The following is a 144,179-nucleotide window of genomic DNA, read 5'->3' as shown; positions in this document are numbered from 1 at the left end:
GCCAGCAAAGGACAGATCTGCATTTAGAGGGTCCCTCTGAATAATATTTAATAGTTAAACATTATATTTATTTCAATTCAAGGCAATATCTACCCTCCACAGGAAACCCTATAAACAACACCATTAAGCAAGTGGGCTGCCCAACATTCAGGACACCAGCCAAGTGTGTGTTTGGGTGTTCTAAATCCAAGCCGAGCATCTGCAACAAATTCCTAATGTAAAGAGGTGAGGCTGCTCAGAACTGAAAACACACGACAGTATTTAAAAGCTGCCAGTGATTTATGTAACTTCCAAGTGATCCACACTCTGAGGACTGCAAGGCTCACTTTGTAAGAGTTAGACTTTTGTTAAATCTCCCAGCATCAGACGGGAGGAACAGCGGCTGATTGGTCCAAAATCTCGTGTATTATAGTTGGGTACAATATCCCAGCTTTGTGCTCCACTTGTCTCCTTTTTCCTTGAGGACTTGTATAGCTATAATTCTTTGTATATTACTATTTTAATACCCATGCAAACAGTACTATGCTCTAGAATGGCTGTACTCACCACTCCTTCCTGTGAATCATAAAACCTCTGAAGCAGCTGGACCATTGTGCTCTTAACATCCATCCACTGCTTCCAACCAATGGCACCGTTTGTCCACAGTCAATTTTCAGAGTGAGACCTTTCAAAACCTTGTGGTAGTTAAAAATAAAATAAAATGTAGAACAATCTCAAATTAATGAGATTCTGTCATAGGGTGACCAGAGGGCAAGTGTGAAAAATCAGTACAGAGGGTGGGGAAATAGGTGCCTATATAAGAAAAAAACCCAAAATTGGGACTGCCTATAAAATTGGGACATCTGGTCACCCTATTGTCACTAAATCCTGCCAGGTTTATCCCTGATACATTTTCAAAACACTCATTCCCATTGCAAAATCTGGCTCTGATCTTGTCTCATACCTCAACCATTGGAACCTGCCCTTCCTGACACCTCATACTCTAATTTGTCCAGTGTTCTGCAGCAAAAAGTCATCTACTGACATGATTCTGACCACATTCAGTCCCTCTTGAAGTCTTTCCATTGGCTCCTGCATGCCTCCTGCATCACATTCAAGCCCCTGGGCTCACCTTTAGGACCCTGCATAACTTTGCTCCTTCAATCTCTCTTCTCTTCTCCTTTTAGAGGCCACACCTTTCTTGCCTCACTCAGCTCAAACATTCCATTGGCTAACAACCCCTTTTACATTCTTCTCAACACTCTTCTCCATGCCTTCTTTGATGTTTCCTCTCTATGCATGGAACTCAAATCAACCTCCTGACTCCAAACTGCCGTGCTTCATCCTATCCTCTAAAGCACACAACTCTTTTAGCATAATACACAAGTAACATGCCATATTTCAAGTTGAAGTCACTGTGACTACAACACAGCACAGAATAGGTGTTTCTCCTACCTGGACATCTAGTCTTGAAGGATAACTGAATTGTACATTAATAAATTCAAGAGTTCCCTTTATGTGACAGAGTATGTGTCCATCTGAAGAAAAACTATCTATAGACATGCATTCGACGAAGTGGGTATTCATCCACAGCTCATGCTCCAATACGTCTGTTAGTCTATAAGGTGCCACAGGACTCTTTGCTGCTTTTACAGATCCAGACTAACACGGCTACCCCTCCGATCGATCTATAGTGGGTTTCTGGAGTGGAAAAAATTAAAATTTAAGCAAATAATTTACAAATGCATAATTGAAGGAGGAGATATTATAGCCTGAATATTTCATATTTTTAATCTACAGTTTAAAACATCTCCCACACCACACCTGCTTTAGCATTGGGTAGTTGCAATCTAAGACTAACTGCCACAGTTACTTTGCTTTGGTAACTGGATTCTATTGTTTGCAATTTCCTTTTAAGAGCCTGAACATAATGTTTCTTGCTAAGCCAGTTTGGTCTTTTCCATTTGACAAACACTATTTTTTCCTCCTTTATTTTTCAAAGGAAATTACCATGGCTTTTGCTTTTTACTACTTTATTTTCTATTGGCATTGTTAGTGCTCTCATATAAGATAATAGCCCAATTATGAGGACAGGGTAGAAGGGTGCATACCTGATCAATGATCTTGAAAACTTTAAAGGCAGCTCCTCTAGCAATAGAAAGTTTCAAAGTGTGGTACTGCAGTGCCAAGGCAATAACTACTAAAAGTTACACATAAGAAAACCTAGAGGAAGAAGATGAAACCCACACTGAAAACAAATCCAAAATTAAAGGCTGGTCCTATAGTCTTTATTTAGGTAACACTCCCATTTCTGACCATTGGAGCTATGCCTCAGAAAGACCACAGGATCAGCCCCAGCATCGATGTGTCATTCACAAGACATTCCTAAGTATTGAAAGAATTAAGTTTTAACCTTGGAATTCCAGCACAATACCTTATAGTCTGGAACACTAGAAATTGAGAAGGGTTTTTGGCAAAAGTCTATGGAATTTCGACATAAAACAGAAAGAAAAGGACTATTTTGTTTTCTGTTCTATTTGTCTCTATTGTAGTATATTTTAACACCAAATATTGTTAAAAATACAAAAGGTCATTCACAAATATTTATTGGCTCATTAAAGTCAATGGCCTTTACGCTGCTAGATCAAGTTTTACAGAAAACTCAGAAAACCCGCAAACCACACTGCGAAAGTCCAGCATATCTTTAGCTGACTACACCATCAATCCCACTATTACTCTGAGTTTTAAGGCAACCAGTAAATAGAGTTTCAATTTTCCAAACAATTCAAAACTCCACAAAATCAAACTTTCAACTTTATTCAATCGAATATCCTTCAAATGAAGAGAAACACAAGATGTGAGGAGTACATGCAGTCACCCTACCTAACAGCTGATCACATAATTTGTGAGGAAGAATCTATTAGGCAAATTTCACCTTCTCTTCTGTTTGCGGAAAATCCATGAGCAGATTATGATTTTTTCTAATTTGTTAGTTATTTTAAATGATCTGAATACGTTTTCAGTTAACTTCATTTAATGTTATTTAGTTCTGATGGTCATATAGTCGCATGGTATTGTTCTGTTCTCTGACTGCAATTATTATAATCCTTGTATCTGGTGTGAATGCTTCTGGAAAGCAAATTTAACATTCATCTTCTATGTACATTTGTGCTGGTAAAACAAACTGCATGAATGTTCACGGAAAACAAACATAGAAGAGATGCAAATATGGCAGAGACAAATTTTTATACAAATTCAAACTAATATCATGAAAGAAATCACTATTTGCCTCACTCTACTAGATAAGCATGTTGGCTGAAACAGCTATGATTGTGAAGTGCAAAAATCAGGTGGATTTAAGTCATCTTTATTTGACCTCAGAGTGAAAACTTCACTGAGAAGAATGGGGGAAAATTTTACATCTGCTTTATTGTTACATTAAAAAAAGACAACCACAAACCAGTTATGTGGTGAAGATTCTCTTCTGCCTATCTAAATTCTTATATTAGTGCCCATTACCCTGGTATCCAAACACAACTTCACAATCAAAAGGGCAAGGAACTTAATTTTAACTTATATTTTACAGAACACAACCAGCTCTGCAGGAAGTTACAGAAAGAACCCAGCTCCTGAGCAGTTGCGGATTCTCCACACATACGATATCTCTTGTCCTTGCATTTAGCCAACATATCATATACTCAACATAACCTTCACAATGAAGTGAGTTTGTAGAAAGACACTGATGTGAAAATATGACACTTACAGCCAGGACAGTTCCAATTAAATAGCCAGTATTCTCATCAAGAATTAAGGTAGTTCCATACCAAAAGCCAAGGCCGTAGCATCCATTTATAATTAGGTACAAAAAATCAAGAGACAGCTTAGAAGCAATAGCCTTTTTTATACCAAGGTTTTTTGCTTCTGCTAGTTTATTTGTATATCTGTTAAAAAGACAAACATATGTTAGTCATTGTGGCTGCAGACAAAGTTATACATTAAAAAATACATTAACTATTGAGAGAGTCAGACCTATTGATTTCCTTCTCTTGTCCTCCAAAGGCTACAACAGTTCGCACTGATGACAGGACTTCTTCTGCTATTGCGCCTGCTTTGGCATAGGCTGTTAACTCCTTACTGGTTAATGAGATGATCATCTACAGTCAATGGGAGCAGAATGAAGTGAACTTCTCAAACAAATTGAGAGTAGCTCTATACCTCATATTTATTATGTTATTTCTCCAAGCAAAGAACTGCCAGATTCACAATGATCTTTAGAAGTGCTGCCTGGGTCATTATTCTGTGTCTGATCAAGTATCCAATCTTGCAAATACTACCGTGCTGATGTAAGTATTCACTATCCCAGTAAAAAAAACAGGAGTACTTGTGGCACCTTAAAGACTAACAAATTTATTTAAGCATGAGCTTTCGTGAGCTACAGCTCACTTCTTCGGATGCATAGAATGGAACACACAGACAGGGGATATTTATACATACAGAGAACATGAAAAGGTGGAAGTATGCATACCAACAGGCAGAGTCTAATCAATTGAGATGAGCTATCGTTAGCAGGAGGAAAAAAACTTTTTGAAGTGATAATTAAGATGGCCCGTAGAAGGTGTGAGGAGAACTTAACATAGGAAATAGATTCAATTGGTGTAATGACCCAACCATTCCCAGCCTTTGTTTAACCCACAGTTAATAGTATCTAGTTTGCATATTAATTCATGTTCAGCAGTTTCTCTTTGGAGTCTGTTTTTTTGTTGCAAAATTGCCACCTTCAAGTCTGTCACTGAGTGGTTAGAGAGGTTGAAGTGTTCTCCCACTGGTTTTGAATGTTGTGATTCCTGATGTCAGATTTGTGTCCATTTATTCTTTTGCGTAGAGACTGTCCGGTTTGGCCAATGTACATGGCAGAGGGGCATTGCTGGCACATGCAGTCCTCGCTTATAGACAACCTCCCAACCTGAAGCAAATACTCACCAGCAAGCGCATACCATACAACATAAACACTAACCCAGGAACCTATCCTTGCAACAAAGCCCGATGCCAGCTCTGTCCACATATCCATTCAAGTGACACCATCATAGGACCTAATCACATCAGACACGCCATCAGGGCTCATACACCTGCACATCTACCAACGTGATATATGCCATCATGTGCCAGCAATGCCCCTCTGCCATGTACATTGGCCAAACCGGACAGTCTCATAAAAGAATAAATGGAATAAATGTGTGTGGGGAACCCCATATACACACACACACACACCTCTCGGAATGCAATGCATGTATAAAGTGGGACCCTGGCGATGAGGAAATTGGGAATGCAGCATATGTGCAGAGTTGTGCAGCTCTTGATTAGCTAGTTCCATAGGTCAGTGTGCAGCAACATGGCATGTATAGACTTTATCTGTACATGTATTATACAGAGTATTATAGACTTTTAGCCCCTGCATTTTTTGTAGTGACCCTGCCACTTGGCCCCCTCCTTAGGAAGAGGCTGGCTGGGCCCCAGCTGGCAGTGAGAAAGGCATGTCAAGGGTGGGGCTGCAGTCTACAGTGCTGTGGGCCATAGGGCAGCCTGGGGAGATTTTCGTAATTTAGACAGACCCTCAGGGCTGAGTTACTCCTGGGGCCTCTCTACCTCACACAGCAGCCTAGACTTGAAAGGGTACAAAGGTGACTGAATTCTGTGCTGCTTCTCTTAAATTGTTATCTCAGTGACCTTTTAATTTTCAAAGTTTTTATTTTTAACTGCACAGAGGAAAGATGTAAGATACAGTCAAAGAACCACAGTTTATGGCCCAGCTTCAACCCAGTGGCTGGCATAGACAGCAGCCCTGCCAATCTTTGTTAGAAATGATGTAGCATTCATCCAAAACTGCAAACCCCAGGAGGCGACCGGGTACCAGCACAACCCACAAGTTGGTGGTATGAGTTGGGGATGGCGCATAGTCATGGGTTGCCAGGATGCGCTGATTCAACCTCAATGGGGCTTTTATGCCATTTAAAGCTGACTACCCTCAACAAACCCTACAGAAGCATAGGTGGTGGCAACACCTTCCTTCAGGGTGAACACCCCCTTCGGGACTAGGGAGCTACAGGGGGACAGGGAGCTGTAATTTATATCTCTCTGAGCCATCTTGTGACACTTGCCCTTTTAAGATGTGCGCCAGACTGGAGTGCATGCCAAAAGCAGAGCAGCATATTGAATATCTTTTATACATTATTAAGAAATCAATAAAAGCCTGCACAGTTCCTCTGAGATGAGAAATTAGAGAAAATGGCTGTATAGGTGGAACACTTGGAAAACCGTTCCAACAGCAGCCGTCCCCAGGAGCTCAGATTAGCACAAGTTTACTTAAAATAGAAACAAACACTTTTGTAAAGAACAAGAAATTCAATCCATTGCTGGGCACATGACACAAAACATAGAGAATTAAAGATGAAATCCACTCTGAAGCCAGTGGGCCTGAACCCAGTATCACTTAAACTAATGTAAATCAGGAGTAATTCCATTGAAGTCAATGGAGTTAAACCAGTAGAAAACCTTTGTGAGAAGACAATAAGGCTCATAATAATAATCCCATAAGCTCATGAAGAATAATCCCATAGTGTAGACATACCGTTAGTTACTGAAAGTGTGGCATCCCTCTTCCCCAGCAACAGTATTACCAGAGCTTTCAACAGCACTGTTAATCTCCAAATCAAAAGCAGTTGAACTGAAATCATGTCCACTCCACATACTTGTGTTTTAAAGAGCAATGTCATTTCACTTAGCTCTTCACCACTTACTCTAAAAAATAAATGAATGAGGGAGTGACAAACGTAACAGGAACGAGGGCCCCAATCTGTAAAGTTGAGCTATAGATCTCAATTTCCCCAAGTTTGCAATAAGCTCATTTAGGGCTTTGGTTAAGGCTCATGTCTCCTTAATATGAAGAGAAATGTCGTCTTACTTTTGTTTTCAGTGGTCTGAGTCTATGGAGTTCATCCTCTTTTTGGATTTTTTGAGAAATAAACCAGAAATTTCAGACTGCTAGAAAAGCGACATTAAGTACCTTACTGATGACCTTGTACACTTCATAGGCAGCACCTCGAGCACTGGCAACACTCTCCAAGTGTAGGGAGCCCTGTCCGAGAGAGAATGTGCCATAGACAACAGAGAATAATACCTACAGGGAACAAAAACAGGAGCTAGTGTACAGTGGGTCCAGATCTGCAGTTTCCTTAGTGCTAAATGTCATGATAATCCTGGTGGTTCTGTAAGAGCTTTTCCAGAAAAAAAATATAAAAAAATAAAATCAAAACTACGATTTCAGGTTGCATTTTCCAGCTCACCCAGTTTTTATTCTTTCGCTGGATTTGACCCAGGACATGGTGAATGTAGCTATTGTGTGCAGCCACATGCCCTTTAACAGTTGGATTAGCTTTTTTTTGTTGCTGCTGATTTCATCAACTCCCATTAAGAGAATAAATAGTGAAATTAGACATCTCTCCATCTCTTTGCAATATTAAAAACCTCAGCGTCCTCAAAGAGAGTTAATCCACAGTCTCCTGAGGCCCAATCCTTCAAAGCACATGCTTTACATTATGCACTTTGACTAGTTCCACTGAAGTCAAGTTCTCATCAGAGGTCAATGGGGCTACTCACAGTGCATAAAGTGAAGCACATACCTAAGTCTTTGCAGGATCAGGGCCTTATTCCTTTCCAAAGGAAAAATAATCTAAAAGCTTTGGTAAAGTACAATAGTCCCTTGCAGGGATTTAAAAAAACTGAAAGATGGTCACATGGCTGTGACACTGGCAGACCAGGTGCCAGCTCACGCCAAAGCCCCAGACCTCGCTGAATGCTTACAAAGGCATAGCTGGAAGCCAGGCCAATTCACTTGTGTATTAGTATAGATCAAAGTGATTGTTAAATGTATAAGAATGTATTTGGTGTTTAAACTTCATGAAAACTAATGGGATGTTAATGCACTGAAAACAATGCATTAGTTAAACACTTATCTGGATCCCGTTATAATGCTGTAGCAAACATTCACATAGTGTATGCCCCTGTCAGCAAATAACCCATCAAATGAGAAAGAAGTCTTGTGGAATGCAAATGAAAAATTTAACAGAAAAGTGTTAATTTCAAAGCAAGTGGTCATTGTGTGTGATGATCAAAGGTCAAAGACTCCAAATGCATTCCTCACTCTCGGCCATCAAAGAAAAGCCCACATGGGTATTGACCCTGACAGCTTGTTTTCTGTGGGAAGAAAACTATGAGTTTTCAGAGAAAAATCTTTCATCTCTGCACTGGATTCTAACAGGGCAAAATAAATGAACATGGAGATGGAGAGTCCCTGAGTTATTCTGGGTAGCCCTGAGAGACTTTTGGGAAACTGGCAGATCACTACATCTCTGCTACCATTTAGAATTATAGACTGACTCATCTGCACATATACTTTATCTGCTTTAATCTCTCAATAACTCTTATTACCTTTTCTTAGCTAATAAACTTTAGTTTGTTTACTATAGAATTGTCTACCAGCGTTGTCTTTTGTATAAAATCTAGGATTTTATTGATTTCAGGTAAGTGATTAGTCTCTGGGACTGGAAGCAACCTGAATATGGTGTGGTTTTTGGTGTAAATGACCTTTTATCATGAAGTCAAGTTTGTCTGGGTGGCAAGATAGATTGGAGAGTCTGTTTGTGACTCCATTGTAAGATTAGTATAGTGATCCAGGAATTCATGTTTGTTACTGGCTTGGTGAAATCTAATTATAGAACACACCACCAGTTTGGGGTGTCTGCCCTGTTTTCTGACAGCCTGCCCTGAGGTAGGCACTCATGGTCGTGAACCACTCCAGACAGGATGACAGTGACCAAATGAGATATTTGTTATGGAACTTTGAGGTCTTAAATATGTAGATTCAGCATCTCTGTTGATTTATATTAAACATATTTTAACATTTAGTCTGATGGGTACTTTGTGCCCGAGTAGAAATTATGGATCCTTTGATGCAGTACTTAAACAACAAAGCATTTTTTCGAATTTATTTTGCCTCAGCAAATCGACTATATTGTGCTATACTTACAATTAGCACACGTCCAATGTCATAATTCTCTTTCTCCTCCACTGTGAGTTTGGTTCCGTACCAAAATGCAAGAGCATAGGCTCCAAATAAAATAAACTCTGTGAAACCCAAAGATGTGTAGGTGGTAATGGATTTTTTTACTCCAACTTTCCTAGCATTCTCTAGGTTAACATCATATCTGAAAACAGATGATAAATGTTAAATTTGGTATGTATCCAGATGACATTCAGTTCCCTAGTTTCCTTTCATGCTTCCAGGGTTTTCTGCCATAAAAATCAATTATCTGGATTCTTAGATGATATAAAATCAATGAAGCTGTGTTGATTCACACCAACAGAGGATCTGGCCCAATAATTGTCAACAATAGGTCTGCCTTCTGGTGTTATTTCACTGAATGTGGCTGCTCTGAGTGAATTATCAGGCACACAGATATGTTAGGGAACAGTCAACACAGCTTTTGTAACTGGAAATTGTGCCTCACCAATTTATTAAAATTCTTTGAGAGTTTCAGGAAGCCTGTGGACAAGGGTGATCCAGTTGATATAGTGTACTTGGACTTTCAGAAAGCCTTTGACAAGGTCCCACACCAAAGGCTGTTAAGCAAAGACATGGGCTAAGAGTGATAGGAAACAAAGAGTAGGTATAAATAAATGGTCAGTTTTCACAGCGGGGAGAGATAAATAGTAGGGTCCCTCAGGGATCTGTACAGAGACGTGTGCTGTTCACATATTCATAAATTATACGAAAAAGAGGGTGAATAATGAGGTGGCAAAAATTGACAAAATTATTCAACATAGTTAAGTCCAGAGCTGGCTGCAAAGAGCTACAAAGGCATCTCACAAAACTGAGTGACTGGGCAACAAAATGGCAGATGAAATTCAATGTTGATCAATGTAAAGTAATGCACATTAGAAAACAATCCCAACTATATATAAAAAATGAAGGGGTCTAATTTAACTGCTACCATTTAAGAAAATCTTGTAGACATCATGGACAATTCTCCGAAAACATTTGCTCAATATGCAGCAGCTGTCAAAAAAGCTAACTGAATGTTAGGAACCATTAGGAAAGTGATCACTAATAAGTATAACTAGGTTCAAAAAAGAATTAGATAAGGTCATGGAGGCTAGTTCCATCAATGGCTATTAGCCAAGATGGTCAGGGGTGGAACCCTATGCTGTGGATGTCCCTAACTGTCTGAGTGCCAGAATCTGGGACTGGATGATGGGATGTATCACTCAAAAATTGCCCTGTTCTGTTCATTTACTGTGAAATATCTGGCACTGGACACTGTCAGAAGACAGGATTCTGGACTAGATGGACCATTGGTCTGACCCAATATGGCCATTGTTATGTAATATTGGAAAAATTGGCCTGAAATCAACAACATGAACGTCAATAAAGACAAGTGCAAAGTACTACACTTAGGAAGGAAAAATCAAATGCACAAAAACAAAATGGGGAATAACTGGCTAGGCAGCAATACTGCTGAAAAGGATCTGGGAATTCAAGTATATCACAAATTGAATATGAACCAACAACGTGATATAGTTGTGAAAAAAAAAAAGATAATATGCTGGGTGCTGTCAGGGGAGTACCATATTTAAGACATGGGAGGTAATTGTTCTACCCTACTTGTCTCTGGTGAGGCCTCTGCCGGAGTAGTGTATCGGTTTAGGAAATGTATGGACAAAATAGAGAAAGTCTAGAAGAGACCAACAAAAATTATAAAATGTTTAGAAAACCTGAGGAAAGTTAAAAGAACTGGGCAAGCTGGAATTGAAAACTGAAGACTAAGCGGGGACCTGGCTAACAGTCTTCAAATATGCTAAGGAGTGTTACAAAGAGGATGGTGATCAGTTGTTCTCCATATCCACAGAAGACAGGACAAGAAATAATCAGGATAATCTGCAGCAAGGGAGGTTTAGGTTAGATATTAGGAAAATCTGTCTAACTATTAGGATAGTTAAGTACTGGAATGTGTTACCGAGGAAGGTTGTGGAATCCCCATTATTGGAGGTTTCAGAACTGGTTAGACAAACACCTATCAGAGATGGCCTAGCTATACTTGACCCTGACTCAGTGCAGGGGGCTGGAATTGATGATCTCTTAAGGTCCCTTCCAGCCCTACATTTCTAGGATTCTATGAGTATCAGCTCGCAAAGGGAAGAGTTACTGCTCACAATTTTTGAAGAAAAAGTGCTTTAGATAAAACCAAACAAGTAAACAGAAGCCAGAATCCCCTTTGACCCCACAACCTGGCAGTAGTTCTCTCTTGCTGAACACTGTTGGAAGCCAGGAACTATTCTCATAAGCCAAATTACCAAGATATATGCCAATAGCAAGCAAGCAAATACAAATAAGCACCATATTATGCTAGTTAACCCCTGTGAGACAAGGACAAAGATTAAGTTAGTTAATGAAAAAAATCATTCTCTTTTTGCTTATGAATCCTTTACAAGCTTATGGTTTTCCATCAATCAATAACATCTTCTGTTCACTCATTAGCTATCTAATCCCCTTTAGCTTCTCAAGGGCATTACAGAAAGCACCGTTCAGCCCAGCAATGTTCTCAGAACGTTTCAGGAGGACATGCATATCATTTTATTGTTCAATAACAGGCTGAGCAGCTTTGTAGGAACCTCTCGACACATACATCATGTACAAAAATGCCCTGACCAAAAGTGGGAAGGCCCAAAATGAATGGCACAGTTTACGCAGTAGTGAAGGGATCCTAAAATGATGTGCAATTAATTTCTGCCACATACACTGCTGGGATATAATTGGTGCTGTTCAGATTAGAGCAAGAGGATTATTTGCAAAGCACTAAGCACGCATTTAACTTTAAGCATGTGGGTAGCCCCCTTGAAGTCGATGACATAGGAAAGTGATAGGGAATCTTACCTAATGTCATGATCCAGTAAAGCATGAGCTTAACTGTAAACATTTTAATCAATTATTTCAATGGGAGTGTGCATGTGCTTAAAGTATTTGCAGACATCCTGAACCTCTGCCAATCCAGTAAATTGTTAGGGTCTCCACAAATTATGCTGCTCTGGCTATTAAGTTTTCTTCTGTGGTGTCGTTACCCAGCGAGTATGACCCTTCTTTGGGATCTATGTGGAGGAAGCATTCAGAAAATATTTGTAGCTAGCACTGAATACACATATTCTCTTTTAACTTAATCACAGCACTGGCTGGGCATAGCTCTGTGTGGCCTTTCTACCAACTTAAGTGACTCTGGTGTGCCTAGTGAGTCACTCTAGTTTGAAAATAACTAAGGCTCCCATCCTGTGAGCATTTATGCACATGAGTAGTCCCATTGGGTTTCAGTGTGGCCGCTCACATGCCTAAAGTTATTTACATGCATCAGCAATGGGGCCTAAGTGTGCAAATGCTCCACTATGTGAGTCAGGAGCCAGTTAACAATTCAAATGCAGTTCTAGGGTTTGGCTACACTTGCAGGAGTGCAGCACTGGGAGTTAAAGCTGTCTTCGTACAGCTGTGTAGGGAAAGCACTGCAGTGTGGCCACATTTGCAGCATTTGCAGCGGTGTTGGGAGTGGTGCATTATGGGCAGCTATCCCACAGAGCACCTCTTCCCATTCTGGCGCCATGGGTTGTGGGAAGGGGGCGGAGGGTGCAGGTCATTCTGCTTCCTGTCCCAGCAGCGCCGTGATGCATCACTTCACATCCCAGCAATCCCTGTTTTTCCGTCCACATTTGGTGCCATCTTGCCTCTTTCAACGGTTTCTGTGCAGCGTGATTTCTGTGGGAAATGGAGCCCAAACTGCTGAGGAGTATGCTGACGAGTCTCGCCAGCACATCACGTTTGGCAGTTGAGCTATTCCTTAAGATCCAAAGTGACAGTGAGAGTCCGGCGATGATAGCGAGTTGTGTAATCGTACAACACGAAATTGCTTGTGGCATTCACGGACATGCTCAGCACCGTGGAACGCCGCTTTTGGGCTCGAGAAACAAGCACTGAGTGGTGGGATCACATCGTCATGGAGGTCTGGGATGACAAGCAGTGGCTGCAGAACTTTCGGATGAGAAGTCACTTTCATGGGACTGTGTGCTGAGCTCGCCCCCACCCTGCGGTGTAAGGACACAAGATTGAGAGCTGCCCTGCCGGTGGAGAAGCAGGTGGCTATTGCAATCAAGAAGCTGGCAACTCCAGACAGCTACCCATCGGTCGGGAACCAGTTTGGAGTGGGAAAGTCGACCGTTGGAATTGTGTTGATGCAAGTTTGCAGGGCCATTAATCGCTTCCTGCTAAGAAGAACCGTGACTCTGGGGAACGTGCAGGACATTGTGGATGGCTTTGCACAAATGGGTTTCCCTAACTGTGGAGGGGTGATAGATGGGACGCATATTCCTATTCTGGCACCCCACCTAGCATCCGAGTGCGTTAATCGGAAGGGTATTTCTCCATGGTTCTCCAGGCGCTTGTGGATCACCGTAGGCATTTCATTGACATTAACACAGGCTGGCCCGGAAAGGTGCATGATGCATGCATCTTTCGGAACACTGGCCTGTTCAGGAAGATGCAGGCTGGGACTTTTTTCCCAGACTGGAAGATCACAGTAGGGGACGTCGAAATGACCGTTGTGATCCTTGGGGACCCCGCTTACCCGTTAATGCCGTGCCTCATGAAACCATACACATGGAGCCTTGACAGCAGCAAGGAACGGTTCAACCACAGGCTGAGCCGGTGCAGAATGACTGTGGAATGTGCTTTTGGCCGTTTAAAGGGGCGCTGGCGATCTCTGTATGGGAAGCTGGACTTGGGTGAAAGCAGCATCCCCATGGTTATATCCGCGTGCTGTACCCTCCATAATATTTGTGAAGGGAAGGGTGAAAGATTCAGTCAGGCATGGACCTCCGAGGTTCAATGCCTGGATGCTGTTGCACAGACAGAGAGCAGGGCTACTAGAGAGGCCCAGCACAGGGCTGCAAGGATTAGGGATGCCTTGAGGGAGGAATTTGAGGCTGAAAACCAACAGTAATGTTTGGTGCCTTGCACGGGAGTGAAGTGCAGTAGTTACAATGTTAGTAGGAATCTGTGTTTGCTAAGCTGATTTGCAGTGCCTGTTTCTTTCCTGGGCTAAGGTATCTTTGACTTTCTGCAATAATAAAGACTCTTTTCAAAGCCAAGAATTCATTTATTGAAAAGAAAATAACTTTATTAACAGACACACAAGTTTTTGGGAACCTAAAAGGGCAGAGGGGTGGGGTGGTGGACTGTACAGTCACAGGCTTGAATATGTCCTGTCTGGAGTGCTGTGCAATGACTGCTGCACTTCAGGATGGCTATACTGCATGGTGAGGGGTTGAGTGCAGAGGGTAAGGGTCATAGTTCTCAGGACTGCTTGGTGAGCGTACAGGTGTTGGAGGCAGCTGGTGGTGGTGGTAAGAACCTGGATGCTGGGGAAGGGAGTTTTGAGCTGACATGGGAACAAGGGAAAGAGCTTTGGGACAAGGCGGCGGGGCGGGCACGGTAATGCTCCGCCTGCATGGCTCTGACGCCTGGATAGAGTCTGCTTGGCACTCCAGGATGCTTATCAGCTGCTTTGTGCTTTTACTCCTGTCTGCTGCATTTCTCTGGCAGATCCTGCTTTCCCTTTCCCTCCAGTCCTGCACTTTTTGATTCTCTGTGACAGAGTGCTGCATAACTGCTTGCAGCATGTCTTCTTTGCTTTTTTCGCGGCTTCTTCCGGAGGTTTTGTAGTCTGTCAACCGTTGATAACACGGGCAGCTGAGATCTCAAGGTTGCATCTGTATAGGCAAAAATGCAACACTTAACAGAGGCAGCATTGTTTATATCAGACAGTTATTCCCCCACCGTTAAGGAGGGTAACAGTCTTCACAATCGCATAATTTTCCCATCCCAAAGAGAGCGCACATAACCCACGGGAGCCCCGAAATGGTGAGTAAGGGGGACTGATTGTTTCAGGGCTGTACTGTCCTCAGGGTTTCTGTGCATTGGGGAAAGCAAACAGCTGCAGGTACCTACACTGAACACTATCCCAACATTTTCCACAGGAGTTTATTCTGGAAGATATCTCGCTGCTGCGGGTTACCTGGGAAGCATGGGAGGGTCTTCTACTACAATGCGGATTCTGCCCTGGCCCCTGTGCAGCTTGCCTGTGTCTTGCAATGGTCCCCCCACCCCTCGCGGCACAGTGGCGCGGATGCATTAGCCTGACTGGGACAAGGACCACAGTGGCTCTCCCAAGAAACCTGCGCAAGCACATTGCCCACGCTCTGGCTGAAACTTTTGAAGAGATTACCGAGGCCGATTACCACGACATGATAGACCACATCGATGTGCTGTTCCACATCTAGGCATGCATGCATGCAGCCCTAACCCTCCCTCCTCTCCCAAAAAATTTAAATCCTGAAAATAAAAGCTGCTTACCGGGAACCCGCTCCTCTGTTTGTCCTCCACCAAGTACCGGCTGCTGCGACTGGCTACCTTCCTCCTGGCTTGAGAAGAGCTCCTGGCTGCATGCCTCCAGGGACACCGGGGTGTCTCCTCCCACCCCAGTACCCTCACTTTCGCTTTCCTCCTCCCGCTCTGAAGTGTCCATCGTGGTCCTCGGGTGGAGGTGGGTCACCCAAATGTCGCATCCAGCTCTTTGTAAAAACGTCAGGTCGTGGGGGCAGTGCCGGAGCGGCGGTTTCCCTCGCGGGCTTTGCAGTAGGCACTCCGCAGCTCCTTCACTTTAACCCTGCACTGCAGCGTGTCCCGGTCATGGCCCCTTTCCAGCATGGCCCTTGATAACTGCCCATAGGTATCGTAATTCCTATGGCTGGAGCGCAGCTGGGACTGCAGAGCTTCCTCCCCCGAAACACTGATGAGGTCCAGCAACTCGCCATTGCTCCATGCTGGGGCTCGTTTGCCACGTGGAGCCATGGTCACCTGGAAAGATTCACTGATTGCACTCTACACCTGGCTGAGCAAACAGGAAGGGGATTTTTAAAATTCCCAGGGCATTTAAAGGGCAGGTCTGATGCTTGGCCACCTGAGGCCAGGGCAGTAGAGTTCGAAATGATGAGCAGAGTGGCTGAACAGGCATTCTGGGATACCTCCAAATACCTCTGGACGCCAATAACAGCACTTTTGGTGGCCACACTGGCGGAGCAGCACTGCATCAGCAGCGCTATAGTCGTTATTCCCCAGGTCGAGGTAGAGTACAACCAGCGCTGTAGCCAGGGAGATACAGCGCTGTATGTGCCTTGCAAGTGTGGACGGTGAGTGAGTTGCAGCGCTGTAAAGCCACCACCAGCGCTGCAACTCTCCAGTGTAGCCAAGCCCCTATACTCAAAACAAACATAATAGTGTCTTGTAAGTCTCTACAAAGTTGCTCTAAAAACTAGTGATGGAAAACACAGTAATTACAGTTCAGGTTGAGAGAGGATAGACAGCTGGTGTGTTGTGACCATCTTTTATCACCTTACTATTCCATTCTGTCTGTTTCTTTCATTCACTTGTTATTTCTCATCTTATTCCTTGATTATAAACTCTTTTGGGCTGAGATCCTCTTTTTTTGATTCTGTTTGTACACCCATAGCACAGTAGGGTTGAGGCCCGTAGGTACTACTGAAATACTAACAAATAATAAGATGCCTGTTCCACTCTAAGGCTCCAATCCTGCAAAGACAAAGGCCTGGTCTACATCTAAAAGTTAGGACCATGTAAATACATTTCTCAGAGGTGTAAAAAATTCATGCCCTTGCGAGACAAAGGTAAGCTGACCTAAGCCCCACTGTAGGCACCTGAAGAACTCTTCCATCAACCTAGCAGGTAGATTCACTAATCCCTTCCATCATTGTAGTAAGTGTGTATGCTACAGAGAGCATAGCTGCAGCTGTGCCACTGTAGCACTTCTAGTGTAGACATACACTTAGGCATTCCCTTAGTTTTTGCAATATTGAGGCCCAAGTTAGTCTTTAATGACTTCCCTTAAAATTAGTTTTTTGGGGCTGAAAATGATGTTTGTTCTCAGCTGGGACGTGATGTTTGGGGAGGAAAAAGTTGAAAGTTATGACCTGTTTCAAGAGCGTGAGAAAAATGTAGTTTTCCTGCTTTAAAAAAATCAACGGTTTTGGTGCTCCGATAATTCAGAAAGGGATTTACTGTGCTTCAGAAGAAGCTGACTTAAAAGACCTTACTATTTGTGAAAGCAAAACCTACTTTCTCCTCCACAGAATCTGCAAGTAATAGCTATGGCAGTACTGCTTTCCAACATGATGAAAAACCTGAGCAAAATAACGAGTTAAAGAAGAACAAGAAAAAGTAGGGGTTCCTTGATCTTAATACGCTGTTACATTTCTTGCCCTGCCTTTCAAGAAAGGGTCTGGATTAATTTTGCATTAATCTCTTTAGAAAGAAAAATGAGGAGTCAAAGGAAAAGATGGTTGGCATTTTGAAATTGGTTAGTGCATAGTTTATTGGTTTGATTTATATTTCTCATCGTTCCTTTTCTTTGCCTGTTGTACATTATGGTGACAGACTAATATGCAACCACAATACTGCATTTCAGAAGAGAAGAAAGAGGTCTGTGCAAAACTTAGTATTGCTGTACAGCCATTTTTGTGTGTTGATCTCAGGCTTCCCTCATTAAAAATACGGCCTGTTGTGCAAAGTTCCCCCCGCAGCTAACTGCCAGTGCTTGACGATGTTTCAGCACTTAGCACCATGATGGAGTGAAATCCACCCATGTTAAGGACTGAAGTGAAGCATGTGCGGTAAGTAGGGCCTTGCCCTGGGTCTCTCAACTGGAGATAATTTTATCATTCATGCATAATGTCTCATGAATTATCCAGGGAAACAAGGGCTGTGTTTTTCTTAAATGTGATAACTGCTACGTACCCATTTCTATTGGTAGGCAGCGGCCAAATGTTTGTCAACTACCTGTTCTTGTTTACATTTTCAATGCACTGAGTAAATATGGGATGTAGTAGAATGCACCCAGGGAGGCAGTGAGTTGCACAGGTGATGTTAGCTACATTCTTTTTTCTGCGGATTAGGGGATTCATCCTGCCAACATGTCCTAAGTCCCTCAATAAAAACTGGCCTAAAACTGTGTGTAAGCGTTTTCAAAGTGCATCCCAAGTATTGTTTTTGCCTTCACAGTATCTAATTCATTACTTCATAAAGAGCTTTGGGATACCCAATTGCAAATGGTGCTATGTAAAAACAAATCCTATTCTGTGTGTCTTAGTAGGATATTGTCACAATTATGTGAATTTGTCAACCTGCAATTAATTCCTTTTCTTTATATTAATGTAGTTTGCGTATGCCGATTGGCTGGATATCATTTTGATGATAATAGGCTTGATTGCAGCTGTTGCAAATGGAACAGGGCTGCCACTTATTATCGTTGTCACTGGAGAGATGACAAACAGCTTTGTGATGATTGGCCAAGTAGTAAATGTATCTTCAGGTAAATAAAGTTTGTTCAACTTCTGAAAATATTTGTTAGGGTCTCCACAAATCCAGTTAGGGTCTCTTATTTACTTGTCTACCAGGCAAGATTCAAAATGTGGATTAGTTTCGTGGCAATGGAGAACATCCTTCCAACAACTAGCCTAACATTCAAAAGAAGAAACAACTAACCGAAAAACTCACTAGGATTAGGTGGTTCCTCTTCTGTGTAATTTATTAAATCATCCTTCATTGTGTTATTCTGTTGTATGGTTATTAGACTTGCAGAAGTAAATCACTTTGGGTAAAAATCTGCATACACAAGAAACAGCACAACCTTTCAGAGACAATAGCCATTCAAAGAATTCACATTAAGATATGTTTATGTTTCTTTATTAATTGTTTGTTTCCTTTCAACAACTTTTCCTAGGGAAGAAAAAATATTTATCATTACATACTACCTTTACATGAGGGTAAATTATTTTTCTAAAGAATTATGTTCATGTTTAAAAATTAGGACAACAATGTGGCCTGCTTCCTGGGGGTACCCAGGGCTGTGGCCACCTGCCCTTAGCACGAGAAAACCTTGTCTGTGCCTGATGGAGGTCAGCTCTTCCACTCCAGTGGTCACAGGCAACACAAGCACTCCCCTCTAGGCCTAGGCAGGCCCTGCTGTCTCTTTACAGGTTAGCGATAGGCACATTCCAACCCCTGAGCTCTCCGAGCATCTTCCTGCTCCACTGCAAACTCACAGCATTTACAGATTTGCTGTTTGGAAAGGAACAGTACACCCCAGCTTACCAGTTCCAGCTCAGATCACCTCTTTGCTTAACACACAACACTTAAGACACATTTATAGTGAAAACAAGCAAAAGTTTATTTAACAAAGTAAAGATGTAACTCTCCCTGTCAGTGCTAGCTTAGTACCTGAATGCAGTGCAAACAGGAGAGGGGTACCTCACAGTTTTTGAACAGTTCCAAAGTTTCGGTCACCCTGGGCTCATTTCGTGGTGCTGCTGGTAGGTGCCTGCCTCCCCCTCCTGGTATGCTAAAGGATCAAGCTACTTGGCAGTGCTGCCATCGAGACAAGGGATAACCACACTAAGGTTGTGGCTACAGCACTTGAACTCACAAATAATTCAAACTCACACAAGCAAACACATTAAAAACAGTAACTATAAACTTTATGTAAGGACTTGACCAAAGAGAAATAGACAATCAGTGAAAATATTAAATGATTAAAATGATTAGAGATCAATAATGCTTTGTAATTACCAAAGTCTCTGCTAAGAGGCATGCTAGGTCACGTGACCACACACTCTCTCAATGGTCCTAAACAAAAGTCTCTTCTCACCCCCACCCACAGTTCTGTCTGTCCCCTATGTCTCAGGTGGTGCATGGAGACATATTGTAGGCCTGTAAGGAGTTGATGTTAGAAACACACTTTCTTATACTGGGAATTGGCAGCGTAGATCTTGATCATCCAGATACATAAAAATCCTTCTGCAGATGCAATGTGCCTTCATGGTGCAAAATTACAACCTAACTGCCCATATAACTCTAAGGCCTTGGCTACACTTGCGAGTTAGAGCATATTAAAGCAGCCAGAGGCGCCGTAGCTCACTACTTGTCCACATTGGCAAGGCACATAGAACGCTCTGACTCTGCAACTAGAGCGCTCCTGGTACTGCACCTCGGCGAGTGGAATAACGTTTGATGCGCCCTCGCTGGAGCGCTACAGCACTAGTGTGAATGGAGTGTTGCATAACTGCACTCTGATTAGACTTCAGAAACGTCCCATAATCCCCTTTAGTCAAGTGGCCATTCTTGTCATTATTCTGGAAATCACAGCAGGAATGCAGATATGCCCTTTCAAAGCTCCGTTTTTGACAGCTGGCATGCTTATCTGCTCTGAGACAAAGCAACCATTACTGTGGAATGCTGAGGGTGGGGTCTCCTGCTGTCTGAACTTACAAGACAGCATGCTCCAAAGACCCACTCTCTCTCCCCCCACATACATACAACACACTCCCTGTCACACTCCATCCCACCATTTGAAAAGCACATTGCAGTCACTTGCCTGCTGGGATAGCTGCCCATAATGCACCGCTCCCAATGCTGCTGCAAGTGCTGCAAATGTGGCCAGGCCAGTGCGCTTGAAGCTGTCAGCGTGGACAGACTGCAGCGCTTTCCCTACTGCGCTCTCCGAATGCTGGTTTAACTCAAAGCGCTCTACATCTGCAAGTGTAGCCAGGTCCTAATACCGGATACCCCCTCAGGTTCTATTTCTGGCTTAGTGGTCAGGAGACTGATTCAGGCGCTTGGGGTGCTGGGGCCTGGAGCCGCCCCAGCTGGGGTTACAAGTTAGGCCAGTTGCTGGGCCTGGAAGTGCTGTGCTGGCAGACTGCAGGCAGCCCTGCTCTCCCCTCTGCTTCCCAACTGGTCTCTCCCACATGGCGGGAAAGCCGAGCTATTCATAGCCTATTTAAAGGGCCAGGGCTCCTGCCCCTGCTGCGCACTCCGGACCCTTTAAATCACCCGCCTGGGGAAGCCAGATCGGACCCGCTTACTGTCCCCTCCGCCCCCCGCAGTGCCCGCGAGCCCTTTGCTGTCAGTCCGGGCGGCAGGCAGGGCTCCCTTGGCGCGGGTCACGCCGAGCTGCCACTGGCCACGGAGCGAGCAGCCCCCAGAGACGCGGCCCCGCTCCTGCCGGGAAGGGGCCGCTGCCGCGTGCGCCGCTGAGCCCCGCGGGAGGGGAGCGGAGGGGCTGGGCGAGGGGTCGCTCGGACACGCCGCTGGCGCCAGGGGCTGGGCGTCCCCATCGCTCAGCCCTGGGCCGAGCCCGGCGGCCTCCTGCCCGGGGCGGGGTGGCTGTGGGGCAGGTGGGAGCCGGGCTCGGGGCTGGGAGAGATTCCTCAGCAGGAGACTGGCCCCGTCCCAGCGGTTCTGAGCCTCACCTGCCCGCTGCTCCCTGCGCTGCTCCCAGCCCGGCTGTGACTGCGGAGCGCCCGCACCTGCCTCCGCTCCCTGCCCCAGGCAGACTCCCGCTGTGGTGTGTCCCAGGCGCTGCTCTGCCTAAACCTCCGTGCCCGCTTCCCCTGCCCCTTATAAACAGCAGGCTGCTGCCTGCCGCCCACTTTCAGCTACCTTGTTTCCCTTCTGCCACATCCCGGGGGATCAGGTTTCAAGGTAACGCTCTGGGGCCCCCTTTCCACATCTCCTGGCAGTGACTCCTTCCCCACAGTTACCCCCGCCCAAAGCAAGAAAACCATTTCTGGTGAGGACTGCTGCTGTGGGGACCAGAAATGGGTAAAAGAACTAAAGCCTCCCATTGTGGTTCTTTCCTGCTTAAATGTCTCCTAAGATGTTCAGAGGTTGATTCAGAAAAACACCCCAAAGCTCAGATTCGTCACCACACTTGTAGGGAAGTCTCTCAGTTACTCTGGGAAAACTTATGCAGACTTTATAGGACCCTGTGGCTCCCCACCCCTTTCCACTGTGCAAAAACAAAATCCCATAATTATCTTCCCATCCATCTGGGTGCTGATATCATCCTCATCATGCTGGAATCTGAGTGCCCAAGGGTTTTGGAAAGTCAGGGAAACCAGTGGTAGTTTTGCCTGATTAAGGAGTTCAGGCCTGAGCCCTGTGTGATGATTCCTCTTTTCATTCCCCCTCCCTCCCACACACACAAAGTTCAGGGTAAAATGATATAATTCCTTTTGAAAGAAAAGGCAACGTTTCCCATCACTTTCTTCACCCCACCACCACTACTTTTTACTTTACAGCTGGACTTTAATATTGCTCAAAACCCTACACATAAGTCTGTTTATTTCTAGGGCCCCACACTCTCATTACCATTACATTATTTTTGTTGTCAAGTTTATTACAGGACTCAACTTCAGTCCCGTTATGCTAGGCATTGTACAAAACACATTGGGACAGGGACTGACTCTTCCTAAGAGTTTATAAACTCCTTGGCTTCCATAGCTCAGAAGTCTGTGTCTGTAGATTAGGAGGGGAGAAAGGTGAGAAGCACAAATACATGATTGTCCCAAACTGTGTTAATCCTAATGGAGTCAATGGGATTTTTGCCATTTCAGTGGGAACAGGAACAACTCCTGCATCCACACTAGGAGCATTTTGCTGGTGTAGTAGACTGTTTTGGCTTTACTGGCAAAGACTTTTCAAGAGTAGACCTGGCCATAGGTTTAGTTGTGGTCATGGTTGATCTCAGATGCCATAGCAATGAATGCCATCTAAGAATATAAGCAGAATTTAATAGGAAAGGCTTGACCAGAAGTTTGAAGATGTTAAGCACCCACAACTCTTATTTGAAATCTTGAGGAGTTGCTTGGGTGCTTGGCACATCAGAAAATCAGGCCATTTACGATTACAGTAGAACCTTGATTTTATGACCACCAATCTGAAGAACAACCAGTGACAGGAATCATTTCCCCCCCGATTGGGGGGAGGAAGTAGAAAATCAGAGCATGAATGTGATCTGATGAAGAACAAGTTGACATCCCTTCACATTCTGAGGCCTTCAATGTGTTGGAAAATGTTTTGCTGTGTTTTGAAGGAGAAGGAGAAAGTGATGCAGTGCACCATGCTGCAACTCACACTGTACCTACTGCCATTTCAAGATATTCAATTTTATGAACTTTTCAATGTTATGAACTCCTCAGTCCCCAATTAGTTTGTCAAACAGAGGTTCTGCTCTTTTTGTGTGTAGAAGCCCCAGCCAAGACAGGAGCTACATTGTGCTAAGCATTGTAAATACACGTTCTTCAGCATTATTAAAATGCTTTTCCCCCCAAAATAAAATGTTGTCAAGGTTGACACAGTCCCACAGAAAGTTTAGATTTTGATGAAACGGCATTTTATGATGGGAAACTGTTCTATCAGAAAAATTTTGACCAGCTGTAATGTTAATAAGCAACTTTAAAAAGTGAAAACCAGGGAAGCAAAGGGAAAGTGAGAGGAGGAGAAAGGTAAGAGTTGGCAAATAATTCCTGCAGTAACCCAGTGAGATATAAGGGCCCCACTTATCACTTAGTAGAAGACCAGGGGAAGTCAAAGCAAATTGCATTATTTTTTTAAACTTCCTTTATTAGTAAAAGATGACCATAATTATTTAAAAGTTGAACAGAACTGGTAGTAGTGGACTGAAATAAATGCAATGGTAACTAGAATGGACATAAGCTTATAAATAAAGCTTCAGTATTTAACTGTCATGATCCACAACACTATAGTTTACAATAATGTCTCTACAGTATTTTGGGTCATTACTGTAGAATACTGTAGACTGTTTTGTTTATGATTTAAGGAAAGTGTGCGCTTTGGAAGGAAGAATGCCATTTCCCTTTTTAGGTGTTCTATTTTATAAAACCACTCAATTTTAAAAATCATCTTTGGTTAGAAATAGACAATCTTCAGGTCCAAATGTCAGACTTTGAGGCCAGAAGCGACAACCGGATCACCTAGTCTGACCTGCTGTATATCACAGGCAGGGGTGAAAGTAATTTACAGGATTTACCGGTACTGCTGGAGTCCTGAGGGGGGCGTGGCCTCATCCGGAAGAGGCATGGCCTCTCAAGATTTAAAGGCCCTGGGGAACCAGCTGTGGCTGGGAGACCCAGAGCCTTTAAATCAACCAGGGGCTCAGGGGCAAATTAAAGGGCCCGGGGCTCTGGCTGCCAGGGGGAACCCTGAGCTTTGCGGGGCTGGGGCAGGGATTTAAAGGGCCCAGAACTCCTGCTGCTGAGGGAAGCCCGGAGCCCTTTAAATCCCTGCTCCAGCCTGGTCACCAGAGCTGTTGTCGGGATTCAAAGGGCTCTGGGCTGCCCGCAGCGACAGGAGCTCTGAGCCCTTTAAATCTCAGCTTGACCAGGATTTAAAGGGCTCAGGGCTGCCCGCAGCCACGGGCAGCCCAGAGCCCTTTTAATCCCTGCCGTGGAAGTTGATGTGGTCCAGCATGGCATACTGACTCTTGCTGGTACGCCGGACCGGACCAGACCTGCTTACTTTCACCTCTGACTGTATGTATGTGTATGTGTATGAATGTGTCACAAACAATGCAGCTGCAGCCTGTCACCGACCAGCAGCGACCCCAGCAACCGGCCCCTGTGGGCTGCTGCCTGCAGAGAGCCAGCAGGTGCCGCTGGGCTGGGTCTGCCAAGGAGTAAGTAACCAAGGCAAAAACCACAGCCAGCCAGGGAGGGAGCGGGGAGGGGGGGGGGGAGGGGAAGTCAGGGGTGAATGAAGGACAACTGGAATAGCCTTCATGAAATATACAAGATATTTAGAGAAAGTTTTGTCAATTTCAGCCTCTGCACTCTGCAGGCAGGACAAAACAAAAAGAGATCTGAGATTGCACCCAATGTCTTAAGGACATTTCTGGTGTTTAAATCAATATATAAAGAGGGTGGATTGGAATGAAAACTACTATTTCTTTCAAAGGAGGCACAATAATTTCCCTGAATATTTAGTTTTCCCCTCCAATCCCTTTGTGGTTTTGACTATGGGGGCTATTTGCTTTCCCTGTGAATCTTTAGTTGCTTTAGCAAAATTGCTTTGCCCAAAATAAACCCTAATCATCATGACACATCTTTCCACCATGTTCTCCATGTTTTTTGTGGGTTTTTTTTAAACAGTAACATTTCAAAGAGGATCTGCAAATAATTTGGACATCACAACCATGATCCTCTGCTAGGAAGGGAATGGGATAGATTTGAACTTGGAAATGGTTCCTGATTTTGATTGTGTTTAGGAGATCCCCTCATCCCGGTGGCAGAAAAGAACTGCCCCTGCCATGGTCACACACACCCAACAACTGGGAGTGAAATTAACAAGGATGCCAGAAACGGCTCCTAACTCTGGGCACTGAACTGCACAGGGAACAGCTGAGCTTAAACTGTTCTTTTGCAGGCAGCAGCAGCAGGCATCTCAGCCAGTGTCCCTACTGCAAGCTAGAGCCTAGAGGAGAACCCCTGCTGGCGATGGTGGGGGAGGAATGCAGAGACTTGTGTGCAGCCTGGCTGGAGAAGGAGGAGGAGGAGGGAGGAGCCGAGAAACCAATGTGACAGTGGGTTTTCCCCTTCCACCTGCTTTTATTAGCTCTGGATTTAAGCTGTGCAGCCAAATGCTTGTATTTGTTGTGTATATTAGTATTGGAGAGATCCCCTCATCCCTGGGGCTGAAAAGAACTGCCCCTGCCATGGTCAAACACACCCTTCCCGACCCCCAGCTACTGTGAGTGAAATTAACAAGGATGCCAGAAACCTAGGCCTGGGGGCTGAACCATCAGGGAACAGCTGAGTTTAAACTATTCTTATGCAGGGAGCAGGCTTCTCTCTCCCTCCCTCAGTCAGTCTCCTTTTCTTACCGGTCCTCCGTACTGGCCTGTACCAGCTTACTGTCACCTCTGATCACAGGCCACCAACACCCAGGCATTAAACCCAACAACTGAAATTAGACCAAAGTATTAAATCCGTCAGGAGATTAAACTGCCACAGGAGGCATGGAGGTGCATCAGGCATGGCAAGGAATTGAGTTAATAAGATATACCCTGATGATTCTAACACAAGAACTGCACCACACGCTGCAGAGGAAGCAACCCCCTCCCACTCCCTGCTCACTGTCAATCTGACCTGGGGAAGATGCCTTCCCAACTCCACATATGGTGGTCAGTTAGACCCTGAGCATGTGAGCAAGAGCCAGCTGGCTAAGCACATAAGAAAATTCTCAGTAACACCTGAGAGCAGTGGCCCACCTCATCCAGTGTCCCATCTCCAGCCATGGCCATCTCTGATGCTTTAGAGGAAGGAGATAAACACCAGAATACAATGGGGGGGAAAATCCCTGCAGGTGACCAGCTGAATCCCTTAAGCATGATATTTCAGGAACATAAAACATGAACCAGAAGGGACGCTCAGGGCTGTGAAGCCAGCTCCCCTAACCAACCACATCATACAATCCCACTCAGAAATTTGTCCAGCTCGTTCTTAAAATTAAGTTGCTTGTCCCAGCAACTCCTATTGTGAGGCTGTTCCAGCACTTCACTGTATTTGATTGCCCTTCCGAGAGGCAGCTGCTAATGGGAAGGGCCTAATCACTACAGTGCAGCATCAGTCAAGTTGAGTTAACTAGCATCAGTCCTAACTGGCTAGACTGGAGGGTGGTATCTGCTTAAAGGAAATACTGGTTACAGCTGGAATATACCCACTATAGCATTCATAAAAAACAAACTACACTTTGTTTTCCTGAAGTGATTGAGCTGAAAATACCCCAATGTGTGGCAACCCTCAGATTAATATATCTGCATGTGGCAATGGTAAAATAATAGATACCGTTTTTGGCTTAACACCTCCACCCCTGTCATAAGATGGAGACCTGCATGGATCCTTCTAAACTTAAATTCTAGTTTAGATCTGGTAAAAGCTGCCCCCACCCAATAATGTACGTGTATTGGGACACAGTCCTTCCCCAAAATCCTTGGGGATCCCAGAGCCCCAAATCCATGAAGTTCTTACACCTAGGAAAAATAAACCATTCCCCCCTTCTTCTCTCCCCCCTCCCTTTTCCTAGGAGAGATACCGGGATCCAACTACAGAGGGATGCCTCCCTCCTCCACTTTCCCTGAAAATACCCAAGGAAAGATCAACCAAGTCCTTAACAAAAAAGATTTATTAAAAAATAAAAAGAAAGTAACTTGTCTCTGTAATACTAAGATGGAACAATACACAGCGTCTAACCTATAAAACTGGAAAAAATCCCCCCTCCTTTCTTTCTCAGTAAAAGCAAAGTAACAGCAAACAAAAATAAAGAATTTCCTTTAGCAAACACACAATTGCAAATGTAGAAATCAAATTATAAGACTAATCCGCCTTTTTAATTAATACTCACTATTGGATAGTAGGAACTACTCCAGAAGAACTTTGAGACATGACTGGCCTCTCTTACATCCAAAAAAAGAACGCAGAGCCAACAAGGAACACAGACAAAGGCTTCCCTCCACAGATATTTGAAATTATCCTGTACCTTGATTGGTCCTCTGGTCAGGTGTTTCTCAGGTTACTGAGCTTGTTAACCCTTTCCAGGTAAAAGAGACCTTAACCCTGATCTGTTTATTTATAACAACCCCTGATATAGTAGGCAAAGACCAGGAAGATACAATTTCTTTCTTGGGTGCCTCTCACAACAGTACCCAGACCTGGTTGGTGTTGGACAACTGTTACAGAGTTAAGAGTTTGGTGGCTAAATCCTACCTTCAGTTACAACCATGCAGCCCGTGTGGGGTTAGAGTTGTGTCACTGAGGGCAGAATTTAGCCCATTGTACCAATTCTAGTTGATAGTGTAAGCTACTACATTTTAAATAGAGACATAATTAGTACTCCCTCACCACCACAACCAACAAAAAATCTTTCTGCTCCAATATTTGTTAAAAATCAGGAGCTAAAGAGGAAACTGATGGCATGACACTCTGAAGTTTCCTAGGTCACCTCCACAATCCCAGCATTCCCCACTGTCACACGCACCTTCCCTAGCGCTAGGGCATAAAACACAAGATTTATTATGACATTTATAGTCTGCAGGTAGCAACTCAAGGCCCCAACCAGAGAACATGGCCTCATTGCACTAAATACTGTACACAGATATAATTAAAGATGGTCCCTCACAAACAGCTCATCATCACAAGCTTTTCATTTAAAATGTTGATCAATACATAATGATAGATATGTAGATGTGGATACATGACTGATTTTTCACTGATAATTTTTTATATGTACTTCATTAATTTTCTGGCAATTTAGATTAAAGATGGATACTGTAGCTAAGACAATTCTGACTGACATTAACTGTTTCCCAGTTATTGGCCATCTCCTCCGGGTTGTGCTATATAAGCAGCAATGGTGGGTGTCCATGGCGTATTGCAGGGCCTAAATTTCAGCCTGGGAACAGCTCTGGGTTGATGCCCCAGTTATGGTATAAGATTCTTCCCCTTTTAGCCCAACCCCTGCCTCCGTCACCTGTGTTAAACCAGTTCACTCAGGCTCTGCACACATGAGGATGATCTCACCCATTAATTCTTTCTTCCTTGATCACTTACAGGTATTTGGATAATTTAGAGACTTTCAGGAGTTCCTAGTTCACATCTGATTTAGTTCACATTGAAATTCACTTCTGCGTAAGGAAGAAAAAGAAAGAAATGACATTCTAATTGCCTCCTGAAAAGTTTGTACATCTGCTCTAGGCGCCCTAGGAGAAATTTAATTAAGTGCAAAGAATCTGGCAGATCTCTCAGATTACCTCTTACTCAAAAGGGGCAGGGCATAGTCTTGTGGCTTTTTTAGGTCAATGTAGTTTATCTGTTACTATAAAAGGGGAGAAGAGGAAACACCCTGTCAGTGGTGAGAAAATAAGGTCTTTACCTGACTGTACAGCATGCCTGAACGGAGCAATGGGTAGGTGCAGCACCATATACTGGGGAGATCATATGTTTTATATTTCCTCTAAAGATGACCTGCCAAATTCACATAGGGTCTGTGCCTCGGCATGGACTCCAATTTCCCCAGCCTATTCCTACTAATCCCACAAATCCACCAATCCACACCAAATCCTGTGTGTGAAAGTGGGGAGGTTGCAGCAATAGAAAACAGCACTGGTAAAGGTGCCAAAAATGAGAGTTCCTATTAGGCAGAGTGTGTGACCACCGGGGGTGGCTGTGATGAACCGACTCAAAACATCCCTTCAGCAGCCTCCACCAGCATGGCTCCTATGGAACCTCTAGCAAACTTTAAAGTTCCCATTCTGCAGCAAGAGTTATAACCCTGGAGTGGGTGAGAAATGGTCCCCAGGGTAACTCCCTCCTGGGGCAACAGCAAGGTTGAATCTGGACCCACATCAAGAAGGAAGCAGAAAGTTAACTCTTCAGCAGTATTAGACCAGGCTAGCTGATCATATTGGTATGACGAGTGTGCATTGCCAAAAGAAGCACATACCTAGGCCTTGTCTACAATTAAAAGTTTTGTCACTTTAACTGTGTGAGCATAGTTAAAGCAGCAAAAGTGCCCTAGTACTGACATAGATATAGGGTGCATAAACCAGTATAACTCATTCTGATTTGGGGAACCAAAATAAGCTATGCCAGGATTAAATGCTTTACAGTGGTACAAGTGCAATGCTTTTTCCTTACATACTTGAAAAATGTATTACCAGTGATCTTTTTATTTTGGCTCTATACAATAAATATATATGGTCCCCAATAGTGTAATAATTGATCACCTCAACAAAATCTTTAATGTATTTCTCCCAACAATATTTTTGTGAGGTAAAGAAAGACTATTACCCCCATTTTACAAATGGGGAATTGAGACAGACTAAAGATCCAGGAAGCCTTTGACAGAGCAAGGAATTGAACCTGGGTTTTTCATAGGCTAAACTAGCACACTAGCCAGTAGTCTACCCTTCCTCTCTAGCAGCTTCTCCGTGCTCGGGTGTCTAAATGGCCCTGGCCAGTCCTCAGCTCCTTCAGGGTCTGTGGCAGCCTCCCAGTTTGGAAGCTTGCAGGAACCGTCTGGCTCCACCACCAGCTGGGCCTCAACTGAGTTTTCCGGCCCACCTTTTGTACTTCCTGTCACGCCCACTGACTTCCGGCTGGAGGGTTGAGCGTGGAGTGACTCTGCCCACCAGGGTTCAGCGCGAGGCCCCTCCCCATCTGGGTCTGTGGGTGGCTAATCCTCCTCCTCGGTCAGTTGAGAGTGATATGTTTTTGTTTTAGGATATAAATGGTACAAGACTTCCACTTCAGAAAATTTGTTGTAAATCTAATAACAGCTGTTTTTGCACTGCCATGGACCTCCTAGAGAGACTGAATAATTTTTGAAAAATTAAGAACCTCAGCAAAAAGGAATAGATCTGCAATTTTGAACAGTGCTTCAGAAAAGCTGCAAAATTAAATCCGGAATTTATCTAGTTCGTTGGAATTAGTAGCAAGCAATATTCCTGCTTATGAAAAAATGAAATCATCTGAAAGCAAATGGAAGGAGTTATGTGAGGAAGCTGAAAACATAGCCAAGGAACCTGAAATTGCCTTTTCCCCTCAGGCAGTAGCAAAAGTTGACCTCAGCACTGCAAACCAGCAAGGCCACAAAGAACAAACAAAATATACTCCAAGCTGGCACAGCTCTTTGTTTCTGGCACACAGGATCAGTTGTCTGCATATAATGTTCTGAAGAGCGGTCAACAAAATATAAAAACCGGTTTCTACTATCCTGTGCTGGATGAATTCTTGCTGAGCTTGGCAGATGATTCACCTCTAACTCTAGTTAGTTGTCTGATTTTTTTACATTTTATACTTCAAAAAAATCCAAGCATTTATAGTGGCCTAAGTGGCTCCTGGGCCCTTGCTCAAAGTTGGGCTCCCCCACCTCCACTGAAATCTGAAATGTCACCCCTGCAGCAGATTGCCACTTCAGTAAAAATTGCTTAGAATGGAGTTAATAGTGCCAACACTGACACGGTCGGTAAAGCTGTATTCTAGTCTAAAATCTGGAATATTGATAAAATATATGTTCTGAAAAAGAACTAATTTGACAACAGTTAACCACATATGAACAAAAAGACTATACTTCCACTACAGTCAATTCAATTTTTAATCTTTCCAGAATAAAAATCAGTTTTTGTAGGGTGACCAGATGCCCCAATTTTATGGGGACACTCTCGATTTTTGGGTCTTTTTCTTATAGAGGCTCCTATTACCCACCACTGCCTGTCCCAACTTTTCACATTTGCTATCTGGTCACCCTAGTTTTATTTGGGAATACTACTGCACTTCCAGAATGGAGTAACTATTCCAGAATAAGGTGATTTTTATTCTAGAATGCAGTGTTCACGCAGGGAACTGTTCCGGAATAGCTATTGCAGAACAGCTTATTCCCATCAATTACTCCACCCTGACAAACAAGCCCTCAGGCAAACTGAGTAAGGGTTGTACAACCAGGTGCTTAATGATCATCCTTGAAATAATAACACGATGTACTTGCAGTTTCCTCTATGGTGTAGGTTTCATATAATATCAATATTTTTATTGTAAATAATGAGTGAATGAGACCATTGACTGTGGTATTTAACAAAGAAAATAGAAGTGGGTAGAGACCTTAGGAGTCATTCTTGAAAGTTTGGGTTTTTCTTTGAATGAATCAGCCCCAAAATAATATAGTATGTTGAAAGTCCAAAAGAGAAAGAATAAGAGGAGCGTTCACAAAATCTCATTGAAAAATGGCTCAGGACTGTATTATTCTTAGTTATTTTGGATTCTACCTTACACCCAATAAGGGAGGCACAATCAGGGCCGCCCAGAGGATTCCGGGGGCCCGGGGTCTTCGGCGGTGGGGGGCCCTTCCGTTCCGGGACCCGCCGCCAAAGTGCCCCGAAGACCCGCGGCGGGAGCCCCCCGCCGCGGGTCTTGGCGGCGGGTCCCGGAACAGATGGGGCCCCCCGCCGCCGAAGACTGGGCTGTGCTTTGGCGGCGGCGGCGGCGGCGGCGGCCGGTCCCTCCCCCCCGCCCCGGCCCCGCCCGCCCTCCCAGCCGCGGCCCCGGCCCGGCCGCCCGCTCGCCCCCGCGGCCCGGCTTCTCCCGCCCGCCCAGCCCGGCCTCCCGGCCGCGGCCCGGCCGCCCGCCCTCCCCGCCGCGGCCCCGGCCCCTTACCGAGCGCGTCACCGGCGGGGCCTGAGCTCCGTCCCGCTCAGAGCCGCGTGGTGAGGGGGCGGGGCTGTGAACTCCACGCCGAGCGGAGGCAGCTGCCCCGCCCCCTCCCCACGGCGCTCTGAGCGGGGCGGGCTCAGGCCCCGTTGGAGCTCCCAGCCCCGCCCCCTCACCACACGGATCGGGTCGGGGCTCAGGGGCTCGGCCGGTGTCTCGGCGCTTGATGCGCCGAGGCTCCAGGAGAGGGCCGGAGGCGGGAGCCTCCGCTCTTCTCTTGGGGGCCCCTGCGGAGCCCGGGGCCCGGGGCAAATTGCCCCCGTTGGGGCCCCCCCCCCCCCGGGCGGCCCTGGGCACAATTGGGACCAAAATACCTATGTCTTTCATTGTTACATGAAGTTACAGGTCCATTTCTACTGCAGTGCCCCAGAATTCAACATTCAGAGACATCACAGCTACCAGCACTTCTAAGGCTGCAAGAGAATGGATCCACCTTGCAGGTGCTAAGGTAAGATGACGATTTTAAAAAATATTTTTTAAAACCTATTATTTGCATCTGGATATTTTTCTTCATATGTCAAAACATGTTTTAAAAATCTGACACTGGTGTACAGCAGAGAGTAGCAGCTCTAAAAGTGTGGTGACTGTCTATTCGGTGAATGTGATACACTCTACAATTTGCAAGGTGAATTTACATTCGGAGAAGTCACTTGGTTTATTCAGTCAATGCTCCCACAAATTCAAAGAGAGATTATTACAAATTCCGAAACCTGTTAACCATTTGGAAGCATGGTAACCAGACTCCTGGTGTGGATCTCCCTGCCAGAGGTGAGAAGCCCGGGCTCTCAGCCCCCCACAGTGCCCCTCTTCAGTCGGTGGAAGTGCTCCTGGTAAGGACATGCAGCTTTGACAGAAGGAAGGTAGTGTGGACATCAGCCACCACAGTAATTACTTCAGTGGCTGTAAGGCCTGGTCTACACTCCACGTTTATACCGAATTTAGCAGCATTAAACCGAATTTACCCTGCACCCGTCCATACAACGTAGCCCTTTATATTGATATAAAGGATTCTTAATACCGTTATCTGTAATCCTCCCCAACGAGGGGAGTAGCGCTGAAATTGGTATTGCCATGTTGGATTAGGGTAAGCATGGCCAAAATTCGACGGTATTGGCCTCCAGGCACTATCCTACAGTGCACCATTGTGACCGCTCTGGACAGCAATCTGAACTTGGATGCACTGGCCGGGTAGACAGGAAAAGCCCCGCGAACTTTTGAATTTCATTTTTTGTTTGCCCAGCGTGGAGCGCCAATCAGCACGGGTGACCGTGCAGTCCCAAATCCAAAAAGAGCTCCAGCACGGACCGTACGGGAGATACTGGATCTGATTGCTGTATGGGGAGACAAATCTGTTCTATCAAAGCTCCGTTCCAGAAGATGAAATGCCAAAGCATTTGAAAAAATCTCCAGGCTATGATAGACAGAGGCCACAGCAGGGACTCAACACAGTGCGGCGTGACAAGCGTAACGGAAAGCCAAAGAATCAAATGGACGCTCATGGAGGGAGGGAGGGGGAACTGAGGACTCGAGCTATCCCACAGTTCCTACAGTCTCCAAAAAGCAGTTGCATTCTTGGCTGAGCTCCCAATGCCTGAAGGGTCAAAAACATTGTCCCGGGTGGTTCAGAGTATATGTCGTCAATTTACCCCCCTCCCTCCCCGTGAAAGAAAAGGGAAACAATCGTTTCTCGCCTTTTTTCAATGTCACCGCATGTCTACTGGATGCTGCTGGTAGACGGGGTGCTGCAGCGCTAAACAGCAGCATCCCCTCCCCTCCCTGATGTCAGATGGTCCAATAGGACTGATAACCGTCGTCATCATCCCATGAGTGCACCTGGCTGGCCTCGTTGAGGTTGGCCAGGGGCACCTGGGCAAAAATGGGAATGACTCCCAGTCATTCCTTTCTTTAAGCTTTGTCTCCTGGAGATTCTGTCCTGGCTGGAATACCATAGCAGCTGGAGGCTGCGCTCCTCTCCCCCCGCCCCCTTTCATGTCTAATGGGAGATTTTGTCCTACCTGGACTATCATAGCAGTGGGAGGCTGCACTCCTCTCCCCCTCCACCCTTTAATGAGTAATGGAGATTCTGTCCTGCCTGGACTATCATAGCAGACACATGTCCATACATTCAACTAAACTAAACTGAGTCCTCCCTACAGAAACCAGGACTGTTCATGTGAGAGACAAGTCAAATTGAACAATGTTAATGTTTAATGTAATATGTCTTTAGTATTCTATAAATACATTAGGAGTAAGAGGAACACACAGGAAAGTGTAGGTCCACTGCTTAGCAGGGAAGGAGAGTTAATAACAGATGACCTCAAGAAGCCTTGAGAAGTTTAATGCCTGTTTTGCTTCAGTCTTCACTAAAAAGGGTAACTGTGACCAGAGGCTTAACATAATTAATATTAACAACCGGGGGGAAGGAACACAAGCCAGAATAGTGAAAGAACAGGTTAAAGACTATTTAGAGAGGTCAGATGTATTCAAGACAGCAGAGCCTGATGAAATTCACCCTAGGATATACTTAAGGGACTAACTGAAGCATCTAGGAACCCTGAGCAATGTCTTCAAGAACTCATGGACAATGGGTGAGTTCCCAGAGGGCTGGAGAGGGCAAACATAGTACCTAGCTCTAAAAGGGGAACAAAGAGGACCTGGAGAATTACAGATCAGTGACCCTAACTTTGATACCTAGAAAAATACTAGAACAAATTATTTAACAATCACTTTGTAAGCATCTGGAAGATAATAGGGTGATAAGTAATAGTCTGCATGGATTTACTAAGAGAACAATCATATCAGGCCAACCTAATTTTCTTTTTTGACAAGATTACTGGCCTACTGAATAGGGAGGAAGCAGTAAATATAATTAATCTTGATTATAGTAAGGCTTTTGACACTGTCCCATATGACAGTCTGATAAGCAAACTAGGGAAATGTGGGCTCTATGACATTACTATAAGGCAGATGCGGAATTGATTGAAAAAAAACAAACTCAAAAAGTAATTATCAATGGTTCACAGTCAAACTGAGAGGATTTATCTAACACATGAGAGGATTTATCTGTACTGGGGTCAGTACAATTCAACATTTTAGTTAACAACATGGATAATGGAATGGAGAGTATGCTTATAACATTTGTGAATGACACCAAGCTGAGAAGGGTTGCAAGCACTTTGAAGGACAAGATAAGAATTCAAAACGACCTTGACAAATTGGAGAACTGATCTGAAATCAACAAGATGAAATTCAATAAAGACAAGTGGAAAGTCACTTACAAAGGAAAAATCAAATATACAACTCCACAATGTAAAGGCAGCCATACTACAGAAAAGGGTCTGAGAGTTATAGTGGATCACAAATTGAATATGAGCCAACAATTTCTTCCAGTTAGGAAAAAAAACCACACAGTTTCTTGCAGCCCCAGAGCCCCCATGGAGTCAGCGCCTATGATCGGCTGTGACTACTAGAGACTATGGATGGTTTAGTGACTAGGAACTCTACCTGGGATTTAGAAGACCTGGGTTTAAGTCCCTGCTCTGTTACAGACTTCCTGTGTGATCTTGGGCCCGGCACTTGGCCTCTCTGTGTCACAGGTCCCCACTTATAAAATGCAGATAACAACACCTCCCTACCTCACAGAGGTTGTGATGCTAAGCACTGCAGTCTTTACACACTGATATAATAATCTTGGAACAAAGTATGTCTTGTGAGATCATTTGAAAGCTAATTAATCCTGATCATTAACATTCTTGTGTGATGTGTGTCTGCAATGTGTATTAAGAGTTATGAATATATGCTGGAATTATGGTTAAAGTGTGTCAGGGGAGTTTACAGCAAGACAGCAGAGGGAGGAGATGGCAGGAAATAGAACAATTTGCATTTCAGCAAACACAATTGAGGGAAGAACAGGCTCCATGTTGCCTTCCTCACAACCTGAACAAACTTCACTTTGAGGGGTAACCTTCACAAGAATCCATTTTAAAGGTTTGCTGGTGTAGAAACATAGGCGGTGGAACCTCAAGTAATAAGCAATTGAATCAATGGCTTGTATACAATATTACTGTATTATAAGACTGTATAGACTAAGGTCTTTTCTGAAAGCTAGTGACACACTAGTGATAATATCATTATGAAATGTATCTATTACCGCTATCTAAGGACATATGGATACTTAATGATGTTATGTTTTAAATTCTGCAGGCAAACAGGGAGAAACAGTTTCCCTCCCATACAGGAGAGGAGGCAACTATTTACCTGTCTCCTGTGTAAATTAAGCATGCTGGAATCAAAACAATGGAAACTCCAGTTACATATAGGGGGATGGGAAGCCCATAGGAAGCAAAGAACAACATGAGGTCATCCTGCTTCTTGAAACAAAGTCACTGAACTTTGGAAGATATGAGCATAGAAAGAAGCCTTCTTTGGCATCCATCACTAGACACACAAAGGAACCGAGCTCTTGCAAGCTAAGAAAGAGGGGTCCTTCAACCAAGGGTGGGGAGGGGGTGAAGTCTTTGGAACTGAATATAGATGAGAAACCTGCTTTGGCAAAGATCTTTCAGCCTAAGAAGACAAGGAAAGCCAGCACCTTGTACTTTTGTGGAAGGTCCTGATTGAAGGAAAGTCAGCCATGGCTGGGAAGAAGAATGAGAAACCATCTTGAACAAAGCCTGTAACTTGCTAGATTACGGTTTAGACTTTTAGAAGCATGTTTTCACTTTGATTTGCTGCTAACCCTTTCTAACTTTATTCCTTTTAGTTGGCATTGGCATTTAGGCTGCTGGAAGTCTGAGTGGGGCTGTGGGATGGTAGACAGGGTGCTGGGGTCAGAGCTGATGAGTTAGGGTTGCCTAGTGCACAGACACTTCAGGGTGTGACCTGCATGCTTGTAGGCTGGTTGTGAGCATCCCAGGATGGGAACTACAGTAGCAAAACACTATAAGGTACCCAGGGTTGTAGGACACATGGTGACAACCTCTCTCTGGTCAGCATAGCACCCCAGATTCCATCTCAGAGGTGGTGTGAAGATAAATAAATTAAAGTTTGTGAAGCAATCAGGTACTATGGTAATGTGGGTCCTATAAGCATCTTAGACTATTGTGATTAATAATATAAAATAACTTGCCTCTACAGCTACTTTGTACTTCCCTGTTTGTCTATTTAGTCATCTGGCGTATATTGTCAGACTGTGCTCTCTGGGGCAGGGCGTCTCTGTGTTATTTGTTAGTACAATGGGGCCCTCATCCCTCTCGGAGGTCCATAGTCTTTACCATGATAGAAATAGTAAATAATAACAGGAACCAATGAAATTTTTTTTAGTAGCTCATCAGACTACTGGAGTCTATACATGGCTCATTTGATGGGGTTAATTTGGCCTCGGCTCTCCAGTGAGGTAGCAATACTTTTGGATGGGAAACTGAAGCACAGAGGTTAATGGATTTTGTGGGCATTACACAACATAGCAGTAGTCCTTTCCTCACCTTCACTCAGCTTTTTTTTTTAAATGTCTCCTAACATTGACTTCATACGACATGCAGCACAGTTTTCAGTGTCCTTTTGGTGTGTCAGATACACTGTTCTCGGCTTTTCAAAACTACCTTATCTTACCAACCACTTCCAGAAATCAAAAGCATTATCTGAATTACTGCCAGATGTTGCCTTGAATATTTATAGGTTCATGTTAAATATTTTCAGCAGGTAAAAAACCCATCCACTAGGAATGGGTGTGTTGAAGGACCCATCTTTCTTAGCTTGCAAGAGCTCGGTTCCCTTGTGTATTTAGTGATGGATGCCAAAGATGGTTTCTGTCTATGCTCATATCTTCCAAAGTTCAATGGGAATGGCAGGGTATAGTTCAGTGGTTTGAGCATTGGCCTCCTAAACCCAGGGTTTTGGGCTCAATCCTTGAGGGGGCCCTTTAGGGATCTGGGGCAAAAATCTGTCTGGGGATTGGTCCTGCTTTGAGCAGTAGGTTGGACTAGATGACTTCCTGAGGTCCCCTCCAACCCTGATATTCTGTGATTAACCACGAGATCTTGCATGATCTGAAAAATAAAAAGGAGTCATATAAAAAATGGAAACTAGGACAGATTACAAAGGATGAATATAGGCAAACAACATAGGAATGCAGGGGCAAGGTTAGAAAGACAAAAGCACAAAATGAGCTCAAACTAGCTATGGGAATAAAGGGAAACAAGAAATCTTTTTGTCAATACATTAGAAGCAAGAGGAAGACCAAGGACAGGGTAGGGCCACTGCTTAGTGAGGAGAGAGAAACAGTAACATGAAACTTAGAAATGGCAGAGATGCTTAATGACTTCTTTGTTTCGGTCTTCACCGAGAAGTCTGAAGGAATGCCTAACATAGTGAATGCTTATGGGAAGGGGGTAGATTTAGAAGATAAAATAAAAAAAGAACAATTAACCAACACGCCCCAAAGGATTTTACCAATAGGATTAAGTAACACTAAAGCTGTGAGACAACGAAGAAATTAATGTCTCTGCTCTGTTTTTTACTATGTGTTTTAAACCTGCAGACATCTCAGTAAGGATGCACCTCATTCAAGGGTGGCCCTAGCCATTTCGCCGCCCCAAGCACGGCGGCACACCGCGGGCGGCGCTGTGCCGGTCGCTGGTCCCATGAGTCTGGTGGACCTCCCGCAGGCGTGCCTGCGGATGCTCCACCGGAGCCGCTGGACCAGCGGACCCTCCACAGGCACGCCTGCGGGAGGTCCACCGGAGCTGCCTGCCGCCCTCCCGGCGACCGGCAGAGCGTCCCCCACGGCATGCCGCCCCAAGCATGCGCTTGGCGTGCTGGGGCCTGGAGCTGCCCCTGACCTCATTAATATTATTTATCTGTGGGTTGTGTGTGTATTTATATAAATAGATTAGTTTGTAACATTAATGTTAATGAGAAACTTGTGCATTTACAAGTGCATAGTAATGTCCTTCCTTTGCCAGCAGCTGGCTGTGAGTCCCTTGTTCCACTACTTTTCCATTATGAATCACTGCTATGACATCAGCGTTTTGGACGGTCGTCAAGCGGTGAGCAATAATAATGCAGGTTCGACCCTTCCTGGCATCGTCCAAGGCTTTCTGGACAATCTGCAGACAGATGCAGTGAAAAACTTGTTATTACTTGGAGAATCTTCCCTTTCATAGGTAACACCTTTGCCTTTATAGTTCACATTATCACTTGGGTGTTCCTCACTGGGGTTTAGGAGTCAGGACTTCCCATGCATGAAGGAGGCCTCAAACACAGGAGCCTGATATTACAACCTTTATTTGTGTGAGTAATTCCACTGAAGTCATTGAGACTACTCTCATGAACAAAGGCTAGCAGAATGAGGTCCATAAGGATCTAGTTTGGACCAACATAACTAATTTGCAGAGGTGTAATGAATTGTCTGTGATAGCGGCTGCTTACCAAATGTGTGTGTTATATTTGATACTGCATGCTGTCTGTTTCCAACTACACGCCAAATTTAGAAAAACTAATAACCTCTATCCTCCCCACCATTTGCACTTGTCCAAGTGTTTGTCAGTTAGACATGCACAGTACTTAGATCAGTTTGGAGAAAGCAGACCAGCCAAATACATAGACATGACTAAAACTTGCATGTTCATTGATAGTACCAGCAATGCCAGACACTTCTTGTTAGCCATAAAAATCCAAAATTCAGGATCCTGACATCTGGCTCACAACTGGATGGTGGTTTGCATCGCCATCCAAATGAACAGTTTATTCGTCCCTATGGAGTCTGCCCCCTCTCCTGGAGATGGTGGATGCAGTGAGAAAGCTCAGTCAGCTGAGCAGCAGGGGATAGCTTAATTACTCTCTCTTCACTGCAGAACATCTCCTGAGAGGTAGGAGGTGTTGCTGAAGCCTTTTTTCCAAGCCAGCTGCTCCTGCATGTCACCTCTTACCCTCTGAATGCAGATAGATCAAAGGACTGGGAAGCGGACAGAGGCTTCTTCATTGTTCCATTCTGTCCTGACAGCCAGCAGTTCTACTGGCAGAGTGGATCCCTCTCGGTTTCTGTAGCAACACCTGTTCCCCCAGACAGAGCAGGAAATAGTGCAGAAAGAGACCCACTTTGCTGCTAGTGCTGCTGGCTGAAGGAAAGAGGAAGGAGCTGGTGACTTGCCTTACAAGGCCTCCTCTAGTAGATCACAGTCTACTGTTTGAAGACACCTGTCTCAAACTCAACGTTGCTAATTATGAATGGGATTTTCCAAAGTGCTCAGCATTGGTCTAACTGTGAAACCATTAAAAAAGTCCCATTGACTTCATAACTGACTTTGAAGGAACTTAGGCAGGCCAAAAATGAGGAGTTCTGAAAATCCCACTTTGTCTCCAGCCCCAAGTGTTGCTGACTACCATCAGCTCCCAATTTAGACAGCAGGAGTTGAAGGCACTCTACACCTTGCAAAAGCAGGCCGTAGACAGAGAGGGAGCTAAGGGTTGTTCTGTGGAACTTTCAAAATTGTATTGTAGATGGAGCGCCTGTGTTCTTGCAGTGAAGCATTCGAACCCCGTAATTTTGTGTGTATTACAAATGGTAGAATGCATATTACTAACCTTTTCACTTTCCGTGTCAAGAGCAGATGTGGCTTCATCCAGAAGCAGAACTGCTGGCTTACGAACTAGAGCACGAGCAATTGCTATTCTTTGTTTCTGACCTCCAGAAAGTTGTGCTCCTTTGTCACCCACTCGGGTATTATACTTCTGTATAAGTATATATTCATTGTGAAGGAAAGTGAGAAACAGAAAGTTATAGTTTTAAAGCAGATAATGTACTATATTAAGCATTTCCATTGTGAAAGAAAAATAATAATGTAATTGTTTTTAATAAAAAATAAGATGTTATAATTTTTTATTAAGCGTTTGAATCAAAATGCTTTTCTATAGCTACACGTATTGATAACTGCTCTGTAAAGAAAATTCATTTCAGCATTAGAAAAAGATTAACTCCCAAGTGGTGCAGCCACTGATGTGTCTAGTCAAAGACACCTGTACTTAAAACATATAGATTTCAAGAGACTTTTATAATTTCAAGGTCCTTGAGACCAATACTCAGGAGGTGATCATTTATTTCTTATACATCCAAAACTTTCTTCTAAGTACATTTTCAAAAAACTAGGTGGTAATGAAAAAAAAATTGTTTTTTTTAATTTTCAATTGTCATTTTCAATTCCATGCAATTCTACAGGAAGCCCGATTTCCTTGGGTTTTTCCAAGGTCTTTCTCCACTTTAAGAACTAAGTCCATGGCAAAAAACGGTTTCTTACCTTTCTGTAACTGTTGTTCTTCAAGGAGTGTTGCTCATATCAATTCCAGTTAGGTGACTCCCAAGCCTTAACTCAAAGGTGGGGTCGGAGTCGCAGATTGGAGGCTCGCTCTGCCAAAGGCTGCATCGTCCTGAGATGGCATTGTGGGACGTGAAGGTGTGAACGGAGGCCCAGGTGGTGGCTCTGCAGATTTCCTGGAGCATAATGTGAGCCAGAAAAGGAGCTGATGACACCTGAGCCCTCGTGGAGTGAGCCGTGACAGCAGGTGGAGGGACATTTGCCAAGTTGTAGCAAGCACGGATACAGCCGGTGATCCAAGAAGTAATTCGCTGAGAGGAAACCGGAGTGCCTTTCATCCGCTCCATGATGGTGACAAATAACTGAGTTGTTTTACGGAAGGGCTTTGTTTGGTCTATAGAGTGCCCTTCTAACATCCAGGGAATGGAGATGCTGTTCCCGAAGATCAGCATGCGGTTTGGGGTAGAAGATATCCTGGCTTACATGGAAGTGGAACACCACTTTTGGCAGAAAGGCCGGATGAGGCCTTAGTTGAACCTTATCTTTTTGAGAAATGGTATAGGACAGATCACAGGTGAGAGCCCGTAGTTCAGACACCCGACGTGCGGAAGTGATGGCCACTAGGAAGGCGACTTTCCAGGAGAGATAGAGAAGTGAACAGGTGGCCAGTGGCTCGAAAGGAGAGCCCATAAGGTAGGAGAGGACCAAGTTCAGGTACCATGCAGGCACAGGTGGCTTCACTGGAGGATGAATTTTTTCCAGGCGTTTGAGGAAACATCGCACGACGGGGTGTGTAAACACAGAGCGCCCTGCCGCGCCTGGGTGGAATGCAGAGATGGCTGCGAGGTGAACCTTAAGGGATCCAAAAGCTAGGTGCTGGTCCTTTAAGAACATCAGGTAGTCCAAAATGCAAGGGATTGAAGCCTGGAGCGGAAGCACCTGTCTCTGAGCACACCAGCTGGAAAACCTCTTCCACTTAGCCTCGTAGGTAAGTCTAGTCGACAGCTTGTGGCTTTCGAGGAGCACCCGCCTCACTGAGTTCTAACAGGCACGTTTGGCCTGGTTCAGCCATGGATCCTCCAGGCCATGAGGTGGAGCGACGGAAGGTTCGGGTGCAGGAGATGACGGTGGTTCTGGGAGATGAGGTCGGGGTTGAGAGGAAGGCGTAGGGGAGCTCGAACTGACAAGTCCAGCAGGATCAAGTAACCAACACTGGCGCAGCCAGGCAGGGGCTACCAGTATGACATCCGCCCTGTCCCAGCAGACTTTGAGGAGCACCTTGTGAACGAGCGGGAACGGTGGGAAGGCATAAAACAACTGGCTCAACCACGTGATCTGGAAGGCATCCACTACCGAGCCCGGGCTGTGACCTCGAAAGGGGCAGAAGGCTGGGCACTTCCTGTTGGTCCGTGAAGCGAACAAGTCAACTCGGGAAAACCCCCAGGTGCGGAAAACGGAGTGAATGATGTCCGGCCATATCAACCACTCGTGTGTGAGAAAACGCTTACTTAAGCTGTCAGCCAGTATGTTTTGGACACCCGGCAGGTACGAGGCCTGAAGGGTGAAGGAGTGGGCTAAGTCCCACAGAAGGAGGGCTTCTTGGCAGAGCGGCAATTACCGGGATCCACCTTGCTTGTTCAGGTAGAACATGGCCGTGGTGTTGTCCATTAGGACTGCTACGCAGCGCCCTTGTAAGTGAGGAGAGAAGGATTGGCACGCAAGGCAAATCGCCCTGAGCTCTTTGATATTGATGTGCAACGACAGCTCGCTTTCGTGCCATAAGCCCTGCATTGTCAGGCTCCCAAGGTGGGCCCCCCCATCCCAGGGCAGATGCATCTGTTACCAGGGTCAAGGTGGGTTGAGGGGGGTGGAACAAGACCCCAGCACCCACCCTCTGAGGATCCAGGCACCATCGGAGGGAGTCGAGTGTGCACTTCGAGACCATGAGGACCATTTCCAGGCTGTTGCATCCCGGTTGATAAGCGGACGCCAACCACGTTTGTAGAGGCCTGAGCCTCAGCCTGGCATGTTGTACCACGTAGGTACAGGATGCCATGTGACCCAGCAATCTGAGGTACTGTCTTGCTGTGGTGGTGGGAAATTTGCAAAGGCTGGTAATTATGCTTGCCATAGCCAAGCGCTGTGCCTCCTGAAGGAAAGCCCTTGCCTGGTTTGTGTCCAGGACCGCACCTATAAACTCTATTGTTTGAGTAGGGGAGAGGACGTTCAGCATGAGTGAACATGTCCGTGGCCCATTGTACCTGAGACTGGACATGTTGATGAGACTGACCCCGTAGAGCCAGTCATCGAGGTATGGGAAGACGAGCACGTGGTGACAGCGAAGGAAGGCTGCCACGACCACCATGCACTTCATAAAGACATGAGGGTCTGTGCAGAGGCCGAATGGAAGGTCCGTGAACTGATAGTGCATGTTGTTCACCATGAAGCGGAGGAAACATCTGTGAGATGGAATAATCAAAATGTAAAAGTACACGTCTTTCATATCAAGGGTGACATACCAGTCTCCCGGATCCAGCGAGGGAATGATAGTGGCTAAGGAAACCATATGGAACTTCAGGTTGACGATGTGCTTGTTGAGCTCCCTGAGGTCCAGAATGGGCCATAGGCCTCCTTTTTCCTTGGAGACAAGGAAATAACGGGAGTAGAAACCCTTGCCCCACAGCTCCTGAGGCACTTCCTCCACTGCCCCTAGGGCAAGGAGGGATTGTACCTCCTGGACGAGGAGTTGCTCGTGAGAAGGATCCCTGAAGAGGGACGGGGAAGGAGGGTGGGAGGGCGGGATGGAATGGAAATGGATAGAATATCCCATCTGCACCATGCGGCAGACCCAATGGTTCAAGGTAATATGGGACCAGGCATGGTAGAAATGGGATAGACGGTTCAGGAACATGTAACTGTCCGGGATGAGAGCTGGTAGTCCTTCCAAAGGCGTACCTTCAAAATGGGTGCTTAGGGCCCAGGGGAGGCTTAGACTGTCCTTGATCCTGTCTAGGGGGGGGGGGGGGAAGATGGTCTATGTTGGGAGTATCTGTTTCTCCGACGAGAAAAGTCCTACCTCAGTCTAGGCGGGAAGGCACACTGCTGGGTGGTCTGGGGTTTAAATGGCTTTCGTTGGTTAGCCGGGGTATGCATACCTAAAGATTTGATAGTGTTTCTCGTATCCTTTAAGGTATGCAAGCGGGAATCAGTTTGCTCTGCAAACAAGCCCTGACCATCAAAGGGGAGATCTTGGATGGTGCTTTGGACCTCCGGCAGGAGACCCGAGGATTGCAGCCAGGCATTCCGTTGCATGGCAATGCTAGAAGCCAGAGTGCACGCAGCCGCTTCCGCAGCATCCAGGGAAACCTGGAGGGAGGTCCGGGCCACCAATTTACCTTCCTCAGCAATGGCCCTGAGTTCCGTACGGGCCTCCGTTGGGAGATCTTGGAATTTAAGGACAGAAGACCAAGAGTTAAAGTTGTATCTACTGAGGATCACCAACTGGTTAGTGATCCTAAGTGAGAGACCCCCAGTAGAATAAACCTTTCTCCCAAAAAGGTCCAGGCGTTTAGCGTCCTTTGATTTGGGCACAGGCCCTTGCTGGCCTTGTCTTTCTCTGGCGTTTATCGCATCTACCATGAGTAAGCATGGGACGGAGTGAGTGAAAAAGTACTTGTAGCCCCTGGTGGGAACAAAGTATTTCCTTTCTACCCCCTTGGCTGTGGGAGGGATAGAGGGAGAGGTTTGCCAGAGATACTTGGCATTACTTTGAATAGTCTTGTTCATGGGGAGGGCCACCCTGGAAGGTCTTTTGGGGCCTAAAATGTCCACCATAGGGTCCTCCTCCTCCACAACCTCCTCAGCTTGGAGGTTCATATTAAGGGCCATGCGCCGAAGCAATTATTGGAGGATCTTAAAGTCCACTGGAGGTGGACCAAACATGGATGTGCCAGCCATGGCCTCATCAGGGGAGGACGAAGACGACTCCACCAGGAGAGCCGGGGCAGAAACAGCTTCTTGGTCAGCCGCAGGTATCTCCTCTTGGGCCCCTGGGGTACCACTACCATGGGTGCTGACTCCACGGGTTGGTCCGGGGGAGGGCGGCTGAGGGTTGCCTCGGGAGGATGGGTGTCCGAGCGTGACAACAGACAGGCCCCTGGGGGGGCACCTTGGGCCTGATGATAAGCCCAGAGGGTCCAGAATTGCCACTGAGGCTGCCAATTAGGCACTGGGGGGTCTTGTCCGAGGTTTTGCGGGCCTTACTTGGTAATGTCTGAAGCCCCTGAAGCTCTCCCTGACCTGCTGGAGGGGGATTGGGACCGTGACAGCCAAGGAGGGGTGGTGCGTGAGTGGAGTAAAGAGGGCACTAAGTCCCTGGGTAACGGAAGGTCATGCGGTGATCGGTGCTGTGAGGCCAATCATGATGAAAAGCAGTGCCACGAGGAAGAGCAGTGCCACACTGGTGACCGGTGCCGCTTGGGTGACCGGTGCCGCTCGGGTGACCGGTGCCATGATGGAGAGCGGCAGCGGGCCGGGGACTGGTGCCGTGGCAACAGTCGACTCGGGGATCAGTGTCCCATGTGGAGACAGTCCAAATGGTGCCGCAAGGTCGCTGAGCGAGACCCGGACCTCGAGCGGGACCACGTTCCAGCAGTCAACCGTGACCTCGAGCGGGAACAGCTCCGAGGATCGGGGCTGCAAGACCAGTGCCGCGAGTCTAACCAGTATCGTGAGTAAGACTGGTACCTGGGGTGGTGCCAGGACTCGGAACGATGCCAGGACCCTGAGCAGCATGGAGATGCTGGTCTAGGGGCAGACAGTCCAAACATTGCCAGCTTGCCCTTGGATGGTACCAGAACTCAGGCTGGGGCCGGTGCTGGGGCCAGGGGTACCGGGGCTGTCACTTCGATGAGCCCTCTAGTGGCCTCGAAGGTATCTGGAGTGCAAGGCAATGTAATCTCCTCCACTTGAATGGTACCCTGTGCTGAGCTGGCATGTTGCTCGGTTGGGGCCGGAACAACTGCTTCAACCCTAACGATGGGTCCTCCCAGGGCTTGCTTCTTTCCGGCAAACGGGAATGGGAACAGTGCCAAGGTGGGTGTTTCTGGGGCCCGGGAGATCATCGGTCCCAAGGTGGGCATGGGATCTTCTGTGGTGCCTGAATCGGCAGTTCTGGGGGAGCACTGCGCACCGAGGCACTTGGGCCCACGTCTTGAGAGAGCCGCAATGCAGACTCCATGAAGCGTTGCTAGAGTCGAATTTCCCTCTCTTTTCTTGTCCATGGCTTGAAACCCTTACAGATTCTACACTTGTCAGCCTGATGGCCCTTGCCCAGACTCCTAAGGCAGGAGTCGTGGGGATCACCAATAGGCATGGGCTTATTGCAAGAATTGCAAGGCTTGAAACCCTGGGACGGCATGCCCCAGGGTCCCGCAGGGCAGTTGATGAGAGTTAAACTGCCCTCAATGACTGAACTATGCTTAACACTACAGAGAAAAACACTTAACACTAACTATTAACAATTAACTAACAACGATTGTGATAAGCTAGGAATTAGTGGAGCACTTGAGAAACCAAGAGACTACTGTTCCAACAACCATCACAGGCAGTAAGAAGGAACTGAAGGGGGGTTGGGCCAGCAGGGTCTTAGGCTTTGGCTACACTTGCATTTCAAAGCGCTGCCGCGGCAGCGCTGCCGCGGCAGCGCTTTGAAGCGCTAAGTGTAGTCAAAGTGCCAGCGCTGAGAGAAAACTCTCCCAGCGCTGTCCGTACTCCACCTCCCTGTGGGGTATAATGGACAGCGCTGGGAGCGCGGCTCCCAGCGCTGGGGCTTTGACTATACTGGCGCTTTGTAGCGCCGCAATTTGCAGCGCTGCAGAGAGTGTGTTTTCACACCCTGCTGCAGCGCTGCAAATTTGTAAGTGTAGCCAAGCCCTTATATAGAACACCATATCGGCACCACTCCAGGGGGCTCCCCAGATGGCCCGACGGGTAGCTGCTAGGGAAAAAGTTTCCGAGTTCTGTGCATGCGGCGCGCACACACACCTAACTGGAATTGATATGAGCAATCACTCAAAGAAGAACATAAAGGTTAAAAGAACAGGAGTACTTGTGGCACCTTAAAGACTAACAAATTTATTTTAGCATGAGCTTTCGTGAGCTGCAGCTCACTTCTTCGGATGCATAGAATGGAACACACAGACAGGGGAAATTTATACATACAGAGAACATGAAAAGGTGGAAGTATGCATGCCAACAGGCAGAGTCTAATCAATTGAGATGAGCTATCGTTAGCAGGAGGAAAAAAAACTTTTTGAAGTGATAATTAAGATGGCCTATAGAAGGTGTGAGGAGAACTTAACATAGGGAAATAGATTCAATTGGTGTAATGACCCAACCATTCCCAGTCTTTGTTTAGGCCACAGTTAATAGTATCTAGTTTGCATATTAATTCAAGTTCAGCAGTTTCTCTTTGGAGTCTGTTTTTGAAGTTTTTTTGTTGCAAAATTGACACCTTCAAGTCTGTCACTGAGTGGTTAGAGAGGTTGAAGTGTTCTCCCACTGGTTTTTGAATGTTATGATTCCTGATGTCAGATTTGTGTCCATTTATTCTTTTGCGTAGAGACTGTCCAGTTTGGCCAATATACATGGCAGAGGGGCATTGCTGGCACATGATGGCATATATCACGTTGGTAGATGTGCAGGTGTACGAGCCCCTGATGGCGTGTCTGATGTGATTAGGTCCTATGATGGTGTCACTTGAATGGATATGTGGACAGAGCTGGAATCGAGCTTTGTTGCAAGGATAGGTTCCTGGGTTAGTGTTTATGTTGTATGGTGTGCGGTTGCTGGTGAGTATTTGCTTCAGGTTGGGAGGCTGTCTATAAGCGAGGACTGGCCTGTCTCCCAAGATCTGTGAGAGTGAGGGATCATCTTTAAGGATAGGTTGTAAATCTTTGATGATGCGCTGGAGAGGTTTTAGTTGGTGGCTGTAGGTGATGGCTAGTGGTGTTCTGTTATTTTCTTTTTTAGGCCTGTCCTGTAGTAGGTGGCTTCTGGGTACTCTTCTGGCTCTGTCAGTCTGTTTTTTCACTTCAGCAGGTGGGTATTGTAGGTTTAAGAATGCTTGATAGAGATCTTGTAGGTGTTTATCTCTGTCTGAGGGATTGGAGCAAATACGGTTGTATCTTAGAGCTTGGCTGTAGACAATGGATCGTGTGGTGTGTCCGGGATGGAAGCTGGAGGCATGTAACTAAGTATAGCGGTCAGTGGGTTTCGGTATAGGGTGGTATTTATGTGACCATCGTTTATTAGCACAGTAGTGTCTAGGAAATGGACCGCTTGTGTGGATTGGTCTAGGCTGAGGTTGATGGTGGGATGGAAATTGTTAAAATCACGGTGGAATTCCTCGAGGGCTTCTTTTCCATGAGTCCAGATGATGAAGATATCATCAATGTAGCGCAAGTAGAGTAGGGGCGTTAGGGAAGCGAGAGTTAAGGAAGCGTTGTTCTAAGTCAGCCATAAAGATGTTGGCATACTGAGGGGCCATGCGGGTACCCATAGCAGTGCCACTGACTTGAAGATATATATTGTCCCCAAATGTGAAATAGTTGTGGGTGAGGACAAAATCACAAAGTTCAGCCACCAGGTTAGCCGTGATATTATCGGGGATACTGTTCCTGATGGCTTGTAGTCCATCTTTGTGTGGAATGTTAGTGTAGAGGGCTTCCACATCCATAGTGGCCAGAATGGTGTTTTCTGGAAGATCACTGATGGATTGTAGTTTCCTCAGGAAGTCAGTGGTGTCTCGAAGATAGCTGGGAGTGCTGGTAGCATAGGGCCTGAGGAGAGAGTCCACATAGCCAGACAATCCTGCTGTTAAGGTACCAATGCTTGAGATGATGGGGCGTCCAGGATTTCCAGGTTTATGGATCTTGGGTAGCAAATAGAATACACCTGGTCGGGGTTCCAGGCATGTGTCTGTATAGATCTGTTCCTGTGCTTTCTCAGGGAGTTTTTTGAGCAGATGGTGTAGTTTCTTTTGGTAATCATCAGTGGGATCAGAGGGTAATGGCTTGTAGAATGTGGAGTTAGAGAGCTGCCTGGCAGCCTCTTGTTCATATTCCGACCTATTCATGATGACGACAGCATGTGCCAGCAATGCCCCTCTGCCATGTACATTGGCCAAACTGGACAGTCTCTACGCAAAATAATAAATGGACACAAATCTGACATCAGGAATCATAACATTCAAAAACCAGTGGGAGAACACTTCAACCTCTCTAACCACTCAGTGACAGACTTGAAGGTGGCAATTTTGCAACAAAAAAACTTCAAAAACAGACTCCAAAGAGAAACTGCTGAACTTGAATTAATATGCAAACTAGATACTATTAACTGTGGCCTAAACAAAGACTGGGAATGGTTGGGTCATTACACCAATTGAATCTATTTCCCTATGTTAAGTTCTCCTCACACCTTCTATGGGCCATCTTAATTATCACTTCAAAAAGTTTTTTTCCCTCCTGCTAATGATAGCTCATCTCAATTGATTAGACTCTTCCTGTTGGTATGCATACTTCCACCTTTTCATGTTCTCTGTATGTATAAATTTCCCCTGTCTGTGTGTTCCATTCTATGCATCCGAAGAAGTGAGCTGCAGCTCACGAAAGCTCATGCTAAAATACATTTGTTAGTCTTTAAGGTGCCACAAGTACTCCTGTTCTTTTTGCGGATACAGACTAACACGGCTGCTACTCTGAAACCTGTCATAAAGGTTAAAATGTACTTGAAATATTTTACCTCTCGGATAAGACTAAAACTGGAGAAAGTTTCAGACAAAAAAGGAAAAAGAATTGGCAAAGTTTATGAGGAAATGAAAATAAAGGTTTAGAATCAAATGTCTCCTTAATAGTTGTTATATAACATCACTGTGGTAGAGGAGAACAAGAAAACTGGAGCTCAGATTTTGCATTTGAATTAGCTAATTATGACTGCGTCTGTGTTAATACATATTGCAAGTTACATTTTTAAACATCAGCTTACTATTTTCCTCTGAGAATTGTATCCACAAGAAAATAAGCTTTAAAAAAAACAACAACACAAAAAGCAAATTGTTTTGCAGTAATGGGAGTTGCTTAGATAGGTCACAGTGAATATTTACCCCACACTGAGAATTGAAAGACATTGTCATTTACCTCTGGGAGATTTTCTATGAAGGTGTGAATATTTGCTGCTTTAGCTGCCTCTTCAACTTCCTCCTGACTGACAACCCTACTGTTGTCTCCATACTGGATATTTTCAGCAATGTTGCAGTCAAACAAAATAGGCTCCTGGGACACAATACCCAATTTGGACCTTAACCATTGCAAGTGCAAAGACTTTGTATCTAACCCATCTGCAAACTAGAAACAGAAAAAGGGAAAAATCATTCCCTGCAGAATGCAATACTCCTCCTCAGGCATACAACGTAAATGTGAAACACCAATCTGTAAAAATTCTCTGCCCTGTGTTAGAGTTACAGTAAAAGTAAAGTGGTCAGTGAACCACTTCTGATCAAATAATAGATGATCAGATCTTTCATCTAAAATTGAACGGAACCAAAACTCTGAAAATTCAAAAGAAGTTCAGATAACCTTTTCTTCTCAGAAGTATTTTTTGTGGATGTCTGCTCTGCTAGCTTCTGTAATAGATGTGGTATTGCCAATCTATAATGAGATGTGCCCACAGAATTTCCATCTTTACTGATTTCAGAGTAGACAGAGAGACAGGCCAGTCCTCGCTTACAGACAGCCTCCCAACCTGAAGCAAATACTCACCAGCAACCGCACACCATACAACATAAACACTAACCCAGGAACCTATCCATGCAACAAAGCCCAATGCCAGCTCTGTCCACATATCTATTCAAGTGACACCATCATAGGACCTAATCACATCAGCCACGCCATCAGGGGCTCGTTCACCTGCGCATCTACCAACGTGATATATGCCATCATGTGCCAGCAATGCCCCTCTGCCATATACATTGGCCAAACCGGACAATCTCTACGCAAAAGAAACATTCAAAAACCAGTAGGAGAACACTTCAACCTCTCTAACCATTCCGTGACAGACTTGAAGGTGGCAATTTTGCAACAAAAAAACTTCAAAAACAGACTCCAAAGAGAGACTGCTGAACTCGAATTAATATGCAAATTAGATACGATTAACTTAGGTTTAAACAGAGACTGGGAATGGTTGGGTCATTACACTAATTGAATCTATTTCCCTATGTTAAGTTCTCTTCACACCTTCTATGGGTCATCTTAATTATCACTTCAAAAGGTTTTTTTTCTCCTGCTGATGATAGCTCATCTCAATTGATTAGACTCTTCCTGTTGGTATGCATACTTCCACCTTTTCATGTTCTCTGTATGTATAAATATCTCCTGTCTGTGTGTTCCATTCTATGCATCCGAAGAAGTGAGCTGTAGCCCATGAAAGCTTATGCTGAAATAAATTTGTTAGTCTCTAAGGTGCCACAAGAACTTCTGTTCTTTTTGCATCTTTACTGAGAAAGTCTGTTCATGAGCTTCTTAGACCGAGATGGTTGAAGAGCTCCAATAAGAATCCACATCTTTGGGCATTTTTTCAAACATCCTTTGACTCACCATCTCTAGGCTACTGTTCTCGGAGCTCCCATCATCATTAATAGGACTTGCATCAAAAGTCTCATCAAGTGATTAATTAGACCTCAAATTGTGTCATGTTAACATGACTAGAGGACTAGTGACAAGGGTTACATTATGGGAAGTATATTCTAATGCCCCCTCCAATATATCAAATCAACAAAGAGATGCAATGTAGTGATCTAAAGCCAGGACAGGGAGTCAGAAGATCCAAAATTCTACTCCCAGCTCTACCTTAAGCAAGTCCCAAGTCTTCTCTGCAGTACCTGGACCTGTAACAACACTTATCCATCTCAAAGGGGTGTTGTGCAGATGATTTAATGTTTGTAAAATACTTTGAAGAACAGTTCTATTAGCTCTAAGCATTAACAGCTTTACAAATCTCTTCTTACCACTTGTCCTGCCATAGGGTCATAAAATCTCTCCAGCAGCTGAATGGATGTGCTTTTGCCACAACCACTGCTCCCCACCAAGGCTAGCGTCTGTCCTTTATTAACCTTCACGCTGAGTCCTTGCAAAACTTGAGCTTCTGGTCTTGTAGGGTATATAAAGTGGATGTCCCTGAATTCAATGTCACCATCAAACTGAGTCTGGAAATGGTAGAAAATATAAATGTATGACAGAAGACCGGTCTATCTTGTACAGAAGCATCAAATACAACTCAGTATGGTCATTTAAACAAAGGCGTTGACTAGTCAGTTGGAAATGGTATAGTATTATCAAACCCAGAGCATTTTTGTCAGTTTATTATTGCTTAAATATGCAGTGACATTGGATTGGTATCTTCTGTGTAGAGCAACTCCTTCTTGAGTGGTCCTTTTCTGCATCTCTCTCTCATTTATATCATTCCTTTTCAGCCTGGTTCACAAGGACTATCATTACTTTAGGTAAGTAAACAACCCTAACACCTCTCTTTTATGTCATCCTTGCATATAATCCAGACACTATCATTGTGTGTGGAAAACATAGTTCCTGCCAGGGCCGGCTCCAGACCCCAGCACGCCAAGCGTGCGCTTGGGGCGGCGTCCCGCAGGAGGGTGGCAGGCGGCTCTGGTGGACCTCCCGCAGACTTGCCTGCGGAGGGTCCGCTGGTCCCGCAGCTTTGGTGGAGCATCCACAGGCGTGCCTGCAGGAGGTCCACCAGAGCTGTGGGACCGGCGACCGCCAGAGCGCCCCCCGTGGCGTGCCGCCCTGCTTGGGGCGGCGCAAATCCTAGAGCCGCCCCTGGTTCCTGCCCCTGGGAGTTCACTCTCTAAATAGTGTAATTTCAACACATAATACACAGGATGAACATAGTACAAGGTGAACATCAGATCTCAGATTGGGTTAAACATTTTTACTTTGGTGGATTATTCATAGTTTTCAAGGACAACTATGTTTTAAATGTAGGTTTGAATAAGGAAAGGGTAGCTGATTGGCTCTTTTATGTAGGAAGGGAGCTCTGAGTATGAGGTAGCAAGGAGGAAGACTTGAAGACAAGAGTGAGTGAAGGCGATGTTAGGAGAGACTGTGGGAGCCTCCTCTGATGCCTGGGGGACGGGACAGCTCCAGGACCACAATACCAGCACTGTGAGGACAATGGGCTCTTACAGCACCTAGAGAACTGGACTTTCAAGGTTTAAATTCTTTGGGCCAAATATTAGCTTCACTGAAGTCAAAGGCAGCTGCTTCACTGGCATCAGGATTTGGCCCAGAGTGGTTTCACTTTCAATTAACGTCTTTCTCCACAAGAAGATATTTCCCCTGGAGCATTAGCAGACTGGGCATGTGGAGCTGATTCAGGAAAGTAGTCAAGCACATGTGTGACTTAAAGTTGTGCCCATGAGTTACTGGCATGCTTACAGTATGTGCCTGAGTCCTTTTCTGAATCAAGGCCACTATCCAAAAGCTAGAATTCTAAAGCAATTTCAAGTTTCTGAAAGGCTGGTTCTGCTTGTAAAAGCATTTATGGAAAGCACTGAGAGACAATATGAAATCTGTTCAGTTTACAAATACAAAGATAGTTTCTAACTGTCAACACTGGACTTTGAGAGACAAGCTGGATTCTTTCCACCTCATGTATAATCACCAGGAACAAAAGGTTCTGCAGGCCAAATTACGTCTTCATTAATACTTGTGCAACCCCTTAGACTTGAATGAGGTTACACAAATGTTGTGTGCAGTGTTGTTACAGCCGCATCCGTAGCAAGATATTAGAAAGTCAACGTAGGTGAAGTAATATCTTTTATTGGACCAACTTCTGTTGGTGAGAGAGAGAAGCTTTTGAGCTTATACAGAACTGAAGAAGAGCTCTGTGTAAGCTCGACAGCTTGTCTCTCTCACCAATAGAATTTGGTCCAATGAAAGATAGTAACTCACCCACCTTGACTCTCTGTTACACAGATGTAACTGACTGGAACTTAGTAAACAAGTCTGCTGATGATGCACAAGAAGGAATAGAATCTAACTCACTCTCCCCCTCAGCTGCATAGTTTACAGGAGTAAAAAGCAGTGAAAACACACTTGTGTTGCTAAAGAAAGCAGTTTAACTCTGGGCTTGTCTTCACTACCAGGGAGATTGACATTGCTGCAATTGATTCAGCAGGTGTCGATAGCAGAGTGCTCTCTGATCAACTCTGGTACTCCACCGGAATGAGAGGAGTAAGGTAAGTCGATGGGAGAGCATCTCCTGTCAACACAGCACAATGAAGACACTGTGGTAAGTTGACCTAAGCTACATCAAACCCAGTTACATTCAGGGGCGGCTCTAGACACCAGCGCGCCAAGCAGGCGCTTGGGGCGGCCGTTTCCCGGGGGGCGGCATTTGGCTCCGGTGGAGCTCCCGCCGGCATGCCTGCGGCAGGTCCACCGGAGCCCGGGACGAGCGGACCTGCCGCAGGCATGACTGCGGCGGGTCCCGTCTTCCCGCGGCTACGGTTGAGCTCCCGCAGGCATGACTGCGGCAGGTCCGCTTGTCCCGGGCTCCAGTGGACCGGCCGCGGGACCGGGGAAGGGCGGCGCAGCGCTCCGCGCTGCTTGGGGCAGCCCGATTTCTAGAGCCGCCCCTGGTTACATTATTCATGTAGCTGGAGTAGCGTAACTTAGGTCGATTTTTCCCGGTAGTGTAGACAAGGCCTCAGAATACACCCAATGAACAGAACAGGTGAATGCAATGTCATTCTTCCAGTCATTTTTTAGAACAGAACCGCACTTAAAAGTATTCTGTTAATTTCTCAAGCAAAAAGGTGTTAAATGGCACTGGGCAAATATAAAATTATTAAGTTATTGCTGTGAAATTTTACCCTACCTGTCTGGTCCTGTCTTCTGTGACATTGCAAAAGGCAATTTAACAAGATTAATACAATTAAGGACAATGCAGTACCTCCAGGTTTGTTCGTTTCAAGGACTTTCTGAATGGCCTTACCAGTTTTGTACCCTCTTCACTATAGTTGTCAATTAAGGGTTTCCGATCCAAAAGCTGAAAGATTCGTTGGGCAGAAACTTTAGCTTTGCCGAAATCTGGTGCCAAAGAAGTGGACAGCCCAACATTTATAACACCAGATAGAACTGAATAAAAGACTCTGAAAACCAAACACAAAACATCTTTCAGTTAATCTAAAGAGAGACTTTTATTATTGTTAATAAATTACAAATATTGTTTTCCTTAGTTAAAACAAACAGACTTAATACTATCTATAAATCTGAGAATTGTGACTGTTTTAGAACTTTATGGCTTAGAAAAATTACACACAAAGGATTAGAAACAGAGGTTTAAAGCTTCAAATATTTGTATGGGTGACTAATGTTATGTAATTTCTCCCCGCAGAAGCATTTCACAAAGCTCGTTGTCTGCAATGAAGTGTCAGCAGTAAAAGTTTCTCCATAGTAAATAAACTGAGACAGGCTCTGTACATGCCAACAGACCTGTTTCAATGTTCCTCTCCCAGAAATAACCCTTCTGCCTGAATTGAGCTCCTGAACAGATTCTAAACTGCTGGACCTCTTGCACTATTGCCTCAGTAACTAGACTATACACAATTACCATGTGTTGAAATCACTGCCTTTGGACTGATGTGTACTCACATAAATACATTTTCAAAGTTTGCATAACAATTAGCAATGAGCCATCCCCCGAATCTGAAGATTGCTGCCTGAAGAAAGAAGATTGCACATAGGGCTATTCCATAGGTAAGTCCATATAGGGGGGCTTTTGTTCGAGAGTCCCTGATAAAAGAAAAGATTTATGTTAAAGGAAAAAATTGTCATGAAATGCCAAGAGCAGAGACTGGCTGGGAGAAGGTCAGACCTTTGGATTAGGGATGGCAAAACCTATACCTCACTCACTGAAATAATACATAATAATAATTAATAAAGCTGCATGCTAGGGCCTCCATGAAGGTGCCTCTGGAGAGAACTTATGGCAAATGAGATCCCTTCATTCCAACTAGCTGTTTGTTGGATAGAACCTTATGATAAAATTACCTTTAATACTCAAAACATTTTAATACTCGAATGCTAGTTTCCAGAATAAATTTTTATGGATGACCAAAGCAATCTGACACAAAGCAAATTGATAATTTTGATAAGTCTCTTATGATCTTTGAATGCTTGAATTTTTGGAGAATTTGGATAAATGTAGTGGTCACCATAGAAAAGTCAATGTCTACAACACAGCATAACTGAAGCACTGCAGATATTGCCTATTCTGAGTGCAAGAGGGGGAAAAGTAACAACTCAGAGCCCACTTTACATTGGTGACTTATAAATGGTGACCAATGTTGTTGTGTGGGATGGTAAAACTGGATCACCTTAATTATGTGCAGATCTTGCTGTGACAAAGAATCTGGTCCTAGTTCTGACAAAATGATTTTTCAAGAGAAAATGCAATTTCTGAACATTTGAAATTTTCCATTGAGAGAAAAGTAACAAAATATTTTATTCTGGGTTGGTTTGACCTGAATTAAAATATTTCTGCTTTGCACCCACAGCCATGTGACTCCCATAATGCATTATGCCACTCAGTCAGAGGGGAGACCACACTGCATCATGGGAGATGTAATCCAACCAGGGAGCCCGGCCCATAAGAGAGGCAATGTTCCAAAACAGGGAAATGCAGTTTAATGTTGAACTAGATAGAAACAAAAATTTTCAGCTCAGTTAAACAAAAGAAAAATTTAATATTTCAAATATTTGGGAATATAAATATTTTGTTTGGAGAAAAAATACAAAAATGGAATGATTTGCCATTTCTACATTGAAATTTTTCTAAAAAAACTTTTTCTGTGAAAAAATGTGATATATTTTCACATTTTGTCCCACTTCTGGGCAAAACAGAGTTTGAAATATTAGAATTTCCCACAGGATAGAAATTCAGATATTCACTCATCTCTAGTGATCATATATTGTTAAAATGTTTTCCAAAATAGTTTCACTATAAATCATAATATTGTGATACAATGACCTGTCAGGACTAGAGACAAGTGCTAAAGCTGAAAACTGCATTTCTCCAATGAAATATAGATTTTTTTCCCCTCATACTGATGATGGTTTATAGAATATTGAATCATAAAACTGTCATTGGCAGCGGACTATCATTTTCAATCCCTGCTTTTCCTTAAAACATACTTAAGGGGAAAGAAACAAAATGGATGGTAATCAGTTCATTTAAATAAAATGGAGACTAGGAAAATGTCGGACATATTTGGATATTAGAAATTAGCCCCTGCAGTGGTTAGCTTGTAGAGTGTGACTGAAAAGGTCAAAGGGGGAAAAGAAATGCACCTTATTTCAAGACCGACAAGTCCTTACTCAGTACAAATCATAATACACGGTGACGTTATGTAATATAAAGTCTTTGCCACTTGACCTATGAAACTCATTCTGCTGCAGTACTTGTGAAGAAGTAAACATCCCATATTCATGTTAACAAAAAATTTGTACCAGGTCATTACATTCTCTCTCTCACACAAATATTACATCACACACAATAGCATCTAAGAATGTATTTTAAAGAAACTGAGTAAATACATTTTACCCTGCCAAAATCTTTTCAAATCATTCATGTGTTTAACATTTTAGTCTGCAAATTAATGTAATATGACTAAATCTTGAGTTGTTTTAAATTAAGAAAATATGTATTCATTGCTTTTAAAAAACAGAATTGTTTGAGAGCAAATCCTACCTGTATGGATCATTCAGACTTGCATTATATCTCTCATAGAATGCATCTTCACTAGTTAATGAAGCCACAGTTCTTATATTTTCAACCGCTTCCGTTGAAATCTAAATCGGGAGACAAGACGGATATGAAGTATTCTTTTATATTTGAGTCTACTCCTACCACTATGTAGTTAGCACATCTCTAGCACTTTTCATCTTTCGCTCTCCAAGTGTTTTTCTTTTTAAAAAAGGAGATTAAGTATCATTCTCAGGGAAACTGAGGCACAACTATTAAATTATTTGCCTACGGTCACAGAGTGGTCTTTCTACTAAGCCAACATGGCTGCTATGTGATTCCTAAATACTCCTCCCCCATCTGTACATTTTGTTGTACAGCAGCATTAGCTGGCACTATAGAAGGCATTAAAAGGTAAGAAGTTGCTCCTTGCTCTGAGTACCCATATCCCAGCAGCAGCTCACTGGAGGGCTGCATGCTACCTTGGTTATGCAGCCTGAGCGCCACATTGAGCAGGAGTCGCCACACTCCTACTACCCACCCCCAGTGGGGACTCCTGCTCCTGCTTCTGCCAGGCTTCCCCAGCCATGTGCCAGTCCTACCCTGTGTACTTCTCCTCCAAACCAGGCCCTTCCCCCACACGCTTTGGCCAGCACTGCCACAGGGACGACGTGTATCTTAACTTTTCATTTTCTGGATTTCAGATATTTAAATTTGCATGATCTTTAGCCCCCCCTCCCAATCCTGGGGGGCAAGGTGAGAGGCTCAGACACTCCAAGAAGAGCAGGATCCCTAGATCCCAGCTCACATGGAGGAGCAGGGCTCTCCCCAGATCCAAGCACACACAGAAGGGGAGAATTCAGGGCTGACAGCCCACCCCCAAATCCTCAGCTTCCTCTGCCACCCCTCACATTCCCCATCCTCTCCCCTCACACTCCCCCAATCCCTACCCCCCACACTCAAATGACCCCATCTTTGGATCACTCGCCCTAACCTACGCTTTCATGATACATAGCAAATTTCAAAACAATCTGTGTAAACACACAGATTTTAGCATGCTTAGTAGTCATCCTTTAAACAGGAAGGGCTTCCCCACCCTAGCCAGAGCAGAGCTGGTGCTCAGTTATAATGCTGTATACAATTAGAAGGCCAATGGAGCAGAGGAGCTCCACACATCCATCAGCATCATAATAGTCTCAGAGAGCTGTGAAGTGGCCCATTCATCTCAATGGGATGTTCTCAGCTGAAAGTGAACACCCAGCCTGAATCCAGCCAGAATCTAGCTCTGAGGAGGGTGACCAGACAGCAAGTGTGAAAAATCAGGACAGGGGTGGGGAGCAATTGGTTCCTATATAAGACAAAGCCCCGAATATCAGGACAGTCTCTATAAAATTGAGACACCTGGTCACCTAGCTCTGAGACATATGAACTGCTCCATTCATGCCAGTGGGTTTTCCCATTCCCCCTCCCCAGGACTGTAGAGTTTCTGACATGCCCATTCTCAGCTCCTCACCCCTCTCTCAGCAGTGTGTCTTGGGCCATGCTCTGAGCATGCCTGTTCTAAGCTTCCCACTCAGAGGACCCGCACTTCCCTGATCCAAGCTCACATGGGGAGAGGCAGAGAGAGGGGGCCAGACTCCCTTAGAGGGACAAAGCATCCCAGATTCCAGTTCATGTGAGGAGGTAGGGAGTGGGGCTTAGATGTCCCCAGAAAGCAATGCCTACTGCAGACCCTGGCTCACAGGAGAGGGGACATGGAAGGCAGATAGATCCCCACGGCTGGGGAAGGCAGCTTCAGAGCCTGGCAAACAGAGGGGGGTCAGGTGCAGGGTTCAGTCACCCCCAGAGAGGCAAGCGCCCCTCCCCAAAAAAATTCCACCTCACATGCAGGGGGTGGGGAGAGGGGCTAAGACTCCCCTAGAGAGCTAGGGGGTCCCCCAGATTCAAGCACACACACAAAAGGGACAGAAGGGGAGAATGTGGAGCTGCCTCTATTGCCCCCAGACTCTGTGCAACAAACCCCCATGGCTGCTTCCCAGTATCCATTCCCCAAACCCAACTGCTCTATCACCTGTCCCCATTTATCTCCCTCCCCATAATCCCCCCTCTTCTCCGTGCAGCCCCAAACCCCTCTCACCCCATTCCCCTAACTCTTCGATCCCATAAAATGCTCTCTTGCCAGCAAGCATTTGCACGCCTATTTTTTTTAAACAAAAATACTTTGATGACATTACATCCCTCTCCAAAATAAAAGCCTGATAGTAACAGATTTTAGCAACATGCCAGCCAAGCTTTCCCAGGTTTTCAGCAAAGGGGACCGTGAACTGTCAGTAGCTGGGGGAGTTCAGGAACAAACACTGTGCATCTCTTCAGTCTATCCAGCCGCTTTGACCATATTCTACCTGCAAAGCCTTTGGGGTTCGCTTTACATACGTGCTCAATGTAACTTGTGGAGTGCTTGATCTTTACTCAAGAGTTTAAGTTGATGGCCAAACTCTCTTGCTAATAATGTTCTGAATCTTGCTTCCCCCAAGTGGCTAGTGGATGCCATGCTTTCTCTGGGGATAACCCTCAAGTGAGTGAGACCCTTGTGCCAGGATCAGACCCATGGTCTGATCTCTAGATGTGGGCAAAAAAAACATTACTAGAACGAACCTTTAGAAAAGCTGATTATTTGGTGGGAAACAGCATCTCATGAACCCCTTAGGGGGTATCGTACCCCTGCAGAATGCTGTGTGGAACAAAATTCAAACTACTGAAAACCAGGAGATGCACAAGTCACGTTGTGCATCCAAGCTTACCTCTGCCCTCTTTCCGCAGTGCCCAGTTAACACACATACCATTGCTCTGCCAACCCCGCAGCTGCTGACATGCACAAGGTCTTCACCTTGTTTTATAGACCATTCTCTGTCACCCACAGGATTCCATCGAACAATATTACAGGACAAGAAAGAAAAAAAAAAAAGAAAGGCTGCTCACCCCACGTTCCATCTGTTCCATATTGCTGGCAGTAGCGAATGGGAATTATTTACATATACTCCAGTTGCAATCAGGATTCTAGATGTACCTACATTAAATAGTGGAAACAGTAGCTGGGCCTGCTTGGCAAGTGTCTTGGTGATGTGAGGATGTGTGGATCACTCTGAGGTATGTGAGAGAGCAAAGCAGAGTTTAGGAAACTAGGACAGATTACAAAGGATGAATATAGGCAAACAACACAGGAATGCAGGGGCAAGGTTAGAAAGGTAAAGGCACAAAATGAGCTCAAACTAGCTATGGGAATAAAGGGAAACAAGAAGACTTTTTATCAATACATTAGAAGCAAGAGGAAGCCCAAGGACAGGGTAGGCCCACTGCTCAGTGAGGAGGGAGAAACAGTAACAGGAAACTTGGAAATGGCAGAGTTGCTTAATGACTTCTTTGTTTCGGTCTTCACTGAGAAGTCTGAAGGAATGCCTAACATAGTGAATGCTTATGGGAAGGGGGTAGATTTAGAAAATAAAATAAAAAAAGAACAAGTTAAAAATCAGTTAGAAAAGTTAGATGCCTGCAAGTCACCAGGGCCTGATGAAATGCATCCTAGAATACTCAAGGAGCTAACAGAGGAGGTATCTGAGTCTCTAGCTATTATCTTTAGAAAATCATGGGAGATGGGAGAGATTCCAGAAGACTGGAAAAGGGCAAATATAGTGCCCATCCATGAAAAGAGAAATAAACACAACTCAGGAAACTACAGACCAGTTAGTTTAACTTCTGTGCCAGGGAAGATAATGGAGCAAGTAATTAAGGAAATCATCTGCAAACACTTGGAAGGTTGTAAGGTGATAGGGAATAGCCAGCGTGGATTTGTAAAGAACAAATCGTGTCAAACCAATCTGATAGCTTTCTTTGATAGGATAACGAGTCTTGTGGATAAGGGAGAAGCGGTGGATGTGGTATACCTAGACTTTAGTAAGGCATTTGATATGGTCTCACATGATATTCTTATCAATAAAATAAGCAAATACAATTTAGATGGGGCTACTATAAGGTGGGTGCATAACTGGCTAGATAACCGTACTCAGAGAGTAGTTATTAATGGATCCCAATCCTGCTGGAAAGGTATAACGAGTGGGGTTCCGCAGGGGTCTGTTTTGAGACGGGCTCTGTTCAATATCTTCATCAACGACTTAGATGTTGTCATAGAAAGTATGCTTATTAAGTTTGCAGATGATACCAAACTGGGAGGGATTGCAACTGCTTTGGAGGATAGGGTCATAATTCAAAATGATCTGGACAAATTGGAGAAATGGTCTGAGGTAAACTGGATGAAGTTTAATAAAGACAAATGTAAAGAGCTCCACTTAGGAAGGAACAATCAGTTTCACACATACAGAATGGGAAGAGACTGTCTAGGAAGGAGTATGGCAGAAAGGGATCTAGAGGTTATAGTGGACCACAAGCTAAATATGAGTCAACAGTGTGATGCTGTTGCAAAAAAAGCAAACGTGATTCTGGGATGCATTAACAGGTGTGTTGTGAGCAAGACACAAGAAATCATTCTTCCGCTCTACTCTGCGTTGGTTAGGCCTCAACTGGAGTATTGTGTCCAGTTCTGGGCACCGCATTTCAAGAAAGATGTGGAGAAATTGGAGAGGGTCCAGAGAAGAGCAACAAGAATGATTAAAGGTCTTGAGAACATGACCTATGAAGGAAGGCTGAACGAATTGGTTTTGTTTAGTTTGGAAAAGAGAAGACTGAGAGGGGACATGATAGCAGCTTTCAGGTATCTAAAAGGGTGTCATCAGGAGGAAGGAGAAAACTTGTTCACTTTAGCCTCTAATGATAGAACAAGAAGCAATGGGCTTAAACTGCAGCAAGGGAGATTTAGGTTGGACATTAGGAAAAAGTTCCTAACTGTCAGGGTGGTTAAACACTGGAATAAATTGCCTAGGGAGGTTGTGGAATCTCCATCTCTGGAGATATTTAAGAGTAGGTTAGATACATGTCTATCAGGGATGGTCTAGACAGTATTCCATCCTCCCATGAGGGCAGGGGACTGGACTCGATGACCTCTCGAGGTCCCTTCCAGTCCTAGAGTCAATGAATCTATTAATCTATGTACCTCCAGGATCCTGTGTGCATCAGAACAGTGCAGAATTGTGTACCTTATATCATTAGCAGGGCACAGGGTATTTTCAGTAGCGAGCTGCCATATGAGCAATCTAAGCATTTATTATCTATGCACACTCCAGGAAAAGTGAGTGTGCTCAGTGGCAAATGAAACTGTACTGAAGAGCGGAGGATGTAGTTAGCTCTGCTTGGTAGGTGTGTTAGCAAGATCTCTGGATGACTTGGCTATGTGTGACAGAGCTGTGACTGAGATATGAGGAGATCTATGTGTGTGTGTGGAAAGGCAGGAGGTGCAGGTGTGCAGGATGAAGTACGTCTGAGTTCTATGTGGAATTGTGTAGGTTATGTCAGTAACAGGGCACGGGGCTTTAATTACAAAGGATATTGCCAGCTGTGAGGTGGAATTTGAAAGGATTCTAATGCTTTCAAGATGGCTAAAGGAAAGTGTAGGTTGAGATGGTATCGTGTATGTAACAGTAGCCCTACCCTTAAGCTGGGAGGTGCGAGTCCCAGCTTGCATAGATGTACCCTCTGTGCATAGCCAGGGTGGCACGAGCAGTGGCTTGAGCTAGCCACATGAGTACAAACCCACCCAGACCCCCTGGGAAGATACTACTTGTGAGGCTCGCCCTAGTCACCATCCTAGCTACACTGCTCTTTTTAGTGCACTAGCTCAAGCAGAGCTAGCATGGGTATGTCTGTGAGACCTGGGAATCACCTCCCAGCTGAGATGTACCATCAGGGCATGGGAGCTGTAAAAAGCTGTAAAGCAGTTCTCACATTGTACATGTCTGATATTCTTTTGGGGAGTTGGAAAGTGTGAGAGTGTACACCACGATCTGGAACCTTCTGAATTTCTATAGTGCCAAGGGCTAGTGAGAGTACATGCACAGTGAGGCATAGCTGAAAGAGGCTAGAGGGAAGCTAGCATGGTCAACCTTCCCCTACCCATTCTTGTCCTTTCATATTGTTAGATAGAATCCTGTGGGTGACATTGAATGGACTGGAGAAGAAAGTGAAGAGCTTGAACATTTCAGCAACTGTGGGGTTGGCAGAGTAAAGCTATGTGTGTTAACAGGGAGCACTGGGGAATTATTGAAAGCATGGGGGAATTCCTGATGTTCAGAAGCTTGAGTTTTGCTCAACTCAAGGTTCACCAAGGGGACGACCTGCCACCAAGCAACCTTAACTTTGTGTTAACATAATTGTTTTGCCATTGAATTTCAAGGCAATATGAGTGTGTGGATTTTAAAGCAATAAGAAAAGCCATCCTCAACCTTAACTAGAGTGGAGCTAGCATCCCACTATAATAGAATGTCTCTCTTTATCACTGTTTTATTTAATGTATTTTCAGAGTAATTTCTGTAGACAATCATCACTGACCATGTTGTCCTCAAAACAATATAACATTATACCCATTTAGTTTATATTAGAGATCTTACTCTTCCGGCCTCTTCAAAAGCTTTTTGATCTTTTGACGCACGACCAGCCACAGAGCTCAGTCGAATAGCACTTGCAGCAATAATGAAAGGAATGCAGGCCAGGATAAGCAAAGTTAATCGCCAATCATATGCAAAAGCAATAATGATGGCGGACAGAAGGGTAGAGGCAGTCTTAGTAAACAAGCCAAGTCGGCTTCCAGTAGCCTATTAAAAGCAAAAGAGTCCAAAGTTAGAGTTAATTCTTGACACACTAAATAGAGATCAAATGTATGAAATCATTGTTCACTCAGGATCAAATATTCAGAGGGAGAACAATCATAAATGTTGTGCATTTAAAATGGACAGTTGTACATGCAAAAACCCATATGGACAATTACATACGCAAATACCCCTAGCTGTGGGTTAGGTTCAGGAAGCCTGATGAAAATGTGGCCACATGGGCTCAATTCAACAAAAAATATCAGGGTCCTCCTGTGCCACAACAAGGCACAGAAATCATGAAGAGCCAACAGCCTCTAATTTGGGGCATTTCAGTTATTGGGTGCCCAGCTTAAGGCATCTAGGGCCTGATTTTCATAGGTGCTGTATATCAGCTAAAGATAATGGAAGCTGCAGGTTCCTTTAATTAGCAGTGTTAGCAGCAGGAAATGAGCGTTCACACCAAAGAGCTCTTCTCTCCCTGAGGATCTGCACATCCATGTCATCAAGAAATGTAAAAGTGATGATTGGCACACGGGATCCGTATAAACTGTGACAATACTCATGGCTCAGCTGAGCAAATAGTGGATTTTCCAGCTGGGGGCCAAACTGGAAAATCGAGGGGGAAAATTGATTTGATTAGATCTGAAATCATTTTTTGGGAGGGGGTTGGGGGGTCAAATAAAAAATAATAATTTCAAATTGACCAAAACATTTTGGTTGACTAAAAACTCCCCCCGTTCCTCCCCACACAATTTTTTTTGTATTGATTTGGCCATTTTGCAAAGTGTTTTTCTCTTCTTTTTTATTTGGTCAAATTTGAAAATGAAATGCCATTTCAAACCAAAAGTAGAAATGGCATATTTTAAATGTTCAAAATGACACATTTAGACTTAAAACAAATCTCTCTTCTTATCTCTTTTGACTATTAGTCAAATTCATGAATAGATTTGGGGTTCCTAAAAATACCATTCACTGAAAACATGTTGGCCAGCTCTACTCATGCCTGCAGATGAAATGGAAAGTTTTGTGGAAACAATCCATCTTTCAAATATTGCATTGTGGACAAAGCAAAATAAACCTTGGGTGGGAAGTATGGTTCCTTCTTTGCTAGCCAGGGGCTTTCCTGTCCTCAAGAGACTTTTGTGTTCAATAAAATTATAAAACCAAACCAATGCCAAGATGAATTATTGCCATATACTCTAGGGGCTTACACATAAAGATCACTTTGAGACTTCAGTTAGCACAATATACGTCTGCCCACTTACTTAGCAGTAGCCGTGTTGGTTCCAGGCTATTGGAGAGAGAAGGTAGGTGAGGTAATATCTTTTATTGGACCAACTTCTCTTGGTGAAGAAGACCTAAAGAAGAGCTCTGTGTGAGCTCGAAAGCTTCTCTCTCACCAACAGAAGTTTGTCCAATACAAGATATTACCTCACCCACCTTGTTTCTCACTCACTGATCTTTCTTTGTTCTCCAGAGCAGGGGTTCTCACCCTTTTTCTTTCTGAGGCCCCCCACACATGCTGTAAAAACTTCATGGCCCATCTGTGCCACAATAACTGGTTTTCTGCATATAAAAGCCAGGGCCAGCATTACGGGGTAGCAAGCAGGGCAATTGCCTGGGGCCCGATATCACAGGGCCCCCCATGAAGCTACATTGTTCAGGTTTTGGCTTCATCCCCATGTGGTGGGGCTCAAGGCCCTGGGCTTCAGCCCCACGGGGTGGGGTTTTCGTTTTCCCAGGAAGTCTAATGCTGGCCCTGCTTGGAGGACCCCCTGAAACCTGCTCGCAGCCGGTTGAGAACCACTGCTCTGGAGAATGCAGTGTTCTCATGTTCATTTTGATCTATTAAGCTTTTTCATAGTTTGGATCCCATGCACCTGTTTTACCTTGACAGCTGGGATGATGGACCTTATCCTCAAGAATTAAGTTGCAGTTTTTAAAGATTCAAATAATTGTATGTTCAGTCAAATCTTTGATTGATTCCCACTCTGTGCTGGGCAGTAAAGAGGAGATGGGAGGGAGCATGAAATCTAGTGAGTCTGAGGATCTAATGTACTTGTGGCACCTTAGAGACTAACAAATGTATTTGAGCATAAGCTTTCATGGGCTAAAGCCCACTTCATCGGATGCACAGACTGGAACATACAGTACGAAGTTATTTATATATACAGAGAACATGAAAAGGTGGAAGTAGCCATACCAACTGTAAGAGGCCAATCAATTGAGATGAGCTATCACAGTGGTTCTGAAACTTTTGTCCTGGTGACCCCTTTCACATAGCAAGTTTCTGAGTGCAACCCCCATTATAAATTAAAAACACCTTTTTATATATTTAACACCATTGTAAATGCTGGAGGCAAAATGGGTTTTGGGGTAGAGGTTACAGGTCACAACTCCCCATGTAATACCCTTGTGACCCCCTGAGGGGTCCTGACCCCCAGTTTGAGAAACCCTGAGCTATCATCAGCAGGAGAAAAAAGACTTACAGTTGGTATGGGTACTTCTACCTTTTCGTGTTCTCTGTATGTATAAATATCTTCTTGCTGTATGTTCAGTCTATGCATCCAATGAAGTGGGCTGTAGCCCACGAAAGCTTATGCTCAAATAAATCTGTTAGTCTCTAAGGTGCCACAAGGACTCCTGATCTTTTTGTGGATACAGACTAATACGGCTGCTGCTCTGAAACCAGAGGATCTAGTGAGTCTAGTGAATCCGGGAGCTAAGGATTTTTTTTTTTAAAGACAAGTGAAGTAGAAATTAAATTTTATTTTAAACTATTGAATAAATCAGGAAACTTATTACTCTTTGCTCATGAGCGAATTTATTTTAAAAAGTATGACTGATTTTTTTCTTTAGAATTTTTTTGATGGGATCGTGTGGTGGGGAGGAAAGGGGAGATTGGCCAATTCTGCAGAATTTGCCACTTACATGCAGGATTTTCAGTGGCTCCTATCCTACCCCACTCCCCAAAGTCACACAGTCCCTTGTGCTTCTGCCACCACTGATACTCTGTATTAATGACAACTCACTTCACCCCAGAAAGCCCACATAAACAGGCTTCCTGTGTATGAAGCGTAGTGGACAGAGCTGGGAAGAACAAATCTACCCACATCAACATGAGCTCAGGGCATTGACTGCAATGCAATTCTCCCACAACTACAGCCTCTCCAAGCAACCGAAGTGGGACTTTAGGGCCACTTGATACACTGAAGACTTTGCTCCATCAGGCAGTTTAAGTGGTGCAGAAGTGCTTACACTGGCCCTTGGACATGGCTTACTTTTAAAGTTACTAAGTTGTTTACTTAGTCGCTTACAACAAGGAAATGGAAGGTGTAAGAACATCTGCCAAAGCTTTGGTAATCGTCATAAATTGGGACCAGTGAAACTGTTTCCAAGACTATTTAAATGTGTCAGAGAGCCTCTAGAGTAGATTTACCAACTCGTTTTCCAAAATAACTTCATCCTCCCTTGCCAACACTGCAATTCATAGTTGCAAGCAAAACGTAAAAACAAAAACAAACATACCCCTTTGATTTGTGAAGCGTCCGTAGCTAGTCTGGTTAACAAAACCCCTATGGCATTTTTAGGATCGTCGTACCAGCCAATCTCCTGCAAGGGAACAGACGGTTCCATTATTTTTGCTTTTGCAAGTGAAATGTTCTTACCGTAACTCAGACTGGTCAGGGTCATTAGTACAATGTATGGACATTATAAGCTTGACTAGCACGTGTGCGGGGGGAAGAGAGAGAGACAACAAAAGCACTAAGATACTCACTCTTCTTCTGTGATGAGCAACATTTATCAGATAAACTGAAAACAATCTTAAAATAAACTATTCTTACCCGCAGAACATTTGCGTTTTTTGGTAATTTTCCCTCTCCACCCCTATCCCCTTAGAATGCTCCTGTGCATATGCAGAACCCTGTGATACCAAGCGCTACCAATGGGTGTGCAGGGTGCCTAAGTGTTCACCCACAGAGAATCCTCAGCAAGGAACAAAGAGAGGTGTGTCCTTTCCCAGGGATCCATCAGGAGGGAGTATCCAAGGACAGTCATGTTGCAATAGTATTATTGTAAATCAGTCCTGATCCAGCTGGTCATCTTGACTAGAGAAACCACTCTAGTGAGCAAAGATAATGCTTTGAGAACCTACACCTGTTATGATATGGTCCGTTTGCTATGGAGTTGGATGCCAACAGACCTAAAGCGATTTATCTAAAACATTTATTTCAGGACCATCAGGGTCAGATAGAGATTTATCTTCTGTTTTGTTAATCTTTGCGAATATACCAATGCACTCAGATACATGCATGTTTTATACACTCTTCAGCATGGTTAATATTGAAAGAGATGGCATCAAAATTAGACAGCTCTCCTACCACCACTGAGTTAATTTGCACATGCTTTTGCTTTATTTTGTTTCGCACGTGTGCTCAGAGACTTGCCGCTTGTGCAGTGTTGAAGTGTCACTAAAAGGATGGGTTCTCTCGAAGCCATGTTTTAGGGAGGCTCTACACAGGCTGTATGGAACCAGGAATTTTCATGGTGTTATACAAACATCAGCCCACAAAAGCCACCTGGCTCACATGGCAGGAGTGCTGCATATTTGCTGTCTATCGCTCTGACATAGAAATGAGGCCCGTACCTGCTGAAGCAATGCTTTGAATGACAAAGTTCGCAATCTCTTGGTCAGAAGTTCCCCAGACTTTCCAAACATGAATCCCTGAAAAGGGAGAATGGGAAATACAACAGTTGAATTGTATGTGCTGGGCTGTACAGTCATATTTAGAACAACCTGCTGTATATGTGATGATATTTCAACCGTTCAGCTACACAATTTACAGAACCTACACAGTGTTTTGGGAGATGGTTTCAGATGTTAGTTTAAAGCTGGTGAAAGGTACCACACACATTCCTGGAAACTGAAGTTTCATCGTACTGCCCCACCCACATGCTTCCGCAGCCAGCTGCAGAGGTCAGCAGTGGAGTCACCTTCCCTGCTTACTCATTCCTTAGCCTCACTACTCACACTGCTATCTAACAGTATGGTCTCCTCACCTCAAAAAAGATATTCTAGCACTAGAAAAGGTTCAGAAAAGGGCAACTAAAATGATTAGGGGTTTGGAGAGGGTCCCATATGAGGAAAGATTAAAGAGGCTAGGACTCTTCAGCTTGGAAAAGAGAAGACTAAGGGGGGATATGATAGAGGTATATAAAATCATGAGTGATGTTGAGAAGTGGATAAGGAAAAGTTATTTACTTATTCCCATAATAACTAGGGGCCACCAAATGAAATTAATAGGCAGTAGGTTTAAAACAAATAAAAAGAAGTTCTTCTTCACACAGCGCACAGTCAACTTGTGGAACTCCTTACCTGAGGAGGTTGTGAAGGCTAGGACTATAACAATGTTTAAAAGGGAACTGGATAAATTCATGGTGGCTAAGTCCATAAATGGCTATTAGCCAGGATGGGTAAGAAATGGGGTCCCTAGCCTCTGTTCGTCAGACGATGGAGATGGATGGCAGGAGAGAGATCACTTGATCATTGCCTGTTAGGTTCACTCCCTCTGGGGCACCTGGCATTGGCCACTGTTGGTAGACAGATACTGGGCTAGATGGACCTTTGGTCTGACCCAGTACGGCTGTTCTTATGTTCTAACAGTGCCGACTGGGACGGTATTTTTTGTAACATACACACCAATGTAGTGGAACTGAGCTGTGCCCAAATGCATTCCCCCTAGGACACAGAACAGTTAGCAGCATCTTTCAGGCATTGCTGTTCTGGGCTGCTTTGTAATTAGCAATTGGGAAGGGTTCGGCTCTGTATTCCATACCAGCCACTTCAGCTATTCAGTGGCTTGGCTCTGGAACAGTTTCTAAGAAACACAGTGAATACAAAGCTGCATTATGTCCCCAACATACCTCTCAATGACAGGGCCGCCCAGAGAAGGGGGGCAAGTGGGGCAATTTGCCCCAGGCCCCAGGCTACACAGGGGCCCCCACGAGAATGGCTGAGGCTTCCTCCCTGGCCCCAGCCCGAGCCCGTCTCTGCCCCTCTCCTGGAGCCTCAGCGCATCCAGGAGCGTCCCTGAACAGCGGTTCAGCATGGCTGCGGCAGGGCCCCTGAGCTCCACCCCACTCAGAACCGTGTGGTTAGGGGGCAGGGCTACGACCTTCAGGCTTAGCTCAGCTCCCTCCGCTCAGCCTGGAGCTCACAGCCTCGCCCCCGACCACGCGGCTTTGAGTGGGGCGGAGCTCAGGGGCCCTGTCGGAGCCACGCTACCGCTGTTGAGCGAAGCTCCTGGATACGCTGAGGCTCCGGGTGAGGGGGAAGCCGGGGGGGGGGGGGGTTGGCTAAGGGGCAGGGAGTCCTGGGGATAGGGAGGGGCAGAGGTTGGGGATGGTCAGGGGACAGGGAAGGGGGGGGTTGGATCGTGGGCATTCTGGGGATCTGTCAGGACTCAGCGCCGGGGGGTGGATAGGGGTTGGGGCGGTCAGGGGACAGGGAGCGGGGGGGGTCCCAGGGGGGTGGTTGGGGAGGGTCTCTGGGGGACAGTGAGGGGACAAGGAGCAGGATGGGTTGAGGATTCTGAGGGGGGTGGGCAGTCGGGGGGCAGGAAGCGGGTGGGGGTCAGATAGGGGGCAGGGCCAGGCTGTTTGGGAGGCACAGCCTTCCCTACCCTAAAGCGCATTCAGCAGTTTGAGGCTTGCAGAAGAGCCAAGCTGTTAGCTTTTCCATTAGGGCAACCATCCCTTTCACTTCTCAAATGCCAAATTATAGTCTATATTTAATTTCAGTGCCATAGGGAGATTCATGTCAGGGGAGGGTAGCTTCATTTAAAATTAGCCACTGGGGGGAGGGATCACATGAGAAGAGCAATATCCTTCCCAACCCTACCAAGGGAGACCCCCCCCCCCAGACCCTGCATTTCCTGAGGCTTCAGAGGGGTTAACTCAGTGGTTCTCAAACTTTTATACTGGTGACTCCTTTCACATAGCAAACCTCTGAGTGCGACACCCCCCCCCCTTATAAATTAAAAACTACTTTTTTATATATTTAACACTATTATAAATGCTGGAGGCAAAGCGTGGTTTGAGGTGGAGGCTGACAGCTCGCGACCCCCAGTAATAACATCATGACCCCCTGAGGGGTCCTGACCCCCAGTTTGAGAACCCCTGGGTTAATTTAATTTTAGCACCTGTGTCCATTCACAGGCATATGCTATTTTGAGCATTTCAGTTTTCACAACATAGGCTCATCCCAGATTCTGGAACAATCTCAAATGCTCAGTTCGTGGAGTATGTACATAAGCTATACTAAAGACAAACCCATAGTAACCGTCTCCAGTTTGTGAGGGACTCCATGAAGCCAGTCTCTAGGAAACAGCTAAATGCATGGAGGTTAAGTCCATTAATGGCTATTAGCCAGGATGGGTAAGGAATGGTGTCCCTAGCCTCTGTTTGTCAGAGGGTGGAGATGGATGGCAGAAGAGAGATCACTTGATCATTGCCTGTTAGGTTCACTCCCTCTGGGGCACTTGGCATTGGCCATTGTCGATAGACAGGATACTGGGCTGGATGGACCTTTGGTTTGACCCAGTATGGCTGTTCTTATGTTCTAACCTAAATTAACCCAAAGTCATGGAGACAGATATGAGTCAAGGAAGCCAGCAGAGTATCGGAAAACTTGAAAAATCTCTGACTGGATGGGCTCAGGCGTTTGGTCAAAAGCTGAGGTGGTTCAAAAGTTTTGGATTTTTTTTAAGCAGAATTTTTTTATTGTTTCTTTAATCAATCAAACACAGCAAGCAGCAAATATTTGGCCACACACTTCTGAAACCCCAAACCATGTTCAGGTTTTGGTAGACTAATTTTAGCTTTTCAATTAAAAAAACCACAACAAATTTTGAAGGAAAGCAGACATTGTCCATGATTCTTTTCGCCTTCTTAAAAAACCTTATTTTTCGATCCAGGAAAAGTTTTGATGGAAAATATTTGTCCAACGCTTTTAATGAGCTTTAGTGCCTTTTAGCACTAGCTGATGCTGAGAACCAGTGATATCTTGTAAAGAAGTTTTCTCAAAACTGGGTTTGTGCCGAGATGCAGAAGGTTTATTTTTCCCAGGGCCGCCCGTGAGGCAATTCGCAAGGGCCACCACGAGAATATAGTATTGTATAGTATTGCAAATTTTTTTATGGAAGGGGTCCCTAAAATTGCTTTGCCCCAGGCCCCCTGAATCCTCTGGGTGGCCCTGCTCAATTAGATCTGAAAATCTGGACCATAATGTATATGACCAGATACTCAGCTTTCACTTTTCAATGTAGTGAAGTTTACCTGGATGATGTGTGTTACTAAGCTGATCACTGCCAGGACAAGAAACATTAGAGAAAGCAACGTGGTGTTTTTGCTCCTTTTTTCAGACTCTGTTTCTTGAAAAGCCTAAGTAAGAAAAGCACAAAGTAAGAATCAGTTACAATAGCTCAGGAAACACTGTAGAAACTATTGAACTTCACCTTCTCTCAGCTCTTCCCCAGCACCTGAATTCTGCCACCTCTCAGCTTTCTGCTGCTGGCCAGGAGGTCACTCCACCTCTCCCAGCTGACCTGCCTCTCATCAGCTGCTCCTTCTCCAACCCTCCACCAGACCGTCCCCTCATTTGCCTGTGAGCTGCAGTTCCACTAAACCCTGCCTCCAGGCTGCCACTTCACCAGCTCTTATCTGCCTTTCACTGAATGCTGTCACTCCGTCAGACCATCACCACCCCTCCAAGTGACTACAACACCCCTCTTCTCTTGCCTGAAGATAAAAGATTCCCTCAACATCTTGCTCCAACCATTCTCCCTGGCTGCTGCTCCAACTCCCAGCGGCTTCCAACAATCATATACTGGAATCCAAAGGAAGACTCCATTTCTTTCCTGCAATGATTCATGAATGAAGGGGTTAATTATTCAGACAGTCCCATGGATGTCCCTGGTACTTACAAACACAAGGCTGGATAATAGGCAAGAAGTCCCAAGTGGGGAGAGGAGATTAAGAGCTTGATCAAGCTCCTACTGAAGTCAATGGAAAGACTCCAGTAGAGAGTTTAGTGACAGTGGGAGTAGAAGGAGGCTCTAAGGCATCACCAGAGAGAACTAGCTGGAGGGTCGGGCAGGATTTAAAGTTCTGCATTTGTGCCTGGTTCAAGTTAGTTTACCATACAGTTTTGATACTTACCCCAATGATTTTTCCATATATAACAGAAAATGCAGGGTGGACGCCACCAGAGAAGGCAGCAGCAATAACGCCAAAGACTATATGCAGCCACTCAGGTTTGTTGAGAGCCAGAATTCTGGAATAAGTCACAGCAGGGAGATTTTCCCCCTACATAAGAGATAAAATTCAGCTGTTCACTGAAAGTTGTGGAACATGACAATTTCTTCAGGTTGGTGGTAAATCAGTAAAAAGGCCTAGCAACTGTTCACAGATAACTCACCCCAGCCTGCAATGTACACACTGCATGAGCAAACATATTGAAGATTTGTGACTCTGTAATTTAAGGTCTTAAAACTGAAATTGTAAGTCAAAAAAAAATCTGCAGGCATAAATTTAACAAAAGGCTCACTGGCAGGTGGGAGGGATGGGGTCTATGTAATTCAATGAAATGTCAAACAGGGTCAGTGACCATGGACTGCAACTTTAACACATGAATCATTAGAACGATGTAAAAGTCTCACTGTTCTGAACACAAAAAGATCAGTCTAGTTCAGCCTCTGCTAAATGCTAGTGGGTTGGCAGTAATAGAATTGGGTCAACTTACGTCAGTTAGTCTATTTTGTCTTTTACAAAATAGAGACCATGAATCATGACCAGATGCATGGAAAAGGCATATGAAACAGTGATTTAGGCTTCATCTCCCTTCAAAAACACATGGCAGCTCAATTCAGCTTCACTGAACTATTCAAAATGTCCATACATTTGTTGAGGAAGTTGTGGAAAATGAAATGAAAACATAGCAACAGGTACAAATTATTAGATGAGGTTTTGAGCCAGTTGCGATGGTCTCACCTGGTTATCTTTTCTGTGTTTCAGATACTGGAAAAGCCTGCCCACACTTCAATCATACAAGCCTGATGAACTTTGTGACATCAATACTTTCATGTCTTCCCATCTGATTCCTTCACTTTACTGCAAACAGTATGAATTCTGAAACCATGTATCTTGCCATCTCTTTCTGCTGACAAGGCCCAAATGCAACAGTTATGAATAGATAAAAAGTGTGTTCTGGACTTCTGGGCGATACACTGTAAGAATGAATCCAGTTGCTGCTTATTGTTTGCATCATGTTCTACCAGTAGACTGTACTATAATATAAAAAAAGCTCCTAGAAGAGGGTTTCTTCACTGGTGAGTTGAGACCTAAAATTGAGTCATCTGAATGTGTTGAAGGATCACAGGGCTGGTTGGGCTCAGCTTCCCACTCTGGGCTTTCTGACCAGATGCACATGGTCACAACACCAGTCTCACAAATTTGGCCCAGTTGGCCCCCTCATCAGGGGGGCCAGGCCAAATCTGACCAGTGCTGCAACCTCTGAGGCTGCAACACCCGGAGTAGGGAGCCAAGCCCAGCTAGCCCTGTGGGACAGGAGCTAGGATCTGTCTCAAGACTGATTTGTTTACAGCTGTGTTTTCCCTGAAGATTCCCAATTCAAGTATTCGCCCAGGTCAATGCAGCATATGACAGGATCATAGCAAATGTGACATGGATTAAGATTATTTAAAGAAGAAAATAGAATGACCTTTGTTCCTATTCTCACAAGCTATCACTAAACTTTAGGATTAAACTGAATTGTAACACTAACCTCTTTCTCCTTTGTTTTCTTCTTTTCAGGCAACTTTTTCTTAGAAGAGGTCTTTCTGCTTGTATGCCTTCTGGATCTCTTAGGAATGCTTCCCATCTCAGTGATTCCTGGCTCTTCAAAACCACCAAGATCAGTCAGGTTCTCCATCCTGAGATCCTCTAGCTCCTCTTCCCCATAGTCTTCATCTTCTGTCTTTTCATCACTTTCTGATATCTCATTTTGAGTGTTTCCACCATGATCCTAGTGACAAGCAAGGAATAGTGATACACAGTCACAAGACAGTTTGCAGCAAGGGGAAGGAACAGTATACTTGGTATGGAAACAAACAAAATAACAACACTTTGGTTACATTGTCACTTTCATATGGTAGTTTGTATAGGCCAAGTATTCTGCCAGTATAAGTTGGTGCAGTTGCAACTTACACGAGCAGAGAATTTGGCTCTGTATGTCCCCCCGCACTATCTATATAGTTCTGTGATGATGTCATCCACTCTTTTACTCAGTTATGTTTTTGACTCATTACATTGGGTAAATGTGAAGCACTGCTACAGGTGAAAAACAACCACTTTCAACTCAGAAACAAGATTGACTGATCAACTTTCACTAAACTAGAAAACATACAGAAACTGCAAAGCGAAAATGGCCCAGCTGTTTGAGTGCAGAACCTGCATGTGTCAGCAATAGTATCAGTGAGATCATAGGTGCCGATACTGTGGATGCTCTGTGGCTAAAGCAGCCACCAAAAAAATAGGGGGTGTTCAGCACTTGCAGGGCTGGATAATCTTTTGAGGGCTCCAGCACCTGGACTGCGGCCCCTCCACAATGCCCCGCCCACCACTCCGCCCCAAGGCCCCTCCCCTGATTGGCCTCTTCCTCCCCAAGGCCCCATCACACTCAAACAAGAGGCCTCGCTCTTGCTCAGCCTCTTATCCCTGAGGCCCACTTGTGCTCTGCCCCTGCTCAGCCTCCCTGCCCCTGCCCAGAGGCCCTGCCCACAGGTCACATGAGAGGGGGAGGGGAAGGGGGACGGAGAGGAGCACCCTCCAGCAAATACAAAAATCAGCACCTGTGAGTGAGATATGCAGATAGTTTTCTGGAGTAGAGAGATGGCCAGTAAATCTGAAGCATTTAGTCAGGAGTGCTCTATCACATCTCATTACCTGCTGCATCACAAGAGAATAGTAGACACCCTTCTGTGTCATGAGTTGACTGTGTGTTCCCTGTTCAACAACATCACCGTTGTGAAATCCAGCGATAACGTCAGCTGTTCGGATTGTGGAGAGCCGGTGAGCTATCACAATGGTGGTACGTCCAGCCCTAGCCTTTACGGGGGAAAAAAACAGAGAGATGTACTTTAAAATGTGGTGAAACACCCCCAGAAAATCCCTACCTAACAGTGTGGAAAATACAAGCGTAAAAGCCCTGCTGACCCTTTATAGCTGATCATTATCTCCACGCCTGCTGTCTGATTTAACAATCAAAGGACACTTCTGATTACAAAATCCACATTTATAATAATGACAGGGGAAAGTGGATTAATTTTATAGGCTGTGCAGGTACCCACAGACTATAGCTAAGGTTGCCTGACACTTCCAATTGTAAGACCTGTTGTCAGATGTTTATAACTTTGCCAAGATTTAATTATTTGGGATGAAACTTTCCATGCTGGTATCTGCCTCACCTTCTCCGCACCCCCCCTCCGCAAATTTCAGCAAAAATGGTTCAATGATTTCTCAGAATGAGGTTAGAGAAAAATAATGTTGTTTTGCCCATATTAAAACATTCTTATAACTGTTTAATTGAGAAGCTTTATCACCTAAATGCTTGAGAGCAGGGATTTGAAATTTGGAGGAGATGAGCTTGGCTCACTGGTATCAGGGATGTGCCTTTTACCATTCCCATGAAAATCTGAGGCTCTGAACATCTAAATTTGCATGTGCTCAGTAGAGACTTAGAGTTCAGCAGCTATATTCCCCAAAGAAACAGTCTGAGCTCGCTGCATTGTATGACAGGAGTGCACATGCACCATCCCCACACAGTGACTATGCATATTCCTGCCCAGGACTTTGGGAGCTGTGCAGGACTTTGCCTGAAATTTCTCCTCCCTATAGTCAGGAGGAGTCGTTTCCCCTGGTGTGACAATCTGCCTGGAGCATCAGGTGATCCGGCTGACGCAGCAGGATTGTTTGGGGAGGAGGAGATGACGTAACACACGAAGTGTTTACATTTTAAAGCTTTATTAATAAAATAAAATACAGCAGAGAGTGCTGGGAACGCTCCCATGTCGCTCAGGGGAAGAGAGAAATCATTAGAGCCCCAAGCCCTAACCCACCTTCATACTCACACAAGCACTACCCAAAGCTGGCCAGGCCTGGGTGTAACGTAAGAGGAAGAGGGGAAGGGGTGGACAGGAGTTCTTGCCCTGGGCCCAGGTCGTCCCGGGAATCCGCTGTAATCTCCAAGTTGCCCCAGCTCTCAGGAGGGTCCTGGGCTTCTTTGGGGGTGGTTTCAGTCAGGGCCCTCTATTCCTGGTGCTCTTTGTACCAGTTCAAAGAGCCTTGATATGGTTTCTTTCCTTTTCCCAAAGCATCCCAGCTTCAGGGATGCCTGGGTGGCTCCCACTCTTGTTGTCTCATCTGTGTTTTCAGATTCTTCAGCCCTGGGCTTTGTTTTCCTCTTTGCTGGTTTTGCTGTCCTGCAGGCAGGGCCGACTCCAGGGGTTTTGCCGCCCCAAGCAGCCAAAAAAAAAAAAAAAAAAAAAAAAAAGCCGCTATCGCAATCCGCAGCAATTCAGCGGGAGGTCCTTCGCTCTGAGTGCGAGTGAAGGACCCTCTGCCGAATTGCCGCCGAATACCTGAAAGTGCCGCCCCGCTCCAGACTTGCCACCCCAAGCACCTGCTTGATAAGCTGGTGCCTGGAGCCGGCCCTGCCTGCAGGTGCACGTCTGTGTAATTGGTTTTTCACGGCTGCTTGGGCAACTTTTAGGCCCCTGTCTTTCTCGGCTGTCAGCCAAGTCTCGGCTGCAAGCAGTGTCGTTGGGCAGAGGACAGTGTTTTATCTTTGAACTGAGCTTGTTAATTGCGGTGTTGAATTAACCTGTTCTCTGCTCTTTTCTTTTTCTTCTCCCCCTTTTCGGCCTCTTCTGACCTAAAAAAACACCTTCCACTCTCCACTCACACACCTTTAATCCTCCCCAAAATGCTTTGTGATGCTTGCAACAGCATTAGCAATATACAGTGCTGATCAGCCTTCCCAGAGACCTCCCTAAGGGGAGGGGGCCATTGGCCAGAACAGGAAACAACAGTAGGGAGAGGAGAATGAACAGTGATTATGGAAGGAATCAAAGTTATGCAGTAAAGAATTCTCTTGTCTGCAGGAAACCTGCCTTATTTGTTGCAGAAGTTGTAAGGTGTGTAGTGAATGAAGCAGGGGATTGCAGGAAAAGAAAGGATGATCTCATTATTGTTATAGCAGCTGAATACTGCCCTAGAGAATTGGATTCTAGCCCTGTCTCTGTGCTGAGCATTCTTGGCTGCAACTGAAGTCAATGGGAGATGTGCTTTTAATATATCTAGCGCTGTATAATGCAAAATTCTCTGAAATACTGAGTCCTGGGCATCACAGATCATGTACCCAAAAGTAGTATGTACTTTCAACATTAACATCTCTGTGTCTCAGTTCCCCGTCTGTAATATGGGAGTAATACGACCACCTTACCTGTCAGGGGTATTGTGAAGATAAATTCATTAGTGTTTATGAAGCACTCAGATACTAGAGTGATGAGAGGTATAGAAAAGCCCATGAGGAAGTTAATAATTTTGTTTTCAGAGCAGGGTTTGAATGGCATGGGGGCATACATTGAATGCTGAGGATAAAAAGAAATATTGACTAGCAATGAATGTTGAATAGCACCATCCTGTGCACTGAATGAAGCAGGGGCCCTGTGGAAAAAATAGTATGTGATAATGTAACTGAAGACTGTCCCCTAATGCAGACACACAAGGGGACCAAATTAATGTTGACCAGGAAACTTTAATTCTGTCATTCCCTAAATTTTGAGGGCTTGACTTTGGAACCTTAATGTTCTTTTCATGTCTTGTGTGTGTATGTGTAATTCAGTATAAATAATGATAGTATCTATGCAGAACATAAGGGCTCAGCACCCAAATACTACCCTCAATTACACCGTGCACTACCGCTGATATTAGGGTTGCCAACTCTGACTGAAGCGATTCCAAGAGATTCTTTTCCCCAACAGGACAATGTCATTTTCTTAAAATATCCTATTAAAATCTCCTGGATTGCTTTCCATGGTCACCGGGAGATCGATGCCGATTCTGGAGACTCCAAGCCAATCCTGGAGGGCAACCGTAACTTATATCAGTGTGGTCAGATGGGTTTAAGTGAAGGTAAAATTTAGGCCCACAGACTTAACATTTATTGCAGATAAATGCTGTGAGCCATATAGTGCCCTTGAGCCACACATAGAACTTACGGTATTCTGGGTTTACTATTACTGAGTACTAATGGGAGGCCGCCTTTTCCATAGAGCTTATTTTTATGATACACCACTGGTTATATACAAATGCATGTCAGAAATTTAAAGCAGTGCTGCAGCCCAGTCCTGTAGGCCTCACTCAGGCGAAGCTCCAGATTCTGTTGCCAACTCACCGTGTGTCCACTTAACCTGTCCGTGCCTCAGTTTCCTAATTTGCAAAATGGAGAAAATAATCCCTAAATCCCAGCAGTGTTATGAACATTATTAAAACATCTGTTTAATGATTGGAGAAGATACAGTGCTGGATAAGCACAATGTATTTTTACTATTGCCCTGTAGAAATCCATACAGTTCTGGCACCTTGCTTTGATAATGTAGGAGTTAAATTCCTGATGCCACACTCACAATTTACCACCAGGCAAGCAATTGTGATGTGAGGCAGAATGTGGTGATGGCCAGCATTAAAGCAGACGACTTCTGTCTACATGCAAATATCCTGGCAATCAGGAATTACGCTAACAGAAATAGAGCCTGTGATTGCTTTCGGGTTGCCACCTGCCAGGGTTTTATCCGGACAGTCTGGCTTTTGGCTTCTGTGTCCAGGTGGCATTTAGGCTTTCCAGGTGCCCAGTTTTTGATGACCTGGCAACCCTATGACACCTGAACCAAAAGCTTAGTTACCGCAGGGTGGGGAGAAGTGCCGGGTCATTAACACACACCAGCCTCTGCTCAGCCAGGCTGCCTCCTACATACAGCCAAGCTCCTTGAGACAGTCCAGCAAGCAATGTGGGGCACGTGGGGAGAGGAGCGAGTGATGGAGGCAGGGCCTCGGGAAGAGGTGGAAGAGGGGAAGGGCCTCAGGGGTGGCAACCTTAGATTGCTTAACGGAGTTTTGATTAAATATTACAGAGTCATATCATGACACCAAAATTTGAAGATGCATCCCTATTTATTTCAATGCCCTCCTTGAAACCAGTGGAGAGCTGTGCTTAAAAATGGATGGCATGCTATAGCCTTTAATGTCAAGCTTGCCATATAGTTGTTGTGCTTTGTAATACTGATTGATAACTCTAGCAATAGGATTCCTACCTTATCAAGAGCTGCTTGCACAATAGATTCACTCTGAGTGTCCAGAGCAGACGTGGCTTCATCCAGCAGCAGAATCCTGGGATTCCTTGCCAGGGCACGGGCAATAGCAATTCGCTGTTTCTGCCCTCCGCTCAGCTGAGCTCCCCTTTCCCCCACCATGGTATTAAATTTCTGAGAAAACCAGAGGAGCGTAGAGATTGCAGAAGCGGTCAGTTGAAATCCTTTTACCCCCCCACCCCCATATTATTGTTACTATCACATACAGAAATCCCCCCTTTTAAAAGTTTTATGATGGATGCTCCAATAAACACTGTAAGAATAATTACTTCTAAAAGAACTGTCTTAGCCAATTACATTCAGTGTTTTTCCCCCTTGAGGCAGAGGACAGTTTAAAATTCCTAATGATCAGTTTACAGTTTTGTCTCTGTCTCACCTTCCAGTTGGCCAGGAATTAGTATGCAGTGTGATGGTTTTCTATTAGCTTAAAGAAGGTACTCTAAAATTAGATTTTTCAATTATTATAAAAAGCAGCAATTGAAGTGAAAAAAACAGACAAACTAGAACTGGCTGAAGGAATCCAGCCATTTGATTGGCTAACAATACCAACCAGTGACTACTCAGGACACAAAGCAATTTTGTTTGCCAAGCAAAACCCAGTTTAAAAAACAAACAAAAAATACAAAAAGATGGGAATATTGGAAGTGGGAAAGATAGATAATACCTAGGAGAAGAAAACAGAATAAAAACCATCTGGTAAATTGAAAAAATCTCTCATTGTCCATAGAAATTCCTTATCCACCCTATTAAAAAATGTTGCCACATGACATACAGTTAGTATTGTAAATTAAGAACATTGTGGGCCAAATTGTCAATTCGAATAAATGACAAAACATCAGTGAAAAGCTAGTGAAGCACCATCAATTTGCACCAGCAGAGAATTTGGGCCACAAAAATTCAGAAGAACTGAGAGAGAGAGAGAGAGAGAGAGAGAGAGAGAGAAAGCAAAGAATTTGTCATAGTTATAAGGTGCTCAAAAGTACATCAACTCACATCAGGCAGTCTGGATATAAAATCAAAAGCATTGGCTTCTTTAGCTGCTTTCTCAATTTCAGAATCAGTAATACCCTCTCTGCCACAGCGAATGTTCTCAGCTATTGTTGTAGCAAACAAAATAGGTTCCTGGCTTACAACGCAAATACGTTCTCTTAGCCACTTTATATTAAGTGTCCGAATATCTCGTCCATCTAAGGTAATCTGAGTGGAAAGGCATAAATGAAGAGTTTGAGGAAATGTATTATGTTTCAAATAATTAGTTGTTATAATGGTATAATAATAATGATACACCTCTACCCCGATATAACGCAACCCGATATAATAGAAATTTGGATATAACGCGGTAAAGCAGTGCTGTGGGGGAGTGGGGCTGCACACTCTGGTGGATCAAAGCAAGTTCGACATAACGCGGTTTCACCTATAACGCGGTAAGATTTTTTGGCACCCGAGGACAGTGTTATATCGAGGTAGAGATGTATAATAATTGACTTCAATATTTGTTTAGCAGCTTCTCACATGGAATAAAGCAATAACATTTAAACAAAATGACCAGGAAAAATTAAAACTATATCTTCACAATCACCTCAGACTAGAAGAATGAAAGGAGAAGAATAACAAAAAGGATATTGTAGGAGCAGTATTTTATAATTGTACTATGAGAATTAATGTATGATTTGATTTCATCCTGCCAGCCACCCTTTTTGAATAGCAGAAAGGAATGACAGACCAGAACAATCCTTATGACTGATTATGGTCACTCTTTTGTTTTAGGATAAGTTACAATGTCTACTATGGTTTCCTATATGTATTACAAATTAGGCACTCTAGTTAAATATACATTTCTTTGTTTTAAGGTTTTAGTAAGTAAGAGACAGGATCTTGTATGGTATCTATGTTAAGGTGATTAGAGGAATGTTGAGGTCCTGGAGCCCCAATGTGAATTGTTTTAGTTATAAGATTTAGCTAGGCTTGATTTACAGTGTATTCTGCTGAATATAAAATACTGCTGTCTCTATACCTTGGAAGGTTTCTGTAAGAGAGTGTTTGAATGCATTCCTCATTCACACATCAGGAAAAGATAAGGTGTGAAAGCCATCACAAATGTCCAGATGGTCAAGAAAAAGTGAGAGACTTGGAAAGACCAGGAGACAATCAGAAAACATCCATTGTATCCAATGTTAAACATGTTAGCAGCATTGACAACCCCTAAGGTGAGGCAGGCACCCCAGAAGGTGAGACAACAAATAGGAGATAACAATGGGAAGCCTGACAATAACCATCAAATGATAATAGCAGAAAACCCCAAGATTAACACCACTTAAGGATAGGATGACATTGCAAAATGCATGGACTCAAATAGGAATTTATAACTACAAAGCTGGGGTGTTGTGCCACAGAACTCTGGGTTCATTCCTGCAAAGCCTCGGAGCATCAGATCGCGACCGACTGAGCCCAGCTCCAACTCGTGCTCAAGCCAACTGGCCATTAGATTGACTCGAGCTACAACAAACTGGTAACTATAAACAACTGGCAGGGGTGTGTGTGTGTGTGTGTGTGTGTGTGTGTGTGTGTGTGTGTGTGTGTGTGTGTGTGTGTGTGTGTGTGTGTGTGTGTGTGTGAGAGAGAGAGACTAAAAAGCATATGGTAACTGTTGTATTTTCAATAAATGCAGCGTATTTGCCTTTTCTCCCTGAAAAGATCCCATGTGCTTTGTACAGCATAACAATATCATCAAATATATAAATCCAAATTATGACTTAATATCAGTAAAGTCCTATCTAGGTTTTTACAATATTCTCATCATCATGGCATACAAGTAATGAAAAATCAATTTCAGAATTTCTTTGGATGCTACGTATCTTTTGTTCCTTTAAGAATCCAATTTTGTGTAAAATCCTTTTAAAGTATAGGTGTAATCTAGTCAGGAAATTAATCTTCAGCCTAGTAGCCAGGAATATCCACAGTTCATCCAAACTAACCTCTCCTTGGACTGGATCATAGAATCTCTGTAGCAGCTGAATAGCAGTACTTTTGCCACAGCCACTGGAGCCAACCAGAGCGATGGTCTTCCCCGATTGAACTTTCAGGTTCAGGCCCTTGAGAATCTAGAAATATAATCTTTATATGTTAATCCAATAAATATAGAGCTACTTAAATAAATGGTTTGTTTAGAAAAAGGTCTATTAAGATGCTTGGCATCATGATCAAGCCAATAATGAGAGGTCTGGTCTAACAGTGTATTGAACTCCCAGGCCTGCTTTCAGTCCTTTGTTCCAATCCGGGTTGGAAAGCATTTTGAAGATGACAAGAAAAAGTTTTTATTACTAATAACAATCTTGCTTTGTTCTATTCTTATTCTATAAAGACTGCCCTAAGAAAAGCCCTTTGGCTCTGAAAACAAAGTGGGTGTTTTAATATCCCCAGTGGAATGAAGAATCAGAGTTTGACAATCTCTAGAATTTACTAGGGAGGGATTAGTTATGGAGTAATGACACCTTTTGTTGCTATGTTCACATTTAGGAACATTTTACCTCAGTCCATTTATCCCATCTTATAAATGTCTAATATTACTAGTGGCCAAAATATTTGTCTCCTATGGGAACTATTGTGTAGTCATATGTAAGCAGAGTCAGGATGAGCTCTACCCTGACATCTGTTGGTAAATTATGGGGAATGCAGAAAGAAGTTTCAAGTATTCGCATTGGCATTTCAGTTATTTGCATTGGCTCTCCCACCCCACTTAACATAGCTCACAGCAGCCTGGGATGGTTATTTTCACAGCTGTGGGATCCCCAATTTCTTTGTTATTGGGGCAGGAGGAATAAAATGTTGTCACCCTGATTAAGTAAATGAGGAACTACAAAATTGTCTTATGATAAAGGATTTCATTATCAACTAAATAGCACTTGCTAGACAAGGGACATGGGTTCCAAAACCCATTGAAAAGAGAGAGGCTGGAACAGATATCTGTACTTGGTGGCATAGGCGCCTTGTGTGAGCCAGAAGCACCAGTTCTATCTATGCCTTTCTCCACTGTGGAATGTCAGAGTTAATTTTTGATTCCCTTAAGAATCTAGTTACAGGTTACTGAGCTGAACTCACTTTGGGCTAGTGGTGCACTGGCACTGGGCTCCCCTACTGTGAGCTGGAATCACTAAGAGCTGAAATCACTAAAGAGCTGGACTTGCTGAGCTGAGAGCACTGAGTACTGTGGCAGCTGGCAGAGCAAAGTGGAGCAGTTTGTGAAGCCACTGGGTGAGTGGAGCCAAGCAGCTCGTGAGGACGGCTGGAGCGGATCACAGGACAGCTGGTGGACCAGAGCAGCTGGCAGAGAGGAGCAGCTGTGGGACGAGTGGAGCAGCCCACAGAGCAAGCGAAGCTGAGCAGTTTGTGGGGACGACTGGTGGAAGCAGAACCCCACGAAGAGGCAGGGCAGTTGGCCCCAAACCACGTAAGGTGCCCCTTTCTACCCAGGCTGGGGAGGGGGACCTCTGCAGATAGACTCTCAAACTCTAGGGCTGCACTGACCCGGGACAGAGACTTTTGGATTGTGGGACTTTTGGGATTGTGGGTGATTTGGGGGTTGCTGGACTCAAGGGCCCAGAGGGAAGGACACGGCCCAATTTGCTGGGGTGGGTCTTTGCTCACGGTTTGATCTATGAACTCTAGCTGAGGTATTTTCCCAGTTTAATGCTTGTTGTTTATCTCATGTAATTAAACCTTTTCTGCTACACCAAGACTCTGTGCTTGCGAGAGGGGAAGTATTGCCTCCTCGAGGTGCCCAGGGGTGTGTGTAAGATTTTCCCAGGTCACTGGGTGGGGGCTCGAGCTGGTTTTGCATTATGTTGTGGGGAAGGGACCCCTATGTATTGAACCCGGCCCTTGCTGCTATCGTTTCAGCCTGGCAGAAGGGTTACACATAAATCAACCTAAATATACATTTTTTTGTAATAGAAGATAAAAGCAGGAATATTGTTCTCATCTCCTTATACTATTCCAGAAGAGCTCCAGTTTTCCAGTAAGCTAATAGCAGATAAGCTTTGGTGTTTGCTTGTCCAAGCAAGAGCATCATTCTCCACCCCTTTAACATCATTTCTCATCACGACCATCCCAGCTCTAATCTTCCTTTTTAGGTAAGGCAGGAAAAGGCATGTCAAGATAACGCTGACGATAACTAGAGTCTTCAGCTCTCTGTGACCCGATTCATTCCAAATTTAGGTACTAAATAGACATTGCCTTGATCTGGTCTGTTGATCATCTTTGGCTGGTGATTGATGATAACCTGGTATCCAGGATGATTCTTTTAGTTTTGCCAGCTACCTCTGATACCATTGATAATGAGCCACTGCTGAAACAGGGTGGAGTCTAGAAGGGATGGATGGAATCATTCTTGAATGGCTCCATCCCATTCCAGCCACAGCCCCAAACTGTGGCTCATCCGGCCCAGGATTTCTCTTGAATGGAGTGATGTGGGATTGTGTATTGTCACCCTCCTGCTCAGTTTGTATGCAAGACCATTAGGGGAAGACAGTGAGACACTACAGACTACACTGACTTCAGTATTCAGTTAACATAGCTCTAGGTCTCTGTTTCATCAGACCCAGCTTGGAGAAGTTGACTGCCTTAGCCAGCAAGTTACAGGGTGGGTTTGATGCAGGCAAGTCAGCTGTGACTCACCTCAGAGATGACTGAGTTTATGCTTGTAGTTTGGAGGAACCCATCAGAAGAAATGGCAGAGCTAACAGCAGCACACTCAAGTGAGTTTGTAACCTGTTGGATCCACAGCTGCTTTTGCACGCAGGAAGCAGTAGCAGCTAATAGCATTTTGTTTCTCTTTTGCACTTGGCCAGAAGGTTCTGAACTTTCAATTCTGGTACAGATGTCAATCCAGAGAGAAATAGTGGATTACTGCAAAGTACCATACATAGGACTATACAATAAGATGACTCCCCTCACAAACTTCAGCGGGTGGAGAGTATGGCAGTCTGTTTCTTAGAGGGCATTTTCTGTAGGGAAAATCTTACCTCCATGTTCTGTGATCTGCACTGGCTTCCACTTCATTGTCAGGAGTAATTTAGAATAATGGCTTTAACCAATAGGCCTTAAAATAGGTTGAGTCCTGGCTATCTCCAAGATCACCTCTCCCCACATGGGATATCACAGCAGCTGAGATCTTCTGAAGCACTGACACAAACAGCTTTCTGGGTTTAACCACATGAGGGCTGGAGGTGAGGCATTCTTGGTGAGCGAGCTTGAATGAAGAATTTGCTTCTGATTCAATTCACCAGAGACCAAATTTACTCACCTTCACATTATGCTGTAAGCCCCATTTGTTCTCCCTTGCTTTTTGCAGCAGGTGAAAATGAAGAAAAGGTGGATGATGATGATGAAGACGACAAAGATTTAGTTTTGGGAGGACATTCATCCTTCTTTATTGTTGTATTTTTATAACTAGTATAATAACATTTAGCTCTTATATAGTACTTTTCATCCATATATGTCAAAGCACTTTAAAGAGGAGGTCAGTATTACCATCTCCATTTTACAGATGGGGAAACTGAGGAAGAGAGGTGAAGTGACTTGCCAAGTGTTACTTTGCAGGCCAGTGGCAGAGCTGGGAATAGAATCCTGGTCACCTCAGTCCTCACACAATGTTCTTTCAACAAGACCACACTGTGGTGTATAAATACCCAGAGTACAGGATGGGCACTTTAAAAAAAAACTGTTTTAAAATAAACACATTAAATTGATAAAATATCAGTTTTCTTTTTGGTCACACAGATAATAGTAGCAGCTCTTCACTGTAAAGATGAATTTGAAAAGATCACTTACTTTAACATCAGGTCTAGATGGGTAACTGAAATGGATGTTTTTGAATTCAATCTCTCCTTTGAGCTTGTCTGGTCTGTGTCCTTCCTTGGCACTGCTATCTAGAAGACGGTGCTGGAGAGAGATTTTGAAAGGGTATTACACGTTTGTGTGATTTTACGGTTGTGACTTTTGATGGATAAGTTATTTAAGAAAGTAAAAGAAACACTGCAACACTACATAGCAGTTTAACTGATCACTGGTTGCTGTATTTCACCCCAGAGAATTCTGCCTATCAGTGAAATGCAATCCTTGTGTCTACCCTGCAAAGCATTTTGGGATAGGGGACAAGGAAAGAACAGGAGTAACTAGAATAATAAAACATCAACTATACCTTAAATCATCCATCTCCCAAAATTTACAATGGGCCCAAATCCCTTAGCTCCCTCCCAGCATCTGCCTAGGCAGAATGTGGGTTGAGAATCAGTTCATGGAGGAGTGATGCAGCCTGTAATTGTTGGTTGGCTTAAAATGCACAAGCAAAATAAACAAACTGGGGATTTATTACCAAGTCTTCATCTCTAAAAAAGATACCATCATCCTGAGGCTCCCTGGTCTGAAGTCCAATGGAAAATTAGCCTGGCGCTAAATAGCCTGACTGGAATTGCTCCTCCACTTCCCACCTTGCTGATCTCTGTTGGACTGACACTTTTCAATGACCCAGTAACCACCAGCAGAGTTCAAATCTCTTTGAGTAGAAACGGGAAGTTTAAAGGAGACCTCCTAGGCTCTCTCTGCTCCATTTCAAGACCAGCAAAACCAAAAATAAAACCAAACCCTGTTCTCTGAGCTCTGGTTTCCGATTGGTTCTGGTAGTAGCTTCCAGATTCTTCTATCTCCATCCAGGACTCTAGGCAATCTGGGACGCAGAATCGTGAGCCTCTGTAGCCATCATTGCTGTAGTCCGGGGCGAGTCCCCTAAAGATTTGCTTAGTGTAATAGGTCAAGAACAACCAACTCCAGAGGTGGTTACACAGAGTTTGATCACCCTTAATTTAGTTTCTTTGGGAAAAATTCCACCCTTTGTTATATCCACACAACCTCACTGACACCCACCAGCATTTATGGCCATAACAGAGGACAAAACTGAACCCTTTGTTCTAACCTAATATGAACCTGGGACTGCAGATATATAACAAACTGCTGTACAAAATTCTAAGAGTTAGTTACTGAAAGTGTGGCATCCCTCTTCCCCAGCAACAGTATTACCAGAGCTTTCAACAGCACTGTTAATCTCCAAATCAAAAGCAGTTGAACTGAAATCATGTCCACTCCATATACTTGTGTTTTAAAGAGCAATGTCATTTCACTTAGCTCTTCACCACTTACTCTAAAAAATAAATGAATGAGGGAGTGACAAACCTAACAGGAACGAGGGCCCCAATCTGTAAAATTGAGCTATAGATCTCAATTTCCCCCAAGTTTGCAATAAGCTCATTTAGGGCTTTGGTTAGGGCTCGTGTCTCCTTAATATGAAGAGAAATGTCGTCTTACTTTTGTTTTCAGTGGTCTGAGTCTACGCAGTTCATCCCCTTTTTGGATTTTTCGAGAAATAAATCAGAAATTTCAGACTGCTAGAAAAGTGACATTAAGTACCTGAACAAAGTTCCTCGTCTGCCTTGGTGGGTCCTGCACTTATAGGTGGATTTGCTTGCCACAGAGATTCATGGCAGCGCTCATTTTGGCTACCTTTGCTAGTGCTGAAACCTGCCGTCCGCTCAGCTAACCTCACCACAGGCCAGCATGGGGGAAACCTAGTGGCTTGGGGACAGGCCAGATCCCTTTTCAATTCAGACCTTCCCTTCTGGTGTTTCTCACAGACCAAGTCAACTCCTCCTGTGTCCGATCAGGAGTTGGAGGAATGGGGGAAACCCAGGCCCAACCTCTACACCAGGTTCCAGCCCAGGGCCCTGTGGATAGCAGCTGTCTACAATGTTCCCTGTATCAGCTGCGTGATGGTACAACTCCCTCGGCTACTTCCCCATGGCCTTCCCCAGCACCTTCTTCATCCTCACTGCAGGATCTTCCTCCTGAAGCCTGATCATGCTTGAACTCTTCACTCCTCCAGCAGGGCCGGGGCAAGGATGTTTCGTGCCCTAGGCAAAACTTCCACCTTGCACCCTCCTCTGTCCCCGAGCCGCTGGCCTGAGGAGCCCCCCAGCGGCAGCTCCCCCCGTCTGCCTTGAGGCGCCCCCCCGTGGCAGCTCCCCACCCCCCACTCTCTGCCCTGAGGCACCCCCCCACCCCAGCTCACCCCTGCTCTGCCTTCTCCCCGAGCACGCCGTCGCTGCTTCACTTCTCCCATCTCCCATGCTTGCAGCACCAATCAGGTTAGGCGCCGCAAGCCTGGGAGGCGGGAGAAGCAGGGCCGGCTCTACAGTTTTTGCCGCTCCAAGCAGCGCGGCAAATTGCCGCCACGGGTGGGCAGGGCAGTCCATGTGCCCTTAGGGCGGCAGGCGCGTTTCTGCGGCGGTGGCAATTCGGCGGCAGCTTCTATGTTTAGCTGAAGCTGCAGCGGACAGGTAAACATAGAAGCTGCTGCCGAATTGCCGCCATCGCGGAAACGCACATGCCGCCCTAATGGCACACGGACTTCCCCCGCCATCCGCAGCGGCAATTCGGCGTGCTCCTTGGGGGCAAAACAACAGGGACTGCCGCCCCTTGCAGAATGCCGCCCCAAGCACTAGCTTGGAATGCTGGTGCCTGGAGCCGGCCCTGGGGAGAAGTGAAGCAGCCACAGCGTGCTCGGGGAGGAGGCGGGGCAGGGGTGAGCTGGGGCAGGGAGTTCCCCTGCATGCCCTCCCCCACTTACTTGCTGCAGCCTTCCCGCGCTCCTCTGCCCCAGCTCCCTCCGCCTAAATGCTGGCGGTGACCAGGGCGTCTGAAGATCTGGCCGCCGCGATCGCTGCTGAAGAACATGCCTCCCCCCAAATCCTAGCGCCCTAGGCAACTGCCTAGGTCGCCTAAATGGTTGCACTGGCCCTGTTCTCCAGCAGCACAGCTTCTCACTCCCTGCTCCTTGCACACACCCCTACTAACTGATAGGAGGTCCCTTTTAAACCAGGTGTCCTGATTAGCCTGCATGCCATAATTGATTCTAAAAGGTTCTTAATTGGCTCCAGGTGTCTTGATTAGCTTGCTCGTCTTATTTAGTGCTAGCAGGTTCCTGATTGCTGTAGGGCAGCCCCTGCTCTGGTCACTCAGGGAACAGACAATTGTTCATCCAATGGCCAGTATATTTGCCCTCTACCAGACTCCTGTACCCCACTGGTCTGGGTCTTTCACAGTACCTTACTGATGACCTTGTACACTTCATAGGCAGCACCTCGAGCACTGGCAACACATTCCAAGTGTGGGAAGCCCTGGATGAGGTAGAATGAGCCACGGAGCAGACAGAATACCACCTACAGGGAACAAAACAGGAGCTAGTGTACAGTACACTCCAGACCTGCAGTTTCCTTAGTGCTAAATATCATGGTAATCCTGGTGGTTCCATAAGAGCTTTTCCAGAAAAAACTATATGAACAAGAAAATCAAAACTAAGATTTCAGGCTGCATTTTTCCAGCTCCCCCAGTTTTTATTCTTTCACTGGATTTGACACAAGACATGATGAATGTAGCTATTGTGTGCACCCACATGCCCTTTAACAGTTGAATTAGCTTTTTTTATTGCTCCTGCGTTCATTAACTCCCATTAAGAGAATAAATAGTGAAATTAGACATCTCTCCATCTCTTTGCAATATTAAAAACCTCAGCGTCCTCAAAGAGCGTTAATCCACAGTTTCCTGAGGCCCCAATCCGTCAAAGTGCACACTTAACATTATGCCTTGTGACTAGTTCCACTGAAGTCAAGTTCTCATCAGAAGTCAGTGGGGCTACTCACAGTGCATAACGCACATACCTAAGTCTTTGCAGGATCAGGGCCTTATTCCTTTTCAAAGGAAAAATAATCTAAAAGTTTTGGTAAAGTACAATAATCCCTTGCAGGGATTTAAAAAAATGAAAGATGATTACATGGCTGTGACACTGGCAGACAAAGTGCCAGCTCATGCCAAAGCTCCAGACCTCACTGAATGATTACAGATGCAGAGCTGGAAGCCAGGCCAATTCACATGTGTATTAGTATAGATCTAAGTGATTGTTAAATGTATAAGAATGTATTTGGTGTTTAAACTTCATGAAAACTAATGGGATGTTAATGCACTGAAAACAATGCATTAGTTAAAACACTTATCTGGATCCAGTTATAATGTTGTAGCAAACATTCACATAGTGTATGCCCCTGTCAGCAAATAACCCATCAAATGAGAAAGAAGTCTTGTGGAATGCAAATGAAGAATTTAACAGAAAAGTGTTAATTTCAAAGCAAGTGGTCATTGTGTGTGATGATCAAAGGTCAAAGACTCCAAATGCATTCCTCACTCTCTGCCATCAAAGGAAAAGCCCACATGGGTATTGACCCTGTGAGCTTGTTTTCTGTGAGAAGAAAACTATGAGTATGGATTCAGGAAAAAATCCTTCATCTTTGCACTGTTTGGATTCTAACAGGGCAAAATAAATGAACATAGAGATGGAGATTCCCTGAGCCCTGAGAGACTTTTGCGAAACTGGCTGATCACTACGTTTCTGCTATCATTTGAAATTACAGACTCATCTGTACATATATTTTATCTGCTTTAATCTCTCAATAACTCTTATTACCTTTTCTTAGCTAATAAACCTTTAGTTAGTTTACTACCAGCATTGTCTTTGGTATAAAATCTAGGATATGAATTGATCTGGGGTAAGTGATTAGTCCTGGGACTGGAAGCAACCTGAATGTGGTGTGATTTTTGGTGTAAATGACCTTTTATCATGAAGTCAAGTTTGTCTGGGTGGCAAGATAGACAGGAGAGTCTGTCTGTGACTCCACTGTAAGATTAGTATAGTGATCCAGGAATTCAGATTTGTTGCTGACTTGGTGAAATCTAATTATAGAACACACCACCAGTTTGGGGTGTCTACCCTGTTTTCTGACAGCCTGCCTTGAGGTAGGCACTCATGGTTGTGAACCACTCCAGACAGCATGACAGTGACCAAATGAGATATTTGTTTAGGAACTTTGAGGTCTTAAATATGTAGATTCAACATCTCTGGTGATTTATATTAAACATATTTAGTCTGATGGGTACTTTGTGCCTGAGTAGAAATTATGGATCCTTTGATGCAGTACTTACAAGTTACACAACAAAACATTTTTTCTAATTTACAGTCCATTTTTAAAAAGTTTGCCTCAGCGAATCGACTATACTGTGCTGTACTTACAATTAACACACGTCCGATGTCATAATTCTCTTTCTCCTCCACTGTGAGTTTGGTTCCGTACCAAAATGCAAGAGCAAGGGCTCCAAATGAAATAAACTCTGTGAAACCCAAAGATGTGTAGATGGTAATGGATTTTTTTACTCCAACTTTCCTAGCATTCTCCAGGTTAATATCATATCTGAAAACAGATGATAAATGTTAAATTTGGTATGTACCCAGATGACATTCAGTTCTCTAGCTTCCTCTCATGCTTCCAGGGTTTTCTGCCATAAAAATCAATTATCTAGGTTCTTAGATGGTGTGAATCAACACAGCTTCATTGATTTTACATCAACAGAGGATCTGACCCATGGCTGCTCTGAGTGAATTATCAGGTACACAGATAAACATGATATGTTGGGGAACAATCAACACAACTTTGTAAATGGAAATTGTGCCTCACCAATCTATTAAAATTCTTTGAGAGTTTCAGCAAGCATGTGGACATGGGTGATCCAGTTGATATAGTGTACTTGGACTTTCAGAAAGCCTTTGACAAGGTCCCACACCAAAGGCTGTTAAGCAAAGACTTGGGATAAGAGTGATAGGAAACAAAGCGTAGGAATAAATGGTCAGTTTTCACAGCAGGGAGAGAAAAATTATAGATCCTTTGGGGACCCTGTACAGAGACCTGTGCTGTTCAAGCAGCAAAGAATCCTGTGGCACCTTATAGACTAACAGACGTTTTGCAGCATGAGCTTTCGTGGGTGAATGTGGGATTGAATGTGAGATGCTGAAGGCTTCTGGATTGGGAATTGTGTGTGAAGGGCTGGCCTTGGGCTTGTTCTCATTGGCCAGCTAATTGTGAATAGGTAGACAGGTGTGTAGAATGATAATTACCCTATGAGTTACAGCTGCGGCTGTGTGGGTTTAATTAACTAATTAGCAATTGTGATTGCTTATCATGTTATATATAAGAGCATGCTGGGAATGAATAAAGGGAGATGTATACACACACACGCTCTCTCTCTGCTTGGACTTCGTTCCTGCTCTTGCGATGCAACAGGTGAATACCCACTTCTTCGGATGCAAGTTCACATATTCATAAATTATATGAAAAAAGAGGGTGAACAATGAGGTGGCAAATATTGCAGATGATACAAAATTATTCAACATAGTTAAGTCCAGAGCTGACTGTAAAGAGCTACAAAGGCATCTCACAAAACTGAGTGACTGGGCAACAAAATGGCAGATGAAATTCAATGTTGATAAATGCAAAGTAAGGCATATTGGAAAACAATCCCAACTATACAAAAAAAATGATGGGGTCTAATTTAACTGCTACCACTTAAGAAAGAGATCTTGTAAACATCATGGACAATTCTCTGAAAACATTTGCTCAATGTGAAGTAGCTGTCAAAAAAAGCTAACAGAATGTTAGGAACCATTAGGAAAGGGATTGCTAATAAGACAGAAAATATCATAATGCCACTGTGTAAATCCATGATATGCCCACACCTCAGATAATGTGTGCAGTTCTGGTTGCTCCATCTCAAATAAGATATATTAGAATTAGAAAAGGTACAGAGAAGGGCAACACAATTATTAGGGGTTTGGAACAACTTCCACCTGAGGAGAGATTAAAAAGACTGGACTGTTATCTTAGAAAAGAGATGACTAAGAGAGGATATGATAGAGGTCTAGAAAATGAATGAAGAGAAGGTGAATAGGAAACTCTTATTTACCCTTTCATGTAACATAAGAACCAGGGGTCACCCAATGAAAATAATAGGTAGTAGGTTTAAAACTTACAAAATGAAATACTTCTTCACATAATGTAGTCAACAACTCATTGCCAGGCCAAAAGTATAACTGGGTCAAAAAAGAATTAAATGAGCTCATGGAGGCTAGGTCCATCAATGGCTATTTGCCAAGATGGTCGGGGTGGAACCCTATGGTGTGGATGCCCCTAAACATCTGAGTGACAGAATCTGGGACTGGATGACGGGATGGATCACTCAAAAATTGCCCTGTTCTGTTGATTTACTCTGAAATATCTGGCACTGGACACTGGTCTGACCCATTCTTATGTAATATTGGAAAAAATGGCCTGAAATCAACAACATGAACGTCAATAAAGACAACTGCAAAGTACTACACTTGGGAAGGAAAAATCAAATGCGTAAATACAAAATGGGGAATAACTGGTTACGCAGTAATACTGCAGACAAGGATCTGGGAATTCAAGTACATCACAAATTGAATATGAACCAACAACATAATGTAGTTGTGAAAAAGATAATATTCTGGGTGCTCTCAGGGGAGTATCGTATTTAAGACATGGGAGGCAATTGTTCCACTCTACTTGTCTTTGGTGAGGCCTCTGCCAGAGTAGTGTATCGGTTTAGGAAAGGTGTGGACAAACTAGAGAAAGTCTAGAAGAGACCAACAAAAATTATAAAAAGTTTAGAAAACCTGAAGAAAGGTTAAAAGAACTGGGCATGTTGGTCTTGAAAATTGAAGACTAAGTGGGACCTGGCTAACAGTCTTCAAATATGCTAAGGAGCGTTACAGAAAGGATGGTGATCGGTTGTTCTCCATATCCACAGAAGACAGGACAAGAAATAATCAGGGTAGTCTGCAGCAAGGGAGGTTTAGGTTAGATATTAGGAAAAACTATCTAACTATTAGGATAGCTAAGTACTGGAATGTGTTACTGAGGAAGGTTGTGGAATTCCCATCATTGGAGGTTTTTCAGAACTGGTTAGACAAACACCTATCAGAGATGGCCTAGCTATACTTGTGACCCTGCCTCAATGCAGGGGGCTGGAATCGATGATCTCTCAAGGTCCCTTCCAGCCCTACATTTCTAGGATTCTAGGAATATCAGCTCGCAAAGGGAAGAGTTAGTGCTCACTTAATTTTTGAAGAAAAAGTGCTTTAGATAAAACCAAACAAGTAAACAGAAGCCAGAATCCCCTTTGACTCCACAACCTGGCAGTAGTTCTCTCCTGCTGAATGCTGTTGGAAGCCAGGAACTATTCTCAGAAGCTAAATTACCAAGACATATGCCCATAGCAAGCAACAAATACAAATTAAGCACCATATTATGCTAGTTAACCCCTGTGAGACAAGGACAAAGATTAACAGTTAGTTAATGAAAAAAAAATTCTCTTTTTGCTTGCGATTCCTTTACAATCTTATGGTTTTCCATCAATCAATAACAGCTTCTGTTCACTCATTAGCTATCTAATCCCCTTTAGCTTCTGAAGGGCATTACAGAAAGCACCGTTCAGCCCAGCAATGTTCTCACAACGTTTCAGGAGGACATGCATATCATTTTATTGTTCAATAACAGGCTGAGCAGCTTTGTAGGAACCTCTCGACACATATATCATGTACAAAAATGCCCTGACCAAAAGTGGGAAGGCCCAAAATGAATGGCACAGTTTACGCAGTAGTGAAGGGATCCTAAAATGATGTGCAATTAATTTTTTCCACATAAACTGCTCAGATAACATTGGTGCTGTTCAGATTAGATCAAGAGGAGGATTATTTGCAAAGCACTAAGCACGTACTTAACTTTAAGCATGTGGGTAGCCCGCTTGAAGTCGATGACATAGGAAAGTGATAGGGAATCTTACCTAAGCTCATGATCCAGTAAAGCATGAACTTAACTGTCAACACTTTAATCAATGATTTCAGTGAGCGTGTGCATGTGCTTAAAGTATTTGCATAAGTGCTTTGTTGAACTGGAGCCTTAGAGAAGATTGAATTTTCTGTAGCCTCAGCTTCCAAATTCAACTTCAGGTTAGAGTCAGAGGGAAATTGGACCTTACAATGCTCCTCCATAATGTAGGTCAATTGAGTGATTGCAAATATTCATGAGTGACAGAAAACATCTCCTTCCATATGCTCATATTTATCTTCAACTGAACTTCTCAGCTATCTGGGGGATAAACTGACCGATCAGCTTCGATTTTTTTTTTAAATAAGCCCATCACTTTCCCAAATATTATGTACAATCAATTATTAGTTAAAAAAACTCACTTTGCTAATGCCTTCATCTGTCCATTGAAAGCAACGACTGTTCTGATAGAAGTCAAAATTTCTTCCGCCACAGCTCCTGCTCTAGCGTAAGCAGTCAGCTCTTTTGTAGTGAATAATGCCAGGAACTGGAAAATTGGGAGGGTGGGGGGGAAGGGGAAAGTATTTTATGAAAATCTATTTAAGTGGTGTAAATTATGTACTGATACAAAGGGTGATCAAGCACTTAGCAAAAGAGCCTAGAATTAAGGAGACCTGGGTTCAAGTCCCCACTCCAACACAGTTTTCCTGGGCAACTTAGGGTAAGTAACTTTTCTCTGTGTTTCACTTCTCCGTGAGTAACATGGGAATCCCCTCTCTTGCATGGTGTTGTGAGGCTAAACACAATGAAGCTTGTGTGGCACTCAGAAACTACAGTAATGGAGGCCATGTAAATAACTTAGTTATCTTAATTACAGGTCATAATCCTGTTTCTTCCTCCACCATTTTCAGTGCTTGGGTGGGGGAAAAGGGGAGCGAAAACAAAATACAATCTAAAAATGGAAACACTTTGTAAATTTTTCTGAGCATTACAAGCAATATCTACTAATGTGGTCACAGTTGATAGATGCAGATCATCCTCTTCCCATGTGGTGAGTGGTGGTGACTGGACGCAGTCCAGGCCTCCATGGCATGCTAATGCCTGCCCGCTGATGCTCAGTGTAGACAGAGCTCTGCAAATTTTGGGGCAGGAGCCAGTGGAGTAGGAGAAGGGCTGCTCTCCATGCTCTCCAAACTTTGGGGTCATGTTGCTTTGGGGGCTCACTCCCTCTTAATCTGTTTTTAGAGGTAGAATTCTTATTTGTTTTTCCTCAGCACTTACAAATGATCCAACTGCTGCTGCTGCAGCAAGGAGAGGGCTAACTGACAAAATCACCAAAGTCAATTTCCATCCGTAGACGAATCCTATAACAAGCCCTGTCAGAAACGTGGAAAAGAATTGTACAAATATACAGATCTTGTCTCCGATGCCTTCGTGGATGGTGTTAATGTCACTGTTAATTGAAAAAAGAGATTTGTTAACTTTGATGAATGCCTCCTCTTCACACATTTTTCTCTTTTGCTGGAGAGAAGCTTGTCAGAAGTTTAACTGTGCAAATCATTGGGTAGTAGGAATTTTGGACGTAGATACTGAACAGCAGCAATGGCTCTTTGTGGGGCTAGGAACTAGCAGATCACAACTCATTGTCTGTGATGTAACCTCCAGATAGACTTCTGCCATTGCTACCCCTGCTCATTCACACGTGACCCAATTCATTTATGCAATATCCAAAAGGAATAATCCATTAAAAAAAATCACCCCAAAACCTTTACATTACATTTTCCTCTAAGTTCCCCTATGTATCCAATCTTCTTCAATTTTGTTATTAGATTTTAAGATCTTTGAGGCAAGAAATATCTCCTTTTTCCATCCTATACAGTGACAAGTTCAGCGTTAGTAAATTATTATTTGGAAAATCATTGTGTGTCATGCTAATTTTCTCTTGCTATTTACAGATGTGGTAACTAGGATTGGTGAAATTCAAGCCTCTCTCATTCCCTTCAGGATTCACATCTTACGAAAACTGGGCATATCCCTCCTGCTAATATTAAATCTGGAGAAACTCTGATCATACTTTCCTTTGAATCCCTGCACCAGGGACCTGATCCAAAGATTCCTAAGGATTTTAATTGGTTTTGGATCAGGTTCAAAATGATAACACAGTGCACATAACTATCAGTGCAGTTTCATTTCATACAATGTCAGGGTTTTCAGTGTTTGTAAACTAGCTGGAGACAGCAGAGCTGTTTATCTACAGTAGTTTGCAAAATAGCTCATAGACACTACAAAACCAATGTCAGAGGAGTAAGATATTGCATTTCATGGCATACGCCCTCGCAATGGAAATGTCACTGAAACCCTGAAAGTGAAGTGAAAAATGGTAACAAATTCCTCCCTCAGATAGGAGAAATATTTTGGGTCTTAGCTAAAAAGGTTTCCTGGAAATTCCCTGTAGCTAATTCTATAAACGTAAACATCAGACTCAGATAAATAGAGCTTTCTCACTCCATCAGTCGGGTGTTCAACGTTCCAATCTGGCTGGTATCAAACCAAGCCATCTCCTGGTGAAGTATGGCGAAAAAAAACTTTTGTCGGATTCTTGCTGTCTGTCTTGCAGCTGAGGTCAGAAATGTCCAGACTTGGATGGTGCTCAGTATCACTACAGCAAAGGCAATACCCACATAGTAGTAGGCAAACCTGTAGTAAAATAGTAAAAGTCCATAATGTCAATTGCATCTTGCAAGATAAGTTAGATGCATCAGGTCACATTCAACCCTGCTGAAGCCAATGGGATGTAATTGAGGGACAAATTTGGCTTACAGTCTAATGGACAAAAAAAATATAGAAACTACACTGTGCTATTCTTATGAAAATAATTGCAGAGGTTCTTACCTGGTCATTTCAGCTTCTATATCCAAACCTGGCATTGCTGGGCAAGTAGAGCTACTATTCATCACAGCTGAAAGATTAACTGTAACAAAGAAAATTATTCAGTTTTATTAGAACAGGCATAAAACAAATCATGGCGGTTTTAGGCCATAATCGTATGGATGTTTTGCATGACACTACACTCCCTGCAACAGGGCTGTAGATTTATAACTTTCATGGTGTCCATCATCCTTCTAGTGGAGGATCAAACAGGGCAAACTTCTGAGTCAGCTCAGAGGGTTACTGTAGAGTGATGTCATGGATTTAGCTCATTACGTCAAAGGGCACCGGCCAGATCATAGCTTCATCTCATCTGGCCTTCAGATTCCAACAGTGGCCAATATCTGATTTTTCAGAAGTTGATAACTCCCCCTTCTACCTCACACAAGGCAAAATTCATCCAGGCAGACACCATAAGGCCGACTTTTATGCACCACTTAGGTTCCACCCAAGTCTCAAAACTGGGCCCAAGTGGGTCCAAGTGGTAGCTCAGCCTTTTGCTGGCTATCTGCAAAAAGTGTAAATTCCACTAATAATGCACCTAACCAACTGTGCAAAACTGTTCAGACCTGGGAGAAATAGCAGACCCCTTCCAGGTGTCAGCACATATATTTTAGGGTAAGTTATGATTGCCCTTATCATAAGCTTAGCTCATATAGAGGAAAAATAAAAATAATGGTCCTATTTTGTTGTTTTAAAAGTCCAATCACAGATCTTGATTTGGTGACCTCCTGGAACAGTGAATTCCATGGATTAACTACAAGCTATAGAAAGTAGTAAATCGTTTTACAGTTACCAAATGTACTGCTCTATAATTTATCTAGAGTCTAGTTTGCTACTGTACTATACAGCAGGGTAAAAGGGAAGGACTGCTCAGAATTCACTAAGCTTTTCGTAGCTTTTAACACCACAGCAGCACTCCATCCTGAACCTCTGCCAATCCAGTAAATAAGAGACCCTAACAAATATTTTCAGAAGTTGAACAAACTTTATTTACCTGAAGATACATTTACTGCTTGGCCAATCATCACAAAGCTGTTTGTCATCTCTCCAGTGACAACGATAATAAGTGGCAGCCCTGTTCCATTTGCAACAGCTGCAATCAAGCCTATTATCATCAAAATGATATCCAGCCAATCGGCATACGCAAACTACATTAATATAAAGAAAAAGGAATTAATTGCAGGTTGACAAATTCACATAATTGTGACAATATCCTACTAAGAACTCCACCAGAGAGGTCCTTTGGGGCCATCTGCCTGTCCCAAGTCAGGGCAAAGGAGGAGGGTTGGGCGTGGGGCTAGCAACTCCACCCCGTAAAAATCAGCTTGCTACAGAAACGCCAACAATAGAGTTAACAGAGACTTTTAGCCTGGAAAAAGAAGGGTCTTCAACTCGAAGACGCATGACGCTGGGTGGTGAAAGCCGCGAGGAAGCCACTAAGCCGATCACCCTTCTTACAACCAGGAGGATTACCATCGGCACATGGAACGTGAGGACCATGTACGAGTCAGGAAAGACGGCGCAGGTTGCAGCAGAGATGAGGAGCAACAACCTGACCCTACTAGGCATTAGCGAGACAAGATGGACGCAAGCTGGACAGAGACGACTGTTGACAGGAGAGCTGTTGCTGTATTCAGGACATGAAGAGAGCAACGCACCCCACACACAGGGAGTAGGCTTCATGATGTCCAAACAGGCACAGAGAGCACTGATTGGTTGGGAGGCACATGGTCCCAGGATCATCACAGCATCCTTCAGAACTAAAATGAAGAGGATTAAGATGAATGTTGTTCAGTGCTACGCTCCAACCAATGACAGTGAAGAGGAGGACAAAGACTACTTTTACAACAGACTCCAGAAAATATTAGAGACTCTCCCAGACAAAGACATTACCATCCTTATGGGAGACTTTAATGCCAAAATTGGACCTGATAACACAGGATACGAACAAGTCATGGGGACCCACGCTCTGGGAGAGATGAGTGAGAATGAAGAGAGATTTGTGGATCTGTGTGTACTTAACAACCTGGTCATAGGAGGCAGCATCTTTCCTCACAAGCAGATCCACAAGAGTACCTGGGTATCGCCAGCAGGCATGACAGAAAACCAGATCGACCATGTCTGCATTAGCAAGAAGTTCAGAAGATCCTTGCAGGACGTTAGAGTTAGAAGAGGAGCAGACGTGGCGTCCGACCATCACTTAGTGGTGGCCAGATTGAAGCTGAAGCTGAAGAAGAACTGGATAGACACGTCAGACAGAAGAGCGAAGTACAACGTCAACCTTCTGAAGGACCATAAGACCAAGGAAGATTTTGGATTGACGCTGAAGAATAAGTTTTCAGTACTACAGGATCGGTCTGAGGAAGAGGAAGACAGTGTACTCAACAGATGGCAGAAAGTGAGAGACACGCTTAGGTCAGCATGCCAGGAAGTGCTTGGAATTAAGAAACACCAGCAGAAAGAGTGGATCACAGCAGAGTCCTTGACTAAGATAGAAGACAGAAAGAAGAAGAAGGCAGCAGTCAACAACAGCAGGACTAGAGCAGCAAAGGCCAAAGCTCAAAAAGAGTATGCTGAAGCCCACAGAGCAGTGAAGAGGAATATTAGGAAGGACAAGAGAGATTATGTGGATGGACTGGCAGCAGAAGCAGAGCAGGCAGCATACAGCGGTAACATGAAACAGCTGTACGATACTACCAAGTGACTGTCTGGAAAGTTCAGCAAGCCAGAACGTCCCATTAAAGACAAGCAGGGAAAGTCTATAACAGGAATAGAACAACAGATGAACAGATGGGCGGAGCACTTTGAGGAACTCCTGAACAGACCAGCACCACCAAATCCACCAGACATCGACCCAGCCAACGAGGACCTCCCAATCAATTGCGATAAACCAAGCAGAGCCGAGATCAGAAAAGCCATCACCATGATGAAGAACAGTAAGGCGGCTGGACCTGACGACATCCCAGCAGAGGCCCTGAAAGCAGACCTGGATACTTCAGTGGAAATGCTGTACCCCCTCTTTGAGAAGATATGGGAAGAAGAAGTGATTCCGGCTGACTGGAAAGAGGGATATCTCATCAAAATCCCCAAGAAAGGAGACCTCAGCAACTGTGCCAACTATAGAGGAATCACACTCCTGTCGGTGCCAGGGAAGGTCTTCAACCGAGTCCTCTTAGAGAGAATGAAGGATGCCGTCGATCCACAGCTACGAGATGAACAGGCAGGTTTCCGGCAGAACAGATCATGCACGGACCAGATAGCAACGCTCCGCATCATAGTCGAGCAGTCTATGGAGTGGAACTCCTCGTTGTACATCAACTTTGTTGACTATGAGAAAGCGTTCGATAGCGTGGATCGAGAGACCCTCTGGAAGCTCCTTCGGCACTATGGCATCCCAGCAAAGGTGGTCAACCTGATCAAGAACTCATACGACGGCATACACTGTAGAGTGATCCATGGAGGGCAGCTCACAAACAGCTTCCAGGTGCGAACCGGAGTCAGACAGGGATGCTTGTTGTCACCACTTCTCTTTCTTCTCGTCATTGATTGGATTATGAAGACATCCACTTACGAGCGTAGGAACGGAATCCAGTGGACGTTGTGGACCCAGCTTGATGACCTGGACTTTGCCAACGACCTTGCACTCCTTTCACACAGTAAACAGCAGATGCAAGAGAAGACCAACGTAGTGGCAGCCACGTCATCACAGGTTGGCCTCAACATCCACAAGGACAAGACCAAGATCCTTAGGATCAATTCCATCAGCAACGACCCAGTCACACTGAATGGACGCCCCCTGGAAGAAGTACAGTCCTTCACCTACCTAGGTAGCATCATCGACCAGCAGGGTGGCACAGACGCAGACATCAAAGTAAGGATTGGTAAGGCAAGAGCAGCCTTCTTACAGCTCAAGAACATCTGGAGCTCCAGAGAGCTGTCTTTGGCAATAAAGATTCGACTGTTCAACTCCAACGTGAAATCAGTCCTACTGTATGGAGCTGAAACCTGGAGGACAACCAAAACAACCACCAGGAAGATCCAGACCTTCATTAATAGCTGCCTCAGAAGGATTCTCCAGATCCGCTGGCCAGACACCATCAGTAACATCCATCTCTTGGAGAGGACCCGTCAACTCCCAGCAGAGGAAGAAATTAGAAGGAGAAGGTGGGGCTGGATAGGACATACACTACGCAAGCAGCCAACCAACATCACCAGACAGGCACTGCGGTGGAACCCCCAAGGCAAGCGGAAAAGAGGCCGCCCAAGAAATACCTGGCGACGCGACCTTCAGGTTGATAGCAAAAAAATGGGCTATACCTGGAACCAGCTAGAACGAATGGCCCAGGATAGAAGACTCTGGAGATCTGTGGTTGGCGGCCCATACCCCGGTTGGGGTGACGGGCATGAATGAATGAATGATGATCCTACTAAGACACACAGAATAGGATTTGTTTTTACATAGCACTAGTCACAATTTGGGTACCCCAAAGCACTTTATGAAGCAATGAATTAGGTACTGTGAAGGCAACCACAACACTTGGGATGCACTTTGAAAAAGCTTACACACAGTTTTAGGCCAGTTTTTATTGAGGGACTTAGGACATGTTGGAGGATGAATCCCCTAATCCGCAGAAAAAAGAATGTATCTAACATCACCTGTGCAACTCACTGCCTCCCTGGGTGCATTCTACTACATCCCATATTTACTCAGTGCATTGAAAATGTAAACAAGAACAGGTAGTTGACAAACATTTGGCTGCTGCCTACCAATAGAAATGGGTACGTAGCAGTTATCACATTTAAGAAAAACACAGCCCTTGTTTCCCTGGATAATTCATGAGACATTATGCACGAATGATAAAATTATCTCCAGTTGAGAGACCCAGGGCAAGGCCCTACTTACCGCACATGCTTCACTTCAGTCCTTAACATGGGTGAATTTCACTCCGTCATGGTGCTAGTGCTGAAACATCGTCAAGCACTGGCAGTTAGCTGCGGGGGGAACTTTGCACAACAGGCCGTATTTTTAATGAGGGAAGCCTGAGATCAACACACAAAAATGGCTGTACGGCAATACTAAGTTTTGCACAGACCTCTTTCTTCTCTTCTGAAATGCAGTGTTGTGGTTGCATATTAGTCTGTTACCATAACGTACAACAGGCAAAGAAAAGGAACAATGAGAAATATAAATCAAACCAATAAACTATGCACTAACCAATTTCAAAATGCCAACCATCTTTTCCTTTGACTCCTCATTTTTCTTTCTAAAGAGATTAATGCAAAATTAATCCAGACCCTTTCTTGAAAGGCAGGGCAAGAAATTTAACAGCGTATTAAAATCAAGGAACCCCTACTTTTTCTTGTTTTTCTGTAACTGGTCATTTTGCTCAGGTTTTTCATCATGTTGGAAAGCAGGATTGTCATAGTCATTACTTGCAGATTCTGTGGAGGGGAAAGTAGGTTTTGCTTTCACAAATAGTAAGGTCTTTTAAGTCAGCTTCTTATGAAGCACATTACATCCCTTTCTGAATTACACTGGTCTACAATTTTGGAGAAGTCGTCTGCTTCAGAGATAAAATGTTCTATTTATTATGTATTTTGATGTGCTGAATTCAAATATGACAATTAAAACAACTGATTGGCTACTGTTTCTAAGATATTTAAGTTTTTACATTTTATGTCTATGTATATTGTGTAGATAGTAGAGTTTTAATCATAAATTGTAAACCTAGGTCTTTTCATGTGTTTATGGTTGCTTTACATGATAATATTTCACCTGTCCTTTTTATGTAACACTTTAAAAATCAGCAAAAGGGTTATATAACTAAAATTTATTATGAAACAAAAAGCAAAAAACTATTATGTACATAGTTTAGTCCTATTCAGTGTCTACTCGGCGCTTCTTGGCTTGTCTCTTGTATCGGCGCACCAAAACGGTTGATTTTTTTAAAGCAGGAAACATACATTTTTCTCATGCTCTTGAAACAGCTCATAACTTTCAATATTTTCCTCCCCAAAAATCATATCCAAGCTGAGAACAAAGATCATTTTCAGCCCAAAAACTAATTTTAAGGGAAGTCATTAAAGATTAACTTGGGCCTCAGTCTTGCAAAAACTGAGGGAATGCCTAAGTGTGTGTCTACACTAGAAGTGCTGCAGTGGCACAGCTGAAGCTATGCTCTCTGTAGCATATACACTTACTACAATGGCGGAAGGGATTAGTGAATCCACCTGCTACGTTGCTGGAAGAGTTCTTCTGTCAACCTAATGGTGCCTACACTGGGGCTTAGGTCGGCTTACCTATGTTTCACAAGAGCATGAATTTTTCACACCTCTGAGAAATGTAGCTAGGTGGACCTAACTTTTAGGTGTAGACCAGGCCTTTGTCTTTGCAGGATTGGGGCCTTAGAGTGGAACAGGCATCTTAGTATTTGTTGGTGTTTCAGTGTTACCTACTGGCCTCAACCCTACTGTGCTATGGCTGCACAAACACAAGCAAAAAAAAGAGGATCTCCACCCAAAAGAGTTTATAATTAAGGAATAAGATGAGAAATAAGTGGATGAAAGAAACAGACAGAGGAATCACAATGGAATAGTGAGGTGACTGTGAACTAAAGGATAAAAGATGGTCACAACACACCAGCTATCTATCCTATCTCAACCTGAACTGTAACTACTGTGTTTTCCATCACTAGTTTTTAGAACGTGTTTGTAGAGACTTATAGGACACTATTATGTTTGTTTTGATTATATAACAACTCAAATGCAGTTAACTGGTTCCTGACTCACATACTGGAGCGTATATCAAGGGGTAGCCATGTTAGTCTGTATCCACAAACACAACAGGGAGTCTGGTGGCACCTTAAAAACTAACAGATTTATTTGGGCATAAGCTTTCGTGGGTAAAAAACCTCACTTCTTCAGATGCATAGTGGAGCACTTGCACACTTAGACCCCATTGCTGATGCATGTAAATAACTTTAGGCATGTGAGCGGCCACATTGAAACTCAGTGGGACTACTCATGTGCATAAATGCTCGCAGGATGGGAGCCGTAGTTATTTTCAAACTAGAGTGACTCACTAGGCACACCAGGGTCACTTAAGCTGGTAGAAAAGCCACACAGAGCTATGCCCAGGTAGTGCTGTGATTAAGTTAAAAGAGAATATGTGTATTCAGTGCTAGCTACGAATATTTTCTGAATGCTGTTTCCTCCAGACAGATCCCCAAGAAGGGTCCATACTCGCTGGGTAGACACCACAGAAGAAAGCTTAATAGCCAGAGCAGCATGATTTGTGGAGGACGATGGGAGGGCTGATCTGTTTTTCCATAGAAATCCCTCATGGCTCCCAGACAAGTTTCAAAATGTGGCTTAGTTTCGTGGCAATGGAGTACATCCTTCCAACAACTAGCCTAACATTCAAAAGAAGAAACAACTAACTGAAAAACTTACTAGGATTAGGTGGTTCTTTTTCTGTGTAATTTATGAAATCATCCTTCATTGTGTTATTCTGTTGTATGGTTATTAGACTTGCAGAAGTAAATCACTTTGGGTAAAATCTGCATACACAAGAAAACAGCGCAACATTTCAGAGACAATAGCCATTCAAAGAGTTTACATTAAGATATGTTTGTTTGTTTATTAATTGTTTGTTTCCTTTCAACAACTTTTCCTAGGGAAGAAAAAATATTTATCATTACATACTACTTTTACATCAGGGTAAATTACTTTTCTAAAGAACTATGTTCATTTTTAAAAACTAGGACAACAATGTGGCCTGCTTCCTGGGGGTACCCAGGGCTGTGGCCACCTACCCTTAGCATGAGAAAGCCTTGTCTGTGCCTGATGGGGGTCAGCTCCGCAACTCCAGTGGCCACAGGCAACACAAGCACTCCCCTCTAGGCCTAGGTAGGCCCTGCTGTCTCTTTACAGGTTAGCGATAGGCACATTCTAACCCCTGAGCTCCCTGAGCATCTCCCTGGAGTGTGAAGCCCCTGTTCCACTGCAAACTCACAGTATTCACAGATTTGCTGTTTGGAAAGGAACACTACACCCCAGCTTACTAGTTCCAGCTCCGATCACCTCTTTGCTTAACACACGACACAGATACGTTTACAGTGAAAATGAGCAAAAGTTTATTTAACAAAGTGGAGATGTAACCCCTCTTTCAGTGCTGGCTTAGTACCTGAATGCAGTGCAAACAGGAGAGGGGTACCTCACCGTTTTTGGACAGTTCCAAAATTTCGGTCACCCTGGGCTCAGTTCTCTGTGCTGCTGGTAGGTGTCTGCCTCCCCCTCCTGGCATGCTAAAGGATCAAGCTACTTGGTGGTGCTTCCAGTGAGACAAGGGATAACCACACTCAGGCTGAGGCTACAGCACTTGAACTCACAAATAATTCAAACTCACACAAGCAAACACATTAAAAACAATAACTATAAACTTTATTTAAGGACTTGACCCAAAAGAAATAGACAATCAGTTAAAATATTAAATGATTAAAATGATTAGAGATCAATAATGCTTTGTAATTACTAAAGGCTCTGCCAAGAGGCATGCTAGGTCACGTGACCACACACTCTCTCAATGTTTCTAAACAAAAGTGTCTCTTCCCACCCTCACTCCCAGTTCTCTCTGTCCCCCCATGTCTCAGGTGGTGCATGTGGAGACATGTTGCAGGACAGTAAGGAGTTGCAGTTAGAAACACACTTTATTATACTGGGAATTGGCATTGTAGATCTTTATGATCCAGATAGATGAAAATCCTTCCGCAGATGCAATGTGCCTTTAGGGTGCAAAATTACAACCCAACTGCCTATATAACTAAGTCTTGGCTACACTTGCGAGTTGGAGCGCATTAAAAGTGCCATGGGCACGCTAGCTCACTACCTGTTCACACTGGCAAGGCACGTAGAGCGCTCTGACTCCGCAGCTAGAGCACTCCTGGTACTTCACCTTGGTGAGTGGAATAAGGTTTGATGTGCACTTGCTGGAGCATTGCAGCGCCAGTGTGAACGGGGTGTTGCATTACCATGCTCTGATCAGCCTCAGGAAACATCCCATAATCCCCTTAAGTCAAGTGGCCACTCTTGTCATTGTTTTGGAATCACAGCAGAAATGCGGATATGCCCTTTCAAAGCTCTGTTTCTGACAGCCGGCATGCTTATCTGCTCCGAGACAAAGCAACCATTACTGTGGAATGCTGCTTGGGGAGGGGGAAGAGGGGGAAAGGAGGTCTGCTGCTGTCTGAACTTACAAGACAGCATGCCCCAAAGACCAACTCTCTCTCCCCCCACATACATACAACACACTCCCTGTCACACTCCACGCCACCTCCATTTGGAAAGCACATTGCAGTCACTTGCATGCTGGGACAGCTGCCCATAATGCACTGCTCCCAATGCTGCTGCAAGTACAGCAAATGTGGCCATGCCAGTGCGCTTGAAGATGTCAGTGTGGACAGACTGCAGCACTTTCCCTACTGTGCTCTCCGAAGGCTGGTTTAATTCAAAGCGCTCTACGTCTGCAAGTATAGCCAGGTCCTAATACCGGAAACCCCCTCAGGTTCCATTTCTGGCTGAGTGGTCAGGAGACTGATTCGGGCAAGCAGGTCCTGCCTAGCGATCACTGGAAATGGACAAACCGTCCATTCCCCTCTGAAACAGTGCTGACAGTCTTTAAAGCTTGGAACCTATGGGTTCTAAAATCCTGAATCTGGTGTGGGCTGGCTGCAGGACAGACAGGCTGGAAGCAGAGAATGGCAGGAGAGACAGGCTGTCTCCTCTGGTTGCTGGCAGGCGGTGAAAGGAGGATTGTCTGTGCCTGGGACTTTTCTGCAGGCTGGGGTTACAAGTTCGGCCAGTTGCTGGGCCTGGAAGTGCTGTGCTGGCAGACTGCAGGCAGACCTGCTCCTCCATCTGCTTCCCAACTGGTCTCTCCCACATGGCGGGAAAGCCGAGCTACTCATAGCCTTCCTCAGGGCCGGTGCAACCATTTAGGCAAACTAGGCGGCTGCCTAGGGCACCTAGAGGTTGGGGTCGCCTAAAAGCCCGCTCAGGCGAGGAGGTGGAGTGGAGGTGAGCTGGGGCGGGGGACGGGGCAGGGAAGGCCACCCACAGTAACTGGGGAGGGGTACACAGGGGAACCGCTCCCCACCCCAGATCACCTCCACTTTGCCTCCTCTGTTGAACACACAGCCCCCACTCTAATTCTCCTCCAATCGGCGGCACAAGCCTGAGAGTGGAGGAGAATTAGAGTAGAGCCGGTGTGCTCAGCGGAGGAGGCGGAGCCGAGGTGAGCTGGGACGGGCTCCCCAGGCAGGGTTAGCTGCCGCGGCAGAGGGGGGCTCCCCGGGCGGGGTGAGCTGCCGCGCCGGGAGCAGGGGAGTCTCCCCGGGCAGGGTTAGCAGTCATGGCAGGGGCAGGGGAGTCTCCCCGGGTGGGGTTAGCTGCTGCAGAGGGGGGGTTGCTGCTGCGGAGGGGGCTTCCGGGCAGGGGTTGGCGGGCTCCCCAGGTGGGGGGCTGGGTTAGCTGCCGTGGGGGGGGTGGGGTTAGCTGGGGGGGTGGCCCAAGGTGGAAGTTTCGCCTCAGGCATGAAACTTCCTTGCTTGGCCTTCCTCCTGCTTTCCTCCTGCACCGGCCCTGGCCTTCCTCCTGCTTTCCAAGGCCTCCAGGGCTCCGGGGGTGATTTAAAGGGCCAGGGGCTCCTGGCCACCTACCACTACTGCCCTGGGCCCTTTAAATCACCAACCAAGTCCCACTGCCAGAGCACCTGGGGTAATGGCAGCAGCCCAGGGATCTGGCAATGATTTAAAGGGCCAGAGGCTCGAGGGCGCAGTGGAGCCCCAGGCCCTTTAAATCACCGATGGACCATGGGGGATCCCGGCTGCTGCCAGTACCCCAGGGCTCAGGCGGAGATTTAAAGGGCCCAGGGCTCCACTGCGGTAGCGGCGGCAGATGTAGTGTATTAAATTGATCTCTGCAGCAAGGTGCTACTTACAGTGCACTGAGCATACTCAGTACATCTGCTGAAACCACTGCCCTTCACCCTGCCCTTATTAGCTATAAGATTCTGCGGTCTGCTTTTCACAGGGGTTAAAAACTGGCAAAGGAGGCGAATCGGAGTGGGGGGTGGCCAGGGTCTGAGAAGAGGGTGGAAATTGACTGGTCGGGCGGGGGGTCAAGCAGCTGGTGGCAGGATTAGGAGAGGGGCTACAGGGCAAAATCAGGGCTAGGGGGGAGAAACAGGAGTTAAGTTTGGAGTGAGGTGCTGGCAGAAGGTGTCAGAGGGCAAAATCCGGCACAGGCAGGGGCACAGGGTGTAACCGTTACCCCAATGGCATTGAGACACCCATGTTTGCAAAAATGGTGTGGGGCAAAGGGGCTTTTTTTATTTCCCCTCTCACAGACAGCACCTCTCAGCATCGGCTTCCCGGGGCTGGGTTCTTAAAGGCACAGGCATCCTAGTACCTAGTCAATGCAACTCCTCTTTGACTGATCTAACCTACTGTCTACACTACAAAGTTCAAAGCGCTGCCGTGGGTGCCAGTGCTCCTGGTAATCCACCTTGAGGAGGGGATTAGCTCCGGGCAGTGTCCACACTAGCGCTTTAAAGCGCTCAAACTTGCTGTGCTTGGAGGGGGGTGATTTTTCACACCCCTGAGCCATCAAGTTAGAGCGTTTTAACTTGCCAGTGTAGTATCTGATTTCATAGCATCTCCTAGCAGTTGTCTTATCTGTTGCTGGAATTCCCTGAATTTTTTAATTTATTTTTTTCTTCTCATTTTAGAGCTGACTGAATTTCTGGCCTAGTGTCAAAACTTTGTTTTGAGTCAATCCACCAATGGGGATTGCATTTTTTGCAACTGTTTTTTTTCCACTCAGTCTAGCCCTTAGTGTTTTTCCGCATGCCATTGTGTACAACTTGATTCTCAAATATTCAGTAAAGGCAGTATATTATCTCCTATGACGTACTGCCATCGTGGGTCAGACCAATAGTCCGCCTAATCTAGTATCCTGTCTTGTAACAGTGGCCAGTGCCAGGTGCAAATTTGGGAATGATCAGACCAGGCAATGACTCAGTGAACCATCCCATTGTCCACTCCCAGCATGAGTTATACACCCTTGAGTCAAGAAATTTTAATAAATAAATGATTTTTTTTATGTGCCTCTTTGTTCTTGAGCCTGTAGGGTGCAGTAAGGCCAGTTCCAGTGCCTTGAGCCTAAACACCTGAATGAATCTTAGGGCTGGTCTATGTTGCGGGGGGTGGGGGGCATACATCTAAGATACACAACTTCAGCTACACTATTCGTGTAGCCGAAGTCGAAGTATCTTTAGTTCAACTTAGCTGGCCGTCCTCACGGCGGCAAGTCGACTGTCGCGGCTTCCCTGTCGACTCTGCTTACTCCTCCTGCCTAGGTGGAATACGGGCGTCTATTCGGGGATTGATTTATTGTGTCTAGATCGATTACTACCCGCCGATCCGGCGGGTAGTGTAGACTTGGCCTTAGACTACCCTCATACAGTTCCTGTTACCTCTCCCAAACATTGCATATACTGTGGCAGAGCTCTGACCTTGCTCCTGTGGGTCCTGCGCTTCTAGGCGGTTTATGCTTAGCCTCAGTGGCTCACTGTGACCCTCCACATAGCCCTTCTCTCTCTAGGGCCAGGGTTACAGTCTACTGAGCCCTTTTCATCATAGGTTGCAAGGAGGTTGGTGAGAGAACTCCCACAGTCTCTGTTCAACCTCCTGTCCTGACAGGGACCTGACTTCCCCTTCCAGGAGCTGTTCCTGTAGTGGTGGGTTGGGGGGAACCCAGGCCCGCCCTCTACTCCGGGTTCCAGCCCAGGGACCCTAATAGTAGCAGTTGTTGGCAGCCAACCTTTCACTGCCAGAGTTGCTACATTTCCCTGGGCCACTTCCCCACAGCTCTCCTGCTTCTCCCTTCTTCACCCTTACCTTAGGGCTCCTTTAACGATGTTTTAGGGTGTCTTCAGTAACCAGCCCTTCAGCCGCACTTGCTCTCCTCTGGCTCCCCTGCCAGACTGGAGTGAGCCCTTTTTATAGTAACAGCAGGGCCTTAATTAGAGTCAGGTGGTCACATTAACTGAATGGCCTCACCTGACTCTTTACAGGTTAATTAGAGTCAGGTGTTCTCATTAGCCTGGAGCAGCCCCTGCTCTGGTCAGTCAGGGAACAGAAAACTGTTAATCCAGTGGCCAGTATATCTGCCTTCTGCTATTCTGCTGTACCCAACTGGCCTGAGTCTATCACAATACCTAGGGCCATATGTACACTTTAGGTGTGGGTTAACTCAACTTATGTCAGTGTAGAGTCACTATGGTTACTATGCCACTTGTGTACATGCCTCCTGGACTCCTTGTCTCAGCAGTCAGGGTACTCACCAGAAGCACTTGTATAGCGCCACAGTGAGGTGCACCGTGAATAGATATCCTACTGTATTTTGGGAAGCTTTTTTTGTCAGTGTATGCTGGGTACCAAAGAGGTTAGACAGAGTGGTTGTGGCCATGGGATCCAACTTCTTATAATGCATTGTTGACCACCCACTAATTGTATATGTATCCCATATAGAAATGTAAACATAATGTTTACACCTTTTTTTCTAAACCCGCTAACCTGCCTGGCCCTCCTCACTGTCTGCCATCTCACACAGAATCATGGAACTTGCATGGCTCTGCACTATTGTCATGAGCATTTGCACCCAAATGTGCATGCTCCTTTACTGTTTGCAGATCAGTAAACATACACGTGGGGTGTGACATTATACTCTATATTCTTTATGAAAATATGCTTATGATATGGATATGACATAGCTAATATATACTTTATGCAAGATGTCTAATGTGGGGTATCATTGCAAAATTGTAAACCTATTGACTGTGTTTATCCAACCTGTATGCATGTAACATTTGTATCTGAGGCTAGAAATATTGACCATGTCTCTGTATTTCAAATGTGCCTCTGTATTTCAAATGAAGTAAAAATCTTAAGTGAATCCGCATGTTCCATAGACTCTCTATGAATAGTAATTTCATGCTGTAATAAGAATATAACATTAGGGATCTATTATCAACCACCTGACCAGGACAGTGATAGTGATGATGAAATGCTAAGGGAGATTAGAGAGGCAATCAAAATTAAGAACTCAATAATAGTGGGGGATTTCAATTATTCCCATATTGACTGGGAACATGTCATCTCAGGACAAAATGCAGAAACAACATTTCTCGATACTTTAAATGACTGCTTCTTGGAGCAGGTGGTACAGGAACCCACAAGGGGAGAGGCAATTCTCGATTTAGTCCTGAGTGGAGCGCAGGATCTGGTCCAAGACGGAACTATAACAGGACCGCTTGGAAATAGTGACCATAATATAATAACTTTTAACATTTCTGTGGTGGGAAGAACACCTCAGCAGCCCAACACTGTGGCATTTAATTTCAGAAAGGGGAACTATGCAAAAATGAGGGGGTTAGTTAAACAGAAATTAAAAGGGACAGTGACTAGCGTGAAATTCCTGCGAGCTGCATGGACACTTTTCAAAGACATCATAATAGAGGCCCAACTGAAATGTATACCCCAAATTAAAAAACACGGTAAAAGAACTAAAAAAGAGCCACTATGGCTTAACAACCATGTAAAAGAAGAAGTGAGAGATAAAAAGGCATCTTTTAAAAAGTGGAAGTCCAATCCTAGTGAGGTAAATAGAAAGGAGCATAAACACTGCCAAATTAAGTGTAAAAATGTAATAGGAAAAGCCAAAGAGGAGTTTGAAGAACAGCTAGCCAAAAACTCAAAAGCAGGAAGCCTGCTAAACAACCAGTGGGGCCCCTGGATGATCGAGACACAAAAGGAGCACTTAAAGATGATAAAGTCAATGCGGAGAAACTAAACGTATTCTTTGTTTCAGTCTTCACGGCTGAGGATGTTAGGGAGATTCCCAAACCTGAGCCGGCTATTGTAGGTGACAAATCTGAGGAATGCTCACAGACGGAGATGTCACTAAGAAGGTTTTAGAATTAATTGATAAACTTAACAGTAACAAGTCACCAGGACCAGATGGCATTCACCCAAGAGTTCTGAAAGAACTCAAATGTGAAATTGCAGAACTACTAACTATGGCTTGTAACCTGTCCTTTAAATCAGCTTCTGTACCCAATGACTGGAAGATAGCTAATGTAACACCAATATTTAAAAAGGGCTCTAGAGGAGATCCTGGCAATTACAGACTGGTAAGTGTAACATCAGTACCGGGCAAATTAGTTGAAACAATCACAAAGAATAAAATTGTCAGACACATAGAACATAAATTGTTGGGTAAAATTCAACATGGTTTCTGTAAAGGGAAATCGTGTCTTATTAATCTGTTAAGAGTTCTTTCAAGTGGTCAACAAACATGTGGACAAGGGGGATCCAGTGGACATAGTGTACTTAGATTTCCAGAAAGCCTTTGACAAGGTCCCTCACCAAAGGCTCTTACGGAAATTAAGTTGTCATGGGATAAGAGGGAAGATCCTTTCATGGATTGAGAACTGGTTAAAAGACAGGGAACAAAGGGTAGGAATAAATGGTAAATGTTCAGAATGGAGAGGGGTAACGAGTGATGTTCCCCAAGGGTCAGTCCTCGAACCAATCCTATTCAACTTATTCATAAATGATCTGGAGAAAAGGGGTAAAAAGTGAGGTGGCAAAGTTTGCAGATGATACTAAACTGCTCAAGATAGTAAGACCAAAGCAGACTGTGAAGAACTTCAAAAAGATTTCAGAAAACTAAGTGATTGGGCAACAAAATGGCAAATGAAATTTAATGTGGATAAATGTAAAGTAATGCACATTGGGGAAAATAACCCCAACTATACATACAATATGATGGGGGCTAATTTAGCTACAACTAATCAGGAAAAAAATCTTGGAGTCATCGTGGATAGTTCTCTGAAGACATCCACACAGTGTTCAGTGGCAGTCAAACAAGCAAACGGAATGTTAGGAATCATTAAAAAGGGGATAGAGAATAAGACGGAGAATATCTTATTGCCCTTATATAAATCCATGGTACAACCACATCTTGAATACTGCTTATAGATGTGGTCTCCTCATATCAAAAAAGATATACTGGCATTAGAAAAGGTTCAGAGAAGGGCAACTAAAATGATTAGGGGTTTGGAACCGGTCTCATATGAGGAGAGATTAAAGAGGCTAGGACTTTTCAGCTTGGAAAAGAGGAGACTAAGGGGGGATATTCTAGAGGTATATAAAATCATGACTGATGTGGAGAAAGTGAATAAGGAAAAGTTATCTACCTGTTCCCATAATATAAGAACTAGGGGCTGCCAAATTAAATTAATGGGCAGCAGGTTTAAAACAAATAAAAGGACATCCTTCTTCCATCACACAGCGCACAGTCAACTTGTGGAACTCCTTGCCTGAGGAGGTTATGAAGGCTAGGACTATAACAGGGTTTGAAAGAGAACTGGATAAATTCATGGAGGTTAAGTCTATTAATGGCTATTAGCCAGGATGGGTAAGGAATGGTGTCCCTAGCCTTTGTTTGTCAGAGGGTGGTGATGGATGGCAGGAGAGATATCACTTGATCATTACCTGTTAGGTCCACTCCCTCTGGGGCACCTGGCATTGGCCATTGTCAGTAGACAGGATACTGGGCTGGATGGACCTTTGGTCTGACCCAGTACGACCATTCATATGTTCTTATGCTCTGTTGGATGAGGTCAGACAATGTTAGAGGCTTATTGAAGGAATGCACAAACACAAAGATTATCCCAGGAACTGTGTGCAATAGGAACCTCTGAAGGATAGTGCTATACAAAGGCCATCTGATGTAGCTCATTGCTACAGATAGCAGTCTCACATATCTAGGGTGTGAGAAACTGCTATCTGTAGGAATTAGCTTCATCAGATTGCAGTGTTACAGGTCTCCCATGACCTTCTCATAAACAAACTATGGAAATGCAACCTAGATGGAGCTAAAATAAGATGGGTGCAAAACTAGTTGGAAAACAGTTCCAACAGTAGTTATCAGTGATTCACAGGCTGAAAGGGCTGAGTCAGGCTGAAAGGGCATAATGAGTGGGGTTCTTTAGGGATCAGTTCTGGGTAAGTTTCTATTCAAAATCTGAATCAATGATTGAAATAATGGCATAGAGAATACAATTATAAAAATTATGAATGATAACAAGCTGCATGCATACAAAATGGAAAATGACTTCCTAGGAAGGAGTACTGCTGAAAGGGATCTGGGGGGTCACAGTGGACCACAAGCTGAATAGGAAAGTGATCTATGCAAAAAAACAGAATATCACTCTGGGCTATGGTGACCAGATGTCCACATTTTATAGGGACAGTCCCGATTTGGGGGTCTTTTTCTTATGTAGGCTCATATTACCCTCCACCCTTTGTCCCTATTTTTCACACTTGTTATCTGGTCACCCTACTCTGGGCTATCCACTCTACTGGAGTAAAAATTGGAGAGAGTCCAGAGAAGAGAAAAAAAAAAAGGTCTAGAAAACATGACCTATGAGAGAAGCAGCATCTTTTTACAAAAGCTGTTTCTTACAATCTATAAGTAGAAACAATTGCTACAGGTAGCACATTTCTACACGTAGCAATTTCACATGTATTGCAGTGCAAGAAACTGCTACCTGTAGGCATTTGCTACAGCCGGTGTACCATCACATTTCGAAACCCTCCCGTTTTGCTACTAGTAGCAGTTTCTGCCGCACAACATAACCATCTGGGATCCTGCTCAGGACTTGCTGCCGCCTGATCCATGGGGTTGCAAATCAGGAGGGACAGAGTTTTTGGTCAAAAACACTCACATTCTGCTTCCTCCTGGCTAATGTGCCAAATTGACCTACTGCAGGGTTCTGGGGGTTTCTGCATTTTAATTTTATTTTAAATGAAGCGTTTTAAGCATGTTAAAAACGTATATACTTTATATACAACAACAGTTTAGTTATATATTATAGCCATAAAAAGAGACCTTCTAAAAATATTACAATGTATTACTGGCATGAGAAACCTTAAATCAGAGAGACTAAATGAAGACTCGGCACAGCTCTTCTGAAAGGTTGCCGAACCCTGATCTTTTGGATGCTTGAGGCATGCTCTTTCACTTTTTTGTGTGTGAATATATGAAAAGGGAGGTAAGGTTTGTGGGTACAGCACACTCCCCTGACCCAAGGTGGTAACCAGAGTGGCCCCATTCATTTTTTTCAATGGCTTCCCCCTTGATTATTTCCAGTGACTTGGCTGCCTACACACCTGTCACTGGTCCGGGGTTGGCTGTGCTCCTGTCACTGGTCCAGGGATGGTTGCAAATCTGGAGAGATGGGGTTTCACGATTTGCTTCCTCCTGGCTAATGTGCCAAATTGACCTATTGGATGAGTGTTTGAGTGTGAATACGTGAAAAGGAGGTAACGTTTGTGGGTACAGCACACTCCCTGACCCAAGGTGGTAACCAGAGTGGCCCCATTCATTTTCTCCACTGGCTTCCTCCATGATTATTTCTATTGACTTGGCTCCCTATGCACCTGTCACTGGTCCAGGGATGGTTGCAAATCTGGAGGGAAGGTGTTTGCTCACGATTTGCTTCCTCCTGGCTAATGTGCCAAATTGACCTATTGGATGAGTGCCACTTTTTTGAGTGTGAATACGTGAAAAGGGAGGTAACGTTTGTGGGTACAGCACACTCCCCTGACCCAAGGTGGTAACCAGAGTGGCCCCATTCATTTTCTCCACTGGCTTCCTCCATGATTATTTCTATTGACTTGGCTCCCTATGCACCTCTCACTGGTCCAGGGATGGTTGCAAATCTGGAGGGATGGGATTTGTGGTCAAAAACACTCACATTCTGCTTCCTCCTGGCTAATGTGCCAAATGGGGTTGCAAATCAGGATGGACAGAGTTTGTGGTCAAAAACACTAACATTCTGCTTCCTCCTGGCTAATGTGCCAAATTGACCTATTGCAGGGTTCTGGGGGTTTCTGCATTTTAATTTTATTTTAAATGAAGCGTTTTAAGCATGTTAAAAAACTTGTATACTTTATATACAACAATAGTTTAGTTATATATTATAGCCATAAAAAGAGACCTTCTAAAAATATTAAAATGTATTACTGGCATGTGAAACCTTGAATCAGAGAGACTAAATGAAGACTCACAGCTCTTCTGAAAGGTTGCTGAACCCTGATCTTTTGGATGCTTGAGGCATGCTCTTTCACTTTTTATGTGTGAATACGTGAATAGGAGGTAAGGGTTGTGGGTACAGAGCACTCGCCTGACCCCAAGGTAATAACCAGAGTGGTCCCATTCATTTTTTCCACTGGCTTCCTCCTTGATTATTTCCAATGATTTGGCTGCCTATGCACCTGTCACTGGTCCGGGGATGGTTGCAAATCTGGAGAGGTGGGGTTTGTGGTTGAAAATGCTCACGATTTGCTTCCTCCTGGCTAATGTGCCAAATTGACCTATTGGATGATTGAGGTGCGCTCTTTCACTGTTTTGTGTGTGAATACGTGAAAAGGGGAGGTAAGGTTTGGGGGTACAGAGCACACCCCAGACCCCAAGGTGATAACCAGAGTGGCCCCATTCATTTTTTCCACTGGCTTCCTCCTTGATTATTTCCAATGACTTGGCTCCCTATGCACCTGTCACTGGTCCAGGGATGGTTGCAAATCTGGAGGGATGGGATTTGTGGTCAAAAACACTCACATTCTGCTTCCTCCTGGCTAATGTGCCAAATGGGGTTGCAAATCAGGATGGACAGAGTTTGTGGTCAAAAACACTCACATTCTGCTTCCTCCTGGCTAATGTGCCAAATGGGGTTGCAAATCAGGATGGACAGAGTTTGTGATAAAAAACACTCACATTCTGCTTCCTCCTGGCTAATGTGCCAAATTGACCTATTGGATGAATGAGGCGCGCACTTTCACTTTTTTGAGTGTGAATATGTGAAAAGGGGAGGTAAGGTTTGGGGGTACAGTGCACTCCCCTGACCCCAAGGTGATAACCAGAGTGGCCCCTTTCATGTCCTCCACTGGCTTCCTCCTTGATTATTTCCAATGACTTGGCTGCCTATGCACCTGTCACCGGTCCAGGGATGGTTGCAAATCTGGAGGGATGGGGTTTCTCATGATTTGCTTCCTCCTGGCTAATGTGCCAAATTGACCTATTGGATGAATGCCACTCATTTGTGTGTGTGTGACATTATTGATATAAACTGGGACCATATAGAACATGGTTTGCAACCAAGGTCCTGTAGTGGCACCAAATCTTAGGTAAAGGTGGTCATATACGGTGGCTAAGACCAGGTTATGGGTTGGTGATTATGATTATGCTGTCTGTATGTCTGTGTATCATTTTGTAGTTGAAGTTATAAGTATTGGCTCTGTACTGTCTGTATTTTGTATTTGTGCTCTGCTTCTGGGTGACACTGCAGACAAGTTGGTGTTAGCTCTGATAAGTTCGTTTGATGGCCTATTAAGGACCATCAGCTACACAATCGACCCATGCAGAGAAGGCTGATACGCCTTGTAACTGAGCAAAGTATGCAGGGACTTGCCCATGTGACTCTAGTCTCCATTTTGCTGTAATTTTCCACAGTAAGGACAAAGGTTCTTACACCTGGAAAAGCCTATATAAGGCTAATGCCTCATCTCCATCTTGTCTTCCGTCCTGCTTCTTACCTCTGGAGGGATTTTGCTAGGAAATGAAGCTCGGACTAGTGACCCATCCCAGCGGGGGATGTTCTCCAGAGACTTGATTTGAACCTGCAGTTTACTCCATCACTGTTACAAGCCTGAACTAAGAACTTTGTCATTACTCTATGTAACTGATTCCATTTAACCAATTCTAGCTCTCATCTCTACCTTTTGCCTTTATGAATAAGCCTTTAGATTTTAGATTCTAAAGGATTGGCAACAGCGTGATTTGTGGGTAGGATCAGATGTGTATATTGATCTGGGGCTGGGGCTTGGTCCTTTGGGATCGAGAGAACCGTTTTCTTTTATTGGGGTGTTGGTTTTCATAACCATTCATCCCCAGGATGAGTGGGTCTGGTGGTGATACTGGGAGACTGGAGTGTCTAAGGACATTGTTTGTGTGACTTGTGTTCCCCAGTGCGGTGAAACCAAATGGGACTGTAAGAGCTGGATTCACAGGCAAGAGTAATGCAGCAAAAGGCAATCCTAAAATTTGTAAACAGTTCTGATACTTTACATAGACAAATATGAGATACTCTTTTAAATACTCAAGAGATGTGATGCAGAGTTTGATGGAATATAGGAAAGTATGTCACTGCATCAAGTCTCCTGTAGCAGTAAATTAACAGCAGGAAGCAGATTTTTATATTTTTAGTGGCATCCAGAAACGGTCCAAGGGAGTTTTCCTGTTGAAGGGGATGACAGGGCCGCAGCTTATATGGGCTCAAGGTGCTTAAGCACCAGTAATCTTCAAGGCTGAGGGCTCTGCTCCACCAATATTTGGAGCGGTGTTTCTCCCCTGCCCCCGCCGCAGAGCTTCCCTGCCTGAAAGAAAACAGCCAGTGCCTCTCTCCTTTCTTTGTGCTGTTTCTGCCTACGGATATAGAGATCAGCGGCTGGCAGCCTCTTGGAGCACCGGGGGAGGGGGAGGGGAAGAGGGAGAGAGGAGGAGACAGGAGGCACTCAGGTGCTTAGGAGTTCTCTTCCCCCCCCCCCGCACGCAGGGGGAATAGCAGGGGTGGGGAGGCCACACATGATGGCAGCCCCCCACCCCGGTGTGACGAGCTGGGAATGTTCTTAATGTTTTCTCTGAATACTGTATTGGTGCCTCAGTGTCTCCTATGCCGTTCTAAAGTACGTAGGTGGTGGATCGAGGTATTTGATTGCTACAGAGCAAAGGGCCAGTGCACCTAAATGCCTGGCACTCTGTCTCCTGGCAACTGATGGCCTGGGCCCCTCCTCTGCAAAGGTGCCAGCTGAAGGTGTTGGAGACAAAGAGGTCAGGTGACCTCCTGGCCCAGGAAAAGAACTGAGCAGAGAGGAGGGGCTGGAGGGGGTTTGGGAGTTTGGAGCTAGCTGGGGATGATGAGGGAAGTGCATATGGGGATCTGGCTCACTGCCCCCAGAATGGACCCAGCTGTGGGATCTTGTTTGCTGTACCTACAAGCTCTGTTTTAGACCGTGTTCCTGTCACCGAACAAACCTCTGTTTTACTGGCTGGCTGAGAGTCACATCTGACTGCAAACTGGGGGTGCAGGACCCTGTGGCTTTCCCTTGAACACCACTGGGGTGGGATCACTGTGGGAAGCACATGGAGGGGCAGAGGATGCTGAATGCACTAAGGAGAGACCCAGGAGATGAAGATGTGTGAGGTTCTTGCCCTGAAAAAGTCTGCTCCAAGGGAGAGGAGGCTCCCCAAAGTCCTGACTGGCTTGGTTGGGAGCAGTTCCAGAGCATCGCCCAGGGACTCTGTGCCACCCAATACCCAGGGAGGCGAGTGGGCTTTCTGGACCTGAGAGAGTCCCTAGGAGCATGTGCAGTGACTGTGTTGCAGAGTGAGTGTGCTGTGGAGGGAGAGGAGGGATCCCTCCACTGGAGCTTGCTGCTGCTGATAATGGGGAGTCCTCTCTGGTCCTAGACCTGGGGCAGCCTGTCTGCATCCCAAGTTACTTATCCCCAGCCCTGCCCCACCCCAGAGCCTGCACCGCCAGCACCCCAAACCTGAGCACCCTCCTGCACTGTGAACCCCTCATCCCCTGCCCCACCCCAGAGCCCTCACCTAAGGGGGAAAAATGTGCAACTGAAATATGGTGGTCAGTTTGCAGTATCATTGTGTTTAGCACAATACTTGATTATTTTACACCCCTTTAAAGTATATAAGTAGTTGTATACAGGTGTTACAAAGTGGCAATGTTCTTAATGTTTTCTCTGAAGACTGTGTGGGTGCCTCAGTTTCCCATATGCATTTCTCAAGGATCTAGATGGTGGGATAAGGGGTGTGATTGTTGTAGAGCCCTGGAGGGCCAGTGTGATGCTGTCTGCACAGAGAATGGCCGAAACCCTGTCTCCGGGCACCTGATGGCCTGGGCCACTCTCCTGCAAGCTGCCAATTGAAGGTGTTGGAGAACAAAGAGATCAGATGGCCTCCTAATGCCTGGAAAAGAGAGAGGGCAGAGGAGGGAGTGTCAGTGCCTGTGCGGACTTGAAGCCCATGGTGTGGAAGGGGATGCTGTGATGCTTTGGAACTACTCCATACAAAGCCAGTCAGGACTCTGCGAGAGACTCTTCTCTCTGAGCGTACTGTCTCCAGGATAAGAAGCTTACACCTTCCTGGGTCTGACCTTGGAGCATTCAGCTCTTTCCACACCGTGCACTTTCTGCAGCGAGTGTGCCCAGGCAGGTCATGGGGCAACCAGCGGTCCCTGCACCCCAAGTCTGCAGTCAGACGTGACTCTCAGCCAGCTGGTAAAATAGAAGGTTTGTTAGACAACAGGAACACAGATTAAACAGAGCTTGTAGGTACAGAAAATGACCCCTCAGTCAGGTCCATCTTGGAGGGTGGGGAGCCTAGACCCAAGTTCTGGGCCTCTCCCCATTTCCCCAGCCAGCTCCAAACTGACACTCCCTCCTCTAGCCTTTGTATCTCTTCTGGACAAGGAGGCCACCTGATCTCTTTGTCCCCAACACCTTCAGTTGGCACCTTGCAAAACTGAGGCATCCACACAGTATTCAGAGAAAACATTAAGAACATTCCCAATTTGGCACAACAGGTGTAACAAAATTTAATACCGTATATTGAAGCAGGCAAGTGCTGCTTCTCACTTTCCACTTTTAAATGACCCTTGTAATCGTGTGTTTCTGATGCGTTGTAGCTTAATTTTATATCGGCTTACAGAGCGAGAGTGGGGAGATAGACCACCATTTTGGGCACCACCAAAAATTATACAAACCTGCCGCCTATGGGATTACAGTCAGTATCGACTTTACAATGGTGCCATGGCACCAGGGCCACCCTGCATCTCACTGCAGACACAGTGCTCAGAATTAAGCAATGTTCTCAAGGCTATTGTACTCAGTACTAGTTTTCAGTTGGCAGCTACATGCTTCAGCCAGGCCACTTTCTCACTAGGCTATATCCTGAATATTGTGAGTGGGAATGAGGCGTGAATATTATCTTGTCAATACTGTCCTGGGTTTATGATGCTTTATGCCATGGACTGAAGCAAAGTGGCTGGTGAATAACCAGGAATCTGGTTAATAATTATCTAAATTCAGCTTTCTTCTTTCTCTCTCTGTGAATTATCACTACTTCAAAATAGTGTGCAAGTTGACTGGATAATGGTAATAGCATAATCTCTTGTTAAAACATTGTAAACCATACTACCTGGTTTTTATATTAAACACCTACTATACATAATACAATAAATCTGACAAACAAAACCTAGGAAAATTTTATTCTTTCTATGTCTTATTTACAGTTTTACAGTAATCTCTTGCTTCAGAATGCCTCAAGGGTCACCCATACAGTTTGCAATAGGAATCAACATGTGGCTTGGCAGCTGACTCTTGACTGATTCCTGAACAGCTGGTAACTCAATATTAATCTGACATAGATACTATATGCAGAAGCACAACTCTGTATATATGGGGAGGGTGATTATTGACCTTTCTGCATATGTAATAATAGTTTTGGTGTTTGTAAGACAAGGCATAATAATGAACTTTGTAAAAGTTCCTGTTTGTGTGAGAGATGTTACTTATATCTAAATTCCCTTCCCCACACCCAGCCCTATGCAAGCTGGCTAGGGAATATCACTACTGTAGTGTCGGCTTTTAAGAGAGCTTCACATGCAGAGCCGTCACTAGGGATTTTTGGCACATAAGGCAAGGAACAGAGGCAGCATGTCCGGCTCTTCCTATTAGAGGAAGGATCCAAATTTCTGCAAAGAGCCTCTCCATTGAAGACGAACAGCGGCACTTTGGCAACGAGTACCACAGTCCCTCTCAGAGGAAAGACTTGCTGACTTTCTGAGCCCTCACTTTCCGTGGGCAATGTTCACATGCACCACTTCTAGTATTACGGTAAGTTAAAACAAGCTACAGTACACTGGGACATTAATGCTCTATTACAGTATTTGCAGTAGCATATTAAAAGCTATAACACTGAATAGACTAGTTAGGGCCGGCTTTAGGAAGTTTGGGGCCCACCCAATTCAAACATTTTCAGCTGACTTTAAAAAAAGGAAAAAAAGGTGGGGAAAAAAAGCCTTTCCTTTCTTAGCAACCGTTTCCCTATGAAAAGTTCTGATTTAAGGGATGTGCCAGAATATGTATTTCTGGTACCAATAGGGTTACTATATTTCCAGATTTAAAAATTCCTCCCGAACAGGAATTTAAAAACCAAAAAGTCTGACATGTCCAGGAAAATATGGCTGTATGTTAACACTACCTACAGTTCTTTTTAAAAAGATGGGCCTGAACTAGAAATGAACTCGAAATCAGGCTGCCCCAAGCAGCGGCTCGGTTGAGCTCCCGCAGGCCTGCCTGCGGCAGGTCCACTGGAGCCAAATGGGCGTGCTGGGGTATAGAGCCTGGTCCCGCCACTCCTGGGAGTGTGCTAGGGTGACCAGATGTCCCGATTTTATAGAGACAATCCCAATCTTGGGGTCTTTTTCTTATATAGGATCCTATTAACCTCCACCCCATCCTGATTTTTCACACTTGCTGTCTGGTCACCCTAGGGTGTGCACATGTGTGTGGGTACCAGCTGCTCTCTTCTCCCATCATTGAAGCAGGTATGCAGGGTTACTGCCCAGGGAATTGCAGGGCACCAGTGGACATGGGGCTGGCTGCAGGCAGGGCAAGGGGTGCAGCAATGGCTGGAGACAGGGGTGTGTGGGGTGGGGTGGGGTGGGCTGGCTGGCTTCAAGCAGGGCCATAGGGGGGTGTGGCATAGATTGGCAGTGCGGCATAGATTGGCAGTGCTGAAGACAGAGGAGTGCAGGAATGGCTGGCTTCAGGCAGGGGGGGTGCAGCAGGGGTTGGCTGGAGACAGGGCAGGGGGTGCAGGTACAGGGGGTACAGACCACCCGGTATGGTAAGTGCTCCCTCCTCCTCCTCCCTCCCCCACCAGAGTAACAGCAGCCACCTGGGGCTCCCCTGCTTCCACAGCCCTGGCCACGTACACAGCTGCCGGAGCCCTGGAGGAGCGGCGGGGCTCCAGTGGCTATTTAAAGGGCTAGGGCAATAGAAGGCGATGGTCTTTTAAGTAGCCCACAGATCCCAACAGCCCTACCCCATGGCTCCAGCAGTGTGGCAGTGGTGGCAATTTAAAGGGCACCCAGGCCCTTTAAATTGTCCCCTGCCACCCGGTACAGTGCACTGACTCTTGCCAATACACCGACCCAGGGCTTGGGCACGGGACCCTCTTGGGGCAGGGCCCGATTCAGGGGAATTAGTTGAATTAGCCTAACGCCGGCCCTGCCAGTATATCCAGGACATTAGTAGCACACTTTTCCCCACCAATACCTAGTAGTTGCACTGTCATCTCCATAGCTACTTAGGTTGCAGCTTTATTGTTAAACCTAAATTGGGAAGAAAGACGACTGATTCAGAACTTCTTTAATGGTTACTTTATCGCTAAAGGGTGTAGTGGGGTATAGACTTGAGAGAGGAAGGTTTCTATGATGTAGGCAAGATCAAGTATTTTATCCAAAACCAGAATACGAATGGCGCTGGTCTTCTGGGTGTCTGACCTTGAGCTATTGTCAAAAGTTTGAGGGTGACTCGTCTCCTTCCTCATATTTTGGTTGAGGATTGTATTGATAAAGGGATTGGCCTCAAAGACCTGGTTGTAGGACTCTGCCACGGTGTAGTTTTCATCTTGGATTGCCTGGTCCTAATTATAGTAAAGCATGCACTTTAGTCTTTGTAATTATATGTTATAACTCTGTTGCTTTTATGAAGACAGGAGTAAAAGAAAAGTAGCTGCAATATTTTCATACTAAACTAATGCTGAAAATGTACATAATTTCAATCAGACTCTAATCTTAATTTTTGGTTAATTTTCTTATGGATTTATTTATTATGGTGGGAAACTGCTATAGGGAAGTACACTTCTCCTATATAGGTCATAAGGATCCTATCTGTCTGAAACTGGCTGCTCTTTCTTTCTTTGATCTGCAGAGTGACTGATGCTTTTCAGACATCAGTTGTGGGTACAGAAGGGTTTCATTGCATCTTCTCTCTTGGCACCAGCTACTGTTCTCCCTTCTTGTTGTATTGATAGTGGGTGTGTGTGTCTCTCCTTTCTTTAAAATCATATATGCTAGGGACAGTCTTGTCCTCTTCTCCTCTCCTGATGTCAGTGTAGATGCAGGCGGTGCAAAATGTACTACAGTCATATAGTATCTCAAATGCAAAGCTACATTTCAATGATCTGAGGTTTGAAGAACAATGTGGAACTAGCTGTTTTATGGGATGTCTCAATTTCATTCCTGTAGTAACATAACTGGTGATAGGAAAGCAGGGAGAGAGAGAGGTGTGTGCTCTGCAAGGCTGCTTGCCACGGGGCCAATGGGTGTGGGTGGGCTGGGTAGGATCGCGGGAGTCACATCTCAGGGATCTGCCCCGCTACCCAGCACTGCTCCAGCTATGAGCTGTCTCCACTGCCTGGGACCTGTGGGGCCCCACCAGCCTCCCGGGGAAGAGCCACCTGGGACTGGTGCAGAGGCTGCGCCAGTCTCAGCCACTCACAGGGAACAGTTGGGGAGGGGGAAGGCTCAGCTGGGTCCTGAGAGAGCCTGGCCCCGGTAGGCTCTGCTCCTGCTCCAGCCTGAACCTGCTTCCACCACTCCCAAGAGGCCAGAGTTCTCCTGCCCCAGGACCAGTTCTGGCTGCGCTGCCATCTCAGCCTCGCAGCCACAGTCACCTCCCATCAGGGCCGGCTACTGTGGCTGGGGCTAGGGTTTGGGAGAGTAGGTCTCTAGGGGTCTGGGTAGGTGCTGGGCACTGGGGAGATCTATGTGTTGGGGGCCTGTCAGTGGGGAGATCTGTGTGTGTGTGGGTGCTGGGAAGTGTGGGGGTCTGTGCGGGTCACTGCAGTTGTGGTGGTGGGGGCACTGGACAGTGAGGGGATCTGTAGGGGGGCTCTGGGTGGGAAGGTGTGGGGCACTGTGCAGTTGTGGGAGGGCTGTGGGGGGTCTTCAGCTGGGGGGCACTGGTCAGTGAGAGGATCTGTGGGGGGGTTCTGAGTGGGTGGGGGAGTGATCTGGGAATGCACTGGGCAGGGGGGTTTGTGGGGGTCTCTCGATGGTGCAGCACTGGGTGAAGGGAGTCAGAGGGGTTCAGGGCAGGGGATTTGTGGGGGTCTCTGGGTGGTGTGGCACTGGGCATAGGGAGTCGGAGGGTGCTGAGCAGGGGTTTGTGGGGTCTCTGGGTGGTGTGGCACGGAGCCAGAGGGTGCTGAGCAGGGGTAGCATGGTGCAGCATGGGCCCAAAGAAGCACAATGGCAGGGCTGGGATGGGCTGGACAGCGTGGGTCTGGCAGCTCCTGGTTTGTAAACAGTGCCCTTGTACTGGGCTGGGTGGAGTGGGGCTGTCCCTGCCGTGCCATGACTCATATCCCATTGCCCCAAGTCAGCCCCTCGCTCTGAGGACTCTGCCCCCATGCCTCATGTCCCCATTTCCCCCATGGGGACCCACAAATATGTTTAGCACCGGGCCCACAACAGGTTAATCCAGCCCTGTTTGGGGTGCAGGCTCTGGGATGGAGTTGGGGGTGCAGGAGGGTTGCAGGCTATGGGGAGTTTGAGTGACGGGTGCAGGCTCTGACCTGGGGCAGGGGATTGGGGTGCAGGAGGGGGTACAGACATGTGGGCTCTGGGAGGGAGTTACCAAATCAGCACGTTGTATAAGAGAAAGGAGCTGCAGGGATTTCATATAGACATAGACATAGAAAATGATAGAAGAGACTTTTACATAGTCAAAATGTGAGAGGCAGAGTGTGAGGGAGGGAGGGGGCGTCTGTACAATATTTCCCCACATTCAGTCTCCTGGCTGGAGCAGTAACAGCCCCGCAGCACTTATATAAGATAGAGGAGCTGCGCTGTCTACGCTTTGACAGTGTAGGAATCGGGCTGCCGGTGCCTTTAAGACCCAGCCCCAGGAACCCGCCCCCTGCTCCGGGGCTGACACGGGGCACAACTGAAAACAGCCTGTGCCCCCCCCCCCCAGCCCCGACACCCCCAGATCTGCGAGCGCAGCAGGTGGCTCATCCTGAGGGGCCACTGTTCCCCCCCAACCCCCTCCCTAAACGGGGGCTTTGTCCCCGCACAGGGTCTGGCAGCGTCTCCCCCCCTGGGCTTAACCGCGGCTCCACCCCCACCCCGATTTTTCCCCTTCAGCCTCTCTCCTGCCGCTGCCTACAGCAGCTTGACCCCCTCTGTCCAGTAAATGTGTGTCCCCCGCTCAGACCCTGACAGCCCCCCCGCTGCGATTTGCCCCCTTGAGCGTTTTAAACGCCCCCAAAGAGCAGGCAGCAAATCGTGAGTAGAAGTGAGGGCAGAGAGAGGGCAGTGGCGACAGCGGAGGTTACTGGGCATGCTCAGTTCGGCTGCGCATGCTCAGTGCAGCCAAAGTAGCAAATCGGGATAGGTTCATGTTTCTGATGGTACACCTGGAGCAGTTTACGCCAATAGCAGTTTCTCACATTACGGACCGGTAACTGCTGCCAGTAGCACATTCCTGCCCAGAGCACTTTAACACACTACACCTGCCTGGTGCCGCCAGGCTCGGACCCGCTTACTGTCCCCTCCGCCCCCCGCAGTGCCCGCGAGCCCTTTGCTGTCAGTCCCGGCGGCAGGCAGGGCTCCCTCGGCGCGGGTCACGCCGAGCTGCCACTGGCCACGGAGCGAGCAGCCCCCAGAGACGCGGCCCCGCTGCTGCCGCGGAAGGGGCCCCGCTGCCCGCGTGCGCCGCTGAGCCCCCGCGGGAGGGGAGCGGGGAGGGGCTGGGCGAGGGGGTCGCTCGGACACGCCGCTGGCGCCAGGGGGGCTGGAGCGTCCCCATCGCTCAGCCCTGGGCCGAGCCCCGGCGGCCTCCTGCCCGGGGCGGGGGGTGGCTGTGGGGGCAGGTGGGGGGAGCCGGGCTCGGGGCTGGGAGAGATTCCTCAGCAGGAGACTGGCCCCGTCCCAGCGGTTCTGAGCCTCACCTGCCCGCTGCTCCCTGCGCTGCTCCCAGCCCGGCTGTGACTGCGGAGCGCCCGCACCTGCCTCGGCTCCCTGCCCCAGGCAGACTCCCCGCTGTGGTGTGTCCCAGACGCTGCTCTGCCTAAACCTCCGTGCCCGCTTCCCCCTGCCCCTTATAAACAGCAGGCTGCTGCCTGCCGCCCACTTTTCAGCTACCTTGTTTCCCTTCCGCCACATCCCGGGGGATCAGGTTTCAAGGTAACGCTCTGGGGCCCCCTTTCCACATCTCCTGTCAATGACTCCTTCCCCACAGTTACCCCCGCCCAAAGCAAGAAAACCATTTCTGGTGAAGACGTGCAGCTGTGGGGACCAGAAATGGGTAAAGGGACTAAAGCCTCCCATTGTGGTTCTTTCCTGCTTAAATGAGTTTAAATGTCTCCTAAGAAGTTCAGAGGGTTGATTCAGAAAAACACCCCGAAGCTCAGATTCGTCACCACACTTGTAGGGACGTATCTCAGTTACTGTGGGAAAACTTATGCAGACTTTACAGGACCCTGTGGCTCCCCACCCATTTCCACTGTGCAAAAACAAAATCCCATAATTATCTTCCCATCCATCTGGGTGCTGATATCATCCTCATCATGCTGGAATCTTAGTGCCCAAGTGACTTTTTGGAAAGTCAGGGAAAGCAGTAGTAGTTTTGTCTGATTAAGGAGTTCAGGCCTGAGCCCTGTGTGATGATTCCTCTTTTCATTCCTCCTCCCCCACAAAGTTCAGGGTAAAATGATATAATTCCTTTTGAAAGAAAAGGCAACGTTTCCCATCACTTTCTTCACCCCACCACCACTACCTTTTACTTTACAGCTGGACTTTAATATTGCTCAAAACCTTACACGCAAGTCTGTTTATTTCTAGGGTCCCACACTCTCATTACCATCACATTATTTTTTGTTGTCAAATTTATTACAGGACTCAACTTCAGTCCCCCTTATGCTAGGCATTGTACAGAACACATTGGGACAGGGACTGACTCTTCCTAAGAGTTTATAAACTCCTTGGCTTCCATAGCTCAGAAGTCTGTGTCTGTAGATTAGTAGGGGAGAAAGGTGAGAAGCACAAATACATGATTGTCCCAAACTGTGTTAATCCCAATGGAGTCAATGGGATTTTTGCCATTTCAGTGGGAACAGGAACAACTCCTGCATCCACGCTAGGAGCATTTTGCCAGTGTAGTAGACTGGTGTAACCCTTCTGCCCCTCTGAGTTGGCAGCAACAAGGGCCGGGTTCAGTATCCAGCGGTTCCGTTTCAATAACACAATGCAAAACCGGCTCGAGCCCCCACCCAATGACCTGGGACAATTACATACCACCCCCGCCGGGCGCCTCTAGGAGGCAATACTTCCCCACTTTGCAAGCATGGAATCTGAGTGTAGCAAAATCCTTTTAATAAAGGAGGGAAACAATGCGGCATTACATTGAAGAAACACCACAAACAGGATTATAACACAAACCATAAGCAACAAAAACCCACCTCCAAGTATGTTTGGCAATGTCCTTTCCCCCTTAGGGTCTTAAGTCCAATCACCCCAAAGTCCAACAACCCGAAAGTCTCTGGTCAGTGCCACCCCAGAGTTCAAAAGTGTATCTGCAGAGTTTTACCTCCGCAGCATGGGTGGAAATGGGGGGGAAGGCACACACCAGGATGTTAAGGGGCACCTTACATGGGGCAGGGCCAACTGCTCCACCTCTCCGTGGAGTTCTGCTGCAGCCTTCCCCACGACCAGCTCCACTACACTGGCTATGCCGCTCCTCCAGCCAACCTGTGAGCCACTCCAGCCGTCTCCGCAAACTGCTCCACTCCGCTCGCTGTTCCATGGGCTGCTCCAACACGCTGCCAACTGCTCCGCTCTGCCAGCTGCTTGGTGATAGATCTTCAGGCTCCCCCACTAGTTAACACAGCACTCAGTGATCTCAGCTCATTAAGTTTAGCTCTTTTAGTGATTTTAGCTCTTAGTAGGGGAGCCCCAGTGCTGGTGCACTACTGGCCCAATATGAATTCAACTTAGCAGCCTCTATATGGACTCCTACAGGAATCACAATTAGCTTTGCTTTTCAACAGTGGAGAGAGAAGGATGTACCATGGGTGTTCCAGACCCTCAAAAGGGGCCTATACCATAAAGTACACACACCAGTCTCCAATCTCTCTCAATTTACTGGGTTTTGGAACCCATGTCCCTTGTCTAGCAAGTACTATTTAATTTAGGTTGAGTCATTTCTGTCATAAAGCAGTCTCATAGTTCCTCATTCACATAATTAGGGTGACAGCACTTTTTTTCCTTCCTGCCCCAATAACAAAGAAATTGGGGATCCCAGCTGTCAAAATAACCATCCTATGCTGCTGTGGGCTTATGCAATGCAAATGCTTTGCCACTCCTTGAGATTCTTTCCACACTCCCCATAATTCACCACCAGATGTCAGGGTAGAGCTCATCCTGACTCTGCTTACATCGGTATAGCTTTACTGGCAAAGGCTTTTCAAGGCCTGGTCTACACTAGGAGTTTATGTCGAATTTAGCAGCGTTAATTCGAATTAACCGTGCACCCGTCCACACAACGAAGCTATTTAGTTCGACATAGAGGTGTCTTTAGTTCGATTTCTGTACTCCCTCCCGACGAGGGGAGTAGCGCTAAATTCGACATGGCGGTGTCGAATTAGGCCAGGTGTGGATGGAATTCGACGCTAATAGCTCCGGGAGCTATCCCACAGTGCACCACTCTGTTGACGCTCTGGACAGCAGTCCGAGCTCGGATTCTCTGACCAGCCACACAGGAAAAGCCCTGGGAAAATTTGAATTCCTTTTCCTGCCTGGCCAGTTTGAATCTCATTTCCTGTTTCGACATCGTGGCGAGCTCAGCAGCACTGGCAGCGATGCAGAGCTCTCCAGCAGAGGAGTCCATGCAATCTCAGAATAGAAAGAGGGCCCCAGCATGGACTGACCGGGAAGTCTTGGATCTGGTCGCTATGTGGGGCGAAGAGTCTGTGCTTTCGGAGCTGCGCTCCAAAAAACGGAATGCAAAGACCTACGAGAAGGTCTCCAAAGCCTTGGCAGACAGAGGATACAGCCAGGATACGACGCAGTGTCGCGTGAAAATCAAGGAACTAAGACAAGGCTACCAAAAAATCAAAGCGGCAAACGGACGCTCTGGATCCCAGCCCCAGACATGCCGCTTCTACGAGGCACTGCATGCCATTCTCGGTGGGTCTGCCACCACTGCCAGTGTTCATGGACTCTGACGATGGGATAGTGTCGACGGCCGGTTCCTCGGCGATGTTCGCGGACGGGGAAGATGAGGAAGGAGATGAGGAGGATGAGGCAGTCGACAGCCCTTACAATGCTGATTTCCCCGACAGCCAGGATCTCTTCATCACCCTCACGGAGATCCCCTACCAACCCTCCCCGGCCGTTAACCCGGACCCTGAATCAGGGCAAGGATCAGTCGGTAAGTGCTTTAAACATGTAAACATTTATTTTTAATGGAACAGGAATCTGAACTATGTGAAAAGAAGGTCAATATATATGGGGATAGAACAGAAATCCTCTTGGGAGATCTCCACAAAGCTCTCCTGGAGGTAATCGAAAAGCCTATGCAAGAGGTTCCTGGGGAGAGCTGCCTTATTGGGTGCTCCGTGGTAGGACACTTTTCCACGCCAGGCTATCATCAGGTACTCTGGGAGCATTGCCTCCACGAGCATGGCAGCATAGGCCCCTGGTTTGTGCTGGCTTTCACGCAGCATGCGCTCTCTATCTCTGTCAGTGATCCTCCTCAGGGTGATCTCACTCGGCGACTCCTGCATTGAATTAGGGGAATTAGGGGGATGTTAGTATTGGGAATGCTTCACTGTTCCTTTGCATAACAATAAGCGTCGGTTTACAGCCACGTGGTGGAGGCTGCAGAGGGGAAGCATACAGGGATCTTTCCCGGGGACAGCCGCGAGGGGGTGGAACAGGGGCAGAGTTCATGCTTTCCTGATTGCCTGCAGCAGGAGGGCACTGCTATACATTAAGTTTTAAGCAGCCAAAAGTTTACGGCTTACCATGCCTGCCTGCTCCACGGATTCTGCTGTCCTGCCCCGCTTGTCTGATCTCCAGTGCAAGACCCCAGGCAATGAATGCGAAGGCCGAAAATTCGAACTTGTCCTGAGTGCGCATGAGATAGGTGCTGTGCATGGTCTTGTTCACAGAGACAGACTAGACTATGTTCATTGTTCGCAAAAATGTATCTTTGTAAGGAATTCACTCCCTTTTTCCCATCACACAGCTGCGACTGTCTCCCGACCTGCCCCAGCATCCCCCTCACAGAGGCTGGCGCAGATTAGGTGGCGAAAGAAAAGGACATGGTACGAGATGTTCGCTGAACTTATGGGCTGCTCCTGAGCCGAGGCGGACCAGCAGAGCCAGTGGAGGGAGAACCTCTCTCAGTACCAGCGCTCACACAGCGAACGGGAGGACAGGTGGCGTCAAGAGGACCAGCAAGTGACTCAAACGCTGCTTGGACTAATGAGGGAGCAAATGGACACGCTCCGGCGCCTTGTGGATGTTCTGCAGGACCGCAGGCAGGAGGACAGAGCCCCCCTGCAGTGTATCTGCAACCACCCTCCCCCGCCACAAAGTCCCATACCCCCCTCACCCAAAGTAACAAGAAGGAAGGGCACCAGGGGCCGTGAAAACTGTCACTCCACCCCTGCAGAGTGCTCAATTACCAAAAAGCTCTCATTCCCTAAATTTTGAGAAGTCCTTCCCTTCCTGACTCACCCAAGCCCCAATCCCAGTTTCATCCCCTAACTGTCTAGTTGATTATTAAAAATACTTTGCTGTTAATTACTGTTTCCGTCATGTTCTTGTACAGAAGACTGTGTTTGAAGGAGGGAGGAAGCGGGTTGGTAATTGCATAGGACAGTCACCTTTACCAGGGTACAGACACGGGGGCAGGATCAGCAGCAGGTCACACACACAGTGCAGTCAGTAGGCACCCTGGTCGGTCTGGGAGGTGGTTTTCATGTTCTGTGTGGGTGGGGGGTACGTGACTTTGTGGCGGGGGAGGGCGGTTACAGATCTTATGCAGCGGTCCTTGTCCTGGACCACAGAGCCACACAGCAGGGGAATCTGTAACCGTCCTCCCCCCGCCACAAGGTCACATAGCCCCCGCACACAGAGTCCCGAAAAGGAGGGATGGCAGGCTGCGTTGAAACAACCAGTCCAGCACTGCAGACCGCTCTAGGAGCAGGAGCCTGTCATTCCTTGAGTTTAGAAGCGGTCTTTACATCACTACACACCCTACCCAGCACAGTCTGCGTCCCAGTTTCAACCCTTTAACGCGAAGTCATTAATAGAGAAAAGGTTGTTAATTAATAATGTTCCATGTATTTTATTTTTAAACGTGTGTTGGAAGGGGGGAAACGGGGTGAACGGGGTATGTAACTGCAGAGAATAGTCAACAGTAACTCGGTAAAGAAACAGGGGCAGGTTCAGCTTCTCTGTAAAGAAACTGAACAGTCACAGGTCACGCTGCTCGCTGAGGAACCTAGCTTTCAAAGCCTCCCGGATGCACAGCACTTCCCACTGGGCTCTTCTAATCGCACGGCTGTCTGGCTGAGCGTAATCAGCAGCCAGGCGATTTGCCTCAACCTCCCATCCCGCCATAAAGGTCTCCCCCTTGCTCTCACAGAGATTGTGGAGCACACAGCAAGCTGCAATAACAATGGGGATATTGGTTTCGCTGAGATCCGAGCGAGTCAGTAAGCTCCACCATCTCCCCTTGAGACGTCCAAAAGCACACTCCACCACCATTCTGCACTTGCTCAGCTGGTAGTTGAAGAGTTCCTTGTCACTGTCCAAGGCGCCTGTATAGGGCTTCATGAGCCAGGGCATTAGCGGGTAGGCTGGGTCCCCGAGGATCACTATAGGCATCTGCACATCCCCAACAGTTATTTTGTGGTCCGGGAAGAAACTACCTTCCTGCAGGCGTCTAAACAGACCAGAGTTCCTGAAAACACGCACGTCATGAACCTTGCCCGGCCACCCGACGTTGATGTTGGTAAAGCGTCCCCTATGGTCCACCAGTGCTTGCAGCACCATTGAAAAGTAGCCCTTTCTGTTAATATACTGGCTGGCCTGGTGGTCCGGTCCCAGGATAGGGATGTGAGTTCCATCTATAGCCCCACCGCAGTTTGGGAATCCCATCGCAGTGAAGCCATCTATGACAACCTGGACGTTTCCCAGGGTCACTACCTTTGAGAGCAGTAGCTCCACGATTGCGTGGGCTACTTGCATCACAGCAACTCCCACGGTAGATTTGCCCACGCCAAAGTGGTTCGCTACTTACCGGTAGCTATCTGGCGTTGCAGGTTTCCAGAGGGCTATGGCCACTCGCTTCTGCACAGTCAGGGCTGCTCGCATCCGGGTGTCCTTGCGCTTCAGGGCAGGGGACAGCAACTCACAGAGTTCAAGGAAAGTGCCCTTACACATGCAAAAGTTTTGCAGCCAGTGTGATTCATCCCAGACCTGCAGCACTATGCGGTCCCACCAGTCCATGCTTGTTTCCCGGGCCCAGAACAGCCGTTCCACAGCATGAACATGACCCATTGCCACCATGATGTCCACGGCGTGGGGTCCCGTGCTTTGTGAGAGGTCTGTGCCACTCTCACACTTCATGTCCTCACCGCGCTGCCAGAGCCTCCACGCCCGATTTCTCAGCAACTGACAGTGGAAGAGGTGGACGATAAGGTGCGAGGAGTTGACAACGGCCATAAGTGCAGCGATGATCGCAGCGGGCTCCATGCTCGCAGTGCTGTAGCATCCGTGCTGTCACTGACCAGAAAAGTGCGCGAACAGATTTCCCGCCGGCGCTTTCAGGGAGGGAGGGCGGGAGTGACGGTTGAATGACGACAGTTACCCAAAACCACCCTCGACACATTTTTTTCCCCCAGCAGGCAGTGGGGGCTCACCCCAGAATTCCAATGGGCAGCGGGGACTGCGGGAATTGTGGGATAGCTGCCCACAGTGCATCGCTTCCAATGTCGACGCTTGCCCCATTAGTGTGGACTCACAAAGTCAAATTACTGTCCTTAGTGTGGATACACATGTTCGACTTTGTAAGGTCGATTCCACAAATTCGAGTTAAGTTAAATCGAACTACTCTGGTAGTGTAGACATACTCCTAGAGTAGACCTGGCCATAGGTTTAGTTGTGGTCATGGTTGAACTCAGATACCATAGAAAAGAATGCCATCTAAGAATATAAGCAGAATTTAATAGGAAAGTCTTGACCAGAAGTTTGAAGATGCTAAGCACCCACAACTCTTATTTGACATCTTGATGATTGCTCTTTATAAATATATCAGAGGGATTAATATTAGGGAGGGAGAGGAATTATTTAAGCTTAGTAACAACGTGGACACAAGAACAAACTGGACACTAGGAAGTTTAGACTTGAAATTAGATGAAGGTTTCTAACCATCAGAGGAGTGAAGTTCTGGAACAGCCTTCCAAGGGGAGTAGTGGGGGCAAAAGTCATATCTGGCTTTAAGACTAAGCTTGATAAATTTATGGAGGGGATGGTATGATGGGATAGCCTAATTTTGGGCAATTAATTTGGGAATTGATCTTTTATTATCAGCAGGTAAGTATGCCCAGTGGTCTGTGATGGGATGTAAAATGGGGTGGGATCTGAGTTACTACAGAGAATTCTTTCCTGGGTGCTGGCTGGTGAGTCTTGCCCACATGCTCAGGGTTTAACTGATCGCCATATTTGGGTCGGGAAGGAATTTTCCTCCAGGGCAGATTGGCAGAGGCCCTGGAGGGTTTTTGCCTTCCTCTGCAGCATGGGGCACGGGTCACTTTCTGGAGGATTCTCTGCAGCTTGAGGTCTTCAAACCACAATTTGGGGACTTCAATAACTCAGACATAGGCTAGGGGTTTGTTATAGAAGTGGATGGGTGGGATTCTGTGGCCTGCATTGTGCAGAAGGTCAGACTAGATGATCATAATGGTCCCTTCTGACCTTAAAGTCTATGAGTCTATGAGTTGCTGGGTGCTTGGCACATCAGAAAATCAGGCCATTTAACTATTACAGTAGAACCTTGATTTTATGACCACCCAATCTGAAGAACAACCAGTGACAGGAATCATTTCCCCCCTGATTGGGGGGAGGAAGTAGAAAATCAGAGCATGAATGTGATCTGATGAAGAACAAGTTGACATCCCTTCACATTCTGAGGCCTTCAATGTGTTGGAAAATGTTTTGCTGTGGTTTGAAGGAGAAGGAGAAAGTGATGCAGTGCACCATGCTGCAACTCGCACTGTACCTACTGCCATTTCGAGATATTCAATTTTATGAACTTTTCAATGTTATGAACTCCTCAGTCCCCAATTAGTTTGTCAAACAGAGGTTCTGCTCTTTTTGTGTGTAGAAGCCCCAGCCAAGACTGGAGCCACATTGTGCTAAGCATTGTAAATACACGTTCTTCAGCATTATCAAAATGCTTTTCCCCCCAAAATAAAATGTTGTCAAGGTTGACATAGTCCCACAGAAAGTTTAGATTTTGATGAAATGGCATTTTATGATGGGAAACTGTTCTATCAGAAAAATTTTGACCAGCTGTAATGTTAATAAGCAACTTTAAAAAGTGAAAACCAGGGAAGCAAAGGTAAAGTGAGAGGAGGAGAAAGGGAAGAGTTGGCAAATAATTCCTGCAGTAACCCAGTGAGATATAAGGGCCCCACTTATCACTTGGTAGAAGACCAGGGGAAGTCAAAGCAAATAGCATTATTTTTTTAAACCTCCTTTATTAGTAAAAGATGACCATAATTATTTAAAAGTTGAACAGAACTGATAGTAGTGGACTGAAATAAATGCAATGGTAACTAGAATGGACATAAGCTTATAAATAAAGCTTCAGTATTTAACTGTCATGATCCTCAACACTATAGTTTACAATAATGTCTCTACAGTATTTTGGGTCATTACTGTAGAATACTGTAGACTGTTTTGTTTATGATTTAAGGAAAGTGTGCGCTTTGGAAAGAAGAATGCCATTTCCCTTTTTAGGTGTTCTATTTTATAAAACCACTCAATTAATTTTAAAAATCATCTTTGGTTAGAAATAGACAATCTTCAGGTCCAAATGTCAGACTTTGAGGCCAGAAGTGACACCCGGATCAGTTAGTCTGACCTGCTGTATATCACAGGCAGGGGTGAAAGTAACTTACAGGATTTACCGGTACTGCTGGAGTCCTGAGGGGGGCGTGGCCTCATCCGGAAGAGGCATGGCCTCTCAAGATTTAAAGGCCCTGGGGAACCAGCTGTGGCTGGGAGACCCAGAGCCTTTAAATCAACCAGGGGCTCAGGGGCAAATTAAAGGGCCTGGGTCTCTGGCTGCCAGGGGGAACCCCGAGCTTTGTGGGGCTGGGGCAGGGATTTAAAGGGCCCAGAACTCCTGCCACTGAGGGAAACCCAGAGCCCTTTAAATCCTCGCCCCAGCCTGGCCGCCAGAGCCATGATTGGGATTCAAAGGGCTCTGGGCTGCCTGCATCCGTGGGGAGCTTTGAGCCCCTTAAATCCCCGCTCCAGCCCAGCCGCTGGAGCCGCGGCTGGGATTTAAAGGGCTCTGGGCTGCCCGCAGTGGCAGGGAGCTCTGAGCCCTTTAAATCTCAGCCGCGGCCAGGATTTAAAGGGCTCAGGGCTGCCCGCAGCCACAGGCAGCCCAGAGCCCTTTTAATCCCTGCCGTGGAAGTTGACACGGTCCAGCACGGCGTACTGACTCTTGCCGGTATGCCGTACCGGACCGGACCGACTTACTTTCACCTCTGACTGTATGTATGTGTATGTGTATGAATGTGTCAAAAACAATGCAGCTGCAGCCTGCCACCGACCAGCAGCGACCCCAGCAACCGGCCCCTGTGGGCTGCTGCCTGCAGAGAGCCAGCAGGTGCCGCTGGGCTGGGTCTGCCAAGGAGTAAGTAACCAAGGCAAAAACCACAGCCAGCCAGCCAGGGAGGGAGCCGGGGAGGGGGAAGGGAAGTCAGGGGTGAATGAAGGACTACTGGAATAGTCTTCATGAAATATACAAGATATTTAGAGAAAGTTTTGTCAATTTCAGCCTCTGCACTCTGCAGGCAGGACAAAACAAAAAGAGATCTGAGATTGCACCCAATGTCCTAAGGACATTTCAGGTGTTTAAATCAATATATAAAGAGGGTGGATTGGAATGAAAACTACTATTTCTTTCAAAGGAGGCACAATAATTTCCCTGAATATTCAGTTTTCCCCTCCAATCCCTTTGTGGTTTTGTCTATGGGGGCTATTTGCTTTCCCTGTGAATCTTTAGTTGCTTTAGCAAAATTGCTTTGCCCAAAATAAACCCTAATCATTATGACACATCTTTCCACCATGTTCTCCATGTTTTTTAAACAGTAACATTTCAAAGAGGATCTGCAAACAGTTTGGACATCACAACCATGATCCTCTGCTAGGAAGGGAATGGGATAGATTTGAACTTGGAAATGGTTCCTGATTTTGATTGTGTTTAGGAGATCCCCTCATCCCGGTGGCAGAAAAGAACTGCCCCTGCCATGGTCACACACACCCAACAACAACTGGGAGTGAAATTAACAAGGATGCCAGAAACGGCTCCTAACTCTGGGCACTGAACTGCACAGGGAACAGCTGAGCTTAAACTGTTCTTTTGCAGGCAGCAGCAGCAGGCATCTCAGCCAGTGTCCCTACTGGAAGGTAGAGCCTAGAGGAGAACCCCTGCTGGCGATGGTGGGGGAGGAATGCAGAGCCTTGTCTGCAGCCTGGCTGGAGGATGGGGAGGGAGGAGCCGAGAAACCAGTGTGACTGAGTTTTCCCCTTCCACCTGCTTTTATTAGCTCTGGATTTAAGCTGTGCAGCCAAATGCTTGTATCTGTTGTGTATATTAATACTAAAATTGGAGAAATCCCCTCATCCCGGGGGCAGAAAAGAACTGCCCCTGCCATGCTCAAACACACCCTTCCCGACCCCCAGCTACTGTGAGTGAAATTAACAAGGATGCCAGAAACCTAGGCCTGGGGGCTGAACCATCAGGGAACAGCTGAGTTTAAACTATTCTTATGCAGGGAGCAGGCTTCTCTCTCCCTCCCTCAGTCAGTCTCCTTTTCTTACCGGTCCTCCATACTGCCCGTACCAGCTTACTTTCACCTCTGATCACAGGCTACCAACACCCAGGCATTAAACCCAACAACTGAAATTAGACCAAAGTATTAAATCCCTCAGGCGATTAAACTGCCACAGGAGGCATGGAGGTGCACCAGGCATGGCAAGGAATTGAGTTAATAAGATATACCCTGATAATTCTAACACAAGAACTGCACCACACGCTGCAGAGGAAGCAACCCCCTCCCACTCCCTGCTCACTGTCAATCTGACCTGGGGAAGATGCCTTCCCAACTCCACATATGGTGGTCAGATAGACCCTGAGCATGTGAGCAAGAGCCAGCTGGCTAAGCACATAAGAAAATTCTCAGTAACACCTGAGAGCAGTGGCCCACCTCATCCAGTGTCCCATCTCCAGCCATGGCCATCTCTGATGCTTTAGAGGAAGGAGATAAACACCAGAATACAATGGGGGGGAAAATCCCTGCAGGTGACCAGCTGAATCCCTTAAGCATGATATTTCAGGAACATAAAACATGAACCAGAAGGGACGCTCAGGGCTGTGAAGCCAACTCCCCATACCAACCACATCATACAATCCCACTCAGAAATTTGTCCAGCTCTCTCTTAAAATTAAGTTGCTTGTCCCTGCAACTCCTATTGTGAGGCTGTTCCAGCACTTCACTTTATTTGATTGCCCTTCCGAGAGGCAGCTGCTAATGGGAAGGGCCTAATCACTACAGTGCAGCATCAGTCAAGTTGAGTTAACTAGCATCAGTCCTAACTGGCTAGACTGGAGGGTGGTATCTGCTTAAAGGAAATACTGGTTACAGCTGGAATATACCCACTATAGCATTCATAAAAAACAAGCTACACTTTGTTTTCCTGACGTGATTGAGCTGAAATACCCCAATGCGTGGCAACTCTCAGATTAATATATCTGCATGTGGCAATGGTAAAATAATAGATACCGTTTTTGGCTTAACACCTCCACCCCTGATATAGTAGGCAAAGACCAGGAAGATACAATTTCTTTCTTGGGTGCCTCTCACAACAGTACCCAGACCTGGTTGGTGTTGGACAACTGTTACAGAGTTAAGAGTTTGGTGGCTAAATCCTACCTTCAGTTACAACCATGCAGCCCATGTGGGGTTAGAGTTGTGTCACTGAGGGCAGAATTTAGCCCATTGTACCAATTCTAGTTGATAGTGTAAGCTACTACATTTTAAATAGAGACATAATTAGTACTCCCTCACCACCACAACCAACAAAAAATCCTTCTGCTCCAATATTGGTTAAAAATCAGGAGCTAAAGAGGAAACTGATGGCATGACATTCTGAAGTTTCCTAGGTCACCTCCACAATCCCAGCATTCCCCACTGTCACACGCACCTTCCCTAGTTCTAGGGCATTATTGTGAAACATAAACCACAACATTTATTATGACATCTATAGTCTGGAGGTAGCACCTCAAGGCCCCAACCAGAGAACAAGGCCTCATTGCACTAAATTCTGTACACAGATATAATTAAAGATGGTCCCTCACAAACAGCTCATCATCACAAGCTTTTCATTTAAAATGTTGATCAATACATAATGATAGATATGTAGATGACTGATTTTTCACTGATAATTTTTTATATGTACTTCATTAATTTTCTGGCAATTTAGATTAAAGATGGATACTGTAGCTAAGACAATTCTGACTGATGTTAACTGTTTCCCAGTTATTGGCCATCTCCTCCGGGTTGTGCTATATAAGCAGCAATGGTGGGTGTCCATGGCGTATTGCAGGGCCTAAATTTCAGCCTGGGAACAGCTCTGGGTTGATGCCCCAGTTATGGTATAAGATTCTTCCCCTCTTAGCCCAACCCCTGCCTCCGTCACCTGTGTTAAACCAGTTCACTCAGGCTCTGCACACATGAGGATGATCTCACCCATTAATTCCTTCTTCCTTGATCACTTACAGGTATTTGGATAATTCAGAGACTTTCAGGAGTTCCTAGTTCACCTCTGCTTTAGTTCACATTGAAGTTCACTTCTGCGTAAGGAAGAAAAAGAAAGAAATGACATTCTAATTGTCTCCTGAAAAGTTTTTACATCTGCTTTAGGCCCTAGGAGAAATTTAATTAAGTGCAAAGAATCTGGCAGTTCTCTCAGATCACCTCATACTCAAAAGGGGCAGGGCGTAGTCTTGTGGCTTTTTTAGGTCAATGTAGTTTATCTGTTACTATAAAAGGGGAGAAGAGGAAACACCCTGTGTGTGGTGAGAAAATAAGGTCTTTACTTGACTGTACAGCATGCCTGAATGGAGCAATATGTAGGTGCAGCACCATACACCGGAGAGATCATATGTTTTATATTTCCTCTAAAGATGACCTGCCAAATTCACATAGGGTCTGTGCCAGTTTAGCTGGCACCAGTCTCGGCATGGACTC

The 144,179-nt window shown here is 45.4% G+C and overlaps 1 protein-coding gene, 1 long non-coding RNA gene and 1 pseudogene across 7 annotated transcripts; 1 reads left to right on the top strand and 2 right to left on the bottom strand.

Annotated features, from left to right (window-relative positions):
• Positions 1 to 21,531, bottom strand: part of LOC120398548 — a 134,297-nt pseudogene extending 112,766 nt beyond the window's left edge.
• A 9,895-nt stretch (positions 21,532 to 31,426) lies between these two features.
• Positions 31,427 to 45,096, top strand: LOC120397908. 4 transcript variants are annotated; one of them, XR_005594080.1, is made up of 4 exons: positions 31,438 to 31,555; positions 32,622 to 32,707; positions 39,225 to 39,422; positions 40,869 to 40,984. It is a non-coding gene; the product is annotated as an uncharacterized LOC120397908 (long non-coding RNA). The 4 variants fall into 4 exon arrangements; XR_005594079.1 differs by lacking the exons at positions 39,225 to 39,422; positions 40,869 to 40,984 and adding an exon at positions 44,761 to 45,096 and having other exon boundaries at positions 31,427 to 31,497; XR_005594078.1 differs by lacking the exons at positions 39,225 to 39,422; positions 40,869 to 40,984 and adding an exon at positions 36,463 to 36,762 and having other exon boundaries at positions 31,427 to 31,497.
• LOC120397906 (ATP-dependent translocase ABCB1-like) lies at positions 38,783 to 130,714 on the bottom strand. 3 transcript variants are annotated; one of them, XM_039524603.1, is made up of 30 exons: positions 130,569 to 130,714; positions 107,796 to 107,902; positions 105,698 to 105,785; positions 105,559 to 105,607; positions 101,338 to 101,491; positions 100,305 to 100,383; positions 99,918 to 100,109; positions 98,694 to 98,865; positions 97,835 to 97,959; positions 93,806 to 93,983; positions 91,791 to 91,904; positions 88,465 to 88,575; positions 84,612 to 84,737; positions 82,630 to 82,833; positions 81,580 to 81,750; positions 77,153 to 77,314; positions 75,993 to 76,232; positions 74,369 to 74,515; positions 73,487 to 73,591; positions 69,798 to 69,875; positions 68,678 to 68,761; positions 64,949 to 65,152; positions 58,401 to 58,501; positions 56,303 to 56,443; positions 55,644 to 55,800; positions 52,633 to 52,830; positions 50,768 to 50,974; positions 40,843 to 40,989; positions 39,099 to 39,365; positions 38,783 to 38,817 (listed from the first exon to the last, which is right to left on the bottom strand). In XM_039524603.1, the coding sequence occupies exons 2-29, from the start codon at positions 107,842 to 107,844 to the stop codon at positions 39,168 to 39,170; spliced, it is 3,981 nt and encodes a 1,326-aa protein (XP_039380537.1). In that variant the 5' UTR covers positions 107,845 to 107,902; positions 130,569 to 130,714; the 3' UTR covers positions 38,783 to 38,817; positions 39,099 to 39,167. The 3 variants fall into 3 exon arrangements, with proteins under 3 accessions (XP_039380537.1, XP_039380535.1, XP_039380536.1); XM_039524601.1 differs by lacking the exons at positions 38,783 to 38,817; positions 39,099 to 39,365; positions 40,843 to 40,989; ... (8 more) ...; positions 73,487 to 73,591; positions 74,369 to 74,515 and adding an exon at positions 75,240 to 75,365; XM_039524602.1 differs by lacking the exons at positions 38,783 to 38,817; positions 39,099 to 39,365; positions 40,843 to 40,989; ... (10 more) ...; positions 75,993 to 76,232; positions 77,153 to 77,314 and adding an exon at positions 80,625 to 80,698.
• Between the last annotated feature and the right edge of the window lie 13,465 nt (positions 130,715 to 144,179).

This window comes from Mauremys reevesii, linkage group 2 (assembly GCF_016161935.1).
Source record: "Mauremys reevesii isolate NIE-2019 linkage group 2, ASM1616193v1, whole genome shotgun sequence".
Taxonomy (NCBI): domain Eukaryota; kingdom Metazoa; phylum Chordata; order Testudines; family Geoemydidae; genus Mauremys; species Mauremys reevesii.
This window is presented reverse-complemented; position numbering and strand designations above follow the sequence as displayed.

Coding starts and splice junctions, on each gene's coding strand:
- LOC120397906 (XM_039524603.1), bottom strand. CDS start 107,844: ATGAAGGATGATTTCATAAATTACACAGAAAAAGAACCACCTAATCCT. Junction 100,384..101,337: donor AGCAGTAAATGTATCTTCAG/GTAAATAAAGTT, acceptor TCTTTGTTACAG/TTAATCTTTCAGCTGTGATG. Junction 84,738..88,464: donor CATCTAGACCTGATGTTAAA/GTAAGTGATCTT, acceptor TTATATTTCTAG/ATTCTCAAGGGCCTGAACCT.